General features: G+C 36.5%; 4 protein-coding genes, 4 long non-coding RNA genes, 1 other non-coding gene and 2 pseudogenes across 13 annotated transcripts; 5 read left to right on the forward strand and 6 right to left on the reverse strand.

Moving 5' to 3' along the window:
• The first annotated feature begins 36,683 nt into the window (after window positions 1-36,683).
• Window positions 36,684-37,190, forward strand: LOC147497938 (uncharacterized). Its single transcript, XM_086563063.1, has one exon. The coding sequence runs from the start codon at window positions 36,684-36,686 to the stop codon at window positions 37,188-37,190; it is 507 nt and encodes a 168-aa protein (XP_086419189.1).
• An 11,145-nt stretch (window positions 37,191-48,335) lies between these two features.
• LOC147497939 (uncharacterized) lies at window positions 48,336-50,514 on the reverse strand. Its single transcript, XR_015194168.1, has 3 exons — window positions 50,416-50,514; window positions 49,210-49,364; window positions 48,336-48,695 (listed from the first exon to the last, which is right to left on the reverse strand). It is a non-coding gene; the product is annotated as an uncharacterized LOC147497939 (long non-coding RNA).
• A 661-nt stretch (window positions 50,515-51,175) lies between these two features.
• Window positions 51,176-53,673, reverse strand: LOC147497940 (uncharacterized). 2 transcript variants are annotated; one of them, XR_015194170.1, is made up of 3 exons: window positions 51,946-53,673; window positions 51,510-51,663; window positions 51,176-51,354 (listed from the first exon to the last, which is right to left on the reverse strand). It is a non-coding gene; the product is annotated as an uncharacterized LOC147497940 (long non-coding RNA). The 2 variants fall into 2 exon arrangements; XR_015194169.1 differs by having other exon boundaries at window positions 51,176-51,372.
• A 3,482-nt stretch (window positions 53,674-57,155) lies between these two features.
• Window positions 57,156-60,790, forward strand: LOC147497941 (uncharacterized). Its single transcript, XR_015194171.1, has 3 exons — window positions 57,156-57,393; window positions 57,692-58,344; window positions 60,485-60,790. It is a non-coding gene; the product is annotated as an uncharacterized LOC147497941 (long non-coding RNA).
• A 2,304-nt stretch (window positions 60,791-63,094) lies between these two features.
• LOC147497942 (golgin candidate 1-like) lies at window positions 63,095-67,214 on the reverse strand. 2 transcript variants are annotated; one of them, XM_086560192.1, is made up of 10 exons: window positions 66,141-67,214; window positions 65,681-65,761; window positions 65,486-65,535; window positions 65,115-65,177; window positions 64,782-64,859; window positions 64,486-64,689; window positions 64,107-64,163; window positions 63,912-63,986; window positions 63,510-63,828; window positions 63,095-63,305 (listed from the first exon to the last, which is right to left on the reverse strand). In XM_086560192.1, the coding sequence occupies exons 1-9, from the start codon at window positions 66,166-66,168 to the stop codon at window positions 63,748-63,750; spliced, it is 717 nt and encodes a 238-aa protein (XP_086416318.1). In that variant the 5' UTR covers window positions 66,169-67,214; the 3' UTR covers window positions 63,095-63,305; window positions 63,510-63,747. The 2 variants fall into 2 exon arrangements, with proteins under 2 accessions (XP_086416318.1, XP_086416317.1); XM_086560191.1 differs by having other exon boundaries at window positions 63,505-63,828.
• Window positions 67,215-80,844: 13,630 nt separating this feature from the next.
• On the forward strand, window positions 80,845-82,362 carry LOC147497943 (BTB/POZ domain-containing protein At3g03510-like). Its single transcript, XM_086559012.1, has one exon. The coding sequence runs from the start codon at window positions 81,032-81,034 to the stop codon at window positions 82,211-82,213; it is 1,182 nt and encodes a 393-aa protein (XP_086415138.1). The 5' UTR covers window positions 80,845-81,031; the 3' UTR covers window positions 82,214-82,362.
• Window positions 82,363-83,767: 1,405 nt separating this feature from the next.
• Window positions 83,768-85,260, reverse strand: LOC147497944 (peroxidase 41 pseudogene; annotated as a pseudogene). Its single transcript, XR_015195337.1, has one exon. The product of XR_015195337.1 is annotated as a peroxidase 41 pseudogene (transcript).
• Window positions 85,261-89,681: 4,421 nt separating this feature from the next.
• Window positions 89,682-99,704, reverse strand: LOC147497945 (zinc finger MYND domain protein). Its single transcript, XM_086560193.1, has 7 exons — window positions 98,993-99,704; window positions 96,929-97,069; window positions 96,476-96,841; window positions 95,944-96,186; window positions 93,659-93,751; window positions 90,278-90,478; window positions 89,682-90,175 (listed from the first exon to the last, which is right to left on the reverse strand). The coding sequence occupies exons 1-7, from the start codon at window positions 99,320-99,322 to the stop codon at window positions 89,963-89,965; spliced, it is 1,587 nt and encodes a 528-aa protein (XP_086416319.1). The 5' UTR covers window positions 99,323-99,704; the 3' UTR covers window positions 89,682-89,962.
• Window positions 99,705-124,635: 24,931 nt separating this feature from the next.
• LOC147497946 (prohibitin-1, mitochondrial pseudogene) lies at window positions 124,636-125,048 on the forward strand (annotated as a pseudogene).
• Window positions 125,049-135,128: 10,080 nt separating this feature from the next.
• On the reverse strand, window positions 135,129-137,235 carry LOC147497947 (uncharacterized). 2 transcript variants are annotated; one of them, XR_015194173.1, is made up of 5 exons: window positions 137,133-137,235; window positions 136,919-136,980; window positions 136,330-136,414; window positions 136,130-136,240; window positions 135,129-135,174 (listed from the first exon to the last, which is right to left on the reverse strand). It is a non-coding gene; the product is annotated as an uncharacterized LOC147497947 (long non-coding RNA). The 2 variants fall into 2 exon arrangements; XR_015194172.1 differs by having other exon boundaries at window positions 136,919-137,213.
• A 4,220-nt stretch (window positions 137,236-141,455) lies between these two features.
• TRNAC-GCA (transfer RNA cysteine (anticodon GCA)) lies at window positions 141,456-141,526 on the forward strand. Its single transcript has one exon. It is a non-coding gene; the product is annotated as a tRNA-Cys (tRNA).
• The last annotated feature ends 2,653 nt before the right edge of the window (window positions 141,527-144,179 follow it).

Genomic DNA, 144,179 nt, shown 5'->3' on the forward strand with positions numbered 1-144,179 from the left:
GTCAACAAAGTCAAAAGATATATGTCGAATAAGTCGGAAATATCGATTATATCGTCCAAATAAAGATATATTTCGGTTTTGCCGATATATATCAGGCTAAAAGGGCTTATATATTCGGCTACGAAATATCGAATCTTTCGATTTCGGATTGCTTAAAAAACGAAATATTTCAGCGACATATCAATTTGTTGTCCGAAATTTTCGGCCTTGGATTAGAGCTTCTTCTTTCCTTTTGTTGTGCTTAGCTAGCTACCTAGTGATTAGTGTTGATTGCTTTTACCAAAATAGATTTGATCAGTGTTCTTTATGGGTATTGTTCGTCTTGGTTATCTTCCTACCTTTTGGACAAGTGTTTTGTAGTGGTTTTGATTGAGATTCGATTGAGGTTACAAGAGTTAATCTAGCAGTGAAGATGACATCGGCAGTGAAACAGTGAAGAGGTCTAGGTGATTGTTTAGATAAATATATGCTGACTAAGGGCAGGTTGGGTTCAGTAGTGGTAAATATAGAATCTTTCTCTACCTTTTCTATTTTCAATCCTTTTTGTTATCAGTTTGATGGCGGTGCCTGCCTAAGGTGGTAGTATATGCCCAAAGTTACAGCAGATCAAAACAATTTTATTCATCGATTGTTGGTATTGGTATTCTGTGCTGAGTTGAGGAGTCTATATTCCAATGTTGCTGGCAATAAACTGTCGTGGTATGGGTACTGACTCGACAGTTAAGGTAGTACTAGACCTCATAAGGGATCATTTTGATGGGGCATATGATAGGATCACAAAGAAAATTTAATTAGTTTCCTACAAAAATTAATGTAGCTATTATGTTAAAATAAAAGAAATCTCATAAATTCATAAGAACTAAATTTATCTACATTGAGAAAATGAATAAACCTACGTCGAGAAAATGAATGATAAATTGAGAATGTTGGACTTTTATGTTGTTATATGCATAGCTCGATCACTATTGTTTACCTTTCGGTGTATGTCTATCCTTTTTTAATTCGGTACAAATTGGATTGGGTTGTACCGTTGTAGTATTTGACTATTTGGAGAGTAGGCACTTTTTTAAATGTATGTCTTACATTTTGATTAATTAGTTATATTTGTCTACGTACAACATTTCAACGTGTTCGGAAAAACTGTTTCGTAGTTACATATTTGTCTAAGAGAAAAATGGTTAGGAAACCGGATATTGGTTGGTCTCATGGCGTACCGTTGGATAACAACAAGGGGAAGTTTAAATGCAATTACTGCCAACTAGAATTTCATAGTGGTGGGGTCAGTCGCCTAAAACAACACTTATCTGGGGTTGGTAACCAAGTGGCAAGGTGTAAGGAAGTCCCTGGACATGTAAGAATTGCAATGCGAGACCTACTACAGGATGGCACAAATAAAACACTTAAAAGACGGCAGTGTGAAACTTGAGTTGAGGAGACAATGTGTGCGAATTTGGACGATGATTCCAATGATTCTGATACGTAAGAAGAAGCAAGAGCATACAAAGGGAGGGGTGAGGAGTTTCAGGGCATGCAACATGCACGAAGAAACTCTGTAGCTAACCAATGGGAAGAAAGACAACTAGAAAGGGAAGGAGAACAAGCAAGAAATTTTCGGCATCGTACTTTGTGTCAGGAAGTGGCTCTGGATCAAGCAACAAAGGAAAGGGATTCATGGGTTTTAGAGGTCCAAAACCATGAGACAAGAAACAATTGATCCATACACTATTAGACAGCCGAGACACGACCAACCTAGTGTCAAAGACGTGGGTAACATGAAGACATTTAGGCAGAAGTTCGGTAGACGGATCAGTTCATGGTTCAATTTTGCCGGAGTACCTCCACATGCATTAACGACAAACAATCCATACTACCAACCAACTATTGATTTCATCACCAAATGTCCTACTGGAGTGAAAGGACCAACTACTGAAGAGGTACTGGGAAAATATTTAAAGATGGAAAATGATGATATTAACAAATTTGAAATGGAAGTAGCATAGAAGTATCCAACTTATGGATGCACCATCATGTGTGATGGTTGGTCTGAGACAAGAAAGATATCCCTCGTTAACTTTATGGTCTATTGTGATGGGGAAACAATTTTCAAGAAGTCTTTCGATATCAGCATTGAGCGAAAGATCACAAAACTGTATTTAAGTTAATGAAAGAGGTCGTTGATGAGATAGGTGCACCAAATGTGGTGCAGATAGTAACTGATCAAGGTTCTGCCTACAAAAAGGCTGAAAAATTGCTGATGAAGACACCAGGATATAATTTATTTTGGACACCATGTGCTTGTCATTGCATAGACTTGGTGTTAAAAGATATTGCCAAGTATCATCGGGTGGCGGGGTGTATCAGCAAAGCTCATGCAGTTACAAAGGTCATTTACAATGCATCCATGGTCTTAGCATTAATGAGGGAGACTTGTGGTGGCGAAATAGTTAGATCTGCAGCAACTAGAATCGCCACAAACTACTTGTCAAAAGTCTCCAACAGAAAAAGATATCACTTAGGTAGATGTTCATGGATCAAAGATATCTCGACACCCCCATCGGCTAATTCTGTAGAGGGTATGATGGCTGTGGAGCAAGTCACTCAAGAGAATTTCTGGAATGATGTTAACTATGTTGTACAAATTCTTAAACCTTTGTACAGATGCCTAAGGTTGTTGGATGGTGACAAGAAGCCAACAATGTCATATGTACAGCAAGCCTTTGAAATAATGAGGGAGAAGATCTCTGAAATCTCTGGATGTGGTTAGGTCCTTGATATTATCGACAAAAGATGGACAAAACAATTACTGCATGTGTTACACACAGTTGGTGAGTTTACTTGATTTAGTTTGAGTTAATTAAATTATTTCTATTTCAAATATTCCTAAAAGTTATGTTTCTTTCTACTAGCAATGTATCTGAACCCAGAGTACCAATACACATTGAAGCTCGGATTCTCCGATCCCCACAAACAAGCAGTTATAAAAGTAGCAAAAGTGTTATTTAGCGATGGCCGCAAACAAGCAAAAATATTGCATCAGGTAAAAATAAGAATATTGATATTCTCAAGTTAGAATTTGAATTTTACATTTATGCTGAGTCACTAACACTTTGGTCTATTAGATGATGTCGTTTCGGGATCGTGTTGGGGAATTTGGTACACCTGCAGCGTAGGCTAGAATAGCAATTTCAATTCACACCCTGGTAAATGAAATAAATTTGTCATACTCTCAATCACTCAAATGCATTGTATATAGATAATTAATATGTGTTTTTTTTTTGTTTAAATAATGCAGCTGAATGGTAGGAGTTGTATGGTGGTGATACAGAAGAGCTAAGGGAGTTGGCGATCAAAATCCTTTCGCAAATAGCTTCATCATCTAGGTGTGAGCGCAATTGGAACACATTCGGCCTAATTCACACGAAACTTAGGAACCATATTGGCGCACCAAAATTGATGATGTTGGTGAAGGTCCACTACAACTTGCGTTTGAAGCAAAGACGTGCGCAAAATACAGATAATGATCAAATTATTGACCTCACCCAAGTATTTATGGATAGTGAACAAGTTGATCCATTGGCTGACTGGGTTATTGATAAAAATCTTTTAGCGCCTGTGTTGGATACGGAATCAGGTAGGCCTGACCCAGATGTTGAAGATATGGTCGACAGAGTAACAAGAGAAGATGGCAATACGCCTAGTTTCAGTTTGGGCCCCGAATTTGACACACCTCTCCAAACACAAGATAATTTGTCCGAGAACATCTCTGGTGATGACGAGACACAAGAACCTGATACTGATGATGATGATGATAGTGGTGGTGGTGGTGGTGACAACAATGGTGGTGGTGGTGGTGGAGGTAATTTTAACGTTCAATTGCATGACTCAACTGATGAGGAAACTCCATTGGACCCACAAGTATATAAGGTTGCACCCAGAAACAATAGTGGTAGAGGAGTTCTTAATGACAATTCCCAAAGAATGTATGAGCCAGGGCGTGGAAGTGTTAGTCAAAGAAGACAACGAGGACACATTATACGAAATGATGTTGATATTGATTCAGTTTCTTCTAATTTTGAAGCAATGAGTATAAGTTCAGGGACACACGACCATGACAATGAGAGGGTATATGGTAGTGGTTGGGGATACAACCAATCAAGAGATAACGATTCTTCTAGTGGCATGATCAGTCACCCTGCGAGTAGTGCGTCATATGGTTCTTCATATGGATATTGGATGGGGGTTGATCAACAACCTTATGGCACACCACAACCTGAACCAACATATGGACAACTCTATCCAAGTTATGAATCTGTTGGAACTGCACCTGGATTTGTTGCATTGCGCCCAATGTATACTTACACCAACACTCCTCGAATTGGAATCATGTTAGAATTTCCAACACAAAAATATGAGTGGCATGTTCGACAATTTCTCGACGGTGGGTATAACTTTGTATACACTTGGGTAAGGTATTGTTAAGCAGTTAGGATTCAAGAATCGGGTATGGAAGTTGACCAGCCACGTCACTCGTTTATGTATTAATGTAACTTATTTATCTTATTTTGTAATTTGAGACTTTGAGTACATTAGATTATGACATTGTGGTTAATTATTTGTCAATATTTTTTAATGGTTTTCTTGATAAATAAATGTTGTCATTATGTCCTCCGATATATCTGATATTTTCGATATATCCGATATTTCTGATATTTTAGATAGTTTGGACTTGTCACAAAAAAATGGATATATCCGATATATATCGGTTTTTGGGTACACCGATATATTCACAGAATTTGATATTTTAGGCTTTGATAGTAACATTGTCTCTCTGCCTTAAAAGTTATAGTTTCACCCCTAGATTTGCTTCTGTCATCACCTCTAGAATGAGATGGTTTTCTATACCTCTCCCTCGCTTCTCTGTGACAAGGATCTCTGAGTGAGAGGAGCTACTTCGTGAAACCCTTCTTGTCTCCTCATTCAACAATGCCCCGGTAGCCATCTCCATGGAAATGATTCCATCCTTAGCGGCTCTGTTAAGAGAAATTGCTAACGTCTCCCAATTGTCAGGTAGAGAGTTTAATAGGAACAAAGCCTTAACTTTGTCACCACTATGTCAAAATAACAATATAGGGACGGCTATTGGCCGTTGTATTGTTCCTAAAACAACAGTCATTGGTTGTAGCACAGGTTGTCCGTAAAATCGAAGTCGTTTCAAAATACAACGGCTACTAACCGTAGTATTATTTAAACATAACCACGGCTATTGACCGTAGTTAATAAACCATGGCTGTGGGCCATAGTTAATATTAATCTATACAACTACTGAGGACTGTGGTTTTGGATATATCTTCGACGGTTAGTGGTCGTTGTTGACTGTATTTTTTATTTGCAAGAAAAGATATTTAAAACTTGGGAAACAACTGTTAGTGGCCGTCCTTTTCTATAATTTTTTTTTTTAAATTAAAATTTTGTTTTTCAAAAAAATTCTGAACAAACCTGATATATACATAAGTTGAAATTTCACAACATATCCATTTTGAAATTTTCCCAAAAACTTCACATATAAAACAACTTCACAACATATTCATTTTCCCAAAAACTTCCATATATACATAAGTTAAAATTTACAAAAGCTTGATAGCAAAAAAATATAGATCTAGCTAGTAGCTGTTTAATCTCTAAATTGATAGCCTTACGTATTACATAAGTTCCATAGCACCACATCTATACTTCCTTCCTTTACAAGACCATAGTTATCCTATGTATTTGACATCTCAAAAGTAACAAAAAAGCACCAAATAAACTCACTTCTATGGCAAGAGCTTCAAGGGGCTTAATCAAGAAATAAGTACATACAACCTTGATCAACCGATGATATCACCAGGCTCGACATCTCCTAGCGTTCCATCTCCATCATAAAGCGGACTATCGTAGTCAAGTATCTCATCAATGCAGATGTTATAGGAAGTTGCAGATGATGCCATATTGGTACAGACTTGTCAAAGTGCTACCGTCCTTTTTGTTACAAAACTTCTCACTATACAACTAGCAGATGGAGGAAGGTCTACATGTGACTCTTCATGAATTGGTGGACGTCGCATTGGCTGCTGCATACATTAAGATAACACAATAACTCTCTAAGGAAAAATATACAATCAATATTCAATACAGTGATACACACGCCGCAAAGTATTTTATGCGTAAAAACGTGCAAGATATATTATTATTAATTCCTAACTTAATCCAAACGGCAAGTGGTCAAATCCCCACACAATCAAAAACATAAAGAAAGAAAGAAGCAAGAACAATTAAGACAGATAACAATCTTACAACATGTCACATAAAACAACATAATCATGTCATGAGTCATGACACCACCTCTGTAACACCCCAAATCTCAAGCAACTACATACCTAATATACGTGACTTTCCTAGAAAAATTTCAGCAGAGTCCCCTCTGTATTTTCAACATTTCATAAATATAAAACCTGTCATAACCTGAAATTTTAATAAGAATACATCCAAATTGAATATAAAACCTCATACCTCAGTCGTAAATTCAACTACTAAAAGATATAATGATTTGTAGAACCGGCAACTTAACCATCTCGACCAATGCCAGTTAAGTCGAGTAACCAATCCTCGAATAAGAAGAAAACTATAAAATATACAAACATCTCAGAAACCCTAATACACAACTTATACAATGCAACTAACATACATACATCTCCAAATTACCAGAACAACCTCAACAAAACCATCTAACCCTACATATTTCAAATACACCCATAAACGAAGGATTGACAAGTGCCAGATCACTTGAGTACCAAACTAATAAAGCCCACAAAATAAACCCTACTTCCCCATTTTTCTATTTTTCAGCCCACAAAATAAAGCCCTGAAGTCCAAAGAAAAAGAAAAAAGATAGTGCAGCTAGCTAGGTGCAGCAGCGGAGATGCACGTATACACAAGAGCAAGAGGAGTATACACGAGCAAAAAAAAAAAATTAATTTTCTACCAATGCCTTAGTTTTTACCAACCTTACTTAGTAGTTCTATAAATCTACCTTCTAACCTATTTACTAAAGTTGCTACTCTTATTGGTTCTAGTTTTTTAATATCAAATTTATGACTAGTTATGCAATAAAACTGCTTATGTAAGTTATTGTTAGATAATGAAGGTGACAGAGATCGAGCACATTTAGTTCTTTGCTATATGCAGATCAAAGTCAAGGTACCAAGAACAATTCAGTTCATGATCTTGTCATTCGTTCTTCATCAGCTTGGTATTGAATGCAGACCCAAACTAGCCACTACCATCAAACAAGTCAGTTGGATCCCACTGACAATGACACAATCAAGGTATATTACGATGGTTCTCTTTTCGAAAAACTAGGCAGTGTTGGACTCGGCTTAATTTTCAAAGATGAATTATCTTAAAGGAATCTACACTCAAGGTCTGGGCATAGTCACAAGCTAAGAACTGGTTAAACATTTGGTTAGAAACTAACTCCATATATGTTGCCCAACCCATCTACACATACCAGAGAACTATGCCTTGTTTCAAATGACCTACTAAAGTAGTCACATGCCTTTGTATTCATTCCCAATCCTAGCAGCCTCATATCATATAATATCTATATCCAAGACTATACACATACAATGCAAGCTATTTTATAAGATAGCTATATCCAATGTCCACTTTTGTTAAGCAATTATGACAAAATTAAGCTAGCAGTACAAATAATATATAATTTACCTGAGATGAATTGCCCCTAGTAGAAGATTCTTGCCGCATTGTTGCTACTTATTCCTCAAGTTTCTTTCGAGCACTAGACTCTTCATCAAGTTGTTTTATGACGGTCACATAGTTTGCATCAGTTGTCTCACGAGCTCTTTTCTCTCTTTGAGCAATCTCTTTGTAAGGCTTCAATGCATGGTACGAAGTTTTTGACACTCCAGTGCCTAGGCCTCAAGTACGCCCCCTCCCATCACGACCACAAACCTAAATCAAGCTTAAAAAGTTGCACTTCATAAAATATTTCTTACGAAGGAAAATACAACGAGATAATGGTAATCAATACACACCAAAGCAATTGGATCATTATCTAAATTTTTTTCCACCAGATATGGGTTGATGCTAGTAAGTCGCTTGATTTCCTCCTATGAAAGAATTTATATTCAAGTACATATCCTGATTATTTATTAGTTTAACAATAAACAAGACATATAACAAGGAAAATAGTTATTACCATAGTTTCCAGAGAATCAGGAAGGAAACCGCCATCCTTTGTTCTGTGGGTGCCCAAAAATCCTTCCGTCCGAGTAACTGTACCTATAGGATTGTTCTTTTTCTATAGAAAGGAATCTGACTTTTAAACACAAAACAAAACTTTAAACTAAAATAATACTATATCAGCTGAGATATAAATTACCAACTCCTCAATCACACAAGCCGCCCCTTTTGCCACCATGCAAACAATGCTTGTTTTTTTCTATCATCTTCATCCTAGAAAACTTTCCATTTTAAAAACAGCCTGATTCTACTTCCAAGTGTGGAGCACAAGTCAACAAATTGTTCCCAATCTTCTTTTTAACAAGTGGTGGTACATTTCTCTTTAAGCTCAACATCTCAGAGGAAACTTGTCATATCACTTGCAAATCTAAGACCGGATTTTCTTTGTTTCCAAGCTATGTTAAGCTCATGCAAAGTGGTGCCTTTCCGACAAGGTGGAAGATCAAATTCCTCCTAAAAAAGAAAGCAATTAGAAATGAGAAGGGTACTAGTTGATAAATTATATTATGAATTTAATAATTTTGGGTCAATTTGAGATCCCCCTTGTTTGAGATGTTTTTTTAGATACCCCAGTTTTGAAAATCAAGAGAGATACCCCCAACTATTGTCTTCCGTCAGTGAATTAGTTTCTACTGACCAAAACACCCCTGTGTCCATTTGAGGAGTTTGCCAACTTGGATTAATTGTCCACATAATCATTTAAGCAGCACCATTGATCTAACCAATGGATGTGATGATTTAACCATTATAGAAATTTTAAAGAAAAGGAATCTCAAATAGTTTTATATTATGGAATATGCAAGTAAAACCATATATATTGTAGGAATATAAGCTTATACATTGTCGTATATAAACTGAAAGGCGCATTGTTAAATAGAGAGGTGTACTGAATTATTGCTATAACGGCAAGCTCATACTTATAAACTAGATTGGCTTGTGTATTAAATTCACATTTTCCATGCTATTCATTTGTAGTTCACAGCCATAATAGGTTGGCTGGAGTTGTAATGTTGAGTTTTCCTTACACCCTAAAGGCTTCTACCAATCAAGGCTGAATATTATTTTGGTCCCTTAAGATGACTACCCTACTACCCTACTAGCATTTTCCAAAGGATAGAATGAAACCACGATGTATATATCTTGGTACTAAGTCTAAAAGCATCTTATAAATATTCACAAGCAAATATTAACATGCTAAAACAACAAACGTTCAATTCTCTTACTTCACAATTAGTCCTATATAATTAGATAAATAACTTATACAAATACTAGATTTCACATTAATCACATCCAAAATGCAGATAAACAACAAGAAAAAATAAATAAAATAGTATTAAACATGAGCAGTAAACAGGTCAGTGAACAAGGTGAAGCACACAAACATCTAAAACAAAGCTAAGATAGCACATAAACAAAAGAATTCACACATTCAAGTACAATACTTTGATTAGAATAAATATAAAAGACATACACCAGATAAAAACAAGTTTTACAATCAAGTTCCATTCGCTCAAAATCAATTTTCTAAAGCAAGAATGACACATACACATTTAAGTACCAAGTACCATACCCGATTAACAAATTAACATAAACTATGATTAGTATGGAGTAAAATTCTGCAAGGGGTTGGAACTTCAAAACTTTATATATAGTCAATCTATACTTTGTACTTCTATAGTTTGTCTATAATCTATACCACGCCCTACAAATTTAATTGTGTGTTCAGTTCGCAGATGTAGTCGCCTCACATGTTCATTGAACCATTAGACGAGTCAAACAAGTCAGGGTGGTCAGATCCTTTTCTGGCAAAGATAACAAATGAGATTGAATCCTAAGTTTTAACTAGGCATTCAATGATACCTCAAAGCATCTTCAATGCTACTCTATTGTCATAATTCCAAGGCCACATAAAGGCAGATGTAAATTTTCTACATCAACCCATACTCTATATCAAGTTGACAACTCACTACACTCTATTTTGGGATATAGAGCTTGATTTGCTTTATCAAGTGCCACTCCATACTAGCTGCCCAAGCTGCCCCAACTTGCCACATGTGCAAACAACCAAATTTAATTACTTTTCTATCACTATGAATATCTTCTAATTCAAGGATGATGCTATTAAAAACATATGATTCTCTCTACAAGTGTGTGCTTTAGTTGTGGACGGACTTATCACAAAATTCAACAAGCTAGTCCCTCCTTATACATTGTCATATATAAACTTATACATTGTCGATATAAACTTTAAGATATAATAATAAATTTATACATTATCGTGATATAAGTCTGGTCAGGAACATATGTTCAAGACACTATATATAAGCTGCCTTCAAGCAAGCCCGTTAAAGAGAAAGCATGAACAAAGCAATACTATTCAATTCTCTAAACCAGCTACAATAATCTTAGGGCACAAACACAGACATGGACAAAAACATATGACCTATGAATATTTCACTTGACAATAAAAAGTAAAGACAAAAATTAGGAAACCCACTATATGATTTTACTTTCCGTAGTTGAGTGAAAATGGTTTAAGAAATTTGTCGGATGATTTGTAATTCAAGCACCTTGACCTGTTGTAACTCCAAAAAAAAACAAGCTTCAACATTTAAAGATACAAACTTCAACATTTCCTACCATATAGAGTGAAATAACTAACACAAATAAAATTACCAAATAGCTTGATACTTAGGAGTTTTAACTATGTGGAGAGTCACAAACAACTAGTTACAAGCTTCAAATGTTGTAACTCCATATCTTTGTCTTTGTCCAAAAAAAAACAAACGATTCAGTTGAGGAAGATGAAGAGGAAAGCCAAAATAATCATAAATATTTAAGTTTGAAAAGTTTTAATAAAAAGAGAAAGATCAATACCCCAGCTAAAAGTTTTATCCAACACCAAAGCAAAATGATTAATTTCTTTTGTTGAACAAAAGAATTAAGATAAGAGGAGTGAAATTTTAAGTTCCCCCTAAAATGAAATAGAGGCGGGGAGAGAGGGAAACAAGTGTTTTGGGGATGAAAATTTTGGAGCAGAAATGATCGAACGATTGAAGCCGTCCATGATTATTAAGACTGTGATAGGTTGTCCCTTTCACTTCTTGGGCTGTCAATAGTAATACAACTATTACTAAACGTCCTTTCTCAAGTGTAGCCCGTGTCCTATATTTCCCATTTTGACGTAGTGGCACCCATATCAATCTTCATCAAATGCAACTGATTAATGGTATTCTGTACTTCATTAAAATGCTCAGACATTGAGAAACCTTCTTTGTACCTCGTGTTAGCAAACTTCTTAATGAGTAGTACCTTGTTTCCGGCCGACTTCCTCTCATAGAGGTCTTCGAGTTTCTTCCACAAGCCAAAAGCGGTAGTCTCTTGGGATACATGGTGGAAGATAATGTCGTCAATCTACTGTCGAATGTACCCAATTGTTTTTCTGTCAAGCTTGTTCTACTCAGCCACCACTATTGCATCTGGTTTTACTCTTCCATTCTCGATGGGTTGTGCCAAGTCCTTGCAATAAAATAAGTCTTCCATCTTGGCTTTCCAAATAGTGTAGTTAGATTTATTCAGACTAGTCATACGAGAGTTTACAGAATGGTCCATCTCAACAAGCTATTTCAACTCAAACATCATCTCAGGAATTTTATCAAACACCTTCTGGGTAAGATTTGGATAACAACCTTGTTGGGCTTAATCTAACCTGGCTCTGATACCACTTGTTGGGAAAGACGATATCAATTGATCCCCACTAAGATAGATTGCACTTGGACAATCTACTACTCTAATAAAAAAATATAATCTTTCACTACAACCAACAACCACAACCTAAACTATAGATATAACTATCACAGACAAATAATAGAAATATAAAGCAAATAAAACATACCACAACACAAAGATGTATCGTGGTTCGGCCAACAATGCCTACTTCCACAATTCCACAAGAGTTAATCCTTTTATAAGTATGGAAAGGAAGATTACAATCACTCTTCTCAAGTCTCTCCAACTTACTAGATCACTCCTCTCTCCTTACAAGCTTTTCTCTTTGCAAGGGTTTTCTCTCAATTTTGATTGCTCTCAAAATTGGATTTCTATCCAAGACTTGGTTTTCCAAAACCTAGCTTCTATTTTTATAGTAATCTGAAACTTCTATTTTTATAGTAACCTAACTTGGTCTACAAAATTTCACGTTACCGTATAAAAATTAGAAACTTGAGATGTTAAGGCATGAGCGCGGGCGCGCTCTTGGCAAGGCCAATCTGAGCGCACGCGCGCCCTTTTATTTTTCCATCTCAAAACTCCAGTAGACATGTTTCGTGAGAAGGCTGAAAAAAACTTTCTTCTTTTTCACGGCAAGAGCGCGGACGCGCTTTGGTCACGACCAATTTGAGCGCGTGCAAGTTTCTCTCCTCTTCCTCATGTGAGGGATAACTCCAACACTTTTTGCAAATGATGGGGATTCAAATGGCATTTGACCTCAGTTAGTCATGAGTCATGACTCACGTTGGAAGTCTTGTATTCCCCTCAAAGATTGTGACTGCAACAAAACACCACTCTTTGGTCAGAAGCTATTTATTTGAAAATTTAGTCATGTTTTCAGTACTTGTAGTCATTTATAGGTGTATGCATGGCACATTATTTGTGATAATGGTTGTTCTCGTGTGTGTTTCTCTATGTATTCTTAATTCTTACCCCTCCCCTCATGATGCAGTTTATTCATATTTGGTAGAAAGCAAGATCCTCTGAATGCAATGATGGCACTTATACAATCATATTGCTTGGTGCCCTAGATGTCATTCTCTTTGCCAACTCCATGGGTAAATTTCTTTTTTATTTCATTAAAACTTTTTTATCGTTTTGTGCTGTGTGTAGACTATATGACAATGGTCCTCTTCTCTATCTCACTTTCTTTACCACCGTCCTTTTGTATGGTGATACCTATTATACATTATCTTCTGCGATCTCTGTAATATACTTCACAAAGTTCCATTACTAGTCTAATATTATTCAGAGCACGTATGCAACAAGAGAACCTTTAATTACGAGGGCATGGACTTGCTCTCTTCCCGAACCAAAGGATAAACATATAAGCTACATAGGTTATATTTTCACTTCATCAACCAACTTTGAAGCAAGCCACACAAAATAAAAGAGTTCACAACTCTCAAATCAATATATTTTCATCGCCAAGAAACTCTCATTCGTGGGGAAATTACAACTATATATGGACTATAAAAACTTCACCCTCAAGAAACCTAATTTGCTAAACCTTAGAAAATTACTAAATTTGATTTATAGTTCTAAATAAATTAACATATAGTGGCTATTTTGACCTCCAAATATACCCTATCAGTTAAAACTTGCTAAGTAAATACCCTATCCTTTCCAAGCATCTGAAAGCTTCAATTCAGAACTTGGTGCTCTCTACTTAGCTGGGAAATTCTTGAACATGGTGCTAAGGAATGGGAGGACAAAGTTGTAGACTTTTTCCTTGCCAAGAAACTCCCATAATCTATTGTTAAATGGAGTCTAAAAGAAGACCCATGTGGAGAAGCAATAGGGTCTAAAAGGTCATTAGATGGATACATGTTTTACTTTGGGTTTCCCAATGAAGAAGATAGGAACTGTGTTGGATGAGGGATCTTTCCATATATATATATATATATATATATATATATATATATATATATATATATATAACTAGCACGTGGTCGAGCCTTGGTCCAAATGCACGCTATTCTTAAACCCATTATGTGTAGGTCTGTTAATTTTTAGGCTTTTAATTTTGGTTGATGTGCTTAAGCTCATATAGTTTCTAGCGTTAGCTTTTGCCGAAACAGTAACATTATGAAGTTACAAATATAATTAACTGAAGATTATAAGTTCGATTCCTTTCAAATTAATCCCGAACTTGTTAACATAACAATGGAGAAAAATGAATGTTATTGAAGAACAATTTTAAGAGTATGAAAGTTCTCACATGTTATTTAACAATGTTAGCAAACCATTGTATTCAAAGTTTCTCAGTGAACGAAAATTACATAAGTTATAACTTTTAAGACATAGACATCACTAAGAACTTAACATGGTCTTATATCGATCAATGGTCTTTTATTTTCCTATTATTTATTCATAGCTAGCCAAAGAACCTTACCTAATGATTGTGTGATGCAATCCCAGCTATGAAACAAAAGATAAGGTATGTAAGGGTTGTGATGCTTGCAACTTGGTGAAAGAGGAGATATTTGTTGTTAAAGAGTAGTTACAAACTTCTAACTTGCCTTGAAAAGAACATAAAGTTAAAAGAAGACTAAAAAGCTTGAAGAAGTAAAGAGAAGATGATCATTGGAAACACAAAAATGAACTGCCATTGTCATTGAACATATCAGTAGATAAGTAGATACACAAAAATATCAATAGACACAAAAATACGACAAAATTCTGCACGTTCAACTTTATATTTCTCTTTCACATTTCACATAGAGAGCAATACATTTACATAACTAAATGATCTCATTAGTAGTCCTAAACTCTCACATACTCCAAAAACTCGTTCAAGTGTACATTTTTTTTTTTTTTTTTTTTTTTTTTTTTTGCTTTTTCATACAAAAAAACTATCTGCATAGTTTAATCACTCTCTGTGGTATACCACATAATATAATTGTTTTCTGCGGTGATATGATCCTTCATTGTTTGGTACTTGTACGACCATAAATAGTTGCAATTCATTGTGCACCATGAACATATCTGTTGTGCACCTTAAAAGTGGCCATGTGATTAACCACTAATCTTTGCATCCCTAAAGTTTGTTATACCACTCGTCCTACAATGCCAAAAGAAGGTCAATATACCACACCAATTCAAAAGTCTATACAAAAAATCTAAGTTATGTGTTTATATATATAATAAACATGCATATTGTATACATGTCGGCTCAGATTGCTAAAAATTATGTTGTTACCAATATGTCTAGCCTAAACCTTGAATAGAATATATAATATATTGCCAAATGCAAATAAATATATTTAGTGGTAGTTCTAACTACATATATCATATAGATCACAACCATAATATTTGTTAAGCATGGTACGTTGGACTCACTTTGCCTGTCGTTGGCTTGTAATGGTCTTGTTTCAAATCACCGTACAACTTTTCTAGAGCCACCAAGCAAGTTCCTTTGGTTCTTCAATTTTTTAAGCTTCTATAGCTGCTGAAATTGTTGATGAAAACAATATTAGAAATTTTAAATGCAAGAGTAAACATATTATCACATTTGTCACTGTTATATATAATGACCGACATCCCTAGCATAGGTAACAAAGTGTCTGATCAAAACTAATGGAACCATTCTATGAGACAACTCCTCAAACAGTCAAACTCACAATTAAAACCATCTGATCACATAAAAAAAATAGCCATTAATACGACTAAAGAATAGGAAAAAAAATCAAACTTTCATAGAAAGCAAAAATCTATATTATTAATTATTAGGAGGGACAACCAAAAGCTACCGCAACGTCTAAGAGCTCCAGAAAATGCTAAGCATTCAACTACCCGTTACTGACTTGCAAACATCTTACATAGTAAATTGAAGTCAGATAATATAATACTATTTTGATGAGAAATAGAAGTTACATTAGCAGAAATTAGGCCTATATTTCCACCAATGTGACACACCACAAAGTTAGCTTTCTCTTTAGGTGTTGGAAAGTTAATCAGTATGGAACAAAAAAGTAATCACTAACTACTTTAGAACCATGAACCATGAAACACATAATAAAACAATTACATAGAATCAAAGGAAATAAAGATTATAGATAAACTATATGAAACCCGATAACTAAAAGAACTACCATGTGAATTGCATTTTTCTGAGAAAAACACAAATGAAAAATCAATGAAGGGCCAGAATCTAATATCAGACAAAGACGCAGAAAAAAGACATAGTTGAACTATGCGTGCAATCTATCAAGCTGAACTTTATAGTAAAAGTATAAAGCATAGTATGTACAACATATCGATGATTCATTGTACTCATATAAATGCGCCGACAACAAATTGATGATGGTACGCATCAATGAAGAAAGAATGAGCTATTTTGTAATGAAGATAAATAAGACTAATATACTCATCTCTCAACAAACCTCAAGAAGCTTCATGTGTACCCTAGAAATCTCTAGACGCTCCATTCATTATTATTATTGAATTCTCCTAGAATACAAAAGCAGATTGAAGTAAAACACGTGTACATTCCAGCACTTCTTACTGATAATGTGTACCCACATTACACATTTGTGAGGCCTTTATTAAGACTTTGTAGCCAAGGATTGGAGGAGCATAAATGTATCCCTTTGCCTCAGAGTCTCATACTACTAAGGACTTGATAATTAAAAATATAAACAAATATAAAAACTTAAAAACCAACTGATGATCAAACATTGATGATTAAAAACCAAAATACAGTTGTTAAACATTGTGTACCTGAACAACAGTTGATTGAAGGTGAAACGCATCTGATTTCAAGCTTGGGATATCAATGTCGATACTCAGTAATCAGTACTATGATGGAAAGGCGACAATCTATTATTTAGTAACCGCTGAAACTGACTTATCCTCCCTAAAACACTCTCCATCTTCATCTCTTTTGGCGTCACCGGCCCTTTCTTCCTCTCATCATCACCACCACCACCACGGCCGGCTTCAATCACATCCCCATAAGACCCTGATCTTGGAGGTGGCCTTGTTCCATACCCACCAAAATCATCTCTAAACCCTCCACCATACCCTCCAGGTGGCGATCTATAAGGCTCGATCTACTCGCCTTCCACCAAACCTATCATCACCACCACTACCTTGTTGTTTCTTCTCATAAACTAAACACTCCAACTTCTTATCAAGATACAGTGCATAAGTTCGTACAAAAGCATAATGATCCCAAGAATTAGAATGAGCCTCATCTCTAAAATTAAACAAATTAAGTAACCTCGTACCTTTCCTCGCAGCATACAAAATCTCTTTTTGAAACACAGGATCTCCTTCACTTAAAAGCCTGTGAACTAACATCAAAGCTTTTAATCCAACAATCCAATCACATATATTCTTGAATAAGAAGTAAGTGTTAGAATTTCACGGATATATTTCTCGTCCGTCAGGTCATCGTCATGTATCATGGCTTTGATCGACTATGGCTACTTCCAGATCTGGTGCTGTATTGCTTGCTACTTTTGCTTTAAAAAAATTTCATTTGAAAAAAGCTTAATTAATGTGTACGTGTAAATGAAGCATTTAAAGACTTTATGATTGTGATGTAATGAACCACCTACAGTAATACATTTCATAATATACTCATATGAGCATAAACCGGTTACACTTCAAGGTTTATAAAAGATCGATACTCACTAATCATTAAATTCCGAGACCGATGGTCCTAAAAAGCTCTTTCAAGTTAGCTAATACATGGCGTGGACCCAAACTCAAGCCCAATAAAATTCAAGAGTTGCTCCAAGTCCTTGTTCAAGAAGAATATAGCATAAGCCGCTGCTTTCACGGTTGTGTCCTCGACCATCTAAAAGGAGAGGAAATTCAGCAGCCTTGAAATTTGTGAACAAAATAAGATTTGATGATGAATCGGAAGAAGATTCAACCAAGATGCATAGTCATTAATATATGAACGTGAGCCTCCCATACAAAGGGGTGTCACAAAGTAGCATCTAAGTAAGAACCAATAAAAAGCGAAGACACATGTGCGATGTATCCCGTGGCGCGGCCGCGAATCTTTGAATTTCTTTCTTATCTGTGAAGAAACTCATCTTCTTTACAGGAAGTGTAGTGAGTTCCAAACCTGAAACGCTATTCCAATACTTGTGATAAGAGCCCAAAACTGTAGTTTTAACCCCTTAACAATCGTACTTTTAGACCAATTATGTGAATAATAAGTAAGAGTTAATATTGATTACGTGTTTTTATGCATTTCAGGCTTCAAAGTCCATTATGTGCATAAATGTGCCACTTTAGCGAGATAAAGGAGCAAAGGTCGGTTGCTAAGGAGTTTTGTGATTAAAGGCCAATTTTCAAGAAGACAAAGCCTTTGTAAAGCCCGGTCAAAAGCTGAAAAGTCAAAGTCCACGCGGGCAGAAATAGTGCACAAAGTTAGTAGAACTTCCGAATACCATATCTTTGGACTCAAACCTCGGAATTGGGCCTACCTTATGTCAAAACGACCAGCTCGGAAAGAGCTTTCCAATGGTCCAAGCCTTGGCCCAATCAGAGGAGCATAAGTGGACGAAACATCTATCGAAGCCAACTACAGCTGAAGAGCCCATTTTGGACTAAAGAAATTGGGTTTTGGGCCCGATTTTTCGGCCCAAAACATGGCTCCAAGCCCATGCACGATTTTTGGATCTGAAAGTATAAAAACAAAAGTTTGACTCTTTGTTAATGGTAGTTAGGTTAGGAACCTAATGTTAATGGAGTTTAGGGTTAGAAAAAGATAAATCTAGATTAGTTTTTAGATCTAGATCTAGTTTTTTTACATTCATTCAATTAGTTAGTTTAGAATCATATTTTAGTTTTTAGAATAAAGTATTAGTTCTTCATTTCAATTTAGATTATTGCTTAAATTCTTATTTAGATTTAGTTGTCTTAAATTCATAATTAGTTATTCACAATCTTAGTTCTAAATTAGTTTTAATTTCAGTTTAATTTAATTATGTCTTGTTCTTATTATTGTTCTTGTGTTGGGAATGGTAGTATAGAAATTTCACATCAAATCATTACTCTCACCATTGTTCCTTTTGGGTTTGATTAGTTGAATTCAATTTAAGTCTAGAGAGTTAAGAGTGGACGAATCCTTACTCATTATATTGCATGATTATGTTTTGAGAGTAAGAAAAATTGATTTAAACGTAATAACGGTAGGATCACGTATTAGTATTATTAACATTAATATTTAGGATTCTATTATTTTTACGGTTATCAAATGGCGTCGTTCCCATCTTAATCTCGTTCTAGACAAGAATTCAATTGCTTGAATCCAAGGGGAAATCCCCCATTCTCTACCCACCCACCCTTTTAATTTTTCATTCTTATTTCTTGAATTTTCGGAACTGTTCATTGTTTCAGGCATAAGGGCTGCGGATTCACAGAGAAAAACACTGCGGTGAAGGTATTTCTAAATTTTCAAAAATTCTGAAAATTTTTAGACATAATATTTAATGTGTTGTTGATTTACTGGAATATTTTCAGATTTTTCAAAGTTGGTTTACCTTGTGAAAAACATATGATCTTTACAGTGCTGCATTTCAGTTTTCACACCGTATGTTCTTGAAAAACAGACGAGTAAGGTTACTTAAGTAGTTCTAAAAATTCTATAATTTTTACAGGAGTATCTATCCTAAGTCATGAGTTTGTAGTAAAAATTTGACGAGTTTTTTATTTGTTTTGGCCACATAAATAGTAGAGTGTTTCCAGTGTGTTTCTGCAGTGTTGCAAACACTTAATATCTGGAACACCAGCAGATAAGGAGAGGTTGTGGAACTCCAATTGCTCTAAAATTTTTACAGGAACAAGTAGGATCTGTCAGGAGTCTCCAGTAAAATTTGGCAATTTTTTTCTTTGGTTTGATGGGTTAACCATTCGGTTGTTTGTATTGTGTCCGAAAACTGTTTTGCAAACTTTGCAGGGCAGTAGAGGGACTTTTGTATCTCCGATTGATCTGAAATTTTACAGGCTACTTGATAGATGTCTTAGAAAATTACTGTAAAAATTTCAAATTTTTGGAGTACGATAAAAGGCCTAAAACTCGAAAATCCTGAAGCGTAACCCTCGCCCAAAACACTGGACATTCGAAAACCCTGAGCGCACCTGTGCCCAAACAGAGGGCACCCGCGCCCTCGAAGGAAAATTCAGCGTGAACAGCCCAATTTTCACAGGTTAGTTCAAATTTCTATTTCTTCAAGTTATTCAGTGTTTCTAACTTGTTAAATACACTGAGATTACGTATACAAGACGCTATTCAAACGCGTAGCAAGGAGGCATTCAGGTACTCCTTCTTCCACTCCTCGCCTCTTCTGTCAGAGGAGTTTTAATTCTAGTATAATCAGGCTTGTTTTTCGTAGAAATAAATACAACACGCCTATCTAGAATTTCACACACTACACTTGCATCAATGGCTAAAGAACAAGAGACTCCTCTCTCTAATTTTTATAAAGCCCTAAACGATGGCCCTAAGTCGTGCATCGTTCTTGCAGACCTAGTGGGGATTTTTCAATCCCCCTAATATATTTAACTTGTTACCGGTTTTCATGGTTTAGACCACGAGAAGCCTTTTCAGCACATGTGTAGGATAGACCAAGTTCTCACTACATTCCATCATCCTAGCGTAAGTCCAGATCAAGTTAAACTTAGGGTGTTTCCTTTCACCCTAGCCGACAAGGCGGCGTCTTGGTTAACTGCCCAAACGCCAAACTCTGTGGACTCATGGGCTCAACTTGTTCAATTGTTCATGGAACAATTTTACCCACCACTAAAGACAGATGAAATGCTTCATAAGATTCATTTCTTCAGCCAGAATCCTCATGAATCCTTTTCAGAGGCCTGGAATCATTTCACTGATCTTCTCATTGAATGCCCGCATCATAATCTTGCGAAAGACACGCTTGTTCGTGCTTTCTTCAAGGGGCTTTCACATTATCATAAGGAGGTTCTAGATATCATGACTGGGTGTAGTTTTCTTAGTAAAGGAGTCTTGGAGGCTTATAAATTCTTAGAAGATCAATCTAAGAAGAACAACAATTGGGGAGGTAACGATTCCTCCCGCTCCTCTCCTTCTTCTCTTGAGGTTAAACATGATCCCGAGCTTAAAACTCTTATCGATGCCCTCACTAAAAAGGTAGATGCCATCTCTGTTCAACAACAACCCACTCCAGTCATGAACATTAACTCTACTCGTTGTAATGTCTGTTGTAGTCTTGAGCATTCCAACTTCTATTGTCCTCTTGTCTATGCACAAACACCACCACAACCATCACACTTCAACCAGTTAACTCAACATCAAGGACAAGGGAACTTAGGTGACCGTAATAGAGGTTTAGTACCCATAACCCATAACTATCAACATCAAGACATGAACGCCAACAAGCTTTAATTCCAATACAACCATCTACAGACAAAGTAGTAGTGACCTTGTTGGAGAAACAAAATCAAATTATGCAACAAAACTCCAACTTGATGAAAGATCGGCATGATCAAAACTCTAATATGATGAAACAAACGATGCAAATGATGCAGATCTTTGTGCCAAAAGGTTATTGACATGTCTTCTAACCAAAATAATAACCTGGACGGGCGTGTTTCCAAGTCAAGCAAAGGCCTAATCCTAAGTCAACAAACACCGCTTTGAAATAAATAGTATTTATTGTAATGGTAATATAAACCAAGGGGACCTACAGTGATCACTACCGCTTCGTTTAGGGCGAGTAGTTGATAACCAAGTGACTATGCCTAAAGATTACCCAAGAAACTAAAAATGATACCATACCAAATACTATAATAGAAACCGAAGACCCTACAACCGTAGAAGTACCGGTTAAACCACAACCAAAAGGGAAAACATTACAAGACCCAATAATAGAAAGTGAAGACCCTACACCTGTAGAGGTTCTAATATGGACACCTAGATGGAAAACGGATAGAGATAAAGCAAAGACTAATAAAACTTTTATCCCTTCTGCTAAAAATAGCGATAAAACACCATATCCCCAAAGACTAGTTGTGTTTAAAAAGGACGAGAATTTTGATGAGATTAGGGAAGTGTTTAAAATTTTGACTATAAACCTACCTTTTCTAGAAGATATAAAAAGTCTACCTGAACACGCTAAGTTTCTAAAAAAGTTGTGCACCAAGAAGAGGAAAACCAACATACCCCACGAAGCATTCTTAACTCAACAATATCCCTCTTTATCCTAACATAACGAAATTGTTAAGTACAAGGACCCCGGGTCATCCCATCAGACAATGCACCTTAGGTGATACCTTCATAACAACTGCTTTATTAGACCTGGGGGCGAGTGTTAACTTACTCCCTTTTTATTTATATAAACAACTAGGTCTAACAAAACTTCAACCAACCAAAATGACTTTGTAGTTAGCCGATCGTTCTATTAAGTATCCCAAGGGTGTAGTTGAAAATATTCTCGTTAAAGTTCAGGATTTTTACTATCCAACCGACTTTGTTATTCTTGACACAGAAGTTGCTCATGATTCCATTCCCATCATCTTAGGGCGTCCTTTCTTGGCAACCGCCAATGCCCAAATTAATTGTCGGGATGGCTCAATGACTCTTTCTTTTGGAAATCTTTCTGTAGAAGTTAACATGTTTAGACAAAAACAGGGACAACTAGGTTTGCCTGTAGAAGGGGAAGTGAAGTCCATTGAGAGTTTTGTACTTCACATTAGTGCGGCTGACACTTTAGTCCCCACACTAGTAGATACCCCTCTTATGGAAGAAGACAAGGATCACAATTTCTACTCCCTAGACGTAGATAACATCAAGGAGGATTTCCTTCGACTCTTTTGCAATCATTCTTTGTCACCTTGCAAGTTCTCTCCTATTGACATCCATTCATCTCTTGACACCATGACGAAAGAAGAATTTTTCGCCCTCTATCCCAGTGATTCTTCTTACCCACCTATTGAGGAAGGTCTTGCATATCTCAAGGCCTCTGATGATATAGACCTAAGAACACTAGTTGAACACCATTCACCCACCTCACATCCTCATGTCACTCATTCACCTTCCATCACGAATGTTCCTCGCCCTCTACCTTTTCAAAGAACCATTGAGTTTCTACTTGACCTTCGCATTTCTCCTATACTTCATAACTATCTAAAACCAACTGGTGAAGAAGTAACACCCAAGGACAAGCCACCTGACACTTTTTCATTTTTTCTATTTTTTCCTTCTCAAAATTATCCACATCCTACGTAATCTTCCACAACTATCAATTTTCTCACGTTCATTTACTTGGCATCCCCTTCGTAGGAGGACAAAAAAGAAACTATACTTCGATTAGGTTTTAGATCTATAAGGCTTTGCTCTCATTCCACTAAGCTACGTCATAGGAAATCTTGGTGCTTAATTATGTTTGATGGTGCATTCCATGTTAATTATTTGTGGAAAGGCCCACAACTTTTTCGATTGTTGATATATGGTAAACTGCATTTTAATACATATATATTAGTAAGTCTAGGGAATCTGACTTTAAAAAACCCAAGTTTTCGTACAATACCAACTTTCTGGAGTATAGGCCAAACAAAATTTTCAAACTTAAAAAGAGTTTTCCAATTTTGTTTGGTGGTGGCGTATTTTGGTATTCATTTTAAATCATGTTGCCACCCTAAGCCTGTCATGTTTACTTCAGTAGAGTTTGTGTTAGTTAGTGCACGCACGGTTTAATTATGTTTCATATTATCATATCATCTTTACAATATTTACATTCTGAGTCTCTTTGCCAATTTTTTGCCACGCTTCTATGGTAAATTATTTCCTTATCTCTTTACACTTTGAGGACAAAGCGTTCGATTGTTTGGGGTGGGATAGAAACATTTGCAAAAATTAGACACTTTTAGGATGTAAATTACGACTTTTATTTATAAAATGTTAAAAATTATAAAAATTAGTTAGTTACATAATTTAATTGTGCTATTGAATTGTTTCATGAACCCCTTCTCCCAAATTGTTTGGGGGTGGTATAGAAACACAATGTAAATGTTAAGCACATATTAGGTTGTATATTACGTATTATTTGTCTTAAAAATAATAAAAATAAAAATAAAAAGTTTATGCTATACACTTAGGAATATTAGTATTGTTTCTTTCTCTATGCTCTTAATAATCTAGAAGTCTCACGTAGCTTTTGCATTAGAATAGTTTTTAGAAACTTAGGTTAATATGTATGTAATAATCTTTGCATCTATCTATAAATATATTACATGAGTATCTATGATTGTTTGGCAAGAAGTTTAAAATCTAGGCTAGAGTACTTATTCTACAAATCCTGTGAGAATATAGCCTAAAGCCTTATATGAGTGAAACATTTGAGAAATGACACAAGGGAGAAGTATATTCCGAATAGAGAAATCACACGTCCACTTGCTTGACCACTATACCATGTCCTAAGAGAGAATTTAGGCCCTTTTTAGATCGATATAACTAGAAATTCCGACCTAAGTATATTTTCCGCTAGTCACCCCACTGAGCCTTTCATTAGCCCTTTCATAAACCACAAATTCTTTACCCTGTTACAAAACAAAAAAATAAAATAAAAAAATTCAACCTACCCAATTTAGATAAGTCCGAGAATATAATAAGGAAGAAAGAAGAAGAGAAAAAACCGTGTAAACAAAAAGTTAGTTAATTGCTTCGTAAAAATAAAGAAAAGAAGTTTCCATCCAAAGAAAATAAAAATAAAAATAGAAATAAAATAAAAACTCCAAAAAATAGAATAAAAGGAGTCAAAAGCCAAAGAAAAAAAAAAAAAAAATATGGCTAAGGATGGAAACAAAGTGTAGAAGCAAAAAGTAAATAACAAGGTTTTCTCTAATTACATAATATGAAGACTCTATTATCTCAGACTTGTCCCTTTTGAATATCTATTTTCTTCCTTCTTAAACCATCTCCTAATCCCCGCAACACCTAATAAAGACCTCTAGCTCAATTAGGAATAGGTTAGTGGGATAGTAAGTGGCGATGTGTTTGATCAACTTCGCTTCCTTGTGTGTCATTGAGATTGTAAGGTAAAGTATGCCCACTTGCACACCGGAGTAGCAAAACTTGAGTGGAAAAATCGAGTGATTTTTGTCTTGACTTTTATGTGAGAACCTACTTAAGGGCGTTATTCCAAAGTTTCGAAACGGACATTCTGCATTTCATAGCATTACTCATTGTATATATGTTTATTCAGTAGATGATTGATTATTATGCATATATTAGCTTAGGTTTCGACATGATTATTACGTATTCATTGCTAGTAAGATGTATAGATAATTGAGACATAAATAAGGAAACAATAGTTTTATTTCTTAGTCGTTGTAGTATAGATGAAGTTTGTGAGTACCTTCATTTGAAAAACTCTCACGAGGCTATAACTTCGTCCACTAGGGAATTCCTAGTGGTTTAAGGCCTTGTTGCATATGGTCAATGCAATCGCACTCAGCGAAACGAGAGTAGATAGAACTCCATTTTTGGTCACTTATTCTAATTTCTCATCTTTGCTTGAGGACAAGCAAAATGCTGTTTGGGGGTGGTTTGATAAGAGCCCAAAACTGTAGTTTTAACCCCTTAACAATCGTACTTTTAGACCAATTATGTGAATAATAAGTAAGAGTTAATATTGATTACGTGTTTTTATGCATTTCAGGCTTCAAAGTCCATTATGTGCATAAATGTGCCACTTTAGCGAGATAAAGGAGCAAAGGTCGGTTGCTAAGGAGTTCTGTGATTAAAGGTCAATTTTCAAGAAGACAAAGCCTTTGTAAAGCCTGGTCAAAAGCTGAAAAGTCAAAGTCCACGCAGGCAGAAATAGTGCACAAAGTCAGCAGAACTTCCGAATACCATATCTTTGGACTCAGACCTTAGAATTGGGCCTACCTTATGTCAAAACGACCGGCCCGAAAAGAGCTTTCCAATTGTTCAAGCCTTGGCCCAATCAGAGGAGCAGAAGTGGATGAAACATCTATCGAAGCCAACTACAGCTGAAGAGCCCATTTTGGACTAAAGAAATTGGGTTTTGGGCCCGATTTTCCGGCCCAAAACATGGCTCCAAGCCCATGCACGATTTTTGGATCTGAAAGTATAAAAACAAAAGCTTGACTCTTTGTTAATGGTAGTTAGGTTAGGAACCTAATGTTAATGGAGTTTAGGGTTAGAAAAAGATAGATCTAGATTAGTTTTTAGATCTAGATCTAGTTTTTTTACATTCATTCAATTAGTTAGTTTAGAATCATATTTTAGTTTTTAGAATAAAGTATTAGTTCTTCATTTCAATTTAGATTATTGCTTAAATTCTTATTTAGATTTAGTTGTCTTAAATTCATAATTAGTTATTCACAATCTTAGTTCTAAATTAGTTTTAATTTCAGTTTAATTTAATTATGTCTTGTTCTTATTATTGTTCTTGTGTTGGGAATGGTAGTATAGAAATTTCACATCAAATCATTACTCTCACCATTGTTCCTTTTGGGTTTGATTAGTTGAATTCGATTTAAGTCTACAGACTTAAGAGTGGACGAATCCTTACTCATTATATTGCATGATTATGTTTTGAGAGTAAGAAGAATTGATTTAAACGTAAGAACGGTAGGATTACGTATTAGTGTTGTTAACATTAATATTTAGGATTCTATTATTTTTACGGTTATCAACTTGTTTGGTCTTTTACTGCCCCGATCGGTTTTCTCATTGTGCTAGACGACATCTTAGAGAAAAAAAAAGGTCAAAGCTAGAATTGGAGGATGGATCTGTTTGGTTTTTTAAGAGAAGGTGGCGTTTATTAACTTAGTTTTGTGATTGTTTATTGGGTTTTGTATTTCTAACGGCGAATAGGAAAATCATGCGTGTGTTTATTTTTCATTTTAGACACAATTGAAAAGACCAAAAGGTTTTTTTTATAAATTACTATACACACCAATAATAAGGTTAACTTGGCAACTAATTATTTGTTAAGTGAGGACTTTTTTGAAAATTTTGCTGACGTGGCTCACTATGAGCATCCTGGGAGAATGGATATTAATGTAGGTAGGATATGATGTAAAAACTCTTCGTAATCAGACAGTGGACGAGGGAAATTGAGGACAACAGGGGATCCATGAAAAATGTTCCTTTATGAGTCAAATTTCACAACATCCTTCCCTAAGCAATTATGAATTGCAAGCACACTTTGTTATATTGTAGTTGCACATATTCGCAAGTTAGTTATTGTTTAAATTTTTTCGTAAAAATGACAGTATTTAGTATTTTGTCACTCAGTCAGCATCACTTTGAAATTGTTGTTCACAAGTCAGGCTTAATCACCAATCAGATTACTATTGAATTCTAATATGAAGCTAAAACCTTTTTACAAAAGGTGCTCGTGTGACCCATTTGAATTGAAGTTTTTTTTATTTTCCATTTTACATCCGTTTGGCTTGATTAAAACAAACTTTTTTTCTAGTTTAATTTTCATGGTTTAAAACAAATATGGGTGTAGATCTATAAAATCATGTACACATAAAAGGGTAGTTGGGCCTGAGACCGTGTGTGAGTTTTTTTTGGGGGGGGGCGAGTCTAATTTTGTTTTCAAATAGGGGTACAAATCTATAAAACCCATAAAATAAAGATACTTTAGTTTGCATTCATAGATACCTTGCAATATGGTAATCATGCATGAAAGATTCTGCAAACACTGAATCAAATGCTACATCTTGTGTTTCTTTGTATTAAGGTCGAAAAGCGAAAATCAATGAATTGAATAATCAAGAGTGGGAGAGAAGAGGAGGAAACACTTAAATTCTGTTTTTAACATAAATGAAGGGGAAAACCTTACCTCTGCAAGTTTGGGGGACGTAGTCCAATCGATTCCACTGCAAAAAGGGCCAAATTCTGAAACAATACACAATTATAGCAATCCCTGTCAATTACATAACGACAACATAGACAAATGATAAATCAGTATCCATAACAATAAAATAAAATAAAAATCCGTCAAGTTAACACCTGCTAATTCCAAAAGTTTTTTGCATAACCTCACGAGGGATTCTCATAAATAATTAAAAAAAAATGAAAATAGTTAAAGAATAAATCAACAAACAAAAAAGTCATTATTCCCATTTAATTGAGCCTTACTTGACAAATAATCCCACAAAGAATTGGATTTCAATTTCGCTAAACAACTGAAGAGGGATTTTAAAGAGATGAAGACAAATCTATGAATAAAAATATAACAGTGTCTCACCTCCTCCATGGCGTGTGACGGAGTGATGGATACGAAGAGATTACAGAGTGAGTGAGCAAAAATTAGTTGGGTTTCAATGAAAAGAATGGTTGGGCAGGGTGAGAAGAAAATAATATTTGGGATTCCATCCCTTCGCATTCTCTCCCTAGATTTTTTCATTTTCTTTAACGTCTAATTAAATTACCCCATTATTGCTTAATTAAATATCATTTATGGTGGTGCGTACAACTCAAAATGGCGTGGATTTGGTTTTTTAATTCACCACTACATGAAAGGACTGATTACTCCTATTCAAAAGTGTTAAACAATATTTTAATTTAAAGACTATATCAGTACCAAAAATTTACAAAGGCGTAAAAAGACCAAGTAATCCTCATTAATAAATATCTAGGTATTTGATTTAATTATTCATCTAGGGGTATTATGTGTAAGAAAAATACCCGGATGAATTTAAGAGGCCAGGATCATTATAGGAGATTCTACTAATTGAGATATACATGTATACACGTGTAATATATCAAATATGTGCACTTATATAAATATTATCATGTACACATTTATTAGTTAATATATATTATATTACTTAATTCATAGTATACATACGTGCGTGTAGTCGTTGATATTATTATTAATATTTATAATATATATGTTCAATGTAATGTTACAAAGCATGCATTTAATAACAAACATTCACTATTATACTACTCTTATATATTAAAAAAAAAAAAACTATATCTTGTGAGAATCAAGATTATAACAATTAAGTTCAATATCCTGTGAGAATCTAGCCAAAAGTCTCATCTGAATGATTATTGAGTGATGACAGTACACAAAGGATGTCTAGATAGAAAGACCGCACGTCCACTTGCTTGATCACTATGTCATATCTAGGAGAGAATTTAGGCCATTTTTGGATCGATATAGCCAAATAAACGTTAAAAACTCAAAAAGATGGTTTTCCTCTAGTTACCCCTTTTTGAGCATTCACCAATTTCTAAAAGCCTTTTTATTCTTCACCACAAATCCCTAACCCGTTACAACGCACAATTACCCAATTGACGAGTTGAGAATTGGATGGATATCAGAAAAAGAGAAGAGAAAACCTTGTACAAAAATAAATCAGTTAGTTGCTTCGAAAAGAAAAGAAATAGAATAAAAGAAAGACCCATCATAAACCAAAACTCCAAAAAAATCAAAGGAGTAAAAAATTGAATCTCCCAAAAGTTCAAAATCAAAAGGAGACGATATCAGAAACAAAATCAAAAAGAAACAAAAACAAAGTTAGAACTCCTGGCAAGTGCCGACTAGCAAAGTCGGTAAAACCGATGATACTAGAGGTCTGGGGCTCGAACTCCGCCAGCATCAAAGAGTTACTGATCTCATTTAAAACAGGCTTGCCAATCAAAAAAAAAAAACTCCTAAAATTTCTAAACCATATGGATTCACAAAGCCAAAGGGCTAAATAATGAATCACAATTTGGAAGCAAATAACAAAACGATATTCTTCTCTAGTGACAAGCATCTTGAAGACCCAATTTCTCAACTTATCATATTTTTGTTTTTTCCTTCCTTTTCTTTCTAAACCATCACCCTAGCCCTATAACTCCTAATAAAAGACCTCTAGTTCAATTAGGAATAAGATGGTGTGATAGTAAGTGGCAAGTGTGATCAATCGACCCCGGTTTCCTTTGGACATCATTCATGTATGTGAGGAATATAAATGCCCACTGTATTTGAGAGAACGAAACTTGAGTGAATTTATCAGAGAGCTTATGTTTTAACACATACCTGTCAGAACCCACCTTAAGGACGCCCTCCAAATGTTTCAGAAACAACTCTAATTTTGCATTTCATTGCTCATGTTTCCACATTTATCTTTAGATGATTAAATTACTATACATATGTTATTATAAGTTCAAATGAGTTTGTCCTTATTCCCCGCTAATGAGATGTATAAACTTCTGAGAATAAAGAAGGAGACAAAACCCTTTGTACTAGATAGAAGAAGTTTGTGAGTACCTTCTTTGGAAAACTCTCACGAGGCTTAAAGCTCGTCCACTAGAGAATTAAAGGTCATCCACTAAGGAATTCCTAGTGGTTTAAGGCCTTGTTGCATACGGTTAATGCAATCACACTCCGCGAAACGAGATTAGTATAATTAATAATAAATCACTCATTTGTGATCTTAGTTTTTTCTTTCATATTTGCTTAAGGACAAGCAAAATGCTATTTGGGGGTGGTGATCAGCTCCCAAATGTGCATTTTATTACCCTTACATTACTGCATTACAGTCCATTTTACGTATAATGAAAAGACAACTCATAGCTTTTATTGTCTTTTTCAGGTTACAAAGTAATTCAGACCACTTATCATAAAAGTTGCGTTTTAGCACCAAAAGGAGCCTTATTTACGCTTATTATGAATACTCGAAGCTGCTATGAAAAAGTGCTAAAAAAGTCACAGTCAAAGTCAAAGTCAAAGGTCAATGACTTAAAACCAGATAGTTGAAAGTCAAGTCCTTAACTCAGAAGACCAGAGATAGATGTCCTTAATACAAAAGAAGGTTTTCTCTAAAACCTAGCTTTATCAAGAAGAAAGGAAAAGGCATAAAGCAACCTTGGTGAGGTGTCTTGATTGCAGAGGGAGATGGCAAATAAGTCTTTTGTAAAAGTAGGGGTATAAGAACTCAAACGTAGAATGAGATAATGCACTTAGACTTATTCTAGTGTCATGTAGGAGTAATGTAGGATTTTATTTTTGGGTTATTTAGACTTTGGTCATACTATTAATAGCGAAATTAGGCTTTGGTCCTACTTTTTTCCTTAAGTGTGAGTCAATATAGTTGACTCTGGTCAAATTGCTTGATATTTCAAAATGGCCAGAATACCCCTCCTTGTGCATGTCACGTGTTTTTATGTTCTCGTATTCGATTTGACATGTGTCCTGTCAAAAGACCGCACGTGAGGTGAGATAGCAATAACAAAGAGTACAAATGTCTTCCTCACATATTAATTCGGGTTATTTAGACTCTAGTCCTACTTCACTCAGATTCCGTCTTCTTCATTTTTCTTCTTTCTTCTTAGCATACGTCTAGAATCTCAATTTATATTCAAAGGGTGGTTACTCACGTTGGAAACTTCTTCTCATCCCATTGCTTACATCATCACACACATTATCCTCATTGTGCTTCTTCTTATAAAAGTTACAGACCGCTTCTCTTTATTCTGGATTGAAAAATGGGTAAAGGAATAAGAATTGAAGGTATTACAAATGAATTACAGAAGATTTTAGATGCAAATAAAAATATTGATTATGCGCTAGCGGGACGTCGTGTTCGTGTTCCTTTTAAAGATGTTCAGCTTGGTATTGACCATTTCTTGTCAAGTCAAGTTTGGGGATATAGCCATGAAGACCATTTGAAAGACCAAATCCAGGGTAATCCATTGCAAAAACTCCATATCCAGATGACTCTAACTTCCTAGCAGTTCCTGTGGACATTAAATCGAAGCTAAATTTATTTCACTTTTATAGAGTAATATGAACAAATACTAACTTTTAATTAGCTACAAGTGTCTGTTACATGCCTTTAAAGAAGAATAATGTGCAACTGTCTCCATAAGGATGACAATAACATAACCGTAAATTTTGCTACAAGTGATTTTGTTGAAAGAAATTTTTGCTTCATTGGGTCGTATATTTTTTTATTTTCTTCATTGAAATTGGGTTTTTTGCTATTATCATTATGACTAATTAGGTTTCAGAGTACGAGTTTTCTTTGTAAAATTGGTTTAAGTATATAGAATGAAATTGTTCTTCGATCCTTGTGCATGTCTCGTGACAAGCATACTGAAAGGTAATGTTGCTATTTTGAAAATGCAAACAAATTGAAGCAGATTGACCAGGGTCAACTATATTGACTCACATTCAACAAACAGATGTAAGACCAAAGCCTAATAAATTTGAAAAGTAGGACCAAAGCCTAATTTCGCTATTAATAGTAGGACCAAAGTCTAAATAACCCTTTATATTTTCAAGTTATTTACATTTAAGTTGTTTACTTTTTGTTCTTCAATTCAATCAAGTTATTTCTTTCAAGTTTGTTCTTTATTTCAATCAAGTTATTTCTTTCAAGTTGTGTTCTTCTTTTCAATCAAGTTAGTGTTTTCAATCATTTAAATCAACAACTCTTCTCTAATGTTCTTCAATACAACTAGAGTTAACAAATAACCAAGTCCTAAAAGCTAAGAAACCTACATTCCTTTCTTCAAACTCTCATTCATTCAAGCTCTAAACAATTTATGGTGAACCTCACTCAACAAACTTTGGAATACTAACCACTAGAACTTCACATACCATGAATTTTTATAAGAAGGAAGCAAAAGATGCCATTCATAAAGGACTCACAACACATTTTTACCATTCTATACATTTTCATATTTTTAATTTGCTTTAAAGTGTCACAAAAAAAATTAAAAAAGCAGAGAGAAAAATCAAAAGTTTGAAACAAATTAAAAAATCCCATCTATAATATGCAAGTGATAAGGGGAGATCGATCTCCCCTCAAGAAAGGACAATAAGATGAGTATATTCACATCCCAAGGGGGACGAGTCAGCAAAGACATAAAAGCAAATTTCCAACAAAAAGAAAGATTCGGCCATCTAGACCGTTTAGTCATTTACGTTATCTTCCCTCCATGTTTCTTCTTACATGTACTATCTCTTTCGTTTTGAAGCTCTTGGATGTGCTTCAACCATCAATTGTTGTGAAGTGCAAAGAATCAGACCTGTTTAGTACCAAATTTAATGACAATTTCGAAAAAATTGCAAATCTCACACTATATACAAGCTTTTTAATTGGAGTTTTTTTTTTTTTACAAAATCACCATAATTTAATTATGGGTCTTAGTTGGCAAAATCACTAATTTTTTATTAACAGAAAAAAGTTTGCTAGATTTTTGCTTGATGATTAAGAATAAAATGACAATTTAGATTTTAACCAAAAATATTTTGAAAAAAAGGAGAAGAAGATGTGGGCATAAAAGTCATTTTATTTTTTATGTTTATTTTTTATGTCTTGTCAGTTGTGGGCCATGAAGCAATTCAGTGAAGCTTTTTTGAGATATCTACTATCTACCACCTCTCTCTATATTAAAGCAGAGTACATCTTATGTGGACTATCTATTTCCTAGGTGGTGCGTTTTTTAAAGAGAAGTATGCCACGTGGAAACTTTTAAATCATAAAAAGTTTCATAATACAACATGAGCTATTCATCTTAAGAAGTTTCCTAATACAACCACAACTTTAATAAGTCAATCAACATCTCGTAAAGAAATTTTATACAACTCCAACTGCTAAATCAATTCTAAAAAATTATGCTAATAATTATCCATCATTGAATTCCTCGCAAAAATTTATGGGTTGTGAATTTTAAAAATGATTCCGGCCATATGGCCGGGTATAAAACCTTGTATATACTAAAGTAGAGACCTCTATATACTATCTCTCTCCTAGGTGACACTCTAATATGACAGATAACCTTTTCTAATAAATAACCTACAATGCCATGTAGAACCTTTTTTTTTTTTGGAGAGTTTGAGTATATTTCCACTTTCTTTATATTTTACCAAATAAAAAAAATTGCTAAAAAAATATGTGAAAATAGGTGATTACTAGATTTTGGACCCGGGCATACGCCTGGGATCTATTAAATATTTTGTGTGTTGAAAAGGCTTTACAAAATATCTCAAACAAATTTTCGAATCAGAATATATTTTTATTAAAAATAAACCGAAATACATTAATGACCAGCGATTATGGTGCATAAGTACTTGGAAACTAAGGATCAAATTGAGATAGCCTCTTCACTTTGTGGTTTAGGATATTAATCCAAAATTTTCAAATAAAATTATATTAAACTCGATCTAGCTTATATAATAGTTTTCTTAGATTTATGGTGATTTAGCGACAAATTTTCAAATCATAATATATTTTTATTGAAAATAAACAGAAATACATTAATGAGCATCGATTATGGTGCATAAGTACTTGGAAACTAAGGGATCAAATTGAGATAGCATATTCACTTTGTGGTTTAAAATATTAATCCGTAATTTTCAAATAGAATTATCTTAAACTCGATCTAGCTTGTATAATAGTTTTCTTATATTTATAGTGATTTAGCAGCAAATTTTCAAATCAGAATATATTTTTATTGAAAATAAACCGAAATACGTTAATGAGCAGCGATTATGGTGCATAAGTACTTGGAAACTAAGGGATCAAATTGAGATAGCTTCTTCACATTATGGTTTAGGATATTAATCTGTAATTTTCAAATGAAATTATCTTAAACTCGAACTAGCTTGTATAATAGTTTTATTATATTTATGGTGATTTAGCGGTAAATTATCACCATTCGGCTTACGTACTAATGTGTACAAATCACTAAAACAGATTGATTGTTTCCATATCTTCAAAAAATACACTACTCCCACTTGAAAAGATTTATTATATGAACGTGTTCTACGAACGGGTGCTATTATATTAAATTATTCTAAAAAATATTAGCAACTATCCATAGCTATGAGATATGAAAATTATATTAATTACTCATTTAAATTTCTTGCACCACTCTTTATAAAAAGGAAGCACCAAACCTTGATAAAACTCATCAACTTCTTTTTATTGTTAGGTTTAATAATAGAAGTTTGATTGAAGTTTTGTGAGAATGCCCAATGTGACTGTAGTGGCATGATGCCGTCCTGGAATATCATAGGGAATTGGGCCGGACTTAACATAACCCACAAGGCCACGCCGCACCAGATCGTGATGACAGCACGTGGTCGCGGTACGGAAACCCTACACATGGAGGGGAGGGGACCGCGAGATAGAGGGACAGGTGGAGGGTTGAGATGAGAGAGGGAGGGGATATAAAAGTGAAGAGAGGGGAGAAAGGAAGGGAGGAAAAAAGAAAGAGAGAGAGTGGGGTGGCAACACGGCCAAGAAAGAGAGCGGTGAACAGCTTGTAATCAGTATTTGAGTTATAAGAGCTTGCCTTTGGTATTGGTGTTATAACATTTGGCGCCGTCTGTGGGGAAAAACAGGGTAGAAATGGCACCAAAGAAGGCGGTGGGTAGGCCCCGAAAGACGAGAGTCCCGGAACAAATGCCGGAAGCGGCGGTGGAAGAAGGAGAGGGACGAGAGGAGGGAAGAGCAGAGGAGGAAGCGCGGCTCATGCGAGAAGAAATTGGGAGGCTGAGAGAGGAAAATGAGGAGCTGAGGAGAGAAAAAGAGAGAAGGGAGGAAGAATCCGGGGATGAGACAGAAGAGGAAGCAGAGAGAGAAAAGGCGGAGGATGAGGAGCAAGGACCGACCTTGGTGGACAATCCGGTGACCGGGTTAACAATGGAGCGAGTCCAAAGAAAATGATCAACAAATGACGAGAGGCGAATCTTCAATGCATTAAGGCCCCAAACGGGCGCTGCCCGATCAAGTGGTGGCGGGGGTTGAATCGCGAACCCCAGCGGGCGGACGCGATATGGACGTCCGAGGTACCAAAACGCCTTCAACCGGCCAAGATTCGAGAGGTATGGCGGCCGCGGGGACCCGGCAGATCACATCCATCACTTCAGATACAGATGCCTCGGCAAGAGGCGAGGTATGATGATGCGGTGCATGATGTTCCCGCTAGCCTTTAAGGGTGGGGCTTCCGACTGGTACTATCGATTACCCTCAAAGAGCATAACGAATTTCCAAGAGCTAGAACAGGCATTTGTTGACCATTTTATACATCAGAAGAGGAGGGTGGTAGACATCGCGGCCTTATTCAATGTTAGACAAAGATCCGCGGAGTCTGTCAGAGAGTATTTGTGTCGCTTCAAGGCCGAGACCTTAAAGGTGGAAAATCTGGACGAGAAAGAACGGTAAATAAGCGTTTGAAAGGGGCGACCGGACGGCGGTCCATCATCACGCTAAGAACGAGATTGCGACCTTGCACGCACGAATTATACCCGCGGGTAGAAAAGTACATCGATCTGAAGATACCATCGCGAAGGAATCGAAGAGGGAGGCAAGAGGCGATGATCGCCATGGAGAAAGAGAGGGAACGCGCGATAAGACCGGGGAAATGACCGAGGCAAAGAGAGATACCGCGGACAATCATCGAGCCGGAAAGAGGGGAGGGAAGTAGTTCAAGATAGCGGAGGGAGAGGAAGCCATACCGCTTAATGGAGACCGTCCCGCTGGTGAGACCGCCGAGTGAGATATTGCCGTTGATAAAAAATGTGCAAGGATATGAAGGGTCATGAACCATTCCGTGAAAAATGCCTAACAAGCCATCTTCGCGACTATCACGGTGCACAATCAAAAACCAACGATTGTTATGCCTTAAAATGGTTAGTCCGGAGATTGGTGGAGAAGGGGATCCGAGGGAATTTGTGGGGAACATCCAAATAGGGAGCGGTAGGCGCAGCCGCGGGCTTAAATCGGGAACTATAAATGTTATTTTCAGCGGGGAAGCACTGAGCCATAATGCCCACCGGGACAAGGTCAGAAGGACAGCGAGTATCCAGCAGGTCAATGAGTCACACCGAGGACAGAGATACAGAGAAAAGACAATGGAAGAGACAATTACATTCTCCAAGGCAGACCTCCGAGCCGTGGATACACCGCATGAGGATGCGTTGGTCATTACAGTAGCGATGGGTAATTATGTGGTCAAGAGGGTCCTGGTAGACTGTGGTAGCGCCGTGGATTTGATGTTCAGAGGGGCTCTAGAGGAGATGGGGATCGACCCGGGACAACTGAGACCTCCGCGGACAAGTTTGTACGGATTCAATGGGAGCGTCACTGAGCCTATGGGGGAACTCTTGCTACCAAGAACACGGACCAACCGATGATGTTCTCAAGGTTTATGGTGGTCGATTCCAGCTCCCAGTACAACGCGATCCTGGGGAGGAGATGGATACATGAGATGAGGGCGGTGCCGTCGACGTACTATCAAGTTATTCGATTCCCTACCCCAACGGGAACATATGAGGTCCGCGGAGATCAGGTGGCATCCAAAAATAGTCACCAGAATACAATCAAAAGGATGTCCCGCGGACCAGAGGATAAGCCGACGAGCTCCAGGAAGAGGTCCGCGTAGCAATTACAGTGCGGGGCCGCGGAAGGGGGGGAGCAAGTCGCGGTGATCCCAAAAACTTTGGATGAGATAGAGATGGTAAACCTGGGGCAGGGAGAGGAAGAGAAGTTCACGTCGATAGGGTCGAGTCTTGCAGTGGAATGGAGGGAGAAGCTGATACAATGCTTGGTGAGAAACAAAGACGGTTCTTTGCGTGGGGATAGAGGATATCACTGGTTTAGATCCGAATTCGCATGTCATCGCCTGCATATGAGGGAGGACGCGAAGCCGTGGGGACAGAAGATGAGGGGTATGAGGCCCAAATACGCGGAAGGAATCCGAGAAGAAGTTGCGAGATTAAAGAATGCGGGAATTATAAGGGACGTGGAATTCACGGACTGGTTGTCCAACATAGTCGCGGTCCCGAAGAAGAATGGGAAGGTCAGGATGTGTGTTGACTTCACGGATGTAAATTTAGAGTGCCCGAAAGACAGTTATCCAATGCCGCGAGTTGACGAGTTGGTAGACAAGACGGCGGGGTTCAGCATGTTCTCGTTTATGGACGCATCGATGGGGTACAACCAGGTGGCGATGTATGGTCCGGATCAGGAGAAGACCTCCTTCGTAGTGGAAGGAGGCACATCTTTACTACGAGAATGCCGTTTGGGTTGAAAAATCACGGGGGCCACATTCCGGCGCGGCCGAGAAGATGTTCGAGGGCAAAATTCGCAAAGGCATTGAGATATACATCGATGATATGGTGGAAAAGAGCATGTCGGAGCAAGAACATTTGGAGGGGTTGGAGGAGACATTCCGGATACTGCGGACCCACAATTTGAAGCTCAACCCCGAGAAATGTACATTTGGGGTGACCACAGGGAAATTTCTAGGGTATATTGTGACACAGCGAGGGATAGAGGCAAACCCAGAGCAGATTAGGTCATTGGTAGAGATGCCCTCGCCGCAGACAGTAAAGGAGGTGCAGCGGTTGGCTGGAAGGGTTGCGGCTCTCAATAGATTCATATCGAAGTCGTCTGACAAATGTAGGCCGCTGTACCGATTGTTGAGGAACTCCGCGGATTTCGCATGGATGACAGAGTGTGAACAGGCATTCCAGGGGCTCAAAAGGTATTTGGGGGAGATCCCCTTGTTGTCGCGACCGGAAGAGGGAGAGAAATTGTATCTGTATCTAGGGGTCACGGATTACGCAATCAGCTCGGTCCTCGTTCGAGTAGTGGATAAGATAGAAAGACCGGTGTACTTTCAGAGCAAGACGATGTTGGATGCGGAAACCAGGTATAGTCGCGTGGAGAAGTACACCCTCGCCTTGATATTTTCAGCACTGAAACTAAAGCCCTACTTCGAAGCACACTCAGTGATCGTGGTCACGAACTTGCCCCTTAAGCGCCGAGGCGAGAAATCGGGGAGAATGTTGAAATGGGCGTGATCTTTGAGTGCATATGAGATCCAATATCGAGGTTAGGACGGTGGAGAAGGCTTCGAATACGGCTGAAGTTCTTGGCGGAGTTCCCCGCCGAGAGGACCCTACTTGGGGAGGAGATGGTTTTGGAAAATGAGGGAAAAAGAACGAGGTAAGCGGGATCCATGGGGCGAAGGTAACGGTTGGAAGTGTTTGCCAACGGTCGGGTCATACGGATGCGCAGGCGGGGATCGGCGTAGTATTGGTCACGCCCCGGACAATAACAACAGCTAGCTGACGATGAAATTAGGGTTCGCGGCATCCAATAACGAGGCCGAGTATGAGGCGGTAATCGCGGGCATGGGAATGGCAGAAGGCTTGGGGGTGAAGGAACTTACTGTGTACTCCGACTCCAATTTGGTGGTGTGCCAGGCGAATGGTGGGTTCGCGGCACGGTGTCCCAGGATGGCGAGATACTTGGGGGTCCTCCGGTCGGGCGTCGAAGTTCACGGCGATTCGGTTTGTACATTTGAACCGTGGGGAGAACCGTCACATGATGCCACAGCGTATGTGGCCTTGAACCATCTACCGGTCCGAAGGAAGGACTATAGAGGTGAGAAGACCGACGACCGAGCCGCGAGGGAACCAGTGGGAATAATGAATACCGCAGAGAGCGACGAAGGATGGATGTTGCCCATCAAGCAGTTTTTGACAGGAGGGGAGAATATTGGTCCCAGGGAGAGACGAAGGTTGGAACAGACAGCTCGGAGATACACATTAGTAGGGGGAGAGTTATATCGGAGGAATTTCAAGGGACCTTTGTTGAAATGCTTGGGGCCGGGACTGGCTCGAGAGGTGCTTCGATGAGCTACATGAAGGGATTCGGGGAGCCACTCGGGGCGGGGACGACGATACACCGATTAGCGACCACGGGGTTACCGGCCTCACATGAAGAGAGACGCCGAAATTCTCAAAAATGTGAGAAGTGTCGAGATTTTTTCTCGGTTGATATGGGCCCCAAGCAGAGCAGCCGCGACAAATGTGTCTAGCCCATGGCCATTAGCGATGTGGGCCCTTGACATAGTGGGACCGCTGCCCCATGGCCCGCGGTAAGAGGAGGTTCTTATTGGTCGCGACCGACTATTTTACAAAGTGGATTGAAGCCGGCGTTCTGGCAAAGAAGCCGGAAAAGAAAGAGGTGCATGTGATCAAGTTCTTGTGGGAAAATATCATTTGCCATTTCGGGTTGCCACTATGCTATAATCGAGGATAATGGAACCCGGTTCCGCGGGTTCAAAGGTTAGGGGTTTCCGCAAACGTATCACATCAAACAGGGATTCTCAGCCCCATACAACCCCGAGGGGAAATGGGCGGTGAGTCCTCTAACAAAACCATACTCAACAATCTCAAGAGGAAACCGGAGGCGGGAAGGGTCCCGGGGCGGCGAACTAAGTCGGTGCTTTGGGCTATCGGACGACCCCACGAACATCCACCGATGAAACCCCTTTTGCATTGGCATATGGAGTAGAGGCCGTGATACCAACAGAGATGGTGGGGCGGCGACCACTAGGACCGGGTGTCGAGGATAAGTCAAACCGGGGGCATTTTGGCGGAGACATGAACCTAGCGGAGAGGAAAGGAGAGACACGGGCGCGCGATCAAATTGGAGGAATATCACCGCCGCTGCAGGGCGATCGACGACAAAAAGCCGAGAGTGAGGAGATTTGCGGTGGGAGACAAGGTGCTTGAGTGACTCCGGCACCAAAAAGCTAGCGAGGGAAGTTGGGCCCGGCGTGGGGAGGGGCCTTACGTGGTGGTCGAGGTAGGGGAACCGCACCTACGGGTTACAAACCTTGGAGGGAACGGTGGATAAGCCGTGGAATGTAAGGTTGTTGAAAATATTTCACGAGTAAATGTAATGAGAGAGACTGAAAACTGCATGAGCTATTTGTACATATATAAAACCGTAGCACTTTTGAGGTGGAATATTATTGTGTGAGTTTTCATTACCCCTCAGAGTGAAGGGAAGGGGGGGGATGAGCCCCCCAAGGACGAGAGGTCCAAACCTTAGGGGGGCAAAAAGGAGTTGCCACACTAAGGTGAGGTCTCGGGTAGGGCGAGGGTGAGAGAGTCGCCCGGACCCCCGGGAGATAAAGGCAGAAGGCGAAGAAGGCTTCCGCGTGCAGCGGGCGGAGAGTGCCTGCCGGAGGTAGCGAGAGTAGCGGAGCCCCAATCTGGACGTGGGGCAGGCAAATCAAACATCCCCTAACCGACGGGGGGGAATGCGCTAACAGAGGCCAGTTCTTACTGGGTCAAATACACGAACAGGAGGGTTGACAGAAACAATCAGATAAAAGGGGGCAAAACATAATACTGAACATCCCAACTGGTGGGAGTGAAAATACAGCAAAAAGTAGCATAAAGAGTATGACAACGTAGCATCAAGAGAAGCCTAGCCAGGGCATAAACAAGCTATTTTCAAGACCGCGATTTCTTTCCGGGATCACCGGCGGCTTCTTCTATAACTATGTCCGCAGACCATGTCTATAGCCTCCTTTACTACCAAATTTCAGTGGCATCTCTCCTTCGCCAGTAGAGTCCCGTATTGCACGGCGATCTCGGATAAGCGGAGCGGCCGGCGGGAGCTTCCGATGAAGGGGGCCTTCTTTGGTGAGCGGTCAATCAATCTCCTCCTTAACCTTCTTGGCCACCCTCTTCGGCGGCAGGCCGGTAGATGTCCCGGAGCTTCGTCCATGTCGGCCTCATCTGCTTGCGTATGGAGTGCTGCAAGGGCTTCTTGGTGCTTCGGAGAAAGGGGAGTCCAGGCGGCGGCATGCTTCTCTTGAAGGGTCTTCATACTGAGGGCGGCGGCGCGTTCATATACGCACGGTGGTGGCCTCTCTGCGGTCCCGAAAGCTCGTCTTGGGCCCTGAGCTTGTCTAGGTCCGCGGCCGAGTTCTTCTCTTCTAGGTGGGCCACCTCCTTATCAAGTTCATCAATCCGCGCCCTGGCACCAAACAGTCTGCGGATCATGAAGGAGATATCCAAACTCATCTGAAGAAGGGAGCAAAAGTCAGAATACTTAAAGAGAGGGAAGGAAGATATCAAATGCAAAGAGAGGGGTACCTTCTCCCAGCCTGTGTAGAAGGAAGTCCGGTGGGACTCAAAGGAACCACCTTCGGCATATGCCATATCTTCGGGGAGGTGAGACCCATAGAACAGGGAAGAAGCCACTGCCGGGTTCTTCAAAGCAGAGTCCTTGATAGTCAGGGTGCGGTTCCGGAGCTTGAAGGAAGGGCAAAATGGAGGAATGGGTTCGTCGGCCTCCTTGTCAGTTCGGGACGCCACCTCCTTCCGGCCGCTCCACTCCCAGGAGGCGCTGGTAGGTGGGGGGGGCTGCCTTAGATGGGGGCCTTCTCGAGGGCGGAGGGGGCGTGGACGCGTTGGAGGGCTGGGGAGGAGATGGAGGAACAAATGTGGATTGGGGCAACCGGCGACAACGCGTCCTCATCCGAAATCGCTATCGAAGAGTTTATGTTTGTTAAGCGCCCATGCTTGAAGGGGGAGAAGTGGTGGAAGAGGAATGAGATGGGGAGTATTGGTCTTCCCAAGTCTCGAGGGCGGTATGGAGTAGGGCTGGGCGGGCGATGAGTGGTATGAATGAAACGAGGTTGGGGCGGAGTGATGAGTTGGCGGTGCGGCGTTTTTCTTAGGAGGGAAGTGACCGCGGGGCTTTCTTTCTTTAGGGGAGGAGGACGAAAAAATGGGCGCTATATTTTCCTATGGATGCCCATTTCGGGATCGAACAATAGGGGAGAAGCGGTGGCGGGGTCAATCCCAAGTATCCGACGGTTTGAAGCGCGCCCGATCCGCGAATCCTTTGGAAGGTCGTGGAAAAAGATGTTGTCGTAGGGTCGCGATCTCGAAGTCGGGCCGCCAACCTGAAATAGATAAACGACAAGTTTGATTAGAAACCGAAAAGACATACTTCCGGGGGGTAGATAAAGAGTGGGACTCACCGGGGGGAGAAAGCGGTGATGGAGATTCAACTTCGGTGGAAGATCCGCGGAGAGAGAAATTTCGGAGATATAAAGAGGGTAGTGGTGCCACAATTTGTCGGAGGAAGAAGTGATCGCGAAGGATAAAGTCGCGGTTTTCTAGTATGAGGCAAAATGAGTGATAGCCCACACCGACTTCCTTGGTGCTCTTCTTGAGGTAGAAGTGGGCGCCATGTCGCGAACCGTTATCCCGGTACTTGGCGGTTGTAGTGGTTCGCGGCATACATGACCCTCGTAAATTGCCAATACCTTGGCATGGGGGGATGTTGAAGTGATTGCACACCTCGACATCAAGACGGGTGAGAGGCAATCGAAGGCCGGCGACAATTTGTCCTACCGCGGGCCACGAGACACCACGGCTTGTGGGGACCAAATGTGGGTAATAAGTTAAGTCGCACCGCGTGCTCTAAGGTGACATCAGCGGGTATCCCGTAAGCCGCTTTAACAGCCTCAAGATTAGGTCTACGGCTACGTGGTGGTGGCGGCGGAAGGGCAAAAGCTTGCCCGGAGGTAGAGGGGCCTCGGTGTCGGGCGTGGTCGCGGTGTAGGGAGGAGGAGGAGGTGGCGGATCTAGAGACGGACATCGGGGGGCGGGGTGGAAGCGCCACCCACGGCCATAACAAAGGCAGAAAAGGAAGTGGAGATGAACAGTTCAAACACAAAGGAGAAATCGCACTATAGCAATTAAAGGAAGCCCGAGAGAAAAAGGAGACCAACCTGAGGAAAAGAGAGAGCAACCGGAGCAAGAATGTCGACCCGCGTAACCCGAAGAAAACGCGACCGAAATGGCGGCGACGGAGCTGGGAAAACAGAAGAAAGGTGGAGGAAGAGGGGAGAGGAACCGAAGGCGAAAAAGAAGGGCTGAGTGAGAGAGAGAGAAAAAGAAATCGAAAGGGCTTTTTATAAGAGGTGGGGGGCAAAAGGGTAAATTGCGGGGGTGGTAAAATCGAGGGGACACCAAAAAGAACCGGCCAGTGAAAAGACATGTGGATGCACAAGAAACGAGGGGCGAAGGGAAACCGCATGAACACTCACGAACCCAAATTGTGGAGGGGAAGAGGGAAGACCACGGTCGGAAGGAGGAAGGTGGCGAACTCCCTCGACTCCCGATCGATATCATCATCGCGGACTCGAGGGGGGCATCCAGTGGCATGATGCCGCCCCGGAATATCATAGGGAATGGGCGGACTTAACATAACCCACAAGGCAGCCGCGCGGATCGTGATGACAAAGACGCGGTGGTGCGATGAAAACCCACACATGAGGGGAGGGACCGCTTGATAGAGGGACAGGTGGAGGGTTGAGATGAGAGAGGGAGGGGATATAAAAGTGAAGAGAGGGGAGAAAGGAAGGGAGGAAAAAAGAAAGAGAGAGAGTGGGGTGGCAACACGGCCAAGAGAGAGAGCGGTGAACAGCTTGTAATCAGTATTTGAGTTATAAGAGCTTGCCTTTGGTATTGGTGTTATAACAGTGACGAAGATAATATTGAAGCTACTTGAACAACAAGGCATTCCCAATCACAATAAAAGAATTATAAAAAACACTATTTAAAATGCAAAACTATATTTGTCGAGACATTTATTCCCCTACATATAATACAAATATGTTTTAGGGTTATTAGCTTAATGCATTTGCATCAAGTTTCTAATTTTTCATTAATTATTCTTTGAGGTTAGTTTAATGTAGTTTGTTGCATCCAGTTTCCAATTTCTCATTAATTATTCTTTGAGGTTAGTTCAATATAGTTGCATTAAGTTTCTGATTTCCCGTTAATTATTTTTTGAGGTTAGTTCAGTGCAATTGCATCCACTTTATGATTTCCCATTAGTTATTTGACCATTAAGGTTAATTCAGTACAGTTGCATCCAGTTTTTGATGTTTTGTTAATAAGACTTTGAGATTAGTTCATTGTATTTGCATCTAGGTTCCAATCTCCCGTTAATTATTCTTTGAGGTTAGTTCAATACATCTGCATCCAGTTTCGGATTTCCCGTTAATTATTTTTCTAAATTAGTTCGATAGTTTAAAATTTTAATACAGTTTGCATACATGTAAGAGTCTGTTTTTATAAACTCACTTTCGTTTTGGGTTCCTAATTACTCATGTGAGAAGGCTAAAAAAGTGGACATTTATGCTTTAAGATCAGTGCGATGCAGTTACATCCGACTTCCGATTTCTAGTTAACTATTTTTTTAAGTTATTTCAATGCATTTGCATCCAATTTCTGATTTTACTTTAATGCAATTGCATTCAGTTTTTGGTTTTCCATTAATTATTCTTTCAGGTTAGTTCAATGTAGTTGCATCCAATTTCCGATTTTATGTTAATTGTTCTTTGAGGTTAGTTCAACGCATTTGCATCAAGTTTCCGATTTCCCATTAATTATTTTTTTAGGTTAGTTTAATGCAGTTACATCAAATTTATAATTTTCCGTTAATTATTCATTTAGGTTAGTTCAGTGCAGTTTCGTCTATTTTTCAATATTTCGTTAATTAGTCTTTGAGATTAGTTCATTGCATTTGGATCCAGTTTCCGATTTCCCGTTAATAACTCTTTAAGGTTAGTCCAATACATTTATATCCAGTTTCTAATTATTTATGCTTTAAGGTTAGTTCGATACAATTATATCCAGTTTCTAATTTCCTGTTAACTATTCTTTGATGTTATTTCAATGCATTTGCATTTAGTTCCTGATTTCCCACCAATTATTCTATGAGGTTAGTTCAATGCAGTTGCATTCGGTTTTTTATTTTCTGTTAATTATTTTTTAAGTTAAGTTCAATGCATTTGCATCCAGTTTTCGGTTTCCTATTAATTATTATTTAAGGTTTGTTTGATGTATTTGCATACCGTTTCCGATTTTTCGTTAAATATTTTTCAAAGATTTGCACCCAATTTCTAATTTCCCTTTAGTTATTCTCTGTCGTTAGTTTAATACAATTTGCATAAAGTTTTTGATTTCCCGTTAATTACTCTTTGAGCTCGGTTATGTATTTGAATCCAGTTTCCGATTTCCTTATAATTATCCAATGTGGTGTGTAATACCAACTTCTACTTATCCATCTATAGTATCCTTGCAAACATGACATAAAAAATAAATTATGCTTAATTTACTATGTGGGATCATCAAAGATTATCTAGTTCCCGATTTCCTGTTTATTATTATTTAAATTATGCATGACTCACTATGTGGAATCTTCAAAGATTATCTACGAACGGGTGTTGTTATATTAATTATTCTGAAAAATATTTGCAAATATGCAGAACTATTATATATTAATATTATATTGATCGCTCAACCAAATTTCTTATAACGTGAAAACCTCACTCTCCATTAAAAAAAAAGAACTCACCTTTGATAAAACCCTTCAACTTCATTTTGTTGTTTAATAATATAAGTTTGATTGAAATTTTGTGAGATTGCCTAATAAGGCGAAGTTCATATATATTGAAGCTACTTGAATAGCAAGGAGTTATCAATCATACGAAAATAAATAAGATAAACACCATTTTAAATGCAAAACTATACTTATCGAGACATTCCCACAACATATAACCCAACTATGTTTTGAGGTTAGTTCAATGCATTTGCATCCAGTTTCTGATTTTCCATTATTTATATTTTGAGGTTAGTTCAATGCAGTTGTATCCAATTTCCAATTCCTGTTATTTATTTTTTGAGATCAGTTCAATGCAGGTGCATCCAGTTTCTGATTTCTTGTTAATTATTCTTTTCGGTTAGTTCAATACATTTGCATCCAATTTTCAATTTCCTGTTAATTGTTCTTTGAGGTCAGTTCAATGCATTTGCATCCAGTTTCTGATTTCCCGTTAATTATTCTGTGAGATTAGTTTAATGCATTTACATCCAGTTTCCGATTTCTCGTTTATTATTTGATAAAGTTGTATTTGTTTCAAGTTTCCAATTTCCCGTTAATTATTGTTTGAAGTTAGTTCAATGAGTTTGCATCCAGTTTCCGATTTCCCATTAATTATTTCTTGAGGTTTTGCAGATTATTTTTTGAGATTAGTTCAGTACAATTGCATCCAGTTTCCGATTTTCTGTTAATTATTTTTTAAGATTAGTTCCACACATTTGCATTATGTTTCCAATTTATAATTAATTTTTCTTTGAGGTTAGTTCAATGCAGTTGCATCCAGTTTCGGATTTCCCATTAATTTAATCTTTGAGGGTTAGCTCAATGCATTTGCATCCAGTTTTTTATTTTCTGACAATTATTTTTTTATGTTAGTTTGATGTATTTGCATCCAAGTTTTGATTTTCCGTTAATTATTCTTTGAGGTTAGTTTAATGCAGTTGTATCCATATTCCGATTTTCTATTAATTACTTTTTAAGATTAGTTTAATGCTTGCATTTGCATTCAGTTTCCGATTTCCCGTTAAATATTATTTGAGGTTAGTTCGATGCATTTGCATCCAGTTTTCGATTCCCCATTAATTGTTTTTTGACGTTAGTTTTATTCAGTATTATATATATATTAAAATATTTGTCATTATTGCTTTGCCGTTATTTATTTTTTTATTTTCTATTATATATTTTGTGATGTTATATTTTATATAATTATTTTTAACTATGTTTTGAGTTCGTGTTAAGGATATATTCGAAATAAGTCGGTGCTTTATCATAGACACTAAAATTGTATGATTTGTAATAGGGAATTAGTTTTTACAAATCACCCTTTTTTTAGCATTTTTTTTTTTTATTTGATCAAATATGTAAGAATTGGAACACTAAAAGTGTTTGATTCGTAATAGGAAATTACCTTCTACAAATCACCTATTTTTTAGCAATTTTTTGTATTTGATCAAATATATAAAAATTGAAAATACACTCAAACTCTCCGAAAAGGTTCCATGTACGTGGGATTGTAGGCTATTAAAAAAAAACTATCTTTCATATTAGAGTGTCACATAGAAGAGAGAAAAGGCTAACTCTCATATTAGAGTGCCACATACACTACACCAGAAAAAACCAAAAACGACGGTAATTACCGTCCTAAATCGAGATTTACGACAGAAATTGGTGTCCCAAAATTCGTCGCGAATTGCACTGTCGTTAATATTAACGACGGAAAACTGCGTGGTAAATTGAATTAGAAATGCGACGGGTGTGAGACATTTAAATCCGTCGTTAATTATAAGACATTCAAAACCGTCGCAAATCTCCTTTGTAATATTTTCAAATCTAGAACATACCCATCCGTCGTAAATTTGCATCCCAAATTTAGGACACACATTTCCGTGATATATTGCTTTTGGGAAGTCAATTAACAACACTAATCCCCGTTGTATTTGTCTAAATTAATTTTTTTAATAATTAATTTTTTGGTAGAACCTATTTTTCCCCTACACCGCTACTAAATACTACCTAATTCTCAGATCATAAAATCAATTATACAAGCAACATACTAAAACAACAAATTTCAAAAATTGATATATTATACATTGGTTTTCCAAAATTTACAATGTTATTGCCAATAAATAACTAGGTTTTTAAAGTACACATGGCATAATAACAAAAGCATAATGGAAAAAACAATTTGTGCTTTGAAATTCCTATCTTCATCACTTTTACGCAATTTGTTATTTCATCGAGTCGCACAACCTTTCATGTGGGTATGTAAAGAGCTTCGAGAATTTTCTAGAGATGGAACAAATAGAGGCAAACAACACGGCAGGAGCATTATTAGTGCAGCACCACTCCACACAGAGCAAGAGTATACTTCAATTCATCGGAATGAACCTGGAAGTTACTGTACAAGACTACTTATGGCCAGATACCTAATAATAGCATTCATATATTAAAGACTAAAATCAAATAATTAACACAAAAGGCACTATTGAAAACATCAAGGTTTAAGTATCTAGTGGGGTATTTACCATTCAAACCATCATGTAAAAGTTGTCGTGAAAGCGGGTTTAACACTATCATATGAAGGACTCAAGAAAAAAAATGCATGTACAGATTCAAGATGATATAATTCTCATGTTCGTAGAAACTTACCCGTTCAAACTTGAGAGTCTGCAAATTAAAGATATGAAACCTTTAAACTATGTATGGGCAAGATGTTTGTTCCTACTTGAATGGGTTTAAGGTGCACCCTGCTTTCAGAGGGAAGTAGTAGCATCCTCAAATTGAATAACTTAAAAACCAAACACATATGGAGGTCAAGGAAGCACAAAAAGCCCAAAAGCATATACATGAATTTATATTCTAAAAGGAACCAAAGCAAAGATATGTGATGTTATAAGCAGATTTCTGAATTGTTCAAGTCATTCGATCAACTTTAAGTACCTGAGAAGTACTTCCGAACATATCATTCCTCGTTTGTTGAGCTAGTTTCTCTTTAAAATGAAAACTGCAGTAAAAACACAAGACCCATCCATACTTGTATAAGCAGCCACAAATAGCTATGCTCTTGTGACCTTACCATCAGAACTTTCCTTAATCTAAAACAAATACACAAACCCAATAAGCGTAAAATAGTACTGCAATGAATCTAGAAGATATACTAGCAAAGAATAGACAATACAAAAAATGGGAACTAAAATCTTAGAGTTAGGCAAAGATCACAAAAAACTGTAGCAACTCGGAAATATAATATATTGTAGTCTATTTTTGACTGCCCTTATGCAAAAAGGGTGTTGTCAACTGGGAGGACAAATGTGGAACTTCCTTCGGCAACCAGTGATTTGCCTATAGAAGCTTATAACAACTAATGATATCTTCAAGACTGTTGTAAAAGATGAGTGTTATATGTCTAACTAAACTACAAAGAGGAGTTACGAACCACACAACCAAATATTCAGCAGTCAGTGAGGTTGTGTTGAACACTATCCTAAAACCAAGGCCTTTCCGAGATCAACGGCCTAGCTGATCTCAAGCACAAACATCATATCATTGCCTTGATAGTCTTAACAGTGTCACTAAGCTTGATGAACCAAGACCAACAGATTGTCAATTACTAAAAATGTGCAGATTCAAAAAGATATAACTCTCATGTTCATAGAAACTAACCTATTCAAACTTGGGAGTCTGCAAAGAGAGAGTTAGCTGAGATTGGTTGTGAATGAGCAACGAAGACCAAGTAAGCACCAATGATGAGTATGTTCAAGTAAGCTAACTCCATGCATAACATGGATGTATGTGGTTTAAATGCTTGCCTGTACGGACATCCGTAACAAAGACAAGTGGAAGAACCAAGAAAAAGTATCTCATGCAAGTTAAAACTTAAAGGTACTGGAAATGACAAAACCAGAACATGCGTATAATTATAATGGTGTGGGTTTGACCTTGCAACAGTTTAACATACCAAGCCAATTCTAGAATAGATCCATGGGATAACAATAGTTTTTCAATCACTTTATGAGCGGGTTTTTTTACCAAGAAGCTTATTACCAATCACTATGAGAAGTTAGATGGTTGAGTACAATGTAATTAAGTTAATACAATAAATAAATTTCAAAATACAAAGATAAGAAACAGGACTTGGAGCGTTACCTTATTATGAAAGAAAATTCCCTAGCTCTCATAGGACCTACACTCAGCTAAGTATCGCTTCGATCACTTCAGTCTGCAATTCTTTTCCAATACATTACCCCTCGAAAAAGAAAAACAAACTTAAAAGACTCTAATTGCAGATCACATTGAAACCGGTTGTGACCATATGCCCAAGGGACCAAGAGATACAAAAATTCAGCACTAGAAATTAAGTTCAATTTTATGATGCTTTCTTTTTGATCGATTAGAAAATTTCATTTGCAAATAAAAGAAAAGAAAGCAAGCGAAATAGAATTGTAATGTTATAATCGATCAATTCAGTAGCTAACAACTTATTTTCATAACAAAACAACTCATTTTCATATATTTCATCATCTATTATATTTCAGTAGCTAACAATTAGAAAATGCACACAACCAAAGAAACCAAATCAACAGCAAGAAGAATTCCCATCATGAATGAACCTATATAACCCCAATCAAAAAAATCAAATGGAATGCTAGCAATCAACAAAGTTTCAAACTTCATACTTATTAAACCGAAATAAAAACAATCAGCAATGAAAATGTACGTGGCGTACATATCTGCTTGAACTCTTGGAATTAATCATCAGTGAAAAATCAACTTGTTAACATTCCTTGAAAAATCTACCTGCTGGAACCCTTGGAACTAATCAGAATGAAAACATACATGACATAATCGACCGCTTGACACTGTTAACATTCCCCCCGGATCCCCTCGCATTACGATTGGAATTTAATCAGGCTATCTATTTTGAGTTTTTAATGAAAATTTCTGGAAATATAATGGTAGTTATTTAAGGATCTTACCTGAATCCCAAGGTTGAACCTATAACCAACTAACCAAGTAATGCAGCTATAGGAAGCCCAATTACATAGTAGCAGACATCATTTACAAATGCAACTTGGAACTGCCACCCTGCACCAACAGCGAAACCTACGTGTTCAAGACAAGATTCTTAGCTAGACTTTACAAACCATGGTATGCCATTTAGTTATTGATTTTCTTCATTTTCAAATGTATAACAGTTGTCTTCTCTTGTTTCCTAAACTATAGCGAGAATAGAGCTATACCGTGGAGAACAAGTTGAATGATGTTTAGGAAAATAGTAGCCGCTAACACATATCCGAGCTTGGAAGTTTCTCTTACAACTACGGGTTTGTGACATCCCACTTTAGAGCACATTGCTTGTGGAATGCACAGGGTGACTCACAACACGAGTCCTTCCTAAACGTCAATTATTCATTAGGCTCATGATATAATAGATACAATATTGGAGTACGAAAACCAAATACGAAAAGGTTAAACAACTTTTCAACATGTCTTAAAATATCAGCTAACTGTCCAAAATATAAGTAGAAGTGAATTTACATCAAGTCCAAAATAATATAACATACGACCCAATATATTATAGTAAGGAAAAATATGTATCAATGATTAACCGACAAAACCGATGTGACGCAAAAACATGGTGATAGGACAAAATCAAAGTAAAGTAGTCCTACGAACCACTGTTCACAGGCTGGGTGTCCAGATGGCATTCCGAACTTAAAGGCGTATCTGAAATCAAAAATAGAAAAAATAAAATGAGTGACTTCGTTGCTCAGCAAGTAGTTTAGAGCACCAGTAAATTGTCTACAACTACAGCTATAATATGCCAAAAAAATAATAAAAAAGTGTAAGTATTAGGCGAAGGCAACAACTAATTAAACTACATATTCCAATAAAATGGTACCACATATATTACTAAACATTAATAAAATCATAGCCATATAACTAGCTCATCGTTCATAAGTATATGTACATGCAATATAGCTACTAGTCCAGGTGAGTCCTCTCAAAATTAAAACATTTCCAAATATCTAGCAATAAAAATAACGAGGACCCTGCTTGATAACCTGCTAATGCCAACCAGCTAGGCAAAATAATAACGGGTCACCGGCTAGCGCCAACCAGCCAGGCAAAACAATAACAGGTCACCTGCTAGCGCCTACTAGCCAGGCCGCTAACGACGAGTACACACCTACTAGCACCAACCAGCCAGGCCCCTTATATAAATACCAATTCTACTAGCACCAAGCAGTGAACGGTAATACAAACTTGCAGCTAGCACCAACCAGTCACTTAAACTACTAATTGCAATTTATATCTCAATTCTTCTGTACAAAGAACAAAATGCAATGCACAACACTATCTCTGATTGTCATAAACATTCCACGGTTTCAGCAAAGAATACAAATGTGGTCTTTAGAGACGTAGTAAAGGCAGATCCAATCTCTAAAATCAAACGTGCTACCATGGTCTTACTAGGACAACATTAAAAACAAGCATTTACATAAAATAAATACCATAGACTTAAAATGCGAAGTTGACGTCATGAATAGTCGTCATCGAAATCGTATGTTGAATTATGACACATGTTATTAGCTATACATCTGCAAACTTGAAATTTCAGTAATGAGTTATAATCCCACTCAAAATTCAACTCCACTAAAGTTGAGAGAAATAATAAAAATAAAAATAAACCACTTACTTGAAAGAGGTGTGTCCAAAATTCAGAAAGGAGTACGCTATTTAAAGGATGATAAAATGATGTAAGTGTAAACTACTTACTGTAAATCAAGGTACGAATTCAGACTAGGGAATATATGGTTGGAAAATCAGATGAATAGCAAAATCCAAGAGAGTAAAGAAAGCTATAAATGATGCTCCCAATTAATACTCAGACCACACAATCAATCAAATGCCCAATAGTGATTCCAAAACATGGATTGTCAAAAAGTACCCAATTACTATGATTGAAAGGGTGAAAGTATGGTAGAATAAGACAAAGATAAGAAATATTGTTGATTTGTTGTTGACTGCAAGTGGTTCTTTCTACTGACCATGGACGCCCCCAAGCAAGAGGTGAGAGTTGGGTTGTGGGGTAGGTTTAATTGTACATAGTCTAGTTATTTAGGAGTTTTGTGGCACGTGTCCCACACTTGTCACAAAAGTAAAACTTCACATGCAACCAAAATAATTAGCAAATCAAAGAAGTTATTAAACAAATAAAATCTAGCTAGTTAAAAATCACAAATTAAATAAATAGAAATCTCAAACTGAATGAAGGGGAATTCTAATGCTCCTTAGAGTAGAAACTTAAAAAGGAACAGTAACTACACGCAACACAGTAACACAGTATGAGAAACCTGGACATCACAGGGTTTCTCTATGAAAATTTTGGGCAATTGACTCTTGGTAGCTAATATTGAACCTAAGAAAATAATACCAAACAGGAAGGAGTCGAAACAGCCATCACTACAGAGAACTTGGCAGCTTTAGGTTCTCTGGCTCCTAGCTCATTTGAGACCCCAACACTGAGAGGAAATCAAGAGTATAGGCAGAATGAGTAGGAAACCACTTGTAGTTAGGGTTTTTTTCTTTCTGAAAAATCATACGAAGATATTTAGAGGCGTAAAAATCCATTACATTTTCGCTACAAAACAACTCATTTTCATATATTTAATCATTCATTACATTTCAATAGCTAACCATTACAAGACTGTACGTGTATATAGTCTTCATTGGATACGAGTATAGTCCCAAGACTATGTCCAAATTATTAAATTCTGGTGTAGCGTGAAGTTGGCATGCCCTATAACCCAAATGATTTGCACTATTCTTCAATACGACATTTCAATTAAAACTATAGCTTGGTCACATATATACTAAAGACCAGAAAACCATCGTAACAAGAAATGATCTTGAAAAAACAAGCAAATGACACAGATTTAGAGTAGCGTTACATCTTATGCAAGACAAGAAAAAACATTACTCTTATAGATAATGGACCAATAAATCTGAACATTTATTATTATATACATTCATTACTATGAAGCAAGTTCCAATAGGTAATATATCCACATACACATATTCACGTCAAAATTTCAAATATGCACTATCAAACAACAAAGACTACAAATAAGCAGTGAAACAAGCCCCAAGTCCCACTAACTTTTACAAAAACATGTCATAAAAAATAGTAGAGAAGCTAATATACATACCTCAGCTAATTTAATCTATGGATCAAATAAAAATACTCGCAACAAATGTTGACGAAAGATACTAAAAAAAAACAAGTGTTGATGAGGAAGTTAAACATTTAATCAATACATTGTTCTTCTTCAAGGGCACTACTACGTGTTAAGGTCAGGACCACTAGTCAAGAGTACCAAAGAGAAACCTAAAGTCCTAATGATAGCAACCACTTCAACATATTATATATATATACAAAGAATTTTTGGGTGCAAACAAAAAAACAATCACGAACAACCCACCCCATCAACATATTTTTTTATCACCTAAAGTGACACTCATATACGTATTTAACCTCTTAATCTAATAACCCCAATTAATACATAAAATGAATTGAAATGGAATGTAATGACCACTTCTATGTTTCAACATATACAAAAACATTAACTACACAAGAATCACAAAAAGATAGCTTTTTTTTTATAGCAAATAACAAAACCAAATTTTGACAAATGAAAATAATTTCTACAACAAAACTAGTTTACAACTGAAAACTGAACAAGATTAATTAACAACAACACTTGTGCCAGTAACAACTAAGATCAAGCAACTCTAAAACAATCAGCACCAAATAATTCAATATGAATCAAATTAACATAACCCAAATATTAAAATATAGATGAATATTTCACACCCATCAAAGAAAAATCAAAATAACAAATACCCATGATAAATTCAGCGAACCCCATTGAATCCATAGTAATAAAACAATAAAAAATGCAAAAGAATGAAGAAAGGAAAGAACTTTACCTCAATTTGGAGAAAGAACTTTGATTTGATCGAAGTTTCAAGTACCCATTTCAGTTTAGTGAATAATACATCAATTTAATAACCAAAAATCAGTCGAAAAAACACAAACTTGAAGCTTTATAATCATTAACTAAATGTTATATTTTAAGACAGAAAGAGAGAGCTTACAATTTCACAGAAGCTCAAAGGCTATTGCCTTGTGTTCCTTACAGAAGCTCTTGCTTAAGTGTACAAAACTCACGGCTTGTTAGAAGTCACCTTTTTTTTTTGTTTTGTTTTATCTCTCTTTCCGCTAGGTTTCTAACTGGCTTTGTTAAAAATAGGGTATTGGAAATAATGAGCGCGAGAGTGAAAAACTAGCCCCGCCCACTTAAGGCAACGAGTACCAGAACTGCCGCTACCGTCGTGTATTTACCACACTAAAACTCGTCCACTTTTTTACCTCAACTCATTATACGACGATCTTATGTCATATACGACGGCTTTATCAGTCCTAATTTAAGGACGGTTTTAGCAGTCTTAAGCTGGTGTAGTTATAAGAGAGAGAAAATCCTCCATTAAAGGTCTCTGCTTTAGTATATAGATAGTAGATTTGTAGAAATTAGTTTCCTATTACGAATCAAACATTTTTAGTGTCTATTATAAAATACCGGTTTATTTGCAAGTTGGCTAGATCTAAAGATTTGCTAAAATTTGATGAAATCAGGTCGTCCCTTTTTACTTTTGCCAAGTACTTAATATAAAAGAGTACTTGACAACTCATTCTACTATTTGTATGCATCTTCTTGATATTTTGCCAAGTAGATATTCATGTCACCACAACTCCATAAGGAGAGGCCACCTAGGAGAGAGAGAAATCTCGGGTGTCTACTTTAGTATATAGATAGTAGATGGGATTGTTGTTCCGGTTCGGTTCTTACCGGGATTCAGTTATATTTTTAACGGTTTCTATTGGGTTTGGTTCTTTCCGTTTCTTTTTTCTTATATTTAGAAAACCCGGATACATATCCATTAATTAAGTCGGCTTCGGTTCGAGTTTTGGTTCCTTCTCCGATTATACATTATTATTAGTTTATTACTAAAATTATATTTTTAATTAGTAACTGATATAAAAGTTGGTTTTTAGTGCGACAATAACACTTGTAATAATGGTCATAAATTCAATAATCTTTGAAAGTTTTCTAAAAACTTAAAATACATCTCATAAATTGTACATGTGTGTATTAACTTGCATTTCAAAACGAACACGTCTACATTATACTATACGTACATACATTCGTCCTATATAAATATATATCACAACACTAAATTTTAACATGTAGAATAAGTACATGTACTACAATTGTTAGCATTGCACTCATTCATTATTATATATACACCGATACACGTATAATATATCAAACACATGCACTTATATAAATATTATCATGTACACGTTTATTAGTTAATATATACAATGTATTAATTAATTCCTAGTATACGTACGTGCGTAGTCGTTGACATTATTATTAATATTTATAATACACATATTCAATGTAATGTTACAAAGCATACATTTAATAACATACATTCACTATTATACCACTTTTATATATTTAGTAAACTTTTAAACTTAAAATATATATATTATAATGTTTGGGTTTGCATTTATCTCGTGAAATATAATACTAAATTTTATGTATCAAAATCATAATAATCTGTTCTGGTTCTAACGGTTCGGTTCTTAATCAGCTCGGTTCTAACATTTTAGGACCAATAAACGGTTCGGGTAATGGGATACATATTTTCCCTGTTTAAAAGATGCTGTAAGATTTGTAGTCCAAGAAAGTACGTACTAAAATCGGTGAAGAGGTAGAAGGAGAGGTAACAATGGTATGGGGACTCAGTCAGTCATGATTTTTGATGCACTTGTTATAGTTAAGCTCAGTAGTAGGACATGGACTGTGGACACCGAGTCACCGACTATAATCTAAAGTAGTATATATCTAAAGTAGGCACAAACAAGCAAACAACAATGGTGATGACCTAGGGTGAACAATCTTGTTCAGAGGAAATTGTGAATTCGGTGGAAGAACCTTTGTTTCAGGGAACTAGCCTACGTGATTAAATATGGGTCCCAAACCAGCCTACGTGAGTAAATTTATTTGTTCCCCTATCCTCCTCCTAGTGATTATTATTATTATTATGTATTTGTTTTCTCCTTACATCAATTATTTGTTAGATACTTGTTCGTAATAACTGATTAGAAGAAAAAAAATTCAACACCGAAGTCTGTGTGTAATGTAAATTGTTGTTTAAGAGAGAGAGACTTTTGCCTTGTGACATACGATTGATTCGATAAAGGTGTAGGGAGTAGTGAGAAATCTGATTCTTGGATCATGGCTAATTTACTACTTTGTTACTAAAAGTTACATTTTTTGCATTGTAGTCTTCAGTAATCTTTAAGGTGCTGAACCAATATGCTGCTGAAGGTGGTGGACAGGTCTTGTCCGTCTCTGTGTATCCACCAGATGATGAAGGATATTATGCAGTTGTGGAGTGTGATTCAGTTGCTACAGCAAACGAAATATACTTTTCTTGTGATGTGGATTACGGACAGCATTCGGGTTATTGTGTGGATATGCAGTTTATCCCTGATGATATGGAATTTGAGTGTCCTCCTTTTGATGTACCAATGTAACAAGTTTTTAAATTCGGTTTTTAATAGTTCATTGTTCAGATATGCACATAAACATGTTATACCTACTAATTGAATTTCTGGTACTGAAAAAGAACTGGGCATGAGAGTAGACCGATTGACTTTCTTGAACCGGTGGGAAAGGTTTGTTTTGGACTGAGGGATCTAGTAAATCGTATTCATAAATGACAGCATTATGCCATTATGCATTGTAAAAGTTCCGTACCTTAGAGATCAGCTTCACTGTGTGTGGGGTCAGCCAATTTAATTTGTCCATGTAGATACTGACAATTATATTGCATTTGTTATTTCCTTTTTGTCCCTTCTGTTGCAGGAAACCGAAATGGAGCGTTCTTCTTCAGAGTCAGATTTGTGTGAGTGGAGAGAAATATACTTGTGAGGAGGTTGGTGAATTCAAATTTTGTTTGCTCATGTGTCTAAACTCTAAACTGAATCTATTTTGTAATGCTCTTATCTGTGTTCACTATATATACTCCATCGGGATTAGCATGAATAAGTTAACATTCAGAAAACTACACTAGTACAGTCTCAACTGTTAATTTGATGACAATTAGGAAATAAAATCAATGAATTAATCAACTTGTGCTGCCGTGAAAACATAGAAGACATAGCTTCACTTGACATCTTTAATTTCTTTTCTCATTTCACGTCTCTATTTCTCTCTTCTTTTTCTTTGGGTGAGACAAAAAACCAAATATTTGAAATGTGAAAGCATAGCTGTTACAATGTCACACACCCACAATGAAATATTGGATCTTGTAGAGCGTATGGTTCAGCTTTTGTTTATCTACAAATTATTGCCACAACAGCAGCAACATCGCTCTTCTCATAGTCTTAGTGAACAGTGAGTCTAGGAGCGACTAGGCTTAGTCTGTTGAGGGTTTCTCAGAATTTATTTAGGATCAATTGGTGTTTCTTCCCTTTGTGTATGGTAATTAGTAACTAGAGTACCAGACAACATGTATAGGTCTATTTTACATCGACATGCCATACTATAAAAATAATTTATGTCGAATACATATCCACATGTCTGTGTCCATGTCAGACACAGATGTACACATGTTGTATGTGGTATACCCAATAATGCCAGCTTTGCTATTCCTCCCTACGATTCCCGTCGCGAATCAAAACACTACTTCTAACATCCCCAGTCTTATAGAAAAAAAGCTAATAAGAAGGAAAAAAAACAACAGTACATAGTTGAAAATATAGCCAATCAGTACTACATATTATTTTCTCCAGGCATTATTGGCTATTGGAATTTGGAATGGTCATATAATTAAATTAGACTACCAGTGCTTGAATGAATTGACTCATTTGTTTATTATATATATTATATTCATAGATGTTAAACTCTCGCATAAACGTACCAAAGCTAATTACTCGAACTCGAAATAGCTTTTAACTGAATATTTAATTATCTAAAAAATAGGGCGTAACAGATCCAATTAAGCCTACCCCAATGTATCATGTCCCACCCCATGTAGCATACCCCATATCTGTATCTGTTCCCATATCAAAATGACCCATGGCAACATTGGGTATACCTCAGTTTCGCCGTGTCTAACACTTTGGCTGTGTTTAGTTCAAGGAATTTAAATTCATGGAAATTCATCAGGGAGGGAGCAGAGAGGCACAAAAATAGGAAGCGAAAATGGTAATCGTTGGGTAGGAAACCATAAAATCTTAGATATTTCCTTCTAAGGGTATCGTAATTAGGAAAAACAACTTGATTTCTGGAAAAAAAAGGTATTCACTTTCCTTAAATGGAAGGAGCAGATGGGGTAACTTCCCCTTCTCTGGTTCCAACTTTTCATCTTCAGTATTCTTCATCACCCTCTCCATTTTCTAGAAATTGAGATTCCACCAACCAAACACAGCCTTCGTATCCATCTCGGATCACACTCATTTGTGTCAATGTAATTTCAGTATAGATGAATTATATATAAACTAGGTTTCTGCCAAGGCTCACTATGAAAAGTATTTGCTTGACATGACTAATTTTACTATAACTATTAACTTAGGCTTAATCAAATTATAGGTCATTTAAAAGTAAAATGAAATAAAAAATATATTCGTGTTTTTTTAAAGTAAACAAACTACGCGGATACAAACAAACATATTTGTGTCAATGTAAATTAGGTATAGGTGAATTATCTATAAACTAAGGTTTCCACCAAGGCACTATGAAAGTATTTGCATGGCATCGCCAACTTTACTTTTAACTATTAACCTAGGAGTAATTCAAATTACAAGCCATTTTTGAAAAAGGTGACACTTCGCCGTTTCGGTAATTAATCCTATAAAAAAAACTTGAGAAAAGCAGGGGAATTTTTTTTGTGGAGAACATAAATATTTTCATGCTTGAATATTTGGGTATCTCTAAAGGATTGAAATTTCCCCGTTCGTATTTTGTTCTATGAGTGTCACCTGCAACCAGAAAAGGTCTTTTGTATTCTGTTATATTTTCAGGTGTATTTCATTTCAGCTGTACTTACTATATTGTTTATGTGCCTTCTGCAGTTTCTCGCATCTCTGACAGAGTTTGACCGTGAATATTTGAAGTCGGAGATGATGTTAGGGAGTGATGAAGCTGTCAATGAAAAGTGACAAAAAGGTTAAAGTATTGCAAGAAGCGTATAAATTGCAATGGCTGATTTAGTATCAAGTTCTCATCCTGGTAGTGTGTTTTTAGAATCTGGTCTGTATAAATAACTCTGCAATGTTGGATCAACTGCTTGACAATCAAACCAATTATGTCAGCGTTGGATCATTTTAAAATTTGTGTGTATTAACTATTATGGTTTATTATAAATGACTATTATCGTTGTTGTTGCTTGCACAAGTGATTTGCTACCATTAAGATTTGACTTCAAAAGCTTTCCACCCTGATATATATCTAATCAAAATCACTAGAAAGTCTTCTAATTGTAATGTAAAAATGAAAACTTCTCAACTGCTCTTCCAAGTAACACAAGACTCTTTTTTCGCTTGGTAAGTTTATCTATTATATATTAAGAAAAAGGAAAGTTACAAAAATGTATGAACTCCATGAGAATTACTCACCAGCCACATGCTGGTCGATAACACCTCATATCAAGTTCATGTTACAAATCTGAAATACAGCCCATTAGGACTCTCCCATTTATACAACCATGGGGGAATTCCTACATATACATTTCTAAGCTAGATCCTCTTTTTGCATCAATGTCTGCTGCAAAATTAGCTTCATTCTCTCCATTTATGAGAGAGCATATATCTTTGCAATTTGCTTTTGCACCACTGAATCATATTTTTTACTGAGTTGCCATGGTATCTTGCCCGTACTAAAAGTTTCTAAAACAACCGTTGAATCAGATTATAACTATAAGTTCAGCCAACATTTCTCAATTGCTAGTTCCGCATTCTCTAGAATTGCGTAACACTCAGCAGCATAATTCATCTCGACCCCTAAGCCCTTACAACTCACGAGCAGAAACTCACCATTATGATGTTGATACGTTGCACCCCACCCTGCTGATCCAAGATTTCCCATGGAAGACCTGTCAACATTAACTTTGACTTGATCTATTTCAAGCAGTAACCACTTGCAATCCTTGATATGTGGAGCTTTCCTTAGTTTTAGTTCAGCACCTCAAGCCAATCTCACAAAGTGATCATGTGTAGTACCATACATAGTACCCTTTGAAGTATGTATAGCACAGTTAACTTGTTGTTTCACATGCTTTGTACAAAAGGTAAAGTTGTTACTTTCATCTTCATAGTGTACCTTATTTCTATGAAACCAAAGAGCCACCATGCCACCCGCTACTGCTACTTCCCACATATGTCTCACTAACTAGCACGCTACTACCCTGACAGCCTGACCCATCCTTCGAGCTTGTGTCAGACTGGAGAAGTCGTTTCTAAATCGGAACTTACTTTATATCCATTCCCACAGTTGCCTCGCAAATGGGCAATGCCACAACAAGTGATTATGATTTTCAACATCTTTCTTACAAATTTCACATCTTGGTACCAGCTGCACCCCTCTTCTCTAAAGTTTTTTCTGAGTTGCTGCATAGTTTCTCATCAGTTTCAATGCATTTGCAGCAACAGTACTTGGGTGTATGTAAGGACTCCATAACACATTATGCCAACTGACCTTACTCTCCTTGCTTCTAATATCTTCGTCTGCTGATGCAGTTGTATATTCACCCTTTAGGTTTGGACACCAAATCCTGTGATCCTCATCTTGTGTCAAGGGTTTATCCATAATATTAGTATCAATCAAGGACCAAAATATCGTCGATATATCCGATATATCGCCGATATATATATCTTTTTTTGGTACATCGACATCGATATTTTCGACATATATCCACCGAATATTAAACCCTTTTTTTCCGATATATATCGGAATTTCCAATATAAAACTTTATATCGCCGATATAATCGATATATACGATATATATCGTTTGACTTTTTGACCATTTTTTAATATAAATCTGATATTTCCAATATATTTCCGATATATCCGATATTTTAAATAGTTTGGACTGGTCACAAAAAAAATGGATATATCCGATATATCCAATAATATCGGTTTTTGGGTACACCGATATATTCACCGATATCGATATTTTGGTCCTTGGTATCAATGCCATTTTGAATAAGAAACTCCTTGAAGTTCTCTGGTAGTGCCCAGCTTCCATCTTGGATCAAATCACTTACTGTGGCATTACAATTCACTAGACACTACACCATTTTTTCTGTTTTGGAATGGAGAAAAACCATTCCTGAAGAGATTTGGAACGGACAACAAGGGTTCCTATTACCTGCGTTCCAAAATTGAGGGAACACTTTTGGTGCGTTCCTGTTTTATAATTTGGAACGGATGCACTCCGTTACAAAGTTGTTTTGGGACACTTTCGAACCGTTCCAAATGAAAACCAAGGAACACCTTAGATCCGTTCCAAATGAAATTTTTGGAACACTCCATATCCGTTCCAAATCAATTACATGAACCAAAAAAAAATATTGGTGCTGAGCTTTCAAATTGCACCTAAAGCTTGAAAACCTGTGTTTCAAAATCTGTACCATTAGCAAATAAGAAATAGACCACTATGGACAAAAAGTTACAAGACCCAAACATCAACACATAAAGCCTAACCACATTTATTTTTATACACAACTTGCATAAAAAGTATCTTACAACTTATAACACAAGTTACGATACAAAAGTCAAAATGGTTCACTATTGGGAGCGATCCACTTTTCAGCCTTCCAAGTTCCATTTGATCCAGATCACTCCATCTTCTACGACAACTTGAAAATGTAAGCTCCCAATATATCCACCAATACCCTGGCACACAACACACGAATATATGACACACTCGTTACAAACTTAAAAATATTGTAGAAACAATTCGGATATTCAATATACAAACTAAAGCATATATACAAACTAAAGTATATATAGAAAAAATGATAATGCAAAAGCATCATAGCTCAAGTGATACAATTTCAAGTTACCGCGATATAAGTGGATTTGTAGTTAATACCTTACTATTTCCAACAGCTTTAGCTTTGATAGGGATGTACCAAGTTGAGTTGGTCTAAGATGTTGAGCTACTGATCTCACCACCTTGATGTTATCAACTTTTAGCGCCTTTTTCATCAGTAGGCAAATCAGTTTAGCTGAATATAGTAGTACTTTTCAGCTTTCAATTCCCATACGCATTTGGCTACAAGGATTACACTGATGTGGTATGACTTGATCACACTCCTTCAATTTGGTTTCCCTTTCAATGATACATGCATCCTAGTGAGGGCTGTAGATGCCTCAACAGCTCGATTTCTAAGCTCACCTCTCTTTCCATAGCCGCCTGCTTATTCAAAGGATAAGACATCAGGCAAATAACAGACGAAAATATTTGAAAAATTATGAAAACAATGGTAGAGATTTGACCATTTTGGTTGCGTTGTGTGCTGCACGTTCTTCTTCTGCTCTACGATCTGCAGAACCCAGCTCTTCCTGGAGAGCCTAACAATTGAATGGTGTTTCCAGGGTCAGAACTTCCCAGTATAGGTGAAAAATACAAAAAAACCACTATACTCCAAACAAGAGACATTTTTTTAATTTTGACTAAGCTAACCGAGATACCTGCATCATCCGGGTTTCTGTCAGTTCCAGATTTCTCATGATGGACTCCATATTTACCTGATCGACAACATACATGGACACTGTTATGATGACCACAAACATCTTCTAATCCAAGGCAAGAGCCTCCATAGCTAGCACATTCAAGATAATTAGAGATATCAAGGTATCTGGGTATAGTTATCAAAAGTAAAATTCTACATATTATTCGTAAACAGCGTACTTGATTCCCTCTCTGTTCTAATGATTAAAACTTCCACTTAAATAAATCAGAGTGCTGACAGGGTATAGCACAGGAGCCTTCCTTGCCAATAGCGTGCCCTCATAAAGATCACACTTCAAGTACATAATATATAGGTGTAATTAGATACATGAAATATACCTGTAAGGAAGCCAGCTTTCCTTCAGAAACTGAAGTCTGTTTCTTCAGTGTATCCAACGAATTGACTAGGGAATCAATTTCTGAGTTCTTTGCAGCCAAAGCCTCAACCATATGTGATTCAACTCTAGACACTTCAACCTTGGAAGTGGACAAATCTTTTTGTAGCTGCTTTACGCGAGATCCATAGGAGTTGCTCCTTTCTCTCTGAAATTATAACGCTTCGTAAGTACCAGATAAATCAATTTATGATTCTACTAAGGTTTGTCCACAAATGGAAAAACAATATGATAACTCACCTCTGCAGTAAGAAGTTCTTCCAGTTGTGCATTTTCGGATTTGTACTCTTGAAGGCGGGAAGAAAGTCCAGCACAAACCTGCATGTATAGCGCAAAGTTTCTGAAGCTTAAGCTCTAACTGTAGTGATCTAACGTGTTCACAAAGTCAGTTATCCATGCGAAAATACCTATCAAGCAGAAATATGGAGTTGAACCTGTGTTTCATAGATGAACATATACATAATAGCGTCATGAATATGACAGAAATTGTATCGTTACAGGTATATGATGGTGAGCAAATATTTCCACATAAAAGATGAGTAGATAAACTTGACAAAGTTACTTATATCTTACCCTAGCTAACATGGCCTCCTTTGATTGACCCGTGGAAATGGCACTTTTAAGTAGTCCTTGAGCCTGCCAACCAACTAAAGGGACTAATCAGAGATTCACTAAATGTTAAACACTTATATATGTAAAAGGATCCCAATGACTAATCAGTGTCAGGCAACGCTTTTCCTTCTGACACTGTTGTGGAAAATTGCTCCCCAGCACCATCACTTGTTTCAGAGGCATCAATGGTGGAGAGTCTCAACTGGGCCTGTAGACCCATTTTTGGTTAAGTGGGGTGATTAAAAACATTGATGTGTTTAAAGCCATAAACTGAGTTGATTAAAGACAACAATGTACGGAGCAACATATAAACGCGAAAAGCTACAAAATACCTTCTCCTTTTGTTTAATACTCCTTGCTTGAATTTCTTGTCCATTGGATGCTTATAAGTTGCAAAAAGAGACAAAAGAAGAACATTCATAAGTCAGAACTCTCCATAGTAATTAATAACAGAGTACACAAGGAAGATAAATAGGTTTCACACGGGGCGGAAAATGAAGCCATTAAGGGTTATTGAAATCCCATACCTGGTGGTTTCAAGTCAGGTCGCTCCTCTGATAATTCGCTTGTGACCGACTTTGCTCTTCGGTCTACAACTTCTAATAGATCTGAATCCACAATGTTAAACTAACTTAAAGTAAACAGCTTATCCAAGTTTCAATACACATAATCTTAAACTAACTAAAAGAAAATTAGCATATCGAATTCTCGGTACACAATTAAAAGCCGAAAAATCTATGCTTCCATGGATTACAACCTCAGTTCCTCATTAGTCATCAAGGATACCAACATAAATGCCAAATGTCATGAATGATATAAGTAACCAGATACGTGGGTAGTCACTATTCTATTAACAATGATTCATTTTATTTTTAAGTCTATTTTATAAACTGCATATTCAAAGTGAAATTTAAATAAATGGGACACAGATCAAAACCTACAACACACATGATCACTGATCAAGGACAAAGAAAAAAAGTTTGATACCTTCAGCAACTTTGAGCCACGAAGCCATTGGAAAATATCGGAATTTCGATATTGATTAATGAGTCGAGAAATCGCGCCACATTTTGAGATCAGACAATTGTTTTTTTAAATAAATGGTAAGGGCTAGCGAGCTATGCAAAATCAGTAGCTTCAAATTTAAGGAAAAAAAAAACTGTCACCTCTTTTGCTTTACGCCAATCCCTAGAAGTAATGGGAGCATGAGTGCACACCAAATCTCCACTTTTTGAAGCAAGTTTCCCTGAATTCTCGCTAACAGATTGACCATGTGAATCAAACTCAATATCTATCATACTGGTCATACAAATCCGCACTGCAGATTAATTGTTATACAACATGTACACAAATTTCATAGACAATTATACAAAAAAAAACATTAAGCACCAATGAAGATAAATAAAGATATAAAAAACACAAAGGAAATCAGATAATGACAAAAACATCAACCAACAATTAAATTGTCTTTAATGATTATGAAAACCAACAAGAAAATAACAGTCATATTAAAGTAGCAAACAATAAACCATCCTATTAAATTGTCTTTAATTATTATGAAACCATTATTGCCTTTTTCTCTCTCTTTCTATATAATGAAACACAAAGTATTCAAATATGAGGTCAAGCAAATAAGGATATTACATTAATCAACAACAAACACATTTGATTTCATGTTAACGAAAATTCAAAGAGCATTAAAAACCTCAGTTAATTCCGATTCAAAATATAGAGCAGAAACAATTTTGATTCATGAATTGAAGAAACAGTTCATTCATGATTTGAGTTAATTTGATTCAAAATTAATCAAATTAATAAAGAGTGAGATTCGATAGAGAAATGAGGATGCCTCAAGAAGAAAAGTTGGAGCATGAGTTGAAACCCTTGTTTTTAGAACGAAAATGAAAAATGAAAAAACTTGAAAACTTTTATGATTGCTTAAAGTCTTAATTCCCGCTACACTAAAGTCTTAAGTTTATGGTTGCTTCATTTAGCATCAAAAACGTTTAGCTCACTTGGTTAACTGTTAATTTTAGGTATGAGGTTCAGTGATCGAATCTCACCCAAAACAAAATGGTGATTCGATTAGGCAACCCCTCAAAAAAAAAGAAATTTTACAAATTTGTCATATTATAAGTTTGCCATCAAAGCCCAAGCCCAGCAACCAAAACGAACCCTCGGTCGCTTACGTTTTCTATTTCAAACGACACCACCATGTAGCCGTGCAGTGTCTGTTCAACGACTTGGCCAAATCGTTTACACCCAAACGGCATAACACAACCATCCGTTTGAATGTAAAACGTAAAACATATTTACCACTCGCTTGAGTGTACACGTCGTTTGAGTGTTACTTTGAGTTTGAGTGTATATTCAAACGATATGGACAAGTCGTTTGAGTGTTACTCACACTAACACTGAAACTACGTGTCCATGTCGTTTGAGTTTACACTCAAACTACGCTGCCATCTCATTTGAGTGTGCACTCAAACTACATGACCAATGTAGTTTGAGTGCACACTCAAACGACATGGCCGCGTAGTTTGAGTGTTAGTGTGAGTAACACTCAAACGACGGGTTCATGTAGTTTGAGTATACACTCAAACGACATGGTCGAGTAGTTTGAGTGTACGCTCAAACGACATGGCCGCGTAGTTTGAGTGTACACTCAAACGACATGGCCGCGAACGATATAGCCGCGTAGTTTGTGTGTTAGTGTGAGTAACACTCAAACGACTTGTCCATGTAGTTTTTGAGTATACACTCAAACGACTTGGACATGTAATTTGAGTATACACTCAAACGACTTGGTCACGTGTTTGAGTGTACACTCAAACGATTCCAAATGCACTCAAATGATTCCAAATGCACTCAAACGATTTCAATTGAATTAGAAAAATTGAAATCCGATTTAAAAAATTGGGTTAGAAACAACACAATTACATCAATAAAACTACATGCACTCTGCACTCTTTATCTGTTATGACATAGTATCTTTATAACCAAGTTAAAACATGTAATCAAACATGCTATAAAAATCTAAAATAATAATTTGTTTTATATCTAAACTTGTTATTATTATTATTTTTCAATTGTGAATTATAAACTAGTTTGGGGTTTAGAGTTCGAGTTCAAGGTTTAGAAATTTCAATTACCAACATATTTCACTTAATTATTTGAAATAATAATTTGTTTTATATCTAAACTTGTTATTTTTTATTTTATTTTTAAAATTGTGAATCATAAACTAGGTTGAGATTTAGGGTTTAGGGTTTAGAGTTGTTTACAAATTTCGTGCTAACATATTTTACTTAATTATTCAAAATAATAATTTGTTTTATTTATAAACTTATTATTTTTTATTTTCTTTTTCAAATTTTGAATCATAAACTAGTTTGGGGGTTTGGGGTTTGGGTTTAGGGTTTAGGGTTTAGGGTTTACAAATTTCGTACCGACATAAAAAAAATTTTAATTTCAAACATATTTCACTAAATTATCCAAATCTAAAATAATAATTTGTTTTATATCTAAACTTGTTATTTTCCATTTTTTTTATTCAATTGTAAATAATAAACTAGTTTGGGGGGTTTACAAATATTATTCGAAATATATCAAAATTTCAAATATATATAGAATACTCATTCACTCAGTTTAGAGTTTAGGGTTTACATAGAATACTCAAGTTTCTCTACATACTCAAGTTTCTCTACACACTCAAGTTTCTCTAAATGGAACATGAAGATGAAGAAGAAGTATTTGAGGTAATGTTTGAGGTACAACAACAAATTAAAGAAGAACAACAAATTAGAGAAGGAGAAAATAGAAGATATGTTGAAAGTGAAGAAGTGGAACAAAATGTTGAAGGTCAAGGTGAAGAATTTGAAGATGGACCAGGCGAGCCAATGAAATTCCGAAGATCGCGTCGACGACAAAATGCAAACCTAAATAATGAGGTAACACTTGATTAAAATGAATACAAAACACTTGATTGATTGAATGAATGAATGGATGCAAAATGAATGAATGCAAAACCCGAGCCCAAACGACATGGCTGGGTCGTTTGGGAACACTATCAAACGACATGGGCCTGTAGTTTGAGAACACTACCGAATCGACATGGCGGTGTAGTTTGAGAACACTACGAATCGACATGGCTGGTCGTTTCATTACACTATAGCACTACATGGTAGCGGGTCGTTTCATTACACTATAGAACTACATGGCGGTCGTTTGGACTCTTGATGAAACTACATGGTCGGGTCGTTTGGACTAAATGTAATTAAAAGTTTTTTTTTGACTTTGAAACTAAATGCAAATTGTTTGAGACTCTTGTTTTATTCTTCTATATGTAGAATTCTTTTGCCGCTATCCGGGACCCGATCTTCTCGCAAACTCGAATGATGTGGATTGTCAACCGATTTTTAAGTGATACAACAGAAATTTTTACTACGGAAGAGGTATGATTGAGTAGGCATTGATTTCATTTTTTTTTAATTTTCTAAATATAATTTTATTAATGTATTAATAATAGTTGTTGTTTTTATGTGTTTAGGTCTTTCATACACGTGCGAGGCAATCGATCGATTGGGCAACCGCTAGAGGAAGACAAGTTAATGTTGTTGTGGTCATTGAAAAGCCTCCGAGTGTGCCAAAGGAAACCGAAAGTAGCAAGATTGAATTTGGCTTGCGAGTGCTCGGGGTGTATCGGGTCACACAAGAAGGAAGGCGAAGAGAAGGCTAATAAGAGAAGGTCGGGAACCAAGAAATCGGGATGTCCATTTAAGTTAAAAGGTGTTTTCCAACGCGACCGTCGATAGTTGGAAAATTGTCGCTTCTTAATGGTGTTCACAACCATCCATTGGCGAAGACCCTTGAAGGACATGCATTTTGCTACTTTCGACTAACCGCTCCAGAGTTCGAGTATTTGTCGAGATGAGTAAGTGTGGAATAAAACCTAAACAAATATTGGATTCCATCAAGAATAGGTATCATGATAACATCTCTAGTATATCCCAAGTCTACACCGCACGCGGCGCGAGGTGAAATTGGATATGAACGGTCTCACACAATTACATAGATTGCGTGAGTTGTTAGCAAAAGAACATTATTTTGAGGAGTTGAGACAGGATGAGAATACCGAGGAGATAACGGGATTGTTATGGGCCCATCCAAAAGGTGTTAAGTTGGCTCGGACTTTTCCAACAGGTTTTCATGTTAGACGCTACCTACAAAACTAACGGTATCGGTGGCCTTTCGCATGCTTTTGTTGGGGTGACTTCAACGTGGAAATCTTTCACCGTGTGTCAGTCTTTTGCCGCCTCACCAAAACAACAAATGACTATGAGTGGGCCCCGTGCATCATTTTAGTGGCTTGCTTGGTGACATAAGCCCATCCGTGATGGATCGTGGTCCGAGGGACTTAGCCCTCGATGAGTGCCGACAGAGTTTTTCCTAACGCACACAAGCATCTATGTAGATGGCATATCGCTACGCGTCGCCCTTTCAAAATGTTACGATATTTTTCCAACTACGAACTTGTAGAAGGCCCCGTTCGTGGAACACCAGTAGTCAAATCGAAGACGAGGGTTATTTTCCGGGTTGATTTGGAAAAATATTACAGGGTTGAGTACTCCAATTTTGTTTGTTATTTGCGAGAGACTTGGTTTCCTCACAGGGATCGATTCGTATGTTGTTGGACTGACCAACACATTCACTTTGGGAGTACAACGACCAATAGAGTTGAAGGGTCTCATGCTCAGGTGAAGCGTGTACTAGGAAATGCAAACTGTCATGATTTTTTGAGTATGTTTAGCTTAATCCACCCGATTCTAGAGATCCAGATGTCCGAGATTAGAGCTACCTTCGAGAGAAGTATGATTGTAACTCAGCACCACCACCGGATTCCTTTGTTTCGTGAACTCAGAGGCCTTGTCTCACGCAAGTGTTTAGACTTGTTATTTGAAGAAATAGATACCCGCGTAAAGCGTGTTAAAGATGGAGAGATAAGGTGTTGGTGCTATTTGCGCACGAGCCATGGACTGCCATGTGCTCATGAATTAATTGAGTTTGAAGAGCAAGAGCGGTCCATCCCTTTGACTGCTATCGACCCCTTTTGGAAAACATTGTCTGCTTCTCCCAATGTGTCAGTGGGTGTTGGTCCCGATGTTGCACCTTCGATGGACTTGTTCATGAATAGGTTTGCAATGGTTTCTGAAGAAGAGCAGAGGGTTATGATTAGGAAGCTTATGGAGATTGCCGTACCAGAAAGTACATGGCTAGTACCGCCTTGTGAGGAAGCAAAAACCAAAGGTCGGCCGAAGGTAGTCTGCAGCCAAAAGCTTCAAACCGAGATGATAACTCTTCAAAGCGAGATCCATCTCATTTTGAACATTCTCAACGTGACCATGAAGAGTGGGTCTCGCACAACCAAACATTACGCCCACCCAAAACACCCACACTACACCAAGAAAGAAGTCTTCCCAAAACTACCAACCCAAAACATCCACACCACACCAACAAATAAGCCTTCTCCAAAAATACCAAAACAACCACACCAAGAAATAAACCTTCTCCCAAAATACCAAAAACAACAACCACACCACGAAATAAGCCTTCTCCAAAAACAAATCCACACCACCTAAATGTGAGAGATGGCTTAGACTTTGGAAAGACGAGGGGTCATAAGGATTACGGGTTGGATATTCTGAAGAAATGCATAAATACATTGTTAGAGTCCATGACCCTCGTTGGCGATGGCAACCAAAGGTTATAGAGCTTTCTGCATTGCATTAGGAAGAAGTCAAGAAGAATGGCCACAGATGATAAGGGAGTTGTAACGAAGAGCTTATGGACAACCTCCCATTTTATTGTACTTTGTACAATCAAAGTGAGGTTTTTATTCGATGAAGGAAATCCTACATGAAGAAGGTTACGCACCCTTAAATAAGTGGATGAGCATGCCTTTTGGTCGGATACTTATTTGCTTCAAGATTTAATGTTGTCCTTATGCATTTAGGAGCTCGCTGCTTCCTTCTCATGTCGCCGAGAACCCAAGCAAATCCTGAGAGAGTGACCCAAGTGTTGGGTACCGCACATGTTGGTGGAAATTATTTTGTCAATGTTGAACTTGTTGAAGATTGTCCGGTTCCTCCAGTAATGCGCCAATGGCTTAGAGCTCGATATGATATTGCTGAAAGTTGGAATTTGGCCTTGACAGCAAGGCAATTGCAATTTATGGCATTGAACATTCCCAATTTAATATGGGAAAATGAGCTCGTTGAAGACCCAACAGTACATGTTATCGACTAAGTTGTTTGTATGTTGTCGATATGATATTTTGATGTAATTTGTATTTTGATGTAATTTGGAACAAGTGTAATTTGATTTGATTTTTATGTTATCAATATTAGGGCTTTTATTTGATTTGATTTGGAAATCGAGTAATCGACTAAGTTGATTCGGACGGCAATCGAGTGATTTTGAAATCGAAATTATCGACTAAGTGATATATTGATGTAATTTGATATTTTGATGTAATTTGGAACAAATGTAATTTTATTTTATTTTTGTTATTTGGAAATAATGTTAGGGCTTTTATTTGATTTGATTTGGAAATCGAAAGATCGATTAAGTTGATTCGACGGCAATCGAAAGTGATTTGGAAATAGAAACGATCGACTAAGTTGATTCGACGTCAATCGAAAGTGATTTTGAAATCGAATGATCGACTAAGTTGATTCGGATGGCAATCGAAAGTGATCGACTAGTTGATTCGACCACAATCGAGTGATTTGAAATAACGTTAAGTATGTTGTCAATAATGACCGAAACTACACGGTGAAGTCGTTTGGCTTTAATACAAAAGCGACCCGCCCGGATCGTTTGGTCTAAAAGGGCAAACGATGTGGTCATGTCGTTTGCCTTTAGACCAAACGATCCGGCCGGGTCGCTTTGAGATTAAAAGCGAACGATCTGCCGTGGTCGCTTTTGGTATAAAGGAAAAACAATATCTTTGGTCGTTTGGCCTTTATGCCAAACGATGGCCGGGTCGTTTGGAAGAAAATTTTTCAAAATTCGCTTTTGTTTTTACAACACTTTCATATTCATCAAATTCCACTTTTCCATTCAAACATCAAATATCAAACACTCTCATTCATCAAATTCCACTTTTCCATTCAAACATCGATATCAAACACTCTCATTCATCAAATTCATCCATACATAAAATTCCATTCAAACATTAAACCCTAAACCTGAAACAAATTACATTCAAACATTAAACCCTAAACCCTAAACATTAAATTCCATTCAAACATTCATGCAAACATCATATCCATCAATTCATTCGAAGTTAACAAAATTACAAACCCTAAACTGAAACAAATTACATCCATCAAACTAAATTACAAAGTTACAAACCCTAAACCTAAACAAATCAACTATAAGCCCCACCAATGTACTTGCACCTAGTCAAGTTGTACTGTTCGAAGGAGGACCTTGCTTCCTCCTCGCATATCATTCCCACCAATTGCGGACCTCTCTAGCAAACGACTGGTTTCATCGATGACGCCGCTCATTTAAAAAAAGAAAAATCAAGATAAGTTACCAATCGAATGCAAAAATCACAATTAGAGAAAACTCAATTAAAAATCACAATACCTACAATCGGTGAACAGCGGTTAAGCGTTCTCTCTGGGAGGGATGAATAGGAAGAAGCTTCGGGGTTCACCAAAACTACATGAGAATTCCTCGCATACCAAGTCATGTAGTTTTGATGACACTCCCATGGATAAGACGAAATAGGTCCTCGGTTGCGAGTTGGATCACGTGGATTCTCGCCACGACTCCCGAAAGTGGCCCAATATTGGTCCAACTCACCTCATACCCGCGTCCCGCCATTAGTTCTTGTTCTCCAATTTGGCATTGGAGGATCTTTAGGTACAAGTTGCACGCGTGACCCAACCGACGCACCACCCTTGCGGCAAATAGTAAAAGCTCGACAATGTTGAAAAAACATAGCAATCCCTCAAAAATGCAATGTCATCGATCGGGTTTGTATCTCGATATTTTTGTAGGGATGTCAAACAACCTGAAACAAAATCAAATGTGTCATTAACAACTCTAATGATCAATTACTAAAAATAAATATAAACAAACTTAAATACCAAATTGTCATTGAATTTAATACTTACATTGAACTCATTCAAATCATCAATTATCGCCGATAAAACTGCAATACATACGTTATTATGTCGTAATAGTGTGGAGCGACCGATGTGTCTATGAGCACGCGGGTGAGAGACGAGATATAGTTGAAATTTGGGACTTGCCATGAATACCGAAAATACTCATATATCCATGCCTAGATATACACAAATAGTTAACATATTGATAGAGTAATAAAATTAACATTAAAAAAAAAAAATAAACTCTAAAATACTCAAGTTTTACCCAAGAAGAGTCATATAGCCGTAACCCCTTTCACCTTCGCACATGTGGCGGCCCGAGACCTCTATATAAAAAACGCCAAAATTGCCGCACCCCATGCATACTCTTCTATCTCACTGAATTTCAACAACGGCCTCGGATAACATATAGGCACTCCAGTCCCCGACTTGTCAAGAAAAAACGGCACATCCAAAGAAAAAAAAGAATAAAAGCTCTAACGAATCGTTGAACATCCCGAAACTTCGAGGCCTTCTACCACATTCCCCGGCAAAGCGTCACATATAGGGCTATCATGAATCTTGTTCGCAAAATGCTTCCGGATGAATTCTAGCCTTACTTTTGAAATGAACTTGCTAGCTTCCATCTCCTCACTCTAATCAAATCAATAGGGAGCCCCTGCACAAGATGTAAGAGATTTATCGATTGTTGTAAGTTCAAACTCATCGTCCCCTTTGCACCGCTCTTCCTCTAATCAGACTCCACAGATTTGGACAACATCGTCCAAAGTCACGATCATCTCCCCAACTAGCATATGGAAGGTGTTGGTCTCCGGATGCCATCTCTCCACAAAACGCAGATCAATGGTGGATCCATATGCTCGTGATAACCTTCCACGAGATCAAACAACCCAGTCCTTCTCAACTGCACGGCAAATCTCGGAGACCTTTCACATTCATTTTTGAAATTCCATTGGGATAACTTCTCTAAGTGTGAAACACACTTCAACGCTCCGCGATCCTCCTGAAACAACCTAGCACGCATTAGATATATATGAACATAAACAAAAGATTTTGTAAAAGACAATCAAAGTACACAAGAAAAACAAAATATTACCCTTCTCTCCCAAACATCGCGAGCGACATCCACCGCATAGTCATACAACAACTCTGACTCATACGGGCCTCCCCCATACACACCTCTTTGAAACTCCAAATCATCATTGGATTTTCTTACGAAATCCAATACCGGAGGTGCTTCTTCCACTGGTGGTAAGTCTTCTACCACATATTCTTCAACATCATCATCCTGCTCATCCTCCTCCTCACTCTCCTCCTCACTCTCACTCTCCTCTTCTACTATACTCTTCCCTTTGTCTAAACCTACATCTAAACCTACATTAGTATCACTATCTACACTATCTACACTATCTTCACTAAACGAATCAACCTCAGGAACCTCAGGAACCTCTTTTTCCAAATGGTCCCCCCTCTACGCTACCGATGCCGGTTAAGCCGTCTGCCCTATGTCTTTTTCTTCCAACTGCATCACCGCTAGAGGAACCGCCACCAAACAATTTCTTAACACCCTTGAATGTAGTTTTCGCTACATTCTTCACATTCTTTGATCGAGGACCCATCGCTACAAAGAAAAATAAAATAAGTATTAGTAAACCATATTTAAATAAACAATGTACAAAGAAAACCACTAGAAAAAAGAGATCATCCCAAATCGTAAAACTAATATACTTATAAGCTTGCTATGATAACTCCAAGTATATATGAAGAAATAGAATGAGTATGTTACACTATCCAAATTCTATCGAATTTTGGGCAGAGTTTCCTTTGTTTAGTCAACATTTCGTATACTTAAACTTGTCATAACCTGGAAATCAATAATGACATCCTTCCAACAACCATATGTACATAACACCCTATAAAATATTCAACCCACAATACAATTTCTGTCCCTCGTCAAGCATAGGGGAAGCCACCCAAAAAACCACCTTGATTGTACATTCAAGAATTTGATAACCAAAGAAAAAAGCTTCTCACCTATAATGCTTTACCGCCAGTTTGTTCCCCTCAGATCCGGACCTTAAGCAAGTACTGTGTAAAAGCTGCATGTAATCAAAGTCATTACTCATTAGTCAAGACTCAAGAACATAAGCAATATAAAAGGTGAGTAACAGAATGTACAGAGACACTAATCATAAAATGGTAAAAGTATCTTCTCTTATAACATCAAGCCCTAAAGGAAAATACTAGGTATGACAGATGAGCACTATGAAAGTTTAGCAACAAGATGTAAAGCAACTCATTTTTTAATTTTCAAACGGGGCTCTAAATCACATGTTTGGGGGTATCACCATGCTACCCCCTCTAAGGGGTAGCATCGCTAGTATTTCTCTAAGCGTATTATTACTAAAATGGAGAACTTTATAGAATGTAAAATAATCTCTAACAAAAGTAACTTCAAGTCTTCAACTTATGCAAATTAAATGCAGTCCAAGTCATATTGCAGCTTATGCTGCAATATGACTCCTCGTGTCATTTACTCGATCATACTATAGACCAACTTAATAGCATCCTAGATAGTAAAACAACAACCCCAAGTCCAGATGATACCCAAACATGGCTAAGCACTGCGATCACTCATCAAACTACATGTTTAGATGGTCTTCAAACTCACAAGTTTTTTAAAGAAAAAGAACTTATTCACGCTACTTTACAAAGCAATATTCAACATGTTAGTAACTCACTAGTCATACACAAAATCAATAGTTTCAAATAAGACGTTGAAAGTCAAGATCTTTGCAGGCGGAGACTACCGTCCGGATGATTTTCCGACTTGGGTATCAACCGAGAACTAAAAGCTTCTAGAATCTTCTATTAAGGACATTGAGGTCAATCTTTGCTGTAGTTGCTATGGATGGAACATGTACACATAGGACCATTAGTGAAGCACTTGCATTTGCTTCTTTGGTAGGGCGGTGGCGAAACAATTAATTCACGAATCTGCTTTGGGACTTATAATGAAAACAATATTATGGTTTCTACGCCAAGCGAGTAACGTAATGTTGGTTGGAGATGGAAAGGGCATAACAATTATTACAGGTTCTAAAAGTGCTGGTGGTGGTTCCACTACCCGCCGATCTGCATCTTTTGGTAAGGAACTAGTACATAAAACTTTATCTAGCTACTGAAAACTCTAAAGCAAATTTCATGGTGATATAACTTTAGGCTATTCTTTATTGACATCACATAATTTTATGTGACAAGTTAATATTCTGAAGACTAGCTAATCCTATCTTATCAATGAAAGAATCTATCTAAGACATCGAATTAGCTGGTCTTAACTTATTCAATGGTATTTTGTAAACAAACCACACATCCATGTCAGTGACATCTGTTTAAAATAACCATTGAATAAGTTAAAGTTAAAGGTATGAATGTACATCCGTACATAAATATATCTTTAATTACCAAAAAAAATAAACATATAGTATATGTGAATGTTTCATTATAGGCATCCCATTCGATCTATAGGTAACATCAACACCGAACCAGATCATCTAACGTTTGACTTTCTTACATAAGGTCATACAGGTCATACAAACACATGCTTGTATAATACGCAATAATTCTTTTATTTTTATTTGTAATTTTTTTTCTTTCAATCTCTTCTGCAATGGCATGCTCGGAGCTCAAAAGGAGATGTTGTTTGCCCAATACCTACACCAAACTTTCTCTTAAACAGACGGTCCATCGGAAACTTATATAGTGTATTTGATTATTAGCTTATATAGTGTCGTTCGTTAAACAAATTAATAAGACTGTAAACTAAAAGGTTTTGAGACTACACTGTGTAAGCTTATGAAGATATTATATAAGTTTTCGACGAACATGTCCATTTAAGAGAAAGCTTGATACCTACACTATAATATAAATACATATTACAATATAAAGATTCTCAAATACTAGAACTACTATATTTTTTTTTTTTATGTCAGTTGACTAAGGAATGAGCAGCATTTTTGTTGCCCATCCCACATGACATGATATGAATAGGCTTATAACTAATAAACACCAAAATTCAACAGTATCTAATTATAATATGGATTCATAGGCGGACAGTGGATTGAACTCACAAGTTAGATAAAGTACCATATCATAAAGGAGAAAAGCGGGCTGTTAAAACCGATCGCTCTTCTATATGATCAAATATACATGTTTACTGTATTTGTTTTTACAATATTGTTTTGGTTTAGTATTAATTTTCCACATTGTTAACTAGCTTATTGTGTATATGTTCTACTTAGGTGCTGGCGGTGATGGCTTTATTGCTCGAGACATATCCTTTGTCAATACTGCCAGTCCATCTAAGGGTCAAGTAGTCGCTCTTGTAGTCACTGCAGATAAATCTGTGTTTTATCGATGTTCCATTATTGGTTACCAAGACACTTTGTACACCCTCTCGAATCAACAATTTTACAGAGAGACTGATATCTATGGAACTAAAACCTAGTACACTTTAGTTCACACAATCGACACTTAGTACACTTTGTACCCTTAAAAAAAAATCTTTTGTTGTTCACTTTCAATGCATTGATTCTCTTTTTCAGTTTCTCTCGAAGAAAATATATAGGAAATTCGAGCTCATTTTCTCATACTATATAAAGATGAACAAGACAAACATCACATTCCCATAACTCATCAAATTAAAGTTTTGTCAGCTGTTCTCACTTTTTTCATTTTCTTAATCAAGATGACCATGCACACATTAGGAAAGTTCTTTGTGTTCCGCGAGTGGAGGACATGATGATAAGAACCAAGTGGAGTCTTATACCAAAACATATGAACTACTGACAAAACTTGGCGAGTTCACAGTTAGGCTCTTAACATCTAAGAGAAAAAACTTTTTTTTTTTTAAATGGTGAAGGTGAAGTACAATGAAGGGACTCAATTTATTCTTTCCTTATTTTGCACAGAAGATAATCGTTTCCCCCCACTACCCTAAATCTAGTCTAATCACCAAAGAAATAACTGACCACTTCTCCTCTTCGGTAAAGAACCAATGCAAAAGACAAATTTATCAGTGAAACCATAATAACAGGGCAAATTTATCCTTGCACACACAAGCTCAAGGTCCTCTTGCCATAACTATTGTAAATAAGATTTCATCTCAATGAGCCCTCACAAAATAAAATAGTAAACACTCGAAACACACTAAAAATTTCTAAATGAACACCCGCCGAGGTCTATCGGCCTTTATCTCTCAAGTTGGATTTGCTTTCGTTCTTCCTAAATCACCATCCCGGGAAACACAATTCACAACACTTACAGAATAGGGTTCATTACTAAACACTCAAACCACTCTAAGAAATTAATAAATGAACACACTTAAGTCTAAAGTTGAACTGCTCAATTCTTCCTAATCTTCATTCCAGTTAACATGGGTCATAACTTTCAAAGAAATTTGTAGATGACCACGAAATGCAACAACATATCAAGTTTCAGAGCCATATAATTCACTCTTACAACTTAACTTCTGGGCAATGGAAATAGCTAATATGAATCACTTAAACCATTATGGCTTCACTACCATCCTTGACAGTAGCTAACGGAAGCTGCTACCCAAACTACCAATAATCTAGTAAACATATATTAAAAATAGTTAACTAAAAGAAATGTGGTCAAAAACTTTTACCAAAACGATAGCCATCCAATATAATAAGATTCATCACAAACTTTATCTAAAAATAACAACACTAGTTTAACACTCAATTCAAACACAAGTAAATCAAAATGATAACTGAACCAAATCAAACACTCAGTTTAAACACAAGTACACTTGCATCTGTATTACCTGTTCTTAGTGGGGTTTTTGGCCCCATTTGCTCATTGACTCGTCACTGTCAATGTTCGTTCTAACCATATCCTTAAGCCCCACATCATAAGACACTGTACAACCCTAAGGATACTAATACATGCTCTCAAATTACAACAACCATAAAGAGGTAGGATAGCTTGCATCTTGAAACATCAAAGTTGGTCTGACCTTAACGAACATGCCACACAAGGTGGGCTATGCATCTAACATCACCAGTGTACATACAACATATATCTAACATCACCGAATATCTAACATCACCAAATACTTCAAAAATGTCATCTCTAACGGTAAGCAGTGGCTATGTATCTCTCATAACCCCAGCAGGAAGGGTCCCTCGACCAGTTAAGACAGTAGGGGTGCTTACCGTTTGGTGCGCCTATGTTGTGTTACAGTCATGGCTACAAGCCTACGATAGTCATTCAATATTGAATGCCTCCTTGCTTATAAACTCTCTCAAAACACTGGTTTAAAAAAAAAATTACGGTTGAATGGGTTATCTATAAATTCAGATTTGAAGGGTCCATATCCTTCAATAGTGACAATCATATTGTGTAACAAAAAAGCAATGTACAACCAAAAGGTACAGTTTCATGGCTAAACATACAAAGGAGCACCAACTGCGAAGACACAACATCTCAAACACACAAAGGAACACCAACGACAAAACCAAACACCTCAAGCACATGGGATGTTTCCAAAATAGTATATATAGCCAATGCAATTAAACTTCATAACACAAATCGAGATGGGTGGTCATTAAAAACACTAATCAGGAACAAACCACAATCCAATAAATTTCAGTTCGTACCTTCAGACTGGAAATGAATCAAAGAGTACAATGCAAGAATCAAACAACTGGAAATGACGAAATTGCATTGGGCGCCACCAAAATTACATTGGGCAGCCTCCAACTAACATGGTTATATCAGTCTGATGATATAACCATGTTAAGCCTCCAACTATATGGGCTTCTTATGTCTAAAATGATTCAAGAAGGGATCAGACCAGACGTTATTGATGCTTCACTTTTTCGATACACAAAGAGATGGATTCATGAAGATGAGGAAGGTAGCCCTTCAACTCATGAGGAGAACTATCAGAGAGAAATCATTGAAACAGTGGAGACGCTTTTGTCCAATCAAATAGAGGTCCTCCCTTGCAAGCTGTTGTTTGAAATGCTCCGAAGTGCGATTTTATTGGAAGCCAGCACCAAATGCAGGTATGGTTTTGAGAACAGAATAGGTAGACAGCTTATTGAAGCGACAGTAGAAGACCTGCTGACACCATTTCAAGGTTATGCCTGTGAAGTTCAATATGATACTGAGTGTGTGAAAAGGATATTGAAGGCTTTCTATTCAAACTACACATGTTCGGATCAATCCGGACTGATCAAAGTTGCAGACCTTATTGATGATTTTTTGACAGTGGTTGCAAAGGAGTTTGATCTGAATAAGGATACATTTATGTCGCTGTTGAAGTTATCGGCAGCAGCATCAAATGACTTGCATCGTACTTCAGATGGAATGTACCATGCAATAGACGTTTACTTAAACAAGCATAAGTACCACCTGACAGAGTCTGAAAGAGACGAAGTGTGTCAGTTGTTGGATTGCAATAGAATGTCCTCGAAAGCATGCAGACATGCTGCACAAAATGAGCGTTTACCTCTGCGAATGGTGGTGCAAACTCTGTTTGTTGGCCAGTTACAACTAAGAGATGCTATCACCAGCAGGATAGGTGATTCAGAAAACGGATCCCAAAAGGAGGAAATGACGTTGGTTGGTGATGGTTGTAATGGTGAGGATGCAAGGATGGAGATGGAGAAAATAGATAGTAAGGTTATGGTGTTGGAGAAAGAGTGTTTATTGATGAAGAGACATATAGAGACAGGTGTTGGAGAAAAGAGGAGGAAGGGTGTGTGGAAGAAGTTGAAGAGAAAATTTGGGTGCGTCATTAGCATGACTGACTGTGATTGCCAAGTTAACAAGAAGGTCCATCCATGAAACTGTTTTTTATTTTTGATTTCATTCTTGATCTTAATCACTCTTGATGTGTATCCTGAGCATTATAAATGTTAGTTGTTCTATTTTGCTTAGATTTTGTTTGTAACGTGAAAACTGTTCAATTCCTCTTCCCTTTATAAGTAACTTGATCTAACAAAGAATGCAGAGTGCAGAATGTGAGACCTTGCTGTAGTTTCAATGGGATTGTTATGCCTCATAATAACTTGTGGTGATGCTAACATATTTTCCTTGTTAAAAGATGATGTAAGACTTGTAGTACAATCTGTGAAAAGCTGGAAGGAGAGGTTAGTATACAGTGGTCTGGGGACTCAGTCACTCGTGATTTTTTATGCACTTGAATAGTTGAATGTCAGATTTGCTATTTGTAGGGGGTAACTATCTTAAGCATCACACCCCCTCCAAAACAACCCAAGTCTAGAATTGTGGACATTCAATTTCACCTTATTTGGTTGTCGTTGGAGTAATCTGACAGTGCCTTTAGATGGTCTATAAAACGAAGAAACTGAATCTGTGAAGCCAAATTTAAAATTTCTGAAGTGGGCAACCATATGAGTTTGTTCGTCACTACAATATACGTGATCCTTCAGAATGCCCAGATCCCTCCCAGATCCCTTCATATATCCTTGCATCTACTAGGTTTTTGTTTCAGTTTGAGTGTCACACAGCTCACAAGTTTTTAACTTTCCAAATCCTCACATGTATAATGAGCTAGGAATCACGAGTTCAAAAAAGTACAGCCCCCAAATCTACATGAATCATGATATTGGCAGGAATGCAGGATGGTGGTGGGAATTGGACGAGATAAAATGTAACTTGGTTATAACAGACTGCTCACAAGTCTCAACACCATTGCCTTATAAAGTATAGCCTATTAAGTCAATAACAGATTCTCATGAAAATGTTAAAAAGAAACCCAAAATATAGCCACTATTATTTCTGAAAGGAGCACCAGATCCATCCAAGCCAAGATCGTCACTAGATGATCCATCAATAATAATTAATTTTTCTAATGTCTATTATTATCGATAAAAAAAAAAAAAAAAACTCTGTTATCTATGAACTAGGGTTTAAATGTTTCCCCCCAGTCACTGAGATAGCTACTAGGATGCCATATCTAGCAAAAATGGATTCTTTCAGGAAAGACATGACGGTTTTATGGTCATTGCTCCTACACGAGATGGCCTCGATCCATTTTGACTTTTAATGATGCTTTCAAAGGACTGTTGTTGTCCTGCTCAAAGCTAGCATATAGTACGCATAACAAATTAACACAGATATACAAGTGCACGTACTATATGGTTATGTCCATTACAGGCATTTTGAATAGGTGAACTATCAAATGACATACACCTCAATGTTTTATTACACATATCAGTGAGACTGTAGCACACACACACACAAAGAAAGCTTGCTATTGCCTTATTCTGCCAGGCAATGGGGGCTGAACCATATGAGATATTCACTAACATTTTTCTTGTTCCCAAAATTCCATTCGCCAACAAATTGAAAAAATTCATCTCATCAGTCTCTGTAACTATAAGAACCCAAAATTAATATATGAATACAGATATTATCCAAAATACAATTACAAGTCATGATACTTTTATCACATCACAACACCATGAATCAATAAAGAACGAATGGACAGGTCATTGTCTCCTTAGCATTTCGACGTTCCTAATCAATGTTTATTTGAAGTGTTAATGTTATTAAACGCATCACATTTGTGCCTAACTTCTCCTTGGTTTCCAACCTTAACTTCAAGCCTACTAACTTTCTCAATAGCCAGAGCAAAGGCATTGAAGAACTCTGTCTGGTTTGCTGCATACCTCTCTGCAAAAGGTCTTGTTCTAGGATCAGCAAGCATGATTTGATCAGTTGTTAACAACCCTAATCCTCTTTTCAAGTTTTGATAATACATGTTATCAAATTTCCCTGGTGTAACTACGTCGTTGAAGGCTGCCATTGACGGATTGGTATGGTAGTTGGTGCAAAGCTGCTTTAGTCCTTTTGCGAACTCAGGATTCAATGTCGGGTCAATATCAGATGTATTGCTGTAGTTGTAGATTCTATTGGCGAATTCTTTACAATGTGAGAATCCAATAGTGTGACCGCCAATAAGAGCTACAAGTTCTTGTTCTGATATGCCCTTTGATTTAAATATAGCAAGGATTTGATCCATTGACATTGAAGGCATAGGGAGTTTTCCTTCAACGTCAGAGTACCTTGAAACCAAACTATCTTTCCTTCCCAATCGAACTTTGTAGAATGGACCTCCCACCATTTTTATAAAATCACGGGTAGCTTGAGATAGAATGTCAGAACAAGAAACAATACCAGGACAAGCGAGTTCAAGGGCAGCTTTAGCGCGAGTAATGACATCGAAAGCATCTCCAGGAAGGTTTAGGTTCATTTCATGATCGCGTTCAGCTTTGTTGAATGAGTTTGAGGATACAAGGACTGAAGCATCACAACCATTGATCATACAGTCATGCAAGAAAACGCGAAGGGTGGCAGCAGCCGCCGTTGGAGTAGCAGATTGCTTGTTATACACGGTGTCTTGAATGATTTTTTCGAACTGTGGGCAGGATTTGACGTAGTAATCGGTGGTGAGCTTTGCATTTGCATGCAAAGAAGAGAGGGAAATGAGGAGGACAAGGAGGGGGAACGAACCCATGAGGAAAAGTGAATGGGATTGAGATCTGCTTCCTCAATGAAGAATAGGGAAAGGGAAGAAGATAGAGGAAGCAGACCTGATGGAGGATCGAGGCAAATGAAGGGTATGGAAGGAAAACAAAGGAGGAGTGTGGTTAAGAGACGTTTTAGGAGGATACACCTATAATTGGCTTTCTTTTGTTTCAAATAAACTCTAAATTTGGTCATTCATTTGTGGACCTGTCTTTTTGAAGTTCAAATCCCAGATGGAAGGGGTGATCACTGACCAGTAGCCAAAATTTAACCTTCCCTTTTTATTCCTCACACCTCGATACCAAGTTACCAACCACACTGTGAAGCTCTGTTTTTTTTTTTTTTTTTTTAAGTAAATTTTATTCAATTGGTTGCACAATATGGTACAAGTGTGTGAGAAACTCACTTACAACTTACAACGTGCAAAACCAGTGCACAAGTGGACTAGATACCTCCTAAAACCACTTAGCAAACCCCAATACCATAAAGCTCTTCTCAACAAGAAATTACGCCCCAAACGACGACCTGTAGGCCCCAAGATTCCACCCTATCACACTAGTAACAAAGTTATTACTAGGGGTGCACCTAGTTAGTCAACATGATCAGCTTCATGTTCCCGTTATTACTAGGGGTGCACCTAGTTAGTCAACATGATCAGCTTCATGTTCCCTCTCTAAGATAGATTGAAGCCCCACAGTTTGTTCATTCCCATAACTCTTAGTGTTATTCACCTGTATTTCCCCGAGAAGCTTTTCAAGGCCCATTCTTCCCGATCTAGGTGTTATTCCCAAGTTGGTTGCCAATGGCATGACCATGTATTTGATCCAATCGCGAGGGTCGTCAGTATTTTGACACTTGTACACTCTTTTCGCAATATCACCAATGTTCTCTTCATTAAGACTTTCATCGTACAAGCTCCGATCGCAATCTTCTGATACAGTATTGTCAATAGAGGCACTCCCAAAAACACTCTACTTGGATTCGCGGTGAATGCGGTTGATATAATGAAAGGGATGAAGGCCCCGGGTCTGATATAGCTTTCTTAGTCTTGCTCTGGTTATCTTTTGATCTATGCCTCTCCTTACCATTACGGACTCTGAAAGCACTAAATTGTCTGCTGAGCCTATTGGGCCAAAAAGTGCCCCCCCATATACCGGCCAAGTCTTTTTTTCCTATGTCTATCGTAGACTTTTCTTATTTTCTTTTGGGCTTCAATGTTTATACCCGAACTGACGGCCCTATCTTGAAAGACACCTGAATATGTGTTTTGGGCCTCCAAAGATGGAGTACGCACCACTTCTTGAACAGGAGCATGTGACGCTGACCCCTCACAAGCTGTGTTATAAACCTCGACCTCATTGTTGGCAGGTTCCTGATTAACCTGATTAGAGGATTCAAAATTTGAATTTTGAATTTCTTCCACAACGTCTCCAAACCCAGGTGGCCTACTCAACTCTGTTGTGACGTCAGCACAGCTTGCTACACAATTTTGGGGACAACTCTCTGAATGAACCTGATCCACCGGAGAAGAGTTGCTTCCTTGAATTGCTATGTCTTCAGCTACGCACGCCGGCCACTCTAAGATTTCTTCTTCCTCCAAAGCATCAATCTCGATATCTATCTCCACCCACACAGGAAATACATATCCCCTTTCTTCCAAGCTAATGATTCTTGGAATGGCACCCAAGTCAATAACTTGGACTTTAACCCAAGTTTTCTTACCACAAGAGTTCATAGAATAATCATCAAGCTCTACCAAGATACCAAAACCTTTTATGAGAGAAAGAACTATTTCTTTGGTTCTGAGATGTAAAGGGATGCCCGAAAGAGCCAATGAGACTTTTCTGGTTTTAAAGATGGAATTAGAGATACTGCCCAATTATGGATTCCAACGCTTAAAGATGACTTCTCCTTCCCCAAATCGAAGAGTCGGCATCTTCATCAATCTCTCCACCTCTCTCTCAGACCGGAGAAAAAGTAGAGCTCCTCCAGATTCCATAACTCTAACATCCGCAATACCAAACACAGTTTCAAGATTACGTTGCACCCAGCCCCAATTTGGACTCATGTTTTTAAAGTAACATAGCACCGTTGTCACCCACCATGATGAATTCAAGACAACACCTTCTGAGTTCACCACCACTTTAGGATTACTGTGGCCCCAAGCACCCTTCAACGACCGATATTGGTTGTTCAAAGGAGATGAGCTCCTTATCCCTTGGTTCAACTGTTGAGAAACGTCTATGCTTGGAGTTTGTCTCGCTATGCCCTGATCTTGGGCAAAAGAATCAAGCTTTTTCAGAAATTTCAACCCAAAATCAGCCCAACCATTTCTATTCTTACCAGCCGGAACACATATCAATGCCCTTTTCTTTGATCTATGCCTACTGCATGCCAACAAATGAAGGAAGTCCCCCTTTCCATTCTTTCGAATAGTACCGATAAGCTTACCCAAGCTGTCGGTGTGGTAGATCAGCACCCCATAGCTCAAAAGACCCAGTGAACTTTGACAGAGCAGGTTCCCTAACCATCTACCACCCCCAACAGTGGTGGAGCAAACAAAAACCCCCCTACTGCCTCTTTCTGTTAGGTTCAACTCCTCCCCACCACAAGTAACATTCCCCCAATCTACGTCGAAAGACTTACCTTCCACCACAATGAAGTCCCTCTCACAATTCATCACTCATACCTATTACAAGTGCGTTTCATTGTGATCGCCATAACAGTTCATCACTCATAACAGTTGATTGATCGCCAATGAATTGAAAAACGGTTATTAGAAGGCAAGTGGCTTAGTATTCTCAATTCTCTGGGTGCGTTTCATACCATGAGAAACTTGTTCATATACCTCATAATTTGATTGTTACTATGCTTATGCTTTACATGTAGAGGACTTTCGGCTAAGCCACCACTGACTGTGAAGCTCTGTTTCCATCACCATTACATTGTTACTGTCACCGCCATCACCTCATCTTTTGTTTCTTCGCTGATATTTCTCCAACAAACTCCTTTAAGGCTTGGCCAGGTTTAAAGATATTCACTCACAACAGCATCTTCAAACTCTTTTCTCCAACGCTTTAAATCCACGCACCTCTTCTGCTTCCATGATCAGTCAATTATCGGAGAATTTCAGTTTTTCAACTTAAAGCTATCAAAGTAGCACAAATTAACAGAAAAACAATTTCAACAAAAAAAATGCAGATTCTGTGAAACGAATCATCTGGGGAAAAAAATAGCAACAATAACAACTGCAATTCTTTTGCTTTGAAACACCCTTACACCCCCCATAGTACAAATCAAGTTCTTTTCACTCGAAAGTCTGAATTTCTCAGGCGACAGCAAACATTTTTTATTAGAGTCTGCTGAGGTAAAAAAACAAAGGCTGAAGTCATAAGAGCATTTGTTTGTGCTGCAGTAAGTGCCATTTGGTATAAGAGAAATAACATAAAATTTCAAGCTTCCTAGAAGTCAGCTCAAGTCCTTGTTCCAAGTTTCATTGCACACACAAACTTCTACATTCAAGCAAATATAGAACAGGATCCCAATACAGTGGACAACACGGTACTGCTGAACCAATTGGGTATTCATGCCAACTTCAGGGGCGTAACACCCATTCAGTGCATCTGGCTCAAACCAGAGACGGAGGGTTAAACCGAACACAGATGGTTATGCTGGACATGGTAAAGGTGGGATAGAAGGTATTGTCAGAGATGAGATGGGGAAACCTTAAATTGCTTTCGCTGGTAGCAACACTAATGATTCTGTACTGTTTCAAGAACTACTTGCTATCAAAGCATAATTGAACACATGGATCAGGATGCAATTTTTGAAGGTGGAAGTGGCTTCAGACTCCTTGCGAGCTATACATGCCACTAAGAACGTGGAGGGACCACCTTGGTACTGCTTGAATGAACTAGTTGCTATTCTTCAGCCTATTCCGCTGTTTCAAACTATTGCATTCAAGCATGTCTATAGAGAATCTAACCAGGCTGCAGACTACTTAGCTTCATTGTACTTCGTTACTAATGTCCTACATTACCATATGATGTCCTCCTTTTGATGTAAATATCATTTTTTATTATTGTAATGGAGATAGGCAGGGTAGAGTTACTATCTTACTATTAATCAATGAAAGCTGAGGATGTTGTAATCCCAACTTAATATTCGAAAAAATTAAAATGAAAATAAAAACGAAAACGAAAATGAAAATAAAAATAAAAATAAAAACAAAAAAAGGCTCTTTCTACTCAACCTTCTGTTCAGCGCAAGTTTACAGAAGATCGTAAGTTCGTAAGAAAGTGCAGTCTAATGCTCAGCTGTCAGATTCTAAACCAAAAACAAATGGCTCCTTATTCAGGCTGACTCGGGGTATTCTGAAGTCTGAACCAAAATGTTTTGATTCCATTTGTTTTCCAAGGAATGTCATTGATTAGCGATAACATATGCTAAGTTCACAATCGCTCAACACCCTCCTTTCATAAATGACCCATGGAGCCTAAACTATTCCACTAATCAGAAAGCTAAGTTACATTGACACAGATACGGGTGTCCATATCCAACACGGATACGAAGTGTCTGACACGGCAAAGTATCAAAGGTTGAGGTATATCACATACAATATGTGTCCATGTGTATCCGTCATGGACACAGGGATACGTACCCGAGACGGATTATTTTTGAAACATGGCATGTCCAAGTAACAAAGTCAGAAAGTTATAATGCTTCACTCCTACGTCACGTAGTTTGATTGAACAGTGGATGCAATATAAACTAGATGTTATATTTCTTATTTACAAATTGTTAACAACAGATAATGGTATAAGAAGTCATCCCATTTAGTAAATGGATCTGCATTAGAAGTAAAAAAGATATTTACACGTAGTACAGATTTGAAAAAGAGTAGCAAGAGAACATACATAGAGTGGTACCCTGTGCAACAACAGTATCCCCAGGGCATTATCAACGGTCTTATACAAGTGAGCATCAGAAAGTAACTTCTCTGGGTCATAAACAACACCAACTTAGAGCCTGATTTAGAGTTCAACAGCTAACAGGCCTCTCATATGTTGAAGGTAAAGAAGGGCAGTTCTCATTCATGTTGGCATAAGGCTCAATGGTATTATATTGAGGCAACTCCATGCGATACTCTCCTAGAATCTGACAGAATGGCAGCTTACTATCTTCACTATTACACCAACTTGGGAGACGTGTGCGGTTATTCTCAAATAACTTAAGCATGTATGCATCACGTATCTGGGAGCAGAAAAGCAGACATGTCAAACACAGTAAAGGATAAAGTGAAATAGGATCGAATGTACGAGACAAACTACATGCAGAATGACATTCTATACTTACCGTGAACTCCGTGACCTGAATAGAGCTAGAAAGAGGACCAAGAATTCCAGCCTCTTTGTACATTGAAAGAATGAAGGCAACACATGTTGTTGATTTCCCATCACTGTATACCCAATCATCTTGCTCCGGAATAGTTAGTAATTGGTCGAATGTCATACCACGCTTCTCAGTCTCAGCAAGAATTCCATACAAATCCAAATCCTGAAGGGAAATTAGTTAAGTGTTACACATCACCAATGTTACAGAATAGAGCATTTAGAAATTTCAGATGTTGATTGTTTGACACTTATTTGCAGCGGGAGCAGGTAAAGAGGGCACGTATGCAGTCCTGGGTTGGGAAGGGATCATTGCAAAACCCATTTCAAGTTGGACATAACATATTAAATGATTTCCCATACTAAACTGTACAATGCAAATATAAATTCGTACGGTGCACAATTTTACACTACCATTCACACCTCAAACAGTATGTTTCTTATAAATATGGGTACCATACAAGAAACCCAAAGAAGCGAATAGTATGTTTCTAACAACATGATTCCCACATGAATAGTATCTTTGTTTCACATGAATCGAGATTCCTAAAAAAGCAGAGAGGCAAGGCGCGAAAAAGAGCGAAGAAAAGAAGGTTACTCCACCTACTCCAGTCAATTAAGGACAACAAACATAATTCATTTAAGGGCTATACTGACTTGGTAACTTACTCCACAGCCCACCCCAAGTTTGTTTCAAATTAGACATACCCCCCACCAAAACCTAGCTTCAATGGTAAAGCTACTTCACGTGAACAAGAAACTTAATCACATCATAGCTGTTGGATCTTGTTTTTGATTTTTATAATTATTATAATTATTATTTTATTTTATTCTTTTGGGTGGGAGGGGGCAAGTCAGTATAACCCTCGTTCAAAACAGTCTTGCTTTCCTTGAATTTCATCCCCTAGAAAGATGGAGATCATCAATACCAGACCCAATTGTTTACAATCTAAACATAATTAAACTTTTTGATTCTGTCTTGACAAATTTACCCTTGATTTTCCAGGAATCGTAATTCTTGTAATCACACAAAGCCTTAGATTTCTTGAGGGAAGAAGAGAAGGTTACTGTACTCGCTCCAATCATTTAAGGAAAACAAGTATCATTCATTTTAAGAAATTGTTGCTTTACTCTCTTTCTATCTTTCTATCTTTTTTTTTTGAACAACAACAACACGAGTATATGGTCATTTTATTATTCGTTTAGGTTGGGGAGGGGGGAAAGACTGGGATTACTTTAAAGTTCTAGATATAAAATATCAAATAAAGTTTTAACACTTTGGCTTAAGAGTGTGATGCACAACTGGTTGGGGCATATCAAGGATCATCTTTAGAGGGACGACAAATTCAAGATAAGGTTTTGATAGCAAATGAACTTATTGATGCCCGTTGAAGGAATGGTGAACCGGGACTGATTTGTAAGATTGATTTTACAAAAGCATTCGATAGTGTAAGCTGGTCCTTCATTGACTATTTGCTGGGTAGATATGGTTTTGGAATTAAATGGAGACGGTGGATCAAAGCATGTTTATCTACTGCACATTTTTCAGTCATGGCCAATGGCAGCCCTGAAGGATTCTTCACTCCACAAAGGGCTTGCGACAGGGAGATCCTCTATCCCCATTGTTGTTCGTGCTTGTTGCGGAGGCAGTAACAAGGATGGTTTTCAAAGCTCAAGAAAATGGTATGATTACTGGGTTTAGAGCTTTAGCTACAAGTCCGGGTATTCCCATACTCCAATACGCTGACGATACTATCTTCTTTTTTGATGCTAGAGAAGACCAAGTGCTCAATTTAAAGGCTATCCTTATGTGGTTTGATGCGATCTCAGGGTTGCATGTTAATCTGAGTAAGACTAACCTATATGGAGTGAATGACATCCCCAATTTAGATGCACTGGCCATGGTTTTGGGTTGTAGGACTTGTTCGTTACCATCATCATATCTCGGGTTACCGTTAGCTGCTGGGTATAAGGCTAAAAGTGTGTGGAATTCAGTCATTGAAAGATGCAGCAAAAGATTAGCTATTTGGAAGCGCAAATATTTGTCAAAAGGAGCATTATCATTTGATATCTTGGGAGAGGGTGTGCCTTCTTAAACAGTATGGCGGACTTGGTTTTAGACGTATTCGATATGTGAAGGCCTCTTTGCTTTCTAAGTGGATTTAGCGTTTCGGAAGTGAAGAAGAGGATCTGTGGAAAGATGTGATCAGGGATAAATATGGAGTTGTCGGAACAGGATGGTTCACTAAAAAAGTCAGCCACTCACATGGATGCAGTCTTTGGAAAGGAATCATGAACCATAAAGATATGGTGGAGAGAGTTAAGTTTCAAGCTTGGAAATGGCGAAAGAATATGTTCTGGGATGATAAGTGGTGCTCACAAATGCCTCTAAAAGAACGTTTCAAAGATTTGTATGTCATTTCTAGTAACAAGTCTGGGACTGTTCGGCAACATGTTATATGGGATAATGGTGTACAGTCGTGGGATTTGAAATTTAGAAGGAATTTGTTTGATAGAGAGCTACTACAGATCTACGAGTTTCTGGATTTGCTTGCTATTCAAAGGGTTAATGAAGATCATGACAAATAGAAGTGGTTAGGGAAGGTTCAACCGTTTACTCCGAAGTCAATGTATGAGTTGATCGAAGAAAAAAGGATACAAGCTTTGCACTTGGGAGGCCTTAATTTTCCATATAGCAAAGTTTAGAATAAAAGAGTTCCAACCAAAGTCTCATTCTTTGTTTGGGCTTTATGATGGGGGAGGACCTTGATGTGCGATAATCTTCGAAAGAGAGGCAAAATCCTAATCAACAGGTGTGTCATGTGTACTAAGGAGGAGGAAACCATTTAGCACTTGGTCATGGACTGTGAAATAGCACAAATAATATGGGATTATTTCATGCATTCTCTTAAGTGCCATGGTGACGCATCACATGGTCTGATGGGGCAGTTCAACTGCAAGCCAGATGGTAGAATCTCCACTGCCGGTCGGATACTGGCAAAGGTTATAGTTCACGCAGTTACATGGTCCATATGGTTGGAATGCAATCGTCAAATTTTCGATGATGAGTCTAGGGATGTCCAACAACATATTGTCAAATGTAAAACACTAATGTGGGCATGGGTGTGTTTCTTACCTAGTGTTAGAGGTTTGAAATTGGAGGACCTCATTTTTAGATGGGAGTCTGTGGTTGAGGGGTAGCGTTTAGATGTAATTCTAGTAGTGTGAATCTCTCACACTACTTCTTCATTATTATTAATATAAAATATTGTTTTGCTGATAAAAAAAAAATATATCAAATATCAAATAAAACAAACCCTAATAATTTGAGAAGAAACATGTCTACCTCTGTCCCTAATCTCTTATTTAGAGCTTCATTCCACATATTAGCAGCATATGACGGCTGCATTCTAGTCCACATAGACATAACAGAAACAACCTATGAAGGAAGCGTGAAGTTAGAAAACTTGTTAACCAAAAAAAAGTCAGGTCTCTCGAATTAAAGTAGAAATGATTTAGAAACATATAAAATATACTTAAAACATGCTTGCATGGTCCAGCCAAAATTAACTTCTGATAATGTATTGAAGAGTAGAGTGTTGTTACAGAGGCATGATAAAGCATTTGACCAGTTAGTAGATGTCACAGTTGTTTGAGACACTGTAGAATGGATGCCAAAATTGGTATGACTGAGATGGCCAAAATTTGTCCTAAAGAGGAGCTAATAAGACTATATCTTTCTAATAATTGAAATGCCTATGGAAGTATGGAGACAGAAATATAACGTAACAATAACTGAAAGTAACAAGACTGATAGCTACTATGACAAACTAGCCGTACATTTATGGTCAATGTATTTCAAAGAGTGAAGACAACCCTCATTCACCCCATACGACTCATGTTTTTGTCTCGCTCCTTTGAGTGAACTACAGAGATATTCTATGGGGAAACACTGATGAAACTCCTGCGCAATCAAGTTAGCTGGGACAGTGAGCTCTAACAAAACTTTGACGAATGAAGTCCTCTTTGGCTAATTGCTGTGGATATATCTAAGGAGTTGAGAAGCCTCAAGAGAGAAGCAACAGTATCGAGGAATGTATGCAAGACATTTGGTTGGGACATTAAAGGTTGTTATTCCCTATGGTTATCTGATATGAAGAAGCTTCAGAGTTCAAAATTGAGTGTTCATTTCATGCATGGCAAACAGGATAATATTAGATACTTGGAGGATCAATAGTGGGGACAATCTGCAATTTATACTGGAAGAATCATCATTATCAGAAGATGAACAGTGGCCCACTAGTTCACTGTTGGCGAGCTGGCCCCAAGGTACTGGGAACAACTACCATGTCATCATTATCAGAAGATGAACAGTGGCCCACTAGTTCACTGTTGGCGAGCTGGCCCCAAGGTACTGGGAACAACTACCATGTCCACCTGGGAAGGTGTGCAGCTAGATTTAAGACAAAATCCGCTTAAGAAAAAAATAGAAATCACATAAAAATCAAATTAGGATAATCAACATTCTAGACATCATTCTTCAGGTGGATTCAAAAGCCTCCAGGGATTCAGCTTTCCAATGTCTCCTTAATGATTGGGAGATACATGCCATAAACAGATCCCCACCCAATCCACACGCAATACTCCCTCCTCTGTTTTCCTCAGTCTCTAGAGTAAGTGCGAACATATGAAAATTTCAGTCATGAGACCAAACGTTTGTACTTTCAAAGATCTTTCCTCTTTTTCCTTCTTGCCTTTCTGCTAATATCTGTTGGAGTATTGTTGTGTTAGAGACCTATGGAAATTCCTTTCTGTATTCAATGCCTGTTGGTAGATCCTCAACATTGATAATAAAGTGAATTTTTGTTCCTTCAGTCATTAATCAGAAGAATACAAGGCCCTCATTTCATGTGAGTACTATTATGCTAATCAGAGGTTCAACTGGTTGAGTTGGCTTCCCAAGGTTTAAAATAACCATATTAGTGAAAATATGGTTCCCCAAAATTGCAAATATATCAGCAGCCTAAGAAAAGCATCAACTGTCTGTTCCATTATATCCATAAACAGTGATTGGGTGCACCGAGAAATCAAGAATAATATCTATCGACGACAACTTTGATATTTCAGAACATGGACTGACATGGGATTTTCTAAGGTCTCCGCAGGCTTGCAATCTGTTTGGCTCTCCCTATAAGTTTATTTATAGTAAAGAAGAAATCTCAAAGCATTGTCTCTTTCGTAATCATTTGGAGACAAAATTGCGCACTACTCTGCACATCAAGGTCGCCACGCGGGATCCAGGAAGAGATCCACGAGTTCATGCTTAGTTGGGATCTAGTTTCAAGCAACGATTGATACATTGCACTTTTTACGTCAATTTTGCATTTATTTATTTTTAGCATTGTCTTATTGTCTTGTAAGTTGTTTCCTCCTACATGATACTCTATTTTCTTGTCAGATTACATCTACCATATACTTGATAATTTACCGATAAAACATGATTTGTAACAAGAATGATCAACTGAAAAACACAAAAAAGGTCTAAAAGCCAGATAGCAGTTCATGAATCATATATAAACACAAAAATCTTCTAGAGAAACTTGACACATCTAAGACTGTATAGCAACTTACCAAGTGAGAGTCCAGAGGAGGTGGATAGTTGTCAGTTATGGTATCAATCCAACTGAATATCATGTTATGGTAGCCATAAGGTTTTCCCGTCATGCTCCGAGCATAAGCCCATGCTGCAGTGGCATTAAACTTTGCATGCAAGTCAGGGTGTAACGGAAGCAATGCTACCTGTGGATTAGAGTTATCCTTCAATGCTAGTTCCCACCACTCCTCCCACGGAATTACCACTATGATCTCCTCTCCCTGTCAAATAACCAAAGCACACTTCCTACTTATAATGATTTATATGCTTCTATACATTAAAGACAAAAATCATAAGGATATAAAAAAAAGTTTAGTGAAACATATAGAACCTTTTACTTCTCTTTCTTTTTTAAAGTAAAAAATCTCAAATAGCCTCGTTATAGAAGTATCATCTGAATGCAACTATGCAGGTACGAAATCACTAAGGAGTAGATAATTTTACGATCCTCACTATTCTACTTCTTAGGAATTCTTAGGATGAGCATCCCGCAAGATGCCATTAGCATACCTTCTCATTTTCATGTCCTGATTCACCAACCCAGAGATTTCCCATATCATCCTTTAAACAGACTGCAGTGTGACCAGCAAACGCACCAGTTACCCATTTCTCTAATGTCTCAAATCCACCCCACCGACCACGAATTTTTGAGACTGCCAGGAAATCTCCGGAATGGACATCATCTGGATTGATCATTGTAATCCAAGGCTTAGCACGTTTTTCAAATGATGCTCCCATGTGCTTCTGTAAAAAGGCTATGTTCCGGTTCTGACCCCAACCAGAGTTTGAAAAGAGAGGTAAAACATCGATCAGAGACATCAAGGTTCCAAGCATCCCTGATGGCATAAGAAACACAGATATTCCATGCTGCTTTACCTGATGAAAAAGCACCAAAACCATCCTCTCTGTCAGACATAATTATATTTATATGCTGCAAAGCAACAGAGAAGGTGAAGAACATACATATTCCAATTTTGCAGGCTCTTCCCATGACTCAATCTCCAATGTATGCTCCCTAGCAGAAAAGTAATAGTCCCAGGTCACCCTATAGGGTGTTGCAAATACATACAGATCCATACAGGTCCAGCTGTGAGCAGCACTTGTTTGAGGAGAAAAAAAAAGAGAGAGAATATAATTGCAAAGTCTGAGTAATGTGAATAATAAGGCAGTGACCCTTATAGAAAGCCATACAAGATCTAATGCAATACGCCTTACACAACTATCATTCATATTTGTAAGCAAGCAAATTAAAGTAGTCAAATGGTGAAAGATACAAATAACCTACAGACTGCCAAATTACAGTGTTGATGCACTAAAAAGGGAAGCATATATGCCAGTGTAGCAATTGTACTAAAAGCTTTCATGTAAATGAGGTCGCTATGCAGCCAAAGAAAAGTAAGGTGAGATCGTGTTGCGAGACTTAAAAAGTTCCAAATTCAGACATTGAAAATGTTCTCTCCCATCTTAGGCAACTTAGGAGCATTTAAACATACTAACAGGTGAACAACTTTGTGTCTTGTACTCTAATATACTTCCAATTTGATATCATTAGTTTGTCATGAGTCATTTTTACATAAATTTCCACTGCTGCAAATATATGTTCACAGAGGAAGAACTTTGTAGTCTGGTGCTGTAATATACTTCTTGATTCTATATCCTGCGTAAACATATGTGATGTGAATTAAAGGCAAAAGCAACTTCAATCAACACACCAATGATAAACTAAGGCTAATTCTAACCCTAATTTGATGGAAAGAGGGGATTTTTGAAAAACCTAAAATTAACGCACTTTTAATCTGAAAATCACTACTATATTCTCAATAAATCAACCAACTAATTTGTGAAACCAAAGGTCTTATTTATACAATTCAATCCTTGAGCTCCTAGGAATCCTAAATAGAAACCAACTACTAAAAAAATCCTACTATAATATGAATTACTGAGTAGACTAGGTTACTAAACAATTACCATTACTAATTCCATCAATATGGGTCGTACTCTACAAACAAAATAAAATAAAGACTATCTTATCTCCCACTTGAATTCAGTAACTGTTTTTAATGGTCCTACCTTAGAGTGACCCAATTGCTAAATTGTGCTACAGATTATCCTAAGTTTTACTTTGTAACAAAGTGGTCCATCCTCCTTACTCCGACTAAAGCACTGAATAAACTATATGATAAAATTAGTTTGAAATTTATATAGTTCTTATAGAGAAACAAGTGTGAGATGTAGTTCCTAGAGAAGAAAAAATGTCTTTCTATAACAGTATTAGTCATACTACCACAACTTAATAATGTTTTAAGACCTATAAAACTGTAAAAGAACTTTTACACCGATACAAGTTGTGAGAAGTAAAATGCAATGCTCATTTTTTTAAGACACACTGTTGTTGTTTTAGATTTCAACTTGCACGCTGAAGTCTGAACAATACACAGCTCTAGGAAACAGTAATATTACTCCTATATTTTTCATACATTTTAAGCTAAATGTGTAGGAATTGGTGATATACAACTCCTACTGAACTTACTTATCTTTGAAGAAAAACAAAAAATCAAACTTGAAACCTCTTTATACTCAAAGATCCCCAAAATCACGCTTATCAAATCTCTGAACTTACTTTACACTAAAAAAAAGGTTATACGACTTAAACCAAAAACTACAATAAGCATGTCTTATACATTCTTGTTAACAGACAAGTGTATACACACTAGTGTAAATGAATCTCATCTATTTTGAATCGCAATCATAATACTACTTGAGCTTAATCAATTAAGACGGTTCTCACTTCTCAGCTCATTTAACCAAAACTATTCCCCAACCTCCAACCCGTGAAAACGATTCAACCCCTTTATATATTAGCTATAATTCACTCTATTAAAAACAAAATTCTCCAAAACAAGTCCCCCACAATCACTCTAATAAAATTATATCCAAAACTACAAACAAGTTCAAAAGTACTACTAACATAGCAATCCCATTATGTCGAATTGCATTCATCGTAATTAAATTAACTCGGATATATACCTGAAGATGGATAACACCACCACCCAAACTCTTCTTATCTTCCCCATCATCATCAAGGTCAACCCCTTTAGTAAACTCAAAAGTAGCTTCATTACCATAAAAGCAAGCACCTTTCCAATTAATAGTCCCATTATTAGGAGCAATTGAACCAACCAAAGATGGTAATAAATCAACAGCTGTATGTAAATTATTCAACACTGGCCATGATACTTCTCTTGGTAATATTGGTAACACATCTTTAACACTAAATGGTACTTTAAATCCGTTTCCAAAACTTACCCCTTGAAAAAACCAACATAATATTAATACTAGTCCTACTTTTAACATCATGCTTCTTTGCAGAAGATATAAATTTTTATTAGAGAAGACGGGTGTGGGATTTTTTTGGTTTTGTTTTGGTCGTTGGGTTTGTTTGGTTTTGAGCGTGTGTTTATGTGATACTAGATTTTACCGTTAGAATTTTGATTGTGTTGAAAAGTCATTGAGAGAGTAATCTCACGGTTCAGTTTTGACCGTGAGATTTAGATCGGGCTCACTTGTATTACGATGCAAATTTAAGGGTTAGTTATGTGGTTTTGAGTTTTTACATGGTTATTTTGTGATGACATTTACTCTCAAGAACGGTAAGCTAAAGAGATGAAGGGGAAATAAAGACACTTCATCTTGAAATCTCCCTCCATCATCTTCTTATTCTTCTCTCCAAGTTTTTAACGTTGATCTTTACAATATAACAACGTAGATTTCCGCCAAGGCAGTTTTCTAGTATTTAATATGTACCAAGGTTTTAAGGCCGGTTTTTAATCTCAGTACTCTACAACTAATTATAAAGAAAAGATATATCTAATTTTGTAATTAGAGGCACAATACAAAATATCGTTATATATCATGTTATATCACGATATCTATCGAAGATTTAGTAAACAGCTAGATTTTGGACCCGGGCCCGAGATCTATTAAATATTTTGTGTGCTGAAAAGGCTTTACAAAATGTCTCACATAAATTTTCGAACCAAAATATATTTTTATTGAAAATAAACCAAAATACGTTAATGAGCAGCGATTATGGTGCATAAGTACTTGGGAACTAAGGGATCAAATTAAGATAACTTATTCACTTTGTAGTTTAGGATATTAATCCATAATTTTCAAATATAATTATCTTAAACTCGATATAGCTTGTATAATAAATTTTTTAGATTTACGGTGATTTAGCGGCAAATTTTCGAATCAGAATATATTTTTATTGAAAATAAACCGAAATACGTTAATGAACAGCGATTATAGTGCATAAGTACTTGGAAACTAAGGGATCAAATTAAGATAGCCTCTTCACTTTGTGGTTTAGATATTAATCCCTAATTTTCAAATGAAATTATCTTAAACTTGATCTAGCTTGTATAATAGTTTTATTTGATTTATGGTGATTTAGCGGTAAATCATCACCGCTCGACTTATGTACTAAAGTGTACAAATCACTAAAACAGATTGATTGTTTCCATATCCTCAAAGAATACACTACTCCTACTTGTAAAAATTTATCACATGAACGTGTCCTACGAACGAGTGTCGTTATATTAAATTATTCTAAAAAATATTAGCAACTATGCATAGCTATGAGATATGATAATTATATTAATTACTCATTTAAATTTCTTCCACCACTCTCTATAAAAAAAGAAACATCAAACCTTGATAAAACTCATCGACTTCTTTTTATTGTTAGGTTTAACAATAGAAGTTTGATTGAAGTTTTGTGAGAATGTCTAATGTAGTAAAGATAATATTAAAGCTACTTGAATAGCATGGCATTCCCAATCACAATAAAAAATTTATGATAAACACTATTTAAAACTGCAAAACTATATTTTTCGAGACATTTAGTCCCCACACATATAATACAAATATGTTTTAGGGTTATTAGTTCAATGCATTTGCATCAAGTTTCTAATTTTCCATTAATTATTCTTTGAGGTTAGTTTAATGTAGTACGTTGCATCCAGTTTCTAATTTCTCATTAATTATTCTTTGAGGTTAGTTCAATGCAGTTGCACCAAGTTTTCGATTTATCGTTAATTATTATTTGAGGTTAGTTCAGTGTAATTGCATCCACTTTATGATTTCCCGTTAGTTATCCATTAAGGTTAATTCAGTACAGTTGCATCCAGTTTTCGATGTTTCGTTAATTAGTATTTGAGATTAGTTCATTGCATTTGCATCCAGGTTCCAATCTCTCGTTAATTACTATTTGAGCTTAGTTAAATACATCTGCATCCAGTTTCTGATTTCCTATTAATTGTTTTTGTAGGTTAGTTCGATAGTTTACAATTTTTATACAAATTACATACATGTAAGAGTCTATTTTTATAAACTCACTTTCGTTTTGGGTTCCTAATTACTCCTAATTACTCATGTGAGAAGGCTAAAAAAACGGACATTTATGCTTTGAGGTCAATGCAATGCAATTACATCTGACTTCCGATTTTCAGTTAACTATTTTTTGAGGTTATTTCAATGCATTTGCATCCAATTTCTGATTTCCTGTTAGTTAATCTCTGATTTTAGTTTAATGCAGTTGCATCCAGTTCTTGGTTTTTCGTTAATTATTCTTTGATGTTAGTTCAATATAGTTGCATCCAATTTCTGATTTTATGTTAATTGTTCTTTGAGGTTAGTTCACTGCATTTGCATCAAGTTTCCGATTTCCCGTAATTATATTTTTAGGTTAGTTCAATGCAGTTACATCAAATTTATAATTTTCCGTTAATTATTCATTTAGGTTAGTTCAGTGCAGTTTCATCCATTTTTCAATGTTTCGTTAATTAGTCTTTGAGATTTGTTCATTGCATTTAGATCCAGTTTCCGATTTCCCATTAATAACTCTTTAAGGTTAGTTCAATACATCTGCATCCAATTTCTGATTATTTATGCTCTGAGGTTAGTTCGATGCAATTATATCCGGTTTCTGATTTTCCGTTAATTATTTTTTGAGATTATTTCAATGCATTTGCATTTAGTTTCCGATTTCCCACCAATTATTCCATGAGGTTAGTTCAATGCAGTTGCATTCGGTTTTTGATTTTCTGTTAATTATTTTTTGAGTTTAGTTCAATGCATTTGCATCTAGTTTCTGATTTCCCATTAATTATTATATGAAGTTTGTTTGATGTATTTGCATACCGTTTTCGATTTCCCGTTAAATATTTTTCAATAATTTGCATCAAATTTCTAATTTCCCGTTAGTTATTATCTTACTTTAGTTTAATGCAATTGCATCCAGTTTCCGATTTCTAGTTAATTACTTTTTGAGTTTAGTTTATTGCAGTTGCATAAAGTTTCTGATTTTCCTTTAATTACTCTGAGCTCAGTTATGTATTTGAATCTAGTTTCTAATTTCCTTTTAATTATCCAATGTGGTGTGTAATACCAACTTCTACTAATCCATCTGCAGTGTCCTTGCAAACATGACATAAAAAGTAAATTATGCTTGATTTACTATGTGGGATCATCGAAGATTATCCAGTTCTCAATTTCCCATTAATTATTATTTAAATTATGCATGACTCACTATGTGGAATCTTCAAAGATTATCTACGAACGGGTGATGTTATATTAATTATTCTAAAAAATATTTGCAAATATGCAGAATTATTATATATTAATATTATATTTATCACTCAACCAAATTTTTTATAACGTGAAAACCTCACTCTCCATTTTAAAAAAAAAAAAACCAACCTTTGATAAAAACCCTTCAACTTCATTTTGTTGTTTATTAAAATAAGTTTGATTAAAGTTTTGTGAGATTGCCTAATAAGGTGAAGTTCATAGATATTGAAGCTACTTGAATAGCAATGAGTTCCCAATCATATGAAAAGAGATAAAATAAACACCATTTTAAATGCAAAACTATACTTATTGAGACATTCCCACAACATATAACCCAACTATGTTTTGAGGTTAGTTAAATGCATTTGTATCAAGTTTATGATTTTCCATTATTTATATTTTGAGGTTAGTTCAATACATTTGTATCAAGTTTATGATTTTCCGTTATTTATATTTTGAGGTTAGTTCAATGCAGTTGCATCAAATTTCCAATTCCCATTATTTATTTTTGGGTTAACTAGTATTACCCCCCCCCACTAGATGAGCCAATTAGGATCCCCCCCCCCCCCTACTAGATGAGAAATTAGGGTCTCCTCCCTAAATACACACAAAAAAAAAAAAGTCAAGTGGGTTGACCCGAATTTTTTTGTTGTGTTTATTAGGAGACCCTAATTTCCCATCTAGTGGGGGGAAAATCCTAATTGGCTCATCTAGTGAGGGGGTAATACTAGTTCACCCTTTATTTTTTGAGATCAGTTCAATGCAGTTGCATCCAGTTTCTGATTTCTCGTTAATTATTTTTTTCGATTAATTCAATACATTTGCATCTAATTTCCAATTTTCTGTTAATTGTTCTTTGAGATCAGTTCAATGCATTTGCATCCAGTTTTTGATTTCCCATTAATTATTCTGTGAGATTAGTTTAATGTATTTGCATCCAGTTTCCGATTTCTCGTTTATTATTTTATAAAGTTGCATTTGCATCTAGCTTCCGATTTCCCGTTAATTATTGTTTGAGGTTAATTTAATGAATTTGCATCCAGTTTCCGATTTCCTGTTAATTATTTCTTGAGGTTAGTTCAATGCATTTGCATCCCGTTTATTTTTTAAGATTAGTTCAGTGCAATTGCATCTGGTTTTTGATTTTCCGTTAATTATTTTTTAAGATTAGTTCCATGCATTTGCATCATGTTTCTAATTTATAATTAATTTTTCTTTGAGGTTAGTTCAATGCAGTTGCATCCAGTTTCCGATTTCCCGATAATTTAATCTTTGAAGGTTAGTTCAATACATTTGCATCCAGTTTCCGATTTTCCGACAATTATTTTTTTTATGTTAGTTTGATATATTTGCATCCAAGTTTTGATTTTCAGTTAATTATTATTTGAGATTAGTTTAATGCAGTTGTATCCATATTCTAATTTTCTATTAATTATTGTTTTGCCGTTATTTTTGTTTAATTTTTTTTTCATTTTCTATTATATATTTTGTGATATTATTTTTTGTATAATTGTTTTTAACTATGTTATGAGGCCGTGTTAAAGATATATTCGAAATAAATCGGTACTTTATCATAAACACTAAAATTGTATAATTTGTAATAGGGTATTAGTTTATACAAATCACATATTTTTTAGCAATTTTTTTATTTGATCAAATATATAAAAATTGGAACACAAAAAATATTTGATTCGTAATAGGAAATTACCTTTTATAAATCACCTATTTTTTAGCAATTTTTTTTTATTTGATCAAATATATAAAAATTGAAAATACACTCAAACTCTCTAAATATAAGAATTATAAATACACTCAAACTCTCCAAAGAGGTTCCATGTACGTAGTATTGTAGCCTATTAGAAAAGACTATATTTCATATTAGAGTGCCACATATGACAAAGAAAAAAACTAACTCTCATATTAGAGTGCCACATAAGAGAGAAAATCCTTCATTAGAGATCTCTGCTTTAGTATATAGATAGTAGATATTGATATATCACAATATGATACACATAGAATTAATTAATCATAAATATCATTGATATATCGATAAATACTACGATAAATTCACCATCTTGGGAATATACCGATGATATCAACTGTTTGACAATACAATTTAATTAAATTGTTATTTATTATTATATGTTAAAGAATTGTTGTTGATATATCAATAAATAGCAATAGTAGGGTCATATTTGTCGATATATCCTCAATATCTGCATGTATACAAATGTAAAATATCCCCACATAACATAAGGGATATATACATGGTACTTATCGTGATTTGAGAAGTCGATATATCACCATATCACAATATTTTTTACTATGGTTATAAGATTCCAATTCTAATGTTTTATGTTTCTTTGGGTCATATCTCATAAAAAGTTTATTATCCTCCACTTTTCATCTAGAAGTGTAGGTGTAGTCGGACTTTGGGAACCAATTCTTGCTGATGTTATGCAAGCAACTTCCGTATTTTGTTTTTACATTCTCTCCAATTTTAAGCGAGTAAAAATTTCAAGATAGAATGAGTATAAATTATCGACTGAAATTCCAAAAGAATATAAACTCATATCTTTTCTCAAGTCATCGTCACAATGACTGGGCATGGAAACTACGTTTCCCATGCTATCAAACAAAAGTGCTCCCCAAGCACCCTTTGCCCCCATACAACCAGATATTTGAATTACTTTTAAGTCATCATCCAAGTCAAATCCATCCATATCCTCACTGACCAAAGTAACTGCCTTCGCTTTCTCCATAAACTGTTATTATAAATAGTACTCTTGCATAACATAATAAATGACGTTAAATTGAATCGTTAACAAAAAAATGAGACTCAAATATCATATTGGAGGCCATAGGGAGCAGTTCAAGCTCAAATGCTAAAAATGTACCTAAAAGTTTCATAATAAGAGTACTCTAATTGATCATTTCAAGTTAGTCCACAATTAATGTCGAAGCATTGAATATCAATGAATTTCTATTGCTGATGATAATGAAAATTAAGTGAGTTTTGTTGTGGTGATCGATTTATACATATTACTAGCTATTACTAAATAATTGATATGATATGTTTATAGATGTGATATTGTTGTTAATGAAGACTTCTAATGCGGAAGATTAGGTTGTAATTAATTTCGAACAATTCATTTAGGGTTCATGTTACCATATCATATGTGTAGAAACACTATGTCATAATAGTGTATTTAGGACGGCTGATATCTGTCGAGATTGTCAAATATCGACAGTTACTGACTGTCTCATATGCCGTTGTAAAAAATGCTGTCGATTTTGTTCTTGACGGTTAGTGGCTGTCTAGTATTTAAATTAAATGCACATCTATAAGCCGTCGAGAAAGTTGTTTTGTGGACAGCTATAAGCCGTGGTTTAGTGATTTAAACAACAGCTCGCACTCGTCTAGTGTTGTGTCCAGGTCCATCAAAAGTGTTTCGTTGGATTTCTCATTACAGACGGTTCATGCTTGTAGAAAATAGATCAATCCACCTGCAGCTTCAATTTGATTGGGTACCAAAATAATTTAAATTAAAACTGTTATGAAACTATAAGAATAATGAAGTACAAAACATCTTTATATCATTCCAAAATGTATACAATAACCCTTAGATCAAGTCTGACACAATACCAAAATATTTGAACTCTTGTTACAAGACAAGCATTCAACAACTAAGTAAACACTATTCACAGACCAAAATAATACACTATGTACTTGGATTTACAAGGTTACAAGGCACGCCAAAGGAAGATCCATTCTTGTCGATTCATATCATATCTATCTCCATCAATGAAAAACCACGTAATTCTTTGGCCAAGCAATGACGTCACCAAGCACGATATCTCCAAGTCTTCCATCTCCTTCATACAACGGTGCAAAATCATCGAGTATCTCATCGATTCAGACTTTATACCTAACTTGGAGGTGTCGGTAAATAGGTGCAAACTTCTCCAAGTGCAACCACAGTTTTTGTTATGTAACTCTTCAAATGACAAGTTGTAGATTGAGGTCGGATATCGTGTGAGTTGCCACGAACTGGTGATTGTTGTATTTCCTAAAGAAATAAGAAAAAAAACAATAAGTTCAGCTAGCAATGGCGTTAAATCTAGTAAGAAAAGTTTCAATGTTCTGCACTTTCAATATGGGCCAATATAAGAAAAGTTTGAACATATCAAACAAATAAATTAGATACCAGAAAAGAAAAGAAAAACAGATAAAGAAGCGGAGCTTTAACGCCGTAATATCCTTGTTCAAATATGGACTCGACGCTACAGTTACTAATGTTCAAGGATGTAAGAGAAGGTAGATAAGGCACCTTACTTACATTGGTCCAAGCAAGATTCAAGAATTTTAACATAAGGTACATTTTAAGTAAAGAAGCTCCATTATTTGATATTTTACTTCCCCACCTGTCCAGGTATTCTAGTTTTCTTAACACCTAATAACAATAGAAACCAAGATAGTTACCTTCTTTGAACTTGACTAGCATATCAACCTAATAACAATCTACTGAAAGCAAGATTTTCAAGAAAGCGACACTTATAAGTCGAGAAAGTAGCGTGTACGGTACGGGGTTTCAGTAGTGATCTACTTGAATTCAAAAAATGGAGCTCGTGGTGAACAGCGGGACTTCATTAGCTTCATTGATGTACTTCTGATCCTGTGGTTGATGGTGCATTTCTGGCCTTCATCTTCTCAAGTGGAACACGAAACTATTGAACTAGCTCCTCGCTTAAGATCTCAAAGTAGCCTCACACATAGGAAGTCCTTTTGCCTATCTGGCTAAGTGGTGAGTAGGGCTTGCTGGCCTTGTGTATTCGTCTGAAGTACCGTCACTGGACTGGACTTCATTTCCTTGGGCAAGTCTAGTTCCCAACCCAAATCTGAAAGTGCCAAGTCGACTCCCTCATCATTATTTTTTCCTGATAAATAAGACTACACTCCAAATAAAGAGAGTGAACCAGTTGGTTATACTAATAGGATGAAAACATCATTAAAGAAGTCGGAGCTGATAAGAGGGGGGCAACCAACCAAGAAGGCCCCAAGATCAAGGAGGAGGCTTTGGATATTGTTCTACACTATGCTAAAGGTAAAGAACTTTTAGCAGTGGAGGGGCGGCAAGACTCCTTCTTTACAAAGAAGTTAGAGATGGCAAAGCAGTGGAGGATGAACAAGGCTCCACCTTTACAAAGACATGGAATGACTCGCACGAAGGGCTACTCTTTTTGTTATTTTAAGGTCAAAGGATAATATTCCGATAAATATATCTGATGAGTCCAGCTCCTGTATAACCAGGTATAGAAATTGGATCTCTATAACTGTTACAAAAACAAAGACACTTGTCTAATTTAACAACCCAATTAATTGAGTTTGACTCTGTCAGTTTAACCGTGTATTAACATTAAAAAGTGCACTTACGGAAATAACACCTCAATTAAACCTTCATCTTCCACCTTTAAAACTTAACCCAATCTATATCTTCAAATCCATCTCCTACTACTCAAGTGGTGAATCCAACAACCATGGTATCCAATTTCATTAACTTTTATGCTGCACGTAAAATTTTCTTATCTAGGAATTAAAATTTGAATAAGCTTAAGGCTTAAGCATAAAATTATCAAAGTAAAAACACGTAAGTACAAAAATCACATTTAGCATCTGAAAACAAGAACCTAAATTGACATTCAAAATGCATAGCGAAAGAAGGAAAAAAAAGAAAAAAATAGAACAAAGTCAACTTTTCGAACTTGGGGATATGCTGCAATCGGTTCACTTTTCGTACTTTTCGATGGAATTAGCACATACCATAACAGAACAAAGTCCTTTTCGTTCTGGTATGCTGCAATGAGTACTATATCCAATATTCTGTTCATTCACTTGTTCATTTTAAGCATTATATTTTAAATACTTCATGTAATCTAAACTACCCCCATTTCAGCATGTGCAGGTACAGAACTGGATTGACTTATGGTATAACCTCCCTCACAATGACTAATAAATAAGAAGACATGGACAATTGATATGAGTCTAACTAGAGTTGAGTCCCATACTCCCACTAGCATCCAAGAGAAAGATCCAAAAAAGACACCAAAGGATGAAAAGAAAAGTATGCTGACAAACAACGATGTTATATTCACGTGATTTAGTCAGGAGAATCTATTGCGTCATTCACATTAGAAGATCAAAGAAGACTGTTCTGATTTGCTGCAACAGGAACAGCTCCCACTACTGAAAGCCAGACCCAAATATAACAAACTTCATTTGGTCAATGGACACAGGTTGTATAATGGAAGTCAGATGGCATTCGAGGTAAACCGGGCCCGGCGTTGTATAATGGAAGTCGATGGCCCCCCTCCTGATATTGGGTTTGTTAAGCCCAAAACAGATAAAGTTCCTAAGTAAAAACATCATGGCTCTTGGCATCCAAGAAGCTTGGCATTGACACCAGGCACAATCCTGTTCTCTGCCTTCCATCTAACATAATCAATGCGAGAGAACTTGGTGAAACCCCATCCACTTCCTCCTAACTTAATAAGGGTTTGGGAAGACAAGACATATGCTCTATTCATATTCTTAGTCTAGACATAATTAAATTAACAAATTATTACCTGAGATGCATTTCCAAGCCCTGAAGATTGTCGCTTAAGGTCTGCAACTTCATCCTCAAGTATCTTGCGAGCCTTGTCTGCTTCATCAAGTCTTGCCATGACCGCCTCATAACCTGACTCACTGCTTTCACGCGCTCTCTTCTCTCTTTGAGCAATCTCCTTATAAGGAGCTGAAGCATGGTAAACAGTCTTTGTGACACCACCACCTAGACCGCGAACACGTCCCCTTCCATCACAACCAATAACCTATTAAGCAAACAAAAGTTTAGGTAGAACTTTGAACAAAACCAAATTGAAAAACCAAAAAAAGATGAGAAGCATCACACCATTGCAACGGGGTCATTGTCTAGATCCCTTTCCACTATGTCAGGCTCTACGCTAACAAGTCTGTTAATTTCCTCCTACAAAAGAAATCAAAATCACCATTTCTTAAGTACATAATAGCTGGTCATACATACATAAGCAATAGCTATACAAATATGTCTTGTTGTCTCTTACAAGAGATTGCCTCATTTCAGTGTTGATGAAACTCCCATCTCTCCTCGTATGGGTGGCCACATATCCCTGTGTCCTCGAAACCTTACCAGTAGGGCTATCCTTTTTCTGTAACATATTAAACAAGTACGTAGATAAAGACTAATAGTTTAGTGCATACGATAAATTTTTAAGCACTAAATAGATGTTTACCAACTGCTTAATAACTGGAGCTGCTCCCATTCTACCAGTTGTATGTGGGTTCTTCATGTTTTCCCTTGCCAACTTGCCATTGCATCGCTTGATTTTATCCTCTTCAGTTGAGCACATGTCGACAAATGCCTCCCATTCTTCCTTTTTCACCTTTTTAGGACCATTTCTTTTTCGCTCTGCATCTGTTGGATACATATCATAAACCTTACGAAGTTCATACTTTTTTTTTCAAAGTCAGATTAAGCTTACGAAGAGTGCATTCTTTTCGGATGAGTGGAAGATCAATTTCTTCCTGTAAATTGGACATGTCAAAGTCATTAGTAAACAAATTGGGATGCAAAACAAATTAAATTCAAATGTCTACTGAAATAAAATCTAGTGGAGTGATTTGCACTTACCAAAACATCCTTCCACAATTCATCCTTCGTTAGTACTAGAACTTCTGCCCAGTCCTTGTACATAGGTGGGCAGTGTGTCCTAGCCACCTGCCCGACTATTGTGGCATACTTTGCTCTATATTGTCTAGTAGCTTGTCCATCAGCAGTGAACTCCACTTGGAATCTTGGACCTAAGTGAATGAATATCAACTTAACAAAACAGCTCGCTTTCCTAACTCGCGGCTGGGATTCATTTTGAGTGGGTATAAATCGAGGGCTACTGTTCCGCCACGTGGATTAGGAATTAATTAGATTATTAATTGTAAAATTAAACAGAAAAAATCCTTCGTTTCTCCAAACCTCTTAATTCTCCACTTTACGTCTCCCCGCTCAATTAATCGTTCTCTCTCTCTCTTCAAATTGAGTTCTCTATAGTCTGATACATATCAATAAATTCGAGAAGTATACTATTTGGCAATGATTTTTTATTTTTTTCTTCTGGTGATCCCCAGATCGTTTTTCACTAAATCGCGGTATAAGTTGTCACTATATTCTATATTTATTTCCATTCAAATACATTCAAATGTAATTGTAGGAGTGTGCTTTCCAATGGGGAAGGGAATGTATCGAGTGGTTCATATTCCTGAAGATGAAGTTGTTCTTTTGAATTCTAGGGAAAAAGGCTCCTTATTTGATATGCGTGGAGGTTTTAAAAGGTGAAATGCCAAGGTAATTACATTGAAGTTTCTACCATCCAGTTAATGGATTGTTGACCGTTTATATTGTTTTTAAGATCTTAACCGGCTTTCTTTATGAATTATTATGCTTACACATGGTTTTCTTTATAGCCATGCGAAGGATACATCCAATGTTCAAAAACTTTCTAGAGGAATTCCTTTGGCAAATGGAGATGCACAACTCCATAAACCTCCTCCTTGGGCGTATCTTTTATGGAGTTCACAGGATGTTCATCGTAATGGTGATAGGATGTTAAGTTCTACTTCTCAAGCTATTGACCAGGCAATGTCTCAATCGTGGGAGGCCAAAGTGAACTTTGTACATGTGGGTCTTTCTGTAGAGAAACAATTGCTTGACCAGTCGAACAACAATGAAGTGCCACATTCAAATGGTAATCTACAACAAGGTAGTCTACCACATGCTTCGGTTTCCAGGAAAGTCTCATTGGATAATGGCACGGAGGGACCAGAATTAAGAAGTCAATATCATCACGATTTGGAATGGGTAAGAGTTGTGCTAACAGCTAATCTTGGGTCAACATGGAAGATGTAGAGGATCAAGAGCCACCCCGTCAGAAGGAACACCGTCGTGTTCCAAGCACTATTGCAATAGAGGAAGTAAAGGTGGGCCTGTAAGTGGAATATGTGTGTTTATAATTGATAATTTTGGATACGTCCATAATTTGGTTAAGTGATAAATGTATGTATGCCTTTTAATTGTATGACGACTATCTCTGTGTTTATATAGCAGTGTCATATGAACTTTTATTGGCTCTTTGCTTTGTTGGAAAGTATGTGCACTGGGCATGACACAATTATATGTTCACTAGGACATTACACAATTATATATGAGATCTACTGATTTAGCAGATCATTTAATTAATAAACTTATAGTGGAAGATTATTTTCACTGCTGGTTACCTCATAGTGGAGATCGGTTTTATAGACTTATTTTGAAATTGTAATCAAACTTTTGTACTTCGTTAGATTGGTTTTGCGGCTTTATACAAAATTCTACGTAAATTCAAACTTATATCACCGGAAAAGCAAAGACAATACAACAGAAGCAGGTGAGCATTTGATAAAGGTTATTCTTTGCTTTGTCTGTTATAGTTTGCTGAACCAACTGTATTATTTCTTTGAATGTTAGATTGATATATCTATTTTATCTGTGATTCCAGTCATTGCATTGTTGTTGCTATCTTTTCTTGACTGGCGTATTGCTTTCAGGTACCAAAGCGGTATGTGAAGTTTATATCCATTACTTTCTATTTTAACTCATTGAATGATTTATGCATTTTTCCAGCGAATTTAAATTTTCTTCTCTTCTAACTAATTTTTTCTTCATAATGGACTTATTTTCAATTATGGTTACTTTTATTTTTATTTTTCTTTATTAAGTTTCAAACATGAGAATCTTTCATGAATGCAATTCCATTTTAGTTGAATGCCTCGAGTTTTTTCAAGTGCAGTCCATTTGAGTTGATTGCGCAACCTTAAACTTTTCCAGGGTACAGTCAATTCTAGAGAACGACTTTTCTCACCCGGCCCGTCCTCTATGTTTTCTTCCAAGTTTCTCCCAGGTTTGACTCTTCAATTCCTATCTATTTGCCTATTCTTCACACTTTCTTTTCCGCACACTTTTCCGCACATTACATTATTGCGTTTTTGTTGATTTTTGAGGATCATCTTCAGATTGCACAAGTTGTCCCCCCCATATGGTTTTTGAAAAGCTAGATACCGAATTGGGTTGTTGTTTTTATATTTACTTATTACAACTTGACGTCTTATTGCTTAACAAGATGATCATTGAGCATAGGAATCATAGTTTTGAATTCAAATGCAGTTGTTTATTACACCCGACGAGCCCTTTGGTTTTAATTTTATATTTTAAGGCTTAAATCTCAACTGATTTCTTATGTTTTTTTTGGATTTGATATTCAATTGATTTCTATGTTATTTTCAAGTCATTTGGATTTTTTATTGATCGAGTGTGTAAATGAAGCACCATTAAACAGGAAAATTGACCATGGGATTCTTAATTACGTTAAATAAGGGTAAATGTGGTTTCCTTAATTATGTTATCCCAACTTAACACACTATCTCATAGTGAACACTGAAACTGCGAGATTGTTTTATATACATGTAGTGGTTGTTGAATTTTGGAAACAGAGATACTTTTTGCTTCCATTGAGTGCAAGAAGACATTTCATACACAAAAAATTAAAGAACCTAGGTTAGGTTTAATCCTACAGTAGTGCGACTAATGGTTAATAGGTTAAGACTCCCTCATGTGCTTTGATCATGCACCATGTGAGCCAGCAAGATTAGAAATGAAAGATAATTCACAATTATGAGGCAATAGGAGTTTTAAAACCTTCATCAATAAGAAAATTAAAAGTTTCATAGTTCTCTTCATCTATAATAATTATAGTTATAGTTCGTCTGTTAGCAAGTGATTCAATGGTGTGCTCTGTTCATTATTCTCCCGAGTCTTGACCTGGCCACAATTTGATTTTTTTTTAAGTTTAAATGTTCATTTATTCTTTTGGTTAGTTTCTTACTACGAATTCCAAGATCCTTCTTTTTTGTGGGTGACTGATGTGAATAACCTAACTAAAGCTTTCGTTTTCCTGTAGATAGTGAACCTCACACAATTGTTGTGATAGGCGGGTGACGTGCCACTTTGGATCTTCATTTGAGGGTTGTATGTTTTTTTGCAAACTTTCAAGCTGTATTGAGATATTATTCTTGAGAATGAATCATCATCTAGAAAGGTAATTCTTTATTTATTCCCTCTTAGCTCTTTGCTCTTTTACCTAATTCATATGCTTTGTTAATCCTTATGTATGCCCTTAAGGCCACTGACGAGGCAGTACCCAGTCGAATTTCCAACCAGGGCCCCGGGATTAGTCGAGGTGCGCGTAAGCTGGCCCGGACACCCGGTTAGCAAAAAAAAAAAATGTATGTTTTAGATCAGTGCTCCCTTCAATTAAATATTTCATGTATGGCATTTTCTTTTCTCTAGCGTTGATAGACTTTTTACGATTTCTTCTTTGTTTATTTTTCTAGCGTCATTTTTTGTTATGGTCACAATGCGCTGAGTGAGATTAGGAATTAATTAGAGTCTTAATTAATTGTGGAAATAAACAAAAAATCCTTCGAGTGCTCCCTGTTAAAGCCATGATTAATTAGGTCATTAAAAACTAACTCTCTCTCTCTCTCTCTCTCTCTCTCTCTCTCTCTCTCTCCCAAGGGCCAAGATACTCCAAAAACATCACAATTAGAAAACATCACTGAAGTAATGGAATCTCCATTCTTTTTTTTTTTGGTTCTTTGAGATCAAGTGATCTCCACAAAATCTTAACCAGGTATCATTCTTCTTCGTTCTCCACTTTATGTGTTTTCCCATTCCAATAATTCTACTATAGTTATTGGTGCTTATGGCAAGTCCCTACCTTGAGAAATATTCATATAACAATAAAATTGTTGTGTGGCATGAGATTTTCAGTCATATACAAACTTCTATATAGAGACATTAGATTTCCATATGGCTGATCTTTCGTTTATTTCATATATATGTAAAGATCTCATGCCTGAGCACATTTGTTTTCACTCCCTATACAAATTTCTATTTGTCTCTATTTCTTTTTGGTGTCTTCTATGGTGTAGGTGCCCTAATAGGTGACCAAGATCTTCATGTTGGTACCAACAATCTAATCTTAGCTAGGCATTTCTCCAGGCCCTAAATATTCTTTCAATTTGATTTAGTATAATATCATTTTTATTCAGCTCAACATAGCTAATTGTGTTCAATGGTTTTTAAATGTTGGTTCTGATTGAATATTTTATGGGGTTTATGACTATGAATGTCTTGGAAATTTTGGATTTTGATTGGTGAACAGGTTTGTGTTGCCATCAATATTCCTCCACCAATTGATATCGACCAGCAAGACTTGGTGTGAGCCCTCTGAAATTGGTCATAGTTCTTCCGCTTCCTAATGGTACGTGTTAGAAACTTGCATAAGAGCAGTTGATTCATACCCATATTGGATAGCCGGACAATCCTGATTGCATATTCATAATGGCAATTTCTTGCACATGGATGATGGAACTTAGTTTAGTACTTTCTTCAATTCTCTTATAGGTTAGACTTTGTGCTCTATTATCTTATTTCTAACGGGGTATGCTGCTGTAATGAGATTTTTTTTAGTTCTAATGATCTGATTTTTTCTCTCGGGTCCTCGGATACACCTAAAAGATTAGGAACATGATACAAGGGGTGTCTTAAAGGATAAAAGATACCCAAGCAGAGGTGGAGCAGGAAACATATTTAGGGAAATAGCATATATATGGTATAAAGTATGGTTAATGACTTATTATTAGTGGGTATAATGCTTGCTTTTCAGGGGTACAATAATCCATGGAGACTTCAATGGAAGTGTGAGAGAGCTGGAAAGACTTTCCAAGCATAGAGGATGTCTGTGTGTGTGGTAGCCTAAGTTGGTATCTCAATTAGCTTAAGGAGTAAGTCGGCCACACACTGACCCACTCCCAGTATGTCGGTTTTGGATTTTGGATATATACATCAATTGTGCTCTTCTTTTTCTTTATTTATTTATTTTTTTAAATGATTTATGCCTAATATCAGACTGTTAGGTTAAGTCATATATATAAATTAGCTTAATTAAACCACGGCCACACACACATGCAAACTGTTGTTAATTATTATTATTATCTAAGTCCATCCCATTGAGCTTGGTGAAAGAGTTTTTTTTTAGCAGATTAAGTTGGAAATCGAGAGAGTATTGATCGTCTTGCAAATGCACCTATTTCAACTACTTGCATATGAATGTAAGAATACCAATCCAATCACTACCTTTTTCGGCTTTCTTCGAATTCTTATTGCGTTCTTTTTTAATGCAGTTGAACATTGTCTTCCAAGGCTGTTTAGATGATTTAAGTAGCATGCATGTAATGTCATGAGCATTGTTATTATAATTTCAGGCGATTGAGCCAACCATGTGAACTCTGGAGCCATTAGTTGTTAGTGTGACTTAATCAGTGTATCCTTTTTTTTTAGAGTATGTTTGTGCCCTTTCAAATAAGTTTCCTATTGCTAGATGACTGTGTTGAAGCTAATTGTATGTCCATTTGTCTTATCCTTCAATTATTTTTGTTGTAATTATAATATTGACGCTTCAAGAAGGAGATTGGTTGTTTGTGATATCTGTACACAAAGCGTTGCTATAAGAAATTCTAGCATTGCAGGAGAGGTGGTCAACCGGTCAACAAGCTAGGAGATTGTGTATGGGTCTTCGATGGTTTGGATTGAGCTATGTATATTCTTTTAACCATACCTATAATCAATGGTAGTAGACAAATAGTTTAATCATTTATAATTGTAAAGGATGTACTACTGTCAAATTAGATTATATTATATACAACAAAGTTTTGTTCATTATTGTTTGTGAATATGAAATTTATTCATTTGGTATCTATTTGGTAACTACTGAAATAGATGTTACTATGTGCAATAATAGTTCCCTTCGTTTGTATGGTAGCTCAATGAGTATTTAATGCTAAGTAATGTTGGTAAGCGGTTAGGTTTATGCTATTTGTGCATGTTTACAGCTGCATAGTGGTGTCACAATGCAGAGGGTTGTTGCAAGTACATGCAATATTTTCTTTAACCAGTATGGTGCAAATCCTTCAATTAAAGCACCAAACTGTGCAATAGGCCTTGAAGCAAAAGCCATTATAATTTTAATATAAACCAATCGCCAGTAAAGAAAAAGAAATGCAATAGAAAACAAATGAGGTAGAAAAACAAATGGCATTAGAGCTACTTTGTAAATGTATGTCCGTTTATTTTGGAAGATCGCAAATATAATTTCTGGATTATAAATGTCCCATTTGAGACGTCGCCAATTTTGTCAAATAGACCCATGCACAAACTAAGCCTGCCATGTTCTTATAACTATGGTCGTTGATTTTATCTTAACTCTGTCAAATGCATAAGTTGTATGGAGTTCGTTGGTATACAGTAAATTTATTTTTTATGTCCATTCAATTGAAATGTTAAGTTTTATCTTTGGTTTCCATTTCATATGTTAATATTGTGTTGCTAAACAATAAACATCAATACATGCAAAATAGATGAATTCTAAAGATTGTTGTGCTATAATTCATTTTCCAACATCGCACAAATAAAAAATCTTCAAAAGACATTCCACACTAGCAAATAAAAAATTATAGCATCACATAGGTAGTTCTTATGGATCATTTTTCTATTAGATAAATGCATGTACAATTTTATATCATACACTATTGACGATGTCTCTTTATGAAATCCGTGCCAAAGGCACGGGCATTCACTAGTACATATACATATTACAACACCAATAAGTAAAAGAAGGTAAGAATCTTGGACCTAAGATGATTTAATCTTAGGTGTTCATTTACGCCAATAACTAAATGAACACTGGGTGATAAGATGATTTAATCTGTTGTTATTGTTATACTTACCAAAGGTGTCTGCCTGTCCAGTTAGTCCAGTTCCAAAAAAAATAATAGACGAAGTATTTTGGCATGTCGAGGAGAATTCTATACTTGCTGTCCCAGAATTATCCAGATGGGTTACGAACAGGAGGATGGTTACAGTCAGAAAATGAACTCTGGTCATGTCTGCCCACCCCCTTCTCTAATATGAACAGACTATTGTTTTTGGACCTCCACCCCCGGAAAATGCTACTACTGCTGTAAGGAACCACCATGAAGCACTGTTCGATGGAGTTGCGACCTGTACTCCAATCAAAACCCAAAGCTTGCCCATGTGTCATTCACAAGGGCAGCTCCTCCACAGATGACAATCCCCTTACACATGGGCCTAGATGATACCAAAAGCATCTTAAACACTGTGGGCCTGCCCACTATTGTAGATCATAACAGCTTATATGGTGGATCCAAATCTTCATTTACAAGAAACTAGAGAAATCATTAAAGGCTGAAGGCCTCAAGCCACTCTGATGAAGGTTATGGAGGGATCCCAAACCCATCTTGTGCTCTCTTTCAAGGATTATTGCTTCTACTACTCAATAGCAGAGTACCTAATTGGTTGAACAACAAAAATGGTCCAGATTGTACCTAATTGAACCCTAGGTGTATATTTTTAAATTCACATTTTTTTTTCTGTGATAAACTAGCATTTAAAGTTGGTTACACATATAATAGAAGAAAACTTCACCAAGAGGATTCAAATGAAAATAAACTTAGATGTTAAAGAAGTCTCAAGGTGTGTCCTCATAGAGAGCAAAAGTGTATTATTAATACCTTTCGTGACACATGATGCGTGATATCTAGACTTTGTGAACATCTATGTTCAGAACTTACTCTTCCTCCCTCCATAATAGCACTAATGATGTCCTTAATGAACTCTGGTCATAACGCCAATTAAGTAACCAATAATCAAATCAAAGTTATTACTTTACCTTTTGGTTTCGTCCTCATCTCACTTGCTTCAGAGCCAGTTGCTTCAGATTCATTTGCCTCAAATCCACTTGCTTCAGATGCTTCTGACATGACTTCTTTTTACCTAAATATAGAGTTCAACAAAATGGCTCAAATCTAAAGCGACATAATTAAACATCTGCATCATACATTTAAGGTGACGGAATTAAACTCATCATACAAAGCACGGAATTAAACTCATCATATATTGCATCATTCAAAGAATAAAAAATTAGAAAAAAAAAAACCACTCTGTAACTCACCTGTACCATGTTGAGAATTTGAAATATGAAGAGAAACAAAATATACTTAATTCAAAAAAAAAATTATTCCTTGATCCTAAACAGACCCCTTGTCTAGTATTTAAAGAAGAAGATAAAAAAAACAAGCAGTTGAAAAATGACCAAGTCAATAATATATTGATAAGTTTCCTAACACGGAGGATTACACTTTTAACTTGATGTTTTATGATTAAAATTAGTCTTCGGCAACTTCTAGAACGTCCTCAAGTAAAGTTGTTGACGAAGAATCATTAACTCTTGTTCTAGCCTCAAAGACCAGTGGGTCTTCGTAAGCATTTATCTCTTGACTTAACCTCTTTGGAGCATCCAAGACAACATGTCAATTATCTCTACTCAAATCCCTGCAATAAAAGACTTGTTTAGCTTCAGAAGCGAGAATAAAGGGCTCATCAACTTCACTTGTATTCCTCATGAACCTCCCAAGATTTACAAATACCAAGTTTGTATCCGGATCAACTATGCAACCATTTGTTTTATCCTCAATTCGCACCCAATCACAAGAAACACGCTTTTTTGAATTCTACATAATCAAGTTCAAGAATTCTTTTGACAACTCCATAGTAAGTGACTTCATCATCAACAAGATTCCTATCCTTGGCACTTGCCCTAAAACTAGTCACAGCTCTCATTGAGACCCCACTATTCTGTGTTGTTGTCGTTGATTCAGAATCTGATGTATAAAAAGCATACCCGTTCGCTGTGTATCTATTATATGACATCACTGTAAAAGATGGACCATCAACAATCTTCTTGAAAACAGATTCTTCTTCGTTTTGTAGCTGTAATCTTAACCAAGGAATGTAATCCAACTCTTTTGCTTGACTGCCCCTACAACTTTTACCCCTTGATTTATGACTTTGGAGGTATACTTGGTACTTCCTGTGAAAATAATAAAAATTCAGGATAATTGACATGTAGAACTCAAGTATTGACTACCAAAACAGTGGTAAATGCATGACTTACTCTTCCCACTCAACATTTTTTGGAGAATGCGTCAAAACCCACTTGCGAACTTGTTGATACTCTATATTTGGAAGAACGTATTACTTTCCCTTTTTATCCATAGGGTGTGCACTTTCGATATCCTCATTCATGATCACCCTTCTCCCATTCTTATGACTTCCCAAGTTGCCATCATGAATGTACTCCATGCAGTACATCATTGCCTCTTCCACAAGGTATTGCTCTTGAATGCAACCCTCTACAGAAGTCTGATTGGTCACATACCTTTTATAAGTCTTCATCATCCTGTGCATGTGTCATTAATTAATACAAAATGACATACTAATCACAAAAAACGAATATTGTGAACTTTACTCACCTCTCAAACGGATACATCCACCTATATCTAACAGGTCCGCAAATTTGTGCCTCTTCCGCTAAGTGCACAACAAGGTGTATCATTGAAACAAAAATGAAGGGGAAGTATTTTTCAAAGACACACAAAGTTTCCACGATGCGTATTCTCATGGTTGAAAGCTTTGCACGACAAATAACTTTGGAGCATAGGACGTTAAAGAATAAAGACAATTGGCGAATAGCTTCACGCAATGGCTTGTGTTTTTTGAATAGATGCATCAATAACACAGGCAATAAATGTTGTAAAAGGATGTGATAGTCATGCAATTTTAGGTTCTTGAGTTGAAAGTCTTCCAAGTCCACATTATGTTTCCAATTTCCACTATATCCAACAGGAACCTTCAGTTGGTGCAAAGTTCTACAAATCAAAACTTTCTCTTGCCGAGAAAGAGAAAAAGCACCTATTGGATAAGACCACTTGTCATTATTCTTCATTACTAGCCACAAGTGTTTCTTTATCTTCCTAGCCTTAAGGTCCAAACGGGCTTCGAGTCCATCCTTACTCTTACTTGTACCCATGATTGTTGCAAACAGAATTTCCGCAACATTTTTTTCCACGTGCATCACATCTAGATTGTGGCAAATAGGCAGATGCTGTAGGAATTAAATATATAAGTGAATATATGGATATGTATACATAAAGTTACATGATATACTACTACACAAATGTTAAAAATACCTCCCAATACGGCAATGTAAAGAAGATAGAATCCTTTGAAAATGCTGAATTTTCTAGTTCTTTAGTCCTTTTTCTCTTCTTCTTCCTTCCTTCCGGTGTATCCGGCACCTTACCAAACTTGTTCTGAATTTGACTCATTTTAATTTTTACTTGAGAACCCTTTAAACGAATAGGGCGCTTACCATGTTCTACTTTGCCATTAAATTGTGCCTTTTGGACTCTAAAGCGATGATTTGGGTATGCTAGGAACTTTCGATGACCCATATAAGCAAACTTTTTTCCATGCTTCAGCCAAGTAGAATCTGTATCTTCACTACAAATAGGACATGCATACCTTCCCGCCGTTTTACGTCCAGAAAGATGGTGAAACGCAGGAAAATCGTGTATCGCTCACAAGCAAATTGCCTTCATAGTAAATGTCTCTTTAGCATGGGAGTCATATGATTCAACTCCAGCACCCCATAACTGTTGTAGCTCTTCGATTAAAGGCTGCAAGAAGACGTCGATATTATCCCCTGGGCTACTTGAACCAGGAATTAGAAGTGTCAACATAGTAAACTCTTTCCGCATGCACAATGATGGAGGCAGATTGTATGGAGTAATCATAACAGGCCAGCAACTATAAGTGCTGCTTTTGTTCTCGAATGGATTAAATCCATCTGTTGCAATCCCCAATCTAACATTACGTGGCTCCGCAAAGAAACTCGAGGCCATTTAAGATTAATTGAGTTCCACATGGAAGAATCAACAGGATGACGCATATAGCGTTGGTCAGAAATTGCATTTGCATGCCATTTCATATTCTCTGCAATCCATGGTATGCTATACATCTTTTGCAATCTCTCGGTCAAAGAAAAATACCTTAGCTTCTTCCATGGTTTAATCTTAGCCTTCGGTTTTAACGGGTTCACTGGTTGCCATCTATTTTTACCACAAGTGGGACAACTAATCAAATCTTTATATTTGTCACCCCAGTATATAATACAGTCATTTGGGCATGCATCAATAATTTCACACTTCATGCGAAGAGGTTTGATCAAGTTCTTAGCAACATAGGTCTTCTCAGGTAGTGTATTCTCTTCTGGTAGAGTCTTTTTAAGGAATTGCAGCAACTCTGTGAAGCTACTATTAGACCACTTGTGTCGAGCCTTCATGCTCAACAACTCAATCGTCGTCGATAATTTCGAATCTTCACCCCGACATGATGGATATATTGGTTTTAAAGCATCCTACATCAACTTGTCGTATTGAACATCCTGTGGTATGGCATTGGGTGAATCTCCATCATCATCTCCATCATCAACTTCGTTAAGACATGCATCTAAGTCAACAGGATGACTTCGTTCAAATGTGTCATTGACCATCTCTTCTATCCTTGGCAACATATTTTTAGGACCCCTAGTAGAAGAACTAGTAGGAGCTTCAACATAGTTACTACTTCTGGAAGATGGCTCTCCATGATGTATCCATGATGTATATGTCTCGTCTATACCATCACAGATAAGATGCTCAGCAATATCTTTTGTTGTTGACTTCCCCCCTAAATTACGACAATTAGCACAAGGACAACAATACCAGTCAAGTTCCTTTCCTAATTTCTCTTGTGTGAACTGGATGAATGATTTAACACCTCGAAGGTATTCAGTAGACGAAGTCGGTGCTTTCATCCAGTTCTTGCTTGGAAGCATTGAAGACATTTTCTAAATAAATACATCAACATATATAATATTAGTACGATTTCAAAAAGAGTATTCAACTTGAAACATAGGAAAGGTATATATCATAGAAAGTGGTAGTCAAATTATTTTCTGCCTCCTAACACATTTAGCACCCCAACAACCCACCTACCAAGTCTAAATGGTTTGCTCAAGATTGGAACAATTACAGTAACAATGCAAACAATATATATATATATATATATATATATATATATATATATATATATATATATATATATATATATATATATATGACACTTGGTGATTTCATGTTAATAGCAACTTCCTTATTCTCTATGGCCAAGACCAATTAATGCCAAAGAAGTCATATCATTTACAAACAAGAAACCAGGTTACTTGAAAATATAAAGCTTGAAATAAACTAATCCAACTCAAACTAAAATCTGTAGATATATATTCTAAATCAAGCTAGTTGAGTCATGCAAAAACCGGTTCTTAGATAGAGAATTCTTGTTACTATTTTAAGCAAAGCACAAAGAAACTGAAATGCACATGGCTAGTCACAAGGCCCAACATTAGTATCGTTACACTATGCATATAACGCTTATGGTGTTGACACACCAATTTTCCAAGTTCCAAATATATGTGAGTTTTATTATAGTAATAAGACAGTCCCATGCAACCACTAATGCCATGACATAAAGAGCCTTATCGAAAAAAATTATAAAAATTCATGATATAAAGAGGGCATCAGAAAACTCTTATATAACATAAACACTCGTGAAGGGAGAAACCATCACCATGCCAAGCAGTAAAAAACAACAGGACCAAGTAATAAACACAAAAATCATTGTTATACATGATGAAATATCAAAATCCAGCTTGACAATGAACCATTAATTATCACCCCGTAAAACTAGCTCATCTCAATGGAGACAATATAAACAAATGAATACAGCAACAACCTAGACCAAATAATATATTCCAAGTTACATCTACTTCTATTATCACTTAATAACATTTTCTTCAAGTACCACATAAAAAAATAGAAACCTTTACCAAATCATCATCATCTATTATAAGTAAAGTATAAATAAAGTTAAACCGTTTATACCTTGCCTTGGAGAAGTAGTGAGAAAGATTCACCCTTTCCTTGAAGAAAAATTCCAGCGGGAGAAGAACCTATCAAATCAAAACATCTCCCAAACTTGTTAAACTGAAAAATAAGTTCTATAACAGTATTTGGACCACTAATTTGGATAGTTTGGGATTGGTATTGCTATTGATTTGCTTGGAATGCATTTGACTAGTTTGTAAGATATTGGTTATATACCTATCCTTTTTAACCGCATTAGGCAAGTATGCCCGACTGCTTGTATAGTGGATCTTGAATGAGCATTTCATGTATATTGGATATATGCCTATATTGTCGGTTTGTTTTTAGGGAAAATATGTGGTACAGAGTTCTCATTCAAGTCAGGGTCTCAGGCAGACCAACCAAATTAAATTAGATTTTGCACAGAGTTCTCATTGAAATGATTTTCCCTTGTACTTTTTGGCAAATCCAAGACAGTGTTTATCAAAGGAAAAATGCTAAAAAGAAATTGTAAATGTAAATTTGATAATGTTTACAAAACTTCTACAAAACAAAGAAGAACATCATTTCATAAGGTTCTAGTTCTACATGAAAATAAAAATTTCAACTTCTTAATGATCTATATCAAACAACTCTAAAAATCATACCATCGTAACAGCTTTCATTAGCACATGATCACTATACCTTGTTTGTCGATCGGAACTGCTAAATTACAAACTGATGAAAAAAGGGAAAATGACAAACAAAAGTGAAGACAACAAAGAAAGAAGAACCTTGAATAGCCTTTCTAATCTTGCCAACATCCTCAAGAGGAGTAGGAACAAAATCAGGAACAACTAGAGTAGCCATTTCAGTTTAAGAAGTTTTAAAAATGGTAAGTAGAGAACTGTGTGCAGCACAGATATATCAAAGGTGCCCAAGGTAACGTTCTATACTCCACTTTTATTCATTAGGGTTTAACCAAACAAATCAAATCACAAAAACAAAAATGGATTTCAAGAACGTTCCAAAAGGTAGTGTGGGTGCAATGTCTGCGTTAGTCAAAGTTAGAATAATAGGTGGTATTGGTCTTTACGCTACTTCAAACAGTCTTTACAATGTTGAAGGTGGTTGTCGTGCTATTGTCTTCAATCGTCTCGTTGGTGTCAAAGAGAGGTTTGTCCTAAGGGAACACATTTCATGATTCCGTGGTTCGATAGGCCTATCATTTATGATGTTCGTGCAAAGGCCAACCTTTTGGAAAGTACTTCAGGAAGTCGTGGTTTGCAAATGGTGAAGATTGGGCTTCGTGTTCTTACACGACCTGAGCCAGATCAGTTGCCTACCATTTACAGGTCTTTAGGAGAGAATTACAACAAGAGCTGTGGACAGTTAACGGGATATGATATATTGCTAGCTTGATTGGTGAACCTAAATGCACAGATGATGCTACTGCAAAGAAAAAAAGACTGGAATTTGCTAAGGTATGTGTAGATATACATGTATCTTTCACTTTTCTAGATACCTAAATATTGGGACTAGAGTGGCTGTTCTTGACTTGAACTATCCATGGAGACTTCTTGCTTGTTCTGAATGCAAACAATTTGGCCATAAGGAGACTACATGCCCGCAAAAAAGTACCACTCAAGGGAAGTCGACCGCTCAAAATGCTCATAACTTCTCCTGGAGCTGAAATCAGACAGTCTAGTTGTGTTAGAAATGCTGATCGTGTGCCTCAAGATGCCTAGCCTCTACCTACTATATGTCTATATGTCCTGTTAATACTCAAATTGCCATTGTACCTGATCCTATTGCAGCTCCTATAATTGCTTGTGATACAGTGAGTGATGAAGTAAATGATATAGTGCCTTTTGTGCAAGAAGCTGATTCTATTGTCAAGAGAATTATAAACAAATTAGATTAGAGGACTTTATTCAAGAAGGGAATCCATTACCTAATCGGGCTGGGTCCTGATGATGATAATGAAGAGGAGATAGAAGTTTTCTCTGACCATGAGATAGATGACCAAGATGTTCACGCATGAGGTCTTATTACCTCTCCTGTTACTACAAGAGCCAAACGCAAGGAACAAGCAGCAACTCCACATGCTAAACCTACTGGTGGTACTCCTGGCACTCAGAAAAAGGGCCCTAACAAGTGTCAAAACAGATCCGTATAAGGGTCCTCTAAACAAAGCTCCTCCCAAGGGTTCTCAGAACAAAGGCCCTAATAACAAGAACTCAGGTCCTCCTAAGGGGGTTGGTGGGCCAAAGGGGTCAGGTAATAATTCCCTAACAAGTAATCATGAGGATGGGATTTGGAAATGTGAGGGGCCTTAACGACTCCCATAAAGCTCGGGAAATAAACAAAACAAGATAAGAATAAAAAGCTCAGGCTTTTTAATCTGCTAGAAACTAAGGTGAAGGCAAACAAGGTTGATTACATTAAAAACCTTTGTGCTCCTGGCTGGAACTTTTTGAATAATTATCCAAGTGACAATAGTGGAAGAATATGGATTCTCTAGGACCCCTGCTTACTCAATGTCACTAAGCTCTTTGAATCAGATCAGTTTCTACATTGTAATGTGGAAATGCTTAGCTCGAAGAAGCAATTTTTGTGTACTGTGGTATATGCCTCAAACTAATTCAATTTAAGACAAAAGTTGTGGATGGATTTACTGCACTTCTACCCTTCTAACTCCCCTTGTTGTGTAGTTGCAGACTTTAATAATATTTTGTTCTTGGGAGAAACGGTCAGCTATGACCGCCCTCACCGTAGGGAGTTGTGGGATGATTGAGACTTTTCGGAAAGGAATTTATCGCTGCAATTGAAGCCAAGCGATTGCCGCACAAAAGAAGCGAAAAGAGCCAAGTTTGTTGTGGAGAAAGCAGAGCAAGACAAGAAGGGTGCGGTTATCGAGAGCACGGGAGAGGCCAAGAGTGCTCAAATTTATAGGTCAAGCTATCGCAAACAATGCAGCATTTATTACTCTAAGGAAGATTGAAGTCGCCAGGAAATAGCCCACACCATAGCAAATTCTACCAACCGTGTGTACTTGAACTCGATGACTTGCTCCTAAATCTTCGGACATGACTTTGGAGCCAGTTGGAAAGAAATGATTGGGAGAGGGAAGGGTTCATGTTTTGTCGAGAGTTTATTCTAGGCAAGTGCCCGTTTCAATAGATTTGGTAGACTTCAAAATAAGGTTACATGGCGGCGACGAAGAATTACTTTGTTTAAAACTATAGGAGCCAAATCCTATTGTCTCAGGTTGTTATCTATGGACTGCTACTTCAAGTTTTATTACGCTCTCTGAATATTAATGAAGGTAACGTTCTATTTATATAATAACAAGCTCAAAAGTTATCATTATAGTTTGTAATGCTTAAAGCTAAAAGGCGTTACAAACTTTAGTTATCTTTTTCTTGTTTTAACATACAAACTAATTATTAATTAATTAATGAAATAATGAGGATATAATACAACGTAATCAGGCCATTGAAAAACATACAAATACTTCGCACAAAATGGAAACTCAAAAAGTAAAGAACAAACTAGTAAAACCCATAAGAAAATCACCTCGATTTAACTGAGTGTATTAAATTTCGTATACCCCTTCAACCCTAAACCTTCAATTCCTGGATTAAGCGACCCAATCTACAAAAAGAATTTTCAGTATCAATTTTAGTGAACAGAAATAAATAAAAACCTAATAAAGAGAAAGTACGAACCTTTGCAGAAACGTGAGAAAAAAATCGTGTGATGAGATAATATATAGTATTTGGGTAAGATATGAAATTTTAGGGGGAAACACAAAATTCGTCAATTTTTTTTGGTGGGAAATGGGTTCTCAATATTTTTTGGTGGGAAATGGTTTCAGGGCTCAAAGCAGAAGTCTCGACAATGGGAATTAGAAGGAGGATGTAGACAGACAAAGACCGACAAATATGACCCGACTGGTAATAGCTGTCTAATAAAAGAAATTAGTCGTGGTTTATGTTTAGACAGTTAGAAGCTGTCCTATTGTGGGGCGTCATGCCTGTCATAAATTCTCTATTTTGACGTAGTGAAATGATACTTACTAGATAGTATTTTTGTGTCTATAATGACAATCTGAATCATTTAATTATTAAAAAAAAAATGTTGGCTGAAACAAATAAATAATATCAAGCACATAAGCGCGAGTTTAATTTATTGGGTTTTTTGGGGCTTGTTGGCTTCAAAAATTACATACATACAGAACTAGAATGAGTTTTTCATTTTTCCATGACAATAAAGCACATCATGGCTATTGATGTGCATACACTACTGTTCAAATACTCAGTCTAAAGAGGTTGGCCCAAGGTCAGGGCATCGATTTTATCTGAGTTGTTGCTTAAAATCCTTAAATAGTTGTTGCTTACTTTTAATAAAGAAAAAATAGCCAAAAAAGTACATGAACTTACCCTGAAATTTCAATTGAGGTAACATATTTTTTTTTCCGTCGATTAGGGTAACATACTTAAGTAATTCGTCAATAAAGGTAACCCGTTATATTTTCGTCCAAATTTACCGTTATCTTTAATTAATAAATATTTTTTAAATCTTTTAATTGTTTAATTATTTATAACTCGGCAAAAATTGGCCACCTCATAATTGATTGACCACTTCAGCAAAATTGGCCAGCTCACATAGAACCATTGGATAAAAGCACATGAAAAGGATATGTTAGTTCTTTTTCCTCAACATAAGAAAAATGATCATTTTACAGAGAAGAAAAAAAAATACTCACATCCAAATTGAAGTCCTTAAAATCGCAGCGCAATTTACGAAATTGATGCTCTACATGCTTTTTACATATTAAATTTCAATTTTAATTCCACTTTTGGGTATTTCTAACTCTTTGCAAATTCGATTTCAAATTATGAGTTCGAGCTCGAACAATTTGTACCGCACATGTATGCATGGAGAACCTGCACAAATTGAACTTTCTTTTACTGATGCTAATTCATGAAGAAAGTTCACTGGATGCAAATACTTTCCAAATGGACATTGCGAATATTTCCACTGGATTGATGATTATGCTGCTCCAGGCAAAAAGTATCGAGACTTGCATTTTAGACATGAAGTACTTAAGCAAAAAAATTGAATCTTTGACTGATTTGAATGTGGAAGTGAAGGAGTCAAACAATGTTTTGAAAGCTTCCATGGATGCTAAGAAGAGTAGCAAGGTGGAGTTGCAGAAGAAATTGGATGAAATGGAGAAAAAGTATTTAGCATGTATGTGGAAGAAGAAGATGGTATATATTGTCATTACTATTCTTGTTGTTTTAGTTTACTCATAGATGTAATTTGGTTACCATGGTGAATTGTTGTTTGATTTATATGTTGGAATCTTATTATGCAGTTTGTTTAATTGATTTTGTGGAACATTTTTGTGGAAGTTTGTGGAATGAAACAATGGAATAACAATTTTGGGGAACCTGCAAGCACGTACATCACTATAAAAAAAAAAAGAAATAAGAAAAGAAGATGCAAGCACCTGCTATAAACTATAAATTCTTTCAAGCATACTGTATAAATAGAGCACAAAAGAAGTAAAGCTAACCACCTAAACATTTAACCATAATATATATATAGAAAAAAGTAAATAAAACAAATAAAAGTAACCTAAATTAAAAGTAAACTGACAAATTAATATTAAAAACAAATTGCATCCATTAACATCAAATTAACCATGATCTTACTTCAAATACAACTAACATAAACCAAAACACTTGTCCTCAACTATAGACATTATTCTTAAACATAACACAACCAACCAAAAGACACATAACACATAACCAAAAGACACATAACACATAGCACCGTCTTCATCTTTTTCTACTTCCATGGTTTTCTTTGGCCACGATCTTTTGTCTTGCCTCCCCTAATCCTAACTCCTAATTTCTTCTTTGACCTTCTATGTGGTGAAAGTGTAGGAGGTGCTTTTGAAGTTGTAACTATAGGTGATGCTCTTGCAGTAGCAACATTAGTTAAGTTCAATGTTATGGACAATTAGTTGTTTTTGTCCTACTTCCAGTGTTGGATTCGTGAGTCCCATATTGCACTGCACCACTTAAGCTTGCCCAACTTGGAGGTGGTGCACTTGAACTTCCAACAATTGATGACCTAGCAGTTGCATAAGGTACTCCACATACATAGTTTGGAGCCCATATTCCTCTTTTTTGCCCTGACAACTGAATAAACAATATACAAACACAATTTATAACTATTTGCAAACCATTTCATAAGAGTTTAAACCATTTCATAAAAAATATACACACAATCATAACTATTTACCTTTATGAAATTATCCCCAGTGTTCCTACATGTAAACGCACATACCCATCCTTTAGGTGGTTTTTCCCTCTTTTTGTTAGGCCGAGGTGAGTGACTTGCTACTGGCTGCTGCCTTGGAGGTGAGTGACTTGCTACTGGTTGCCTTGCAGGTGAATGTATGACTTGCTACTGGCTGCCTTGGTCTTGCCTTCCTTGCTCTTGGCTACCTTGGAGGTGAGTGATTTGCTATTGGTTCTGAGTCCATTGGTGTTCATGCTTCACTTGACTCCACATTGACATTAACCTGTGACAAAACCATTAGAATCAATTTTCAATGTATAGTTTTAAAATAGACAAAGAAAGATATAATAAAGATATAACACTCTCTAGTGATGGAGATTTTGTCCTGTTGAGGCCAAGAATTTTGCAGTTTGAGCACCTCATTTGTTTTCCCATCTTAGTCATTTTGGTTCTCTTACTTTCTTCATTTAGATCCTTTCTTCTACATCTATTTGGTCTACCAGGCATCCTTATCTGTATAGGAGGTAATAAAATTTGCAAATTTGATATTGGCCATAGTTTCTCCCTATTGACAGGTGATAAGCACCCAAAACTGTAATATAAAACCCCGTAGAGACATAGCATTTTGGTTAATTATGTGTTTAATAATCATGAAATAATCGTATTTTTGTGCTTTTGCAGGTTGGAGCAATCAATGTGAAAATGAGAATAAGCCAGTATTTAAGCACGGAATAGGGTGTCTACATGAATTTTCCAATTTAGCCCACGTGAAGCCCAACCGAAGCCCAGGGAAGCAAAAAAGACAATTTCAAGTAAGAACAAGATGAACGTATGTGCCGAAAATCATCAAACTCCAAAAGCCTATATCTTCTGAACCTGAACTCCAATGGTGGCAAGTGAACCATCAGAATGATCAGTGTGGCGAGCTCTACACATATGCGGGACTTTGTATAAAGTCAACTTTTAGACCCGCCACTGGTCGAAGCATAAGGGACCCACTATGCAAACCCACAGAATCTGGCGATCAAGCTCACGTGTTAAGCTTCAACACAAGTCAAGTTGCATTAAAAACTAAGAAAGACTTTTGTGCATAATTTTGGCACACAAAGTCTTATTTGGTTGGCACAAATTTAATTAAGTCCTAATTAGTGGCTTCATTAGGTGGCATAATTAGGTGGAAACAAAGTCCTAATTGGTGGCTACAAAGTCTTGATTATATTTCACATTTAACCCCACATTTAAAGATGCAGTTAGGTATTGAAGTTCACGTGGATGCAAAGGAAAATGGGAGCACTCTCATTTGCTTTGAAAGGGAGGCTTGATGGGCAAGACATAACTTTTGTTCCATTAGCTAGTTTTAGTCCGGATTAGAAAGTTTCCATGTAAGGTTTTTGGTTTTTGTTAAGTTAAGCTTGTAATATGTTTTATGTCTAAGTAGTCTTGTAATCTTTTCTATGTCTTTTTATGGATTCCAATAAAATCTTTATATCTAAATTAAAGTTTATACCTTTTTACTACTTTATTTAACAACCATTAGATTTCTTGATTAGGAAAACAATTTTTAGTAACTTGCATATTAAGTCACCTAGGAAAATGGTTAAAATAATATTTGTAAAATCCTGGTCACATAATTTCCTCAAAGAGTTAGTTCCAGTTAGTTGTAATAAACGTTTTGATCTTTTGGTGTGGAACGAAACCCTCGCTCCAATTATATTGCAATGTGCACGTGAGCGAGGTATTTAAATGAGTGCACTCGAGTGTGTGTGAGAACCAGTTTTTACATATGCAAAAGGATATCTACCAACAAGCTGCAGGAAATGGTCATAAGCCTGTCTCATTTTTACAATCTTATACCACTCAGCAACATACTTATCTTAGTCATCCTTCAAGTGGTAGATAGCATAAACTGCATGTGCACAAGGTATTCCATTAAGTTCTCACATCCTACATGCACAAGTTTGAGCCTTCAAATCCACTGCATATGCATTTTTTTTCACTGTGTCTCACTTTATACTTGTGATTACCATGGTGATATAAGTGCCAAAATCTGTGATCTTCTCTAACTTAACCCTAACACTAGGAGTTATTAGGTCATTCCATTTGCTAATGATGTCTCTTTGTTTTTGCAACCTATTCACTATATATAATCTGATATGCTCTAGCATGGAGATGATTTGTTTAGGCCTTGCTTCCAAAGTACATCTATTAAAGCATTCACACATGTTATTCTCAACTGACTCACAACATGAATACATAGAGAAAAAAAAACACTGGACCATTGAACTACATTTTGAGCCATCAAGTAATCAATCTCCTTCACATCATCCATAACAAGGACAAATTCTTATGGTGTTCCGGACTTTGCAGCTTGCCAAAACAATTGTTTAAGCTGACTACTCTTGTAATTTTTCCTAAAATTTTGATAAATATGTCTGGCACACAACCTATGCTCTACCAAGGGCATCCACTCTGCAACTGCATGAATAAGACCTTTTTGCTGATCCGAGATCACAGTCAGTCCATTACCTTGAGTTATAACCAAGTCATTTGTTAAAAGTTTCAAAAACCAGGACCAAGAATCAGTATTCTCACCTTCCACCACAGCCCATGCTAAAGGAAACATCCTATTATTCTCATCCCTTCCAATTGCAGTCAATAATATACTCTTGCAGAAACCCTTCAAGAAGCACCCATCAAGACCTAGTACCCTTCTACACCCATGCAACCATCCCTGTTTTATACCTTCAAAACAAATATACATCCTCATATAAAACCTTCCATTCTTTGATTCTATTGTTATGGTGCTTCCTGAATTTGATCTTAATAATTCATGTGCATAGTTTTGTAATGTGCTATAATGTTCCCTTAGAGAAGCATCAACATCACCTAACGCCTTCTTATTTGTCTTATGGACTTGAGTAAGAGTCACCTCCACATTGTAAGTTTGTTTTATATATATCTTTCATAAACTCACTTAGTTTCAATGAAGGCCTGCTAAGAATCTTTTCCTTGTCTATCTTGCTCCAAAATGAGTAAGTAGCAACTTTGATTTCATAAGCTCTAATACACGCACTACTAAAGGAAGGGCTTTTTGTGTCACTTTTTAAGTGACACAAAAAGTCACTTGTGTCACTTTTGAAACTAATTCTGAAGTGACCTAACAGCCCCTAACACATAAAGTTCTACCAAAAGTGATACAAAAGCCTTACTAAATGTGTCACTTTTTGTTAATAAAATGACACTTAAGAATAGCCTCTTGTGTCACTTTTAAGAAAGAGTGTCACAGTGCTTGTCAAAAGTGACACTAGTTGTATCCCTTTTGGACCAGAGTGGGACATAATTTCATAAAAAGTGACATATTAAGTATACTAGTTTTGTCACTTTTGAACCAGAGGGAGACATAAGTACGTAAAAAGTGACACATTAAGTATACTAGTTGTGTCACTTCACTTTTAGACCAGAGCGAGACATAAGTTCTTCAAAAGTGACACATTAAGTATACTAGTTGTGTCACTTTTGGACCAAAGCGAGACATAAGTATATAAAAGTGACACATTAAGTATACTAGTTGTGTCATTTTTGAAAGTGACACATTAAGTATAGTAGTTGTGTCACTTTTGGACCAGAGCGTGACACAAGTACGTCAAAAGCGACACATAAGAGTGGTCAGTTGTGTCACTTTTAATAGATATTATGTCACTTTTTCCAAAAGTTAGACAAATGAAAATAAATTTTTAAAATTTTTTTTTTCATTTTTGTATTCGATCGTATTCATTTCTCAACCTGCATCCTATACGTCATAACCAAAATCCCATTAACCTGCTTTATGACAAAAACACATATATTTATCGAAATATCACAACCAAAATCACTTTAACCTGCTTTATGATATGGAAACAACATTCAAAACAATTAACTTCTACTGATTTCATGGATCAAACCTAGTATCTATTATCCAGTTTGACTCCCAACAAAATAAGTCATTCCAATACCAAAATAATCAAAAAAAAAAAAAAAAAAAAAACTACATGACGCCAATGCTATCCTAGCAATATCTTACCTTGTTGTGCGCACTTCCAACACCAAAAAACCTAGCTGCCATATATTCATCTATTAATCGATCCATGCACCTGCATCATATCATGAAGTCGCCATTCCATTATGACTAGTATATAAAATTAAAAAGCAAATGAATCAAGAAGGGTATATTGCACAAGTAAGGAAAAAAAATCGATAAGAAAAGTAAATATACATAAAGAAAGAGAAAATATGGAAGCCCACTTACATAATAGAGCATAAGCATATTATTAAAACATATCACACCTCAACTTGAATAAAATACTGACCTATACAGTGTCATACTTTTGGGGGATGTAAGTAGCTCTGTCAGGGATATATTAATTATGTAGATACATCCTTGGTAGAAAAACTTTTGGGAAAAGCCAAAAGCTTCCAATAATTTAGATAGTGGACTAGTGGTCCCCTATTTTGCACTAAGTCATTAGTTTAAACATGACTGACCAAAGTAGCTTGTATTGAAAGGGAGATAGAAAGAAAGAGATAACAGATCAAACTCATCTATATCACAGCACAGCTTCGCTCTCTCATCAAATCAATCTGAAAGAGAATCTTATTGACAAAAAGATATATTAAAACTTTGCACCCAAGGACCAGCCCAACAGAACATGACAAGACATTGACATTACCTATCGATCTTTTTTTTTTGTTTCTCAAAACCAACAATCCTTACATGGTTTATACACTTAGGACAAAGAGAAAATACCACAATCACACCAATCGCTGCCAGTATAACAAGACTCACACAAAACCACCAACGTTAGCATTCTCCAATCCCTCGTATAAACACAATGCTGATGATAAATGCACATTTGGAGCAACAGTAGTATGTAGTAATATGCAAGACCTAGTTTCACTTACTACACCGACCACTTGAGCAAGCTTAATTAAATAGGTGTGCTCAATTTGGAAGAAACTAAAATATAATCATGAACTTCAACTTTTATGACTGAATTCTTTACGAAGAAATAATAAATAACATAATGATTATAAGAAAGAAAGGATTTGAGGTCAAAGAAACGGTAAGAATACCTTGAGGCGTTATCACCGAGCCGTGCGTGTAAACAAACTATAGTAGCCCCGATGCTTCCCTTTGGGCTCCCCACCACATGAGTTCTTCCAAACTCTGCTCGTCCAGAATTTCTACTACCTGACCGTTTTCACGAACATAACTCACTAACAGTGGAATACATTTGCCACACAATGACCAATAGAGATATAAAGTATAAATAAAACCATACTGACAACTGTACATGAAAGAAGAAAGAAGAAACCAGAAGCCACAATGTGACTCCCAATACTAACAGAAACTTTATGTCTCAATACAAAACAAGCTAAATAAGAAAAATGAAACTAAGCATTCAAGGTAAGTATGATTAGCCTAACTGTGAGTATTTATGCCTATGTGTGAGTCAGTGAGTGTCTTCTGTCTAGTGACTTGTGACTATGTCTATGTTTGAGACTTATTTGACTACTTAAGTACTTACGCATTTGTGCTTTAGTATTATTCTATATTGATATGGCATATTGCTAACTGCCTATCTATTTGGATATGTATGCAGACATATTTTCAGGTTTTCATACATAAAGCGCGACCGCCTGCAACAAGGGAAAACATTGTGCTATAGTAATTTCATGAATATGGCATAGTTTTCTCTTTTTACTTAATTTACAGATTTTTTTTCTTTCTTGATTTTTCTAGTCTCCTTTTTTTTCATTTTTGATTGAGGCTCAAAGCCTCACAGAGCAGTGAGCCTCAAGGCTCTGGTGTGGTTTTTAACACATTGGCGACTGGTAGTAAGGATTCCTTCTTACTAAATATTCCTATATTAGAAGAGTAATGACAATACTTCTAACTTAATAGATTCCCCTGATAAGGGCTGAACCCGCCAAGAATCCTCACCGGACAAGTACCCCCATTACAATTCGTGTAATACTTCCCTCAATTTCTACTCAAATTGATCTTTCAGTAAACCTAGCTTTAATGAACATATTTTAATTTGACAAATTAAAGAACACCTAATTAAGTAACCTGGGACGATTATGAAATTTGCTCTTTATAAGACAAATAAAAAACAATGAGCCAAAGACCATAGAGATGTTACCTCATAGAATTCCAAAAATGTTAACATGACCTTCAAGTCTACTTCATCAAACAAGACTTGCTGCAGAGCATGGGGTGTTAGCCATGTGATCTTTTGCCCTTGAACATCAGCCTGTTCACACAAGAAAGTTCATGGCCATGTTACAAACCTCAACACATCTGTATATTACAATGAAACTACAGACATAAGCACTTCATTACCTGGTAATAAATGGCTTCCACACCTATGTAAGTTTTCCAAAGGCTATGAGTTCGAGATATGTATGCTTGCCATTCATGGCTAAGTCTGATAATAAGTCAACAGGAACTTTGTCAAATAACATAAAAGGTGTAACAACTAAATCAGACGAGGACAAAACATATAAATTCCAGAACATCTTGTTTTTGAACACCCTCAAATTAGGGCAAAACGTAACATTCTTTGTAGAAAACAATCAGCACGACACATACTTCTTTTAAATGAATATTTTTCAAATCTTTGTGTTATGTAGTCCACTGACCCAAATTTGCTTATGTAGTTACATAAAGCATTTACAGGCTTCTATCACCATCTTCACACAACAATAATTGTAAACAAACAAAAATCCAAAACAATATTACTTAAAACACCAGATACCTTAAACACTTATGAATACGATCCATTTCAGTGCCCTCTCAAGGGAACAACAATGTGACGATTATGAACCATGAGTTTTGAAGTAAAAATGGGAAACTAAATCGATAAATTTTGAAATCGCAATAAAAAAAAGAAACCCATCATAAATTTCAAACTAAAACGAGAAATTCTTACCTGATTAATTAAGAATCAAACATCCATTTTCGAAAGTGCGAACTGAGAACAATGAGAACTGACTGCATGTACAATACAAGAAAATGGGCACATAAATAATCAATGTTGCTTGATCATTTAAGAAGAAATTATCAACGCCCATGCCTAAAGTTAATCTAAAAGCACCCACTATTTAATTATGTAATTCCTAACAAAATCAGATGAAAATACATACCTTGCTCAATTTAAGAGGAAATTGTCGTCTGAGAGAGGTAGAGTAGGTGTGAACGCATAAAAACCCTAATCAAAATCGATTGAAATTACCGTTCTCTCTCCCCTCACTTGTAAATTAAGCCTAACCCTTCTCCAATTCAAAATCCATGTTCTCTCTCCCTCACTAGCAAAAACAGATATATTGCAATTACAAACACCCTAAAAAATAGAATATTGAAGATGGGCACTGGGGTGAGATTCGACTTAAATCAGAGTTAAGAAGAACACCGAAGATTTTGTGTTTGAGAGATTTGGGAGAGTTGAGCACGAGAAATCAGAGAAGAGTTTGTGAAATATTTCTAAAACTGATTACTAGCTTCGTGACGAAGTGAGAGATCGAGCATTTTCTTTTTCTTTTTTTTTGGGTGTTTGTAATAAGGGCAATATACCTGTTTTTGCGAGTGTGGGAGAGATAACGTGGGCTAGACATTCGAAGCAGTTTTGTGTTTTGTAGGTCTTGTGTCATTTTTTTAAATTTGATCATAGTTTTCTTTTGTTTTTGTTTTGTGTGGGTAAAAAGTGGCACAACAACCCAAATAACTAGTGTCACTTTCAAATATTGTGATATGAAAAATTAAGTTAGTTGCGTCACTTTTCCTAAAAGCAATACATCAACCCTCATTCTATAAAAAAGTGACACATCAAATTTTTGTGTGTCACTTTTTTGTAGAAAATGACACGAGGCCTAAGAAAAAAGTGACTTAAAAAAACCCTTCTTTTAGTAGTGACGTGTGCTCACTTTTCAAAGTTTTTATTTGCAAACTATTTTCACCTTGCATATAAGTTGCCCATAGTCTCCAAGGGCAACCTTCTGCACATATAGCCAGAAACCTCTTCCTAGTGTTCTTCTTAAAGTGAATAACATAACCCCCATTCACAAAGATAACACCTTAGCAAATGCTGAAGTTGTTCATGATTTGTAAATCTCAACCCCAACACAAGAAGTACTTTGAAATTGTCTAAGTTAGGGTTAAACACAGGAAACTTTGGTTTCTTCCTAACCAATAAGCCCTCATCATCACTTGACTCAGATGGACTGTCATACTCAGAAGAGTTTGCATACTCACTATCATAATCTACATTGACTTGAGGTTCAGGTTCAGTCTCACATTGAGGTTCAGTGACTTGAGATTCAGTCTCACATTGAGGTTCAATCCCATCTTGAGGTTAAGTCTCATGTGCAATAAACTCCTTCATACTCTTCAACTTCTTCACTCTGACTTCTATGAGTTCTTCATCATCATCACCCAAGTGATGAAGAGAAGCAGCATCACTTTCACTTTCACTACCACTTTTAGCTTCCTCCATTTGAGACTGCATAATAGTTGCAGCCTCATCATCTAACTCATTGTCATCAGTGGAACCATCACCATTGTGATTCACAACATTTGTTTCACTCATCATCTCACTACTGTGTTTAGTGTAAAGTCCATCCACCCTATGCCCTTCAATATCTTTTAACATTTGGTTAGTACTTATATCACTATGAATAAACCTCAAACCAGATTCAAGTGCTCTTCCAGGAACTAAATAATATATCTTAGTCAAATCTTTGTATCCCAAATCTTCCTCCACCAAGCCCTTGAACTCATAATAAGATACTTTATCTACATCATAATCATAAGAATACCAAACTCTCTCTCTCTCTACCCCCCACCCCACCTTGTATAAAACAGACCACCATCATCTACAAACTCCCTGCCATGATGCAGTTCAATACCAATAGTATCCACTGCATTTAAGATAGGGACAGATTATAAAAGATACACTAATACAATCAATTTGTTATATGCATCGTATTATATAAACAAATAATATATACACAATCAAACTATATAGTATTGTTTTTCCCGGCCAACAACATATAATATACTATAGCTTGCATGTCAAACATTTCAATTTAAAGTTCACTTTGTGAGCATAATCAATATTATATTAGAACAATCATTAATAAAGTCCCAACATTATATTATATTAGAAACACTTCATGCCACTTCCTATTATATTAAGCACGAAAAGTCATGAATTAGAAAACCAACATGAACCAAACAAACCATATTCTATTCAAACAGTTGAATCATAAATTAATTAAAGTGGGCTACCATTTCAAGCAAAATTACAAAAACCCTAATTTCAATTATTTTAATAAACGAATCAGTGGAAAATCACTTACTTGATGCACCACACGAACCAAGTACTGCAATTCCAAAAAATACGCCAAAACCCAAACAGTCAAGGAGAGAGAAACCAAGAAAAAAAAATAGAGTAAATTTTTTTTTTTGCTTTGTTAGAGTAAGAAAAGTGTTGCTTTGTTAGAGAAAATAGATCGAGGTAGAGGAAAGTGATGCTTTGTTGTGTGTGTGTGTGTGTGTGTGTTTTTTTTTTTTTTGGTAATAAACACGTGTTAAATTTATCTTATGTGTAATTGTTTTTTTTTTTTTATTATTTTTGTATATTTGAAATAAAAAAAAATGAATGACACATGTGAAAATCATCGCCACGTATGCTAAATTTGGACGGAATGGTAACAGATTACCCTTTTTAACGAATTACTTAAGTACGTTACCCTAATCGACAAAAAAAAAAGTATGTTACCTCAATTGAAATTTCGAGGTAAGTTCATGGACCTTTTTGCTATTTTTTCTGGAATAAAAATTTGGATTGTTTAGATTCAGTTTTTTGTTTAGATTTACTTAAATTGTGCATGTTCAATTCAGTGGGGATTGAGTGTAGAATAAGGTCTTTGGTGTTGCATTTTGTATGCAATAAAGTAGTCGTTGGTTACTATGAATAGAAATTATGACTATTCACTTTTATATTAGATTCCACTTTTAATTTGTAAAACTTCTATGAGTTTTAGTTGGGTTCTGTAAGTCCTTATATTCATGACCAATGAATACAAAACACATCTACGACACTCATCTGATTACAACGACCTAAGGCCAAGTCGAATCTGCTACAATATAGAGACCAACCAACACATGCCCTCAAATTGTATCTGACTAAACCCAGGTATTGTTGACATTCCCTCATTTCCATCCCAGAGCATCTTTAGTTTCCCATTTATCGAAAAAATCCCACTCATTTTCTAAGTCTCATTCTTCATCGAACCATATGATATGGATCGATCTAGTAATGATATGGATTGATCTAGCAATGATGGAATGTATATTCTGTTTACTGAATCACATGAAATTTTATCGAACTCCATATCATAGATATAATATATGAAATACGTATGAGCGGAGAAATAAAGAGAATTTTCTACTCAAATTAGAATTTGCAAATGATACAAATGGAAATGAATTCATAAAACATTCCCGAAATAAAATTCGACGCTTAGACTTATGGAGCTTTGTATAGAATATCAAAGGTGATCCAACTTCTACCTATTATTATGATATTAGGATCTGGTTAGGCACCAGAAAAGTAAATGGATTCAGGATTGGATATGTTCTCTATGAATGAGATAAAGACAGAAAAGAACCTTGCAGAGTTTACCTTTTTTAGCACTTAACTTTTTTGCGGATTTCCTTGTTCAAAAACGATTCGCAGAAAAGAGAGTAATTTTTACCCATTTGTTAGTTGAATTCGTAGAATTCGATTGAAGTGCCCAAAAGGGGTTTTTTTATTAAGCACACGAAAATATAGCTATCCGCATATCGCTTATCCCAGCCCCGCTTGGGATAACGCAGGCCGTGCTATATCATAATTTCTATTTGATGATATTCAATGAAAAATTGAAGCACGCTAATTACCTTAATTTCCTATAGGCATATCATATATAAATAAGATCCGGAAGTATATATATCTGTGTAACGATTTCTGTTCTAAGGTTTACATATACACATAATTGTTGTTATACTTTTAATTGAAAGAGGTTGATTATTTAATATTATTGATAAACAATTATTATTGGTTGTGTATCAATTGAATTTTCTTATGCCATTAAATTAAGGAAGCACAATTTGAGATCCAAGAACTTGTTAATTCATTAACAATCAATAGTTAATGGGTCCAATTTGGACTGAATTTTTTATTGTGTGATTCAAAAAAAAAAATCTTTCAAAAAGGAGGGAAGTTTTTAGGCCTTGTGTGTTTTGGTATTTGAGATACTATACAATTAAACAATTAATCGAAGGGTATCCACCGACTCCAATAAAAAATGGAAGGATTTCTTTTAGGTTTATTAGGAAAGGAATAAGGAAAATGGGATTCAAGACGCAAAAAAAAGATTAAGTCTAAACCTTAAAAAAAGAAGATTTCCATCTATTTTTATCGTTTTGGCGGCATGGCCGAGTAGTAAGGCGGGGGACTGCAAATCCTTTTTCCCCAGTTCAAATCCGGGTGTCGCCTGATCAATAAAAAAAATTGAAATACCTTTGCTTGCTGATATATATATATAATATTATATATCAGTCGCCGGTCCTTGTCCTTGCCTAGCATAAACAGAGGAAATATATATATATATATATATAATATCAGTCGCCGGTCCTTGTCCTTGCCTAGCATAAACAGAGGAAAGGGGCTCGAGCTTCTGATACTTGCTTGATTTTAATTTAAAAAGCTGGAGGTTCTATAAAAGACTATCTTTGCGCCTCGGATTACAGGGAGGGTTTTAGTATAGGAAGGGTGGGGAGTTGGTAGTTGTGTAAAGGGTGGAAGAGACTTTGTCGGCTCACGAGAATTTATAAGTGCTCAGACATTCAATCAATATTGGATGAATAATTGGCTTCCTTTATAGAATAGATAAAATAAAAAGTTTTTATTTTTCAACTCTTCTATTCTTTTTTTTCGGTAACACCTAGGCAAGAATTTAATAGAAGGTCCCCTGAGTGTCTTTGTGAAATACTCGGGATTAGATCAAACAGTAGATAGAGATATGTGATAGATAGTGCTCTATCTTGATTGTATATTCTTATGCTTTTTTATTATTATAAATAAGATGAAGGGTAACAAAAGAAACAATAAGTCTTACTATTCCTACATGTTCCGTTAAGAGCATCGCCTTGATAATTACAAGAAAGTAACTGTAGATCTTGCTTGTACTTAATTCTTCCTAATTCTAAATAAAATCAAATATAAACTTGTTATGGGTAGGGTTATTGGATTTGTTCATCAATAGCCTTCATTCAGAATCCCTTTTTGACTCTGTGCCATTGATTACATTATTATTACTGATCAATAATGGAAGAATTTCTTCATATTTATAGAGACGGGGGACATAATTCACATGGATATAGTAAGTCTTGCTTGGGCTGCTTTAATAGTAGTCTTTACATTTTCCTTGGCCAAGTCATATGCATTTATTGTAGGTCAACCGTTAAGTTACAAATTGAAAGAAAATGAGCAGAACAGGGCAATCAATGCGCAGTGATCAATTGCGCACAATAAAAACATTCAACACAGCCTTTAGGGCGGAAAGGTGAAGAGGAAAGAGATGTTACCAAGATTGTTATAAGAAGAACATAGGAACTTTGATTGGCTTGATTCAAGTTCACTCAGAAACAAGCTTGATACGTAGGCAACTCAATCCAACTGAGTGCAGCTATTACCAATCTCATTCAATCTTAGTTTAATTATTGAGATAAAGTTTTTACCATTTACATTGGTGTCGTCTCTAGTTTGATTTCTTAGAGAAATCAATACTATAATTTTCTCAAAGCCCACGAAGCATGACAAGCCTCGAAGAACAAGTTTCTAAACTCACCTCTACCATCAACACCCTCCAACAAACAGTTACTTCAATAGAGAAGGAGAACCAAACTCTCAAATCCCAAACGTTCGTAACTGGTAGTTGTTTCGACCCCCACCTACGTGGCAAACGTCCATTACTAGGGGTCTCTATTTTATTCATTTAATCGACAAGGCTAAAGCCCAATTTGCAATACCATGGATCAATGTACAGGCCCATTAACTCATGTGTCTAAGGCTGAACCTTAGCCACATGGCTTGCCACTAATGTACATTGATTTATGTCCAGATTCATTTCTTATCAAAGAGATAATTATCAGTTGAAAGTTATAGTCTATCACAATTACTTAAGATACAAGAATACTTGAGCTACAAGGAGTCACTACTATACCTATATAAATACCAACCTATTTTTCATACAGAACTACGTTCTTGAGACTTGATCCCATTGATAATTTGAGTACGTAAGCAACCGCAAGGTACAGTCTCATCATTCCCCCGATCACCATCATTTTTCTAAATTACTTTTCTACGTTCTTCGTCTCTTTTATCAACACTTGATGTTTTGATCATATCTGGTCGAAACATAATTGGCGCCGTCTGCGGTTCTTATACTACACCCTTGATCACGCTTCGCGAAAAGTTATGACGATACCGAAGAGCTCAAGGTCCCGATGTGATTACTGACGATCATCACGAACATGATGGTCAAGGACAACTTGGCGCTGACAGCATAATACATTCTAATACTGTCGTTCCACCAATACGCCAAATTATTCAGCGTGAGGTTATTGCCTCTAACGATTCTCCAGTATCTGATGCGGATAATGTAAGTCATATGTCTCGAGAAGCACTTCTTCAAAAGTTAAAGACTGTCCGCAAACAGAATAATTACTACAGGCGTCATCTTAAACGACGCGCTACACTCGCAGATGATGTTGTATCTGTCACACCACAACGTCACACACGCCAACGACATAATAGTGTGTGGGATCGTTTAAGTGGTGAGGATGAGATTCGCGATATTCGCAACAGCCATCAACGAGTTAAGAGTAATGGGCGATGAATTCTCCAACCTCCACCGAGAAATCTCCACCCACTTGGTCACGTTCTCGGTAGGCCAAGGTACTGCTAATAATCGTCCGATTGCACCCCACGATCCTACAAATTATCGGCAAGTCCCGAGGAATTCAAGTGGCGAACAAAATAATGATCGCACTCATGATCGAAACCATCAGTATGGTGAAACACTTCAGTAACGCGGTTCTTATCATTCCGAACATTATCGCATCGAAAAGCCCAACGTATTCATCCA

This window comes from Coptis chinensis, chromosome 5 (assembly GCF_015680905.1).
Source record: "Coptis chinensis isolate HL-2020 chromosome 5, ASM1568090v1, whole genome shotgun sequence".
NCBI lineage: Eukaryota > Viridiplantae > Streptophyta > Magnoliopsida > Ranunculales > Ranunculaceae > Coptis > Coptis chinensis.

Bases quoted from the DNA above. Each gene is read 5' to 3' on its own strand.
- LOC147497938 (XM_086563063.1), top strand. From the start codon at position 36,684: ATGGTTAGTCCGGAGATTGGTGGAGAAGGGGATCCGAGGGAATTTGTG.
- LOC147497943 (XM_086559012.1), top strand. From the start codon at position 81,032: ATGAATCAAAGAGTACAATGCAAGAATCAAACAACTGGAAATGACGAA.
- LOC147497945 (XM_086560193.1), bottom strand. From the start codon at position 99,322: ATGATGTTAAAAGTAGGACTAGTATTAATATTATGTTGGTTTTTTCAA. The intron at 96,842-96,928 runs GTATGTTCTTCA...CTTTTTCATCAG, and splicing joins AGCCTGCAAAATTGGAATAT to GTAAAGCAGCATGGAATATC. The intron at 93,752-95,943 runs GTAAGTTGCTAT...CTTCCTTCATAG, and splicing joins CTCCTCTGGACTCTCACTTG to GTTGTTTCTGTTATGTCTAT.
- LOC147497942 (XM_086560192.1), bottom strand. From the start codon at position 66,168: ATGGCTTCGTGGCTCAAAGTTGCTGAAG. The intron at 64,860-65,114 runs GTAAGATATAAG...CTATACATGCAG, and splicing joins AGGAGGCCATGTTAGCTAGG to GTTTGTGCTGGACTTTCTTC. The intron at 64,690-64,781 runs GTGAGTTATCAT...TTATAATTTCAG, and splicing joins AAGAACTTCTTACTGCAGAG to AGAGAAAGGAGCAACTCCTA.